The sequence below is a fragment of the Chlorocebus sabaeus genome, chromosome 11 (genome assembly GCF_047675955.1).
Source record: "Chlorocebus sabaeus isolate Y175 chromosome 11, mChlSab1.0.hap1, whole genome shotgun sequence".
Taxonomy (NCBI): domain Eukaryota; kingdom Metazoa; phylum Chordata; class Mammalia; order Primates; family Cercopithecidae; genus Chlorocebus; species Chlorocebus sabaeus.
This window is the reverse complement of record NC_132914.1, coordinates 100087152-100231330: the sequence shown is the minus strand read 5'-3', so window position 1 is coordinate 100231330 and position 144179 is coordinate 100087152. Positions and strand designations below refer to the sequence as shown.

Genomic DNA, 144179 nt, shown 5'->3' with positions numbered 1-144179 from the left:
TTTATGGCGATGAGGAATTTACTGATTTTTTTTTCCTTAATTACGCTCATCTCTTTGAAAGGGACTGAAGCCTCAATGTGCATTCTATAGAGGGTCATTTAGCAAAATGACATCAGACGCTGTGGCGTGCTCCGCGCATCGTGGCTTTAAAAAATGATTATTCTGTGCCACTAAATGGTATAGATGTACCAACACAGACTAGATTTTTAACTCTGGAAGACGTGCTGGCTACCCGTTCTTTGTTGGGTTTTGTAAGATGCATTTTGCGCTCGGCTTTCCGCTTGGCTGGAGACACGCAAACTGAATCTGCAAGTAATGCAGGCGGCGAGCGAGGAGCCGGCGAGAGGCCGAGTAGGATTCTAATCACGTCCTTGCTAACTGACAAGAAGCAAGCCAGCCAAAAACCCACCAATTTCTTTTTGAATCTTGGTAATTGGGTACTTTTATACGCAGCTCACGCTATTCGGATAGAGTCACAAGCTTAGATAGACCAGTGTCTCAAAGCGACCACACATTTCTAATGCGTTTTTTTATTAAAATCTCAATCCGTTTGGAATGAATTCATATCATATGTGCCTTTTACTTAAAATCAATATGGCAAGTATGTGTACTGGAGAAAATGAGTAGAAAATGTGTGCCTGGAAGTGAGGGAAGAGAAACATACTCACCACTAGGAGCTTGAATGTGGAGAAGGATACCTCTCCAACCCCCATCCCAGAACCACCATTCTCCCCACCCAGACCTAGTCTCCATTATTTCATCCAGTCCTACCATAGTTTCACATAGAGAAACTCAGAATGGAGTTGAGAATTGGAAAATGGTGGAGGACCCTCTCTTTCTGGTTCACTATTTTGGGGATTTTAAATTTTGATCAAAGGATAATGCAGCCATCAATTATCATCTATTCTTTTGGTGGGCATGTACATTTGCACACAGGATAGAAAGAAAACGTATATACATGTACACACACACACACACACACACACACACACACACACACTCATCATAAAGTCACCATTTGGATGGGACTGGCCGTGGCACTTATCATTGTCATTTCTGCCACTTAGCATGTTTTGCAACATTTTCTTCTCCACCCACTCTTCCCTTTGACATTTTCATAACACTGAACTAGGGGCACCAGAGTCAAAGAAAGCTTAGAGGCAGCTGATTATTTTCATTTTAAAAAAAGGAAAAAGGTTTTATTACGAAACTAGTTTGTATAAAACAGGGTTATACATATTTTTGTAAGTTTGTAATAAAACAGTAAGGAAAAAAAAAGGCAGTAAGAGGAATCTCCAAAAGGCAACCTATCAAAACCAACTGGCTGCCACTTTGAGTTTGGACAGTAGCTGCATAAACTTTGTTCTTCTTGAACAGTATTTAATAACATCATTAATACATTAACAACATTTCTATAAAGTAAGACACATTGGTGCTGAAGTACAACTGGTGGCCTCTTGATCTCACCTATGAGGAGAGTTCTTTACAAAACCACATAGGGAAAATGGCAGTTGTAAGGTGAACTACACATCTAAAATATGCAGAGGTAATAGCATTACATGTTAAAGTATCAAGATATACACATTTTAAACCATTTGTACAAAACTTCTATAAATTTTTCTCTCTCTTTCTCTCTTATGTACAAAAATATCTTAATATATCCCCAAACTGGTTAGGATAGATACAAATAGATTTTTTTATAATAAAAAAATTCACAAAAGATTGGAAGCATTCTATGATGAAAATGGTAGAAAAGACAGTGTGAGGGAAGCCATGGGGTTTGGGAATCCGGCCCTGGAGGAGAAGCAGGGTTTCAAAGGGCTGAGAATAGCATAGTTTCACTGTAAACCAACGTCTACAGCTTATTGGGGTGGGGGCTACTGAGACGAAAGACACCAACTCGTTTCTAGAGGGCTAAGAACTGCACTTTGAGAGAGGGCAGGGAGGTGAAGGGACCCAAGCAAGAGCTTTCAGCTGTGCGTGTTAGAGGTGGTGGGAGTTACTATAATGCCTGTGCTGCTCCCTTCTGCCAGGAGCCTACTGCTTTTGCACACAAGTTGCATTTTGCGCGTTGACTCATGTCCCAGTTGCTCTTCATATCTCCGTGAATGATTGGAGTGCAAAGATACTGTTCTGAGCGCTTCCCGTTTTCTGAAAGCCATGTTTCTCAGGCATGCCTCGCTTGGTTGGCGTTGGGGTTGGTTGACTGTTTTCGTTTTTTTCTTCTTCCCTTTTCTTCTTCTTTTTCTTTTCTCCCCCTCCCAACGCCACTGACGAGAAAGCACTAAAGATGCAGGTTGTGCGATCACCCTATAACATAAGGAAAATAACAGGAGAGGTTAACTTGAACGTGTAGGTTAGTGGTAGGGGGAGATGGAGGTCTAGGGAAAGAATCTGTCAGGTAGACATCTCTTTTGACACGTCCCAGTATTCGGTTCACCAGTATCTCTGCACCTCACTACTACCCTTCACTCCTTGGAGACCTGGGCAAAGCCATTTTCAGAGGCCAGTGCTGAAACTAACAAACTAGGACTTGAAATCGACCAGCTTTCACAAATCCTTTAAATAAAAATTCCCCCATCTCCTTAGAGACATCTGCACTTCCACAGACACTCAGAGGGAGGACTAAGGCAAGAATACCCCTCCCCCGCCCGCCCCAAATTGCAACCTACCTGCTTCCAAAGTCCTTTCGCACCAGGGCCTGACCAGGCCGAGCCCCTCAGAACCAGTTGGTGAAGTCGAGCAGCTCCTGCTCCTCGGGGCTGAGCGGGTCGTAAGAGCCCTCGTCCGAGGAGTAGGATGAGACCGGCGAGCCGGCCATGGAGTTCAAGTCGTTGGAGTAGTTGGGGGAGATGGTGGGCGACAGGACGCCAGCCTGGAAGGCGGCGCTCACCGCGTCATGTTCATCCAGCAGCTGCTGCAGCGCGCGAATGTACTCGACGGCAGAGCGCAGTGTCTCCACCTTACTCATCTTCTTGTTGGCCGCGCCGTTGGGGACGTGCTCCCGAAGGGTGGCAAAGCCCAGGTTAACCAACTTGACGCGGTTGCGCTCGCGCTCGTTGCGGCGCGCCACGGCGGCCGGCTGCTGCTGCGGCAGGCTGTAGCCAAAGCCGCTGAAGTTGAGCCGGCGTTTGCAGCGCATCAGTTCGGGCGAAGACGAGCGCTGTCGCTTGACTTGCTTGGGCGCTGACTTGTGACCGCCCCCTGAGGGCTGGCCGTCGGCCGCCGGTCTCAGCTGCGGCGCCTGCTGCTGTTGCTGCTGCTGCTGCTGCTGCTGCGCGCTCTGCGCGGCCGCTGCGGCTGCCGCGGCCGCGGCGGCTGCTGCGGTGGCAAAGAAACAGGCTGCGGGCGGCAGGAAGGGCTGCTGGGGCTGCGGCTGGGGCTGTGGCTGGGGCTGCTGGCCGGCGCCGCCGCTCTCCATCTTGGCAGAGCTTTCCATGCGCAGCGGCGGCCAAGGAGTCGCGGAATCAGAGCAAGCGGGGACGCGAGGTGCGGGGCGCGCGACGGGGACACAGAGAGGACTTGGGTGCAGGAACAGAGAGGGAAAGAAGAGGAAGGATGAAGCGGGAGCCCTGAGGGAAGTTAAAAAATATATACAAAATCCCCGGGAGACTTCTTAGAGTGGGAGCAAAGAAGGTGAAAATGCTTTTTCTCCTCCCTGTACGTCGCCTCCTCCTCCCTCCCCTCCTCCCTTCGCGGGTTGGCTTCGGGAGCCTCGCGTGGCGCTCGCGTGTGAGGCTGCCGCTGGCGCCTTCTTGTTTCTAAGAAAAAAAAAAAAAAAAAAGCAGAAGCAGCAGCAAAAGTCAGTGCTGAGCGCGCTCTGCCGCGTCTCGCGTTCCTCTCCTACTAAGGCTGCGCTCTCTTGCGCCGGGTCTCGGTCTCTCCAGCCGTGGCTCAGGCTGTTTTTATTATTTTGTTAACTCCCTTTCTTTCTGATTTCCTTCTTTCACTCGCCCTCCCTGGCCGGATCCCTGTCGGTGCGCCTTCCACGTTCCCTGGCCAGAAGAGAGAGAGTGCTGGGCGGCCGGAGTGCGTCCGCCTTTTCAATGGGACACCCAGCCCCACGCGCAGCCCTGGCCCCGCCTCGCCCCCCACTCCCCGCTGCTGCAGCGAGCGGCTGCAGCCCCCACTCCCCCCTCCTCTTATCTTCTCCTCCCACCCACTCCCTAAACTCCCCCTCCTCCTCTCCTCTCCCCCCTCCCGTTCCTTTCTCCCGCTCCTTGCAAACTCTCCATTCAGCTGGGTTTGTTGTTGCAGTGCGTGCGCCTGGCGCGTGCCGGACTCCCGGCTGAATAAACAGGCGGCGCGCTCGGGGCGGGCTGCAGCCGGGGGTGGTTTTAGGAAGGGGGTGGGGGGCGTCACAGGAGGGACAAATGGCTCTAGGAATTGAGGTGTATAGGTGGAAAGATTGGGGGTGAAGTTCCCTTGGATTCTGCTAAGAACTTGAAGCAAAGCGCAGGGAAGGGTTTGGGCAGAAAAACTGGCACAGGAGCGGTGTCGCGGTGAGGATGGAGTGGGGCTCGACTTTTCCTGTTTTCTCCCCCTCCTCACTATTATTCTCTTCGGGTTTTTCGGTGACCCTAGGAATTGGAGCAAATTATGATTGAGGTTTAGAAACATGAGTAGGGGGTAACTCCGTCCAGGACAGTGAAAAAGGGTGCTGGACTATGTGAAAACGTGGGTTCTAGTCCCAAGGCGTCCTCTCAATGCTCTGTGGCTCCTCGTAAGTGGCATCCTCTCTAAGCCTTCGCTGCCTCGTCTGCAGCCACAGAATATGGTCTCTAAAGTCCCATTCAGCTCTAAAACCTAGGATGTGTTCCCCACAACTGAGCAAGTGTATGGGGGGGCAAGGAGAAGCGCCACTGAGGAGTGGTTGTGAACCGTCCTATAGGTGGGTGTATATGGCAGGGACATCCCCCTAGGATGACCTCTGGCCCCCGTAGGGTCACCCCCTACCGCCGCCCTCTACCGCCACCCCCTCCCCGTGAGGATTATTTCCGGACCCGCTTGGGGGATATCATAAAGAAAGGAGTGCTCTGGGATATTCCCAGACCCTCGGAGAAGAAAGACGCCGGGCGGGGGGTTGGGTGATGGCGCTTAGGGCACTGGTGGAGCTTCCTGGTTGTTCGGCGCCGCCGCGGGCACCTCGGCGGCCTTGGCGCAGCCCCCATCCCGCCCCAGGCGTGTGCCCGGCGGGCCGGTGGCAGGCGACTGGGAGCCGAGCCCGGCGGGGCCGCGTGCTGGCGCCGCGAGGGAGGGGGAGGCGCTTGCAGCCGTCGTTCGACCGCTTGGACAGCGCCTGCCCAGGCGCCCTTCCTGGGCCCTCGGCCCTGGCGCTCTCTGGCCAGAACCCTGTCCAGCTTCAGGACGTCTGGGGACGCGGCGCTGCAGAGAAAGCAGACCGAGCAACAGGCCCCACCTCTTTAAGACTCTGGTCCGGAGAGAGGCTGGGGCGCGTATCAGGTCGTGTCTACATAGGCAGAACGAAGTGGAGGGCAATCATCCGTTTGATTTTCCAGTAGAAATAATCCGAGATCTGGATGCCAGAATGATTGTGGTGAATTATCCGGATAATTGGTTCTAATTGAACTCCCCTTTGTGGAGATGGATCTTTCTAAAGGGCCAACGGGGATGACCCAGGGAGCTGCCCTTGGTATGTGGGCTGGCTGAGTGTTTCTGGAACAATATTGATGATGGTGGGCGGTAAGGACGGGCGGTTGCCGGAGTGAATCAACTCTCTTCTCTGCCTCAGTTTCCTCTTTGCAGAATAGGTAGGCTTGAGAGGTATAGGACCAAATCGTGCCAACAGAGGTCAATTCTGTAACCTTTCCTAGCCACACAGCCTCTTCTCCCCATAGTAACCTGTAACTTGCTGGTCTCACAAGACTGGCTGAACCCCGTGGGATTCACACCTCTGGGCCTTTCTCCACATCCCTGACCACAGGAAAGGCTAAGAGATCTCTGGAAGTATAGGAGGTGAGCACCCAAAAGCAGAGTCACAACACAGCCTGGGCACCCTGTGCCTCCCAGCCCCAGTAAGCCTCAGATCACTTGCAGAAATAGGAATTATTCAGGCACTCCTTACTCACCTCCCACATGACCCAGCTGTGTCCGAATGCCCCATTCACTCTATTTCAGCAAAATAGTTGAGTGTCCGGGGTGAGAGTGAGAGGGAGTCTTGCAAACGTGGAATCATCTAGATGTGTTTTCTTTTACATTAAGCTGAAACATGAACCCCAAGCTCCCTACCAACTTGGACTCACTTCACAAAGGTCCGGAATCTGAGCTCTACCACAATGGTGCCTTATAACCTTGAACAAGTCCCTCTGCCTCTACGGGCCTCAGTTTTCTGATCTGCACAGAAGGGATGTACACCAGCTAATTTTGAAACTTGTATCTAACAGTTTAGAAAATTTGCTGGTAGCCAGCACGTGTTCCCAGTTTCCTTTTCCAGGAGGCATACACAGGGACCTCAATACCAGGGATGTAGAGGATGGAACCTCCTCTCCCCTCCCACACACCATGAAATGGGTGCCCAAATGGAAGTGCACTGTAGTGAAGAAGACTTGTCTTGTAGTGGCCTTACTCATTGGCCTCAGGCCAGGAGAAAAGACAGTTGATGCTAGGATCCTTCTGGCCAAAACCACCAGAACATTTGTCATTATTCTCCCTATGCCAGCCCTGAGCCTGTCCTCACTCTTCTCACCCTAGTATGCTAAGTTTTTCTTCCTTACATGCTTTGCAAAGCCTTCCAAGAACCCAGGCATTCTCCTTTCTCCACTCAAGTAAACCTGGAATTTGCACCTCAACACTGTCATGTCCACTTTCTCCTCCAACCCTAGGGTAGAACAGTCTATAATTTTTCTTTAGAGGTTTGCATTTCTATCCTTGGGGATTCTATCAAGGAGAGTTTTCCATTGATATTGGCTTCCTGGTTGTTTTCACCAGTGCGAAGCAAAAGATGGGAGGCTCAGGAACCAAAATTAGAATCCTGTCTCTGACACTGTGGCCTAGATTAGAATCCCTCCTCCCAACCTGAGAGAACCGGCCACGTGTTCTGCTCCCCTAGGCCCATGGACTTCCAGATAAAGCAGGCTGATTTGACTTGGTATCCAGGCCTCCTTACCTGAGAGCTGTGTGATCCTGAGACACTCTGGGTGTCTCTATTTCACCTACGCCAATAATTATAGTACCTACCTCGAAGAGTTGTGAGATTTCAATGATATGTGTGTAGAGCACTCTAGCCCAGGTCTAGAGAGAAAAGGATTAATAAGGAAGTCACGCTCACACAACACACCCAGGAAAGGGTGTATGGCAGGAGCAGCCTCAGCACTTGGCTTCCTAGAACCACTTTGTAATCATCACTTCAGCCAATGGAGATCCAGTGCCACTCTGTCTCACTGCCCCAGCACCTAGGGGTGAGTAATTCCTGTCATTTTTGAGAAATGGTGGTGATGCTGGCATATTAAAGTGATGGAGATAGTAACCCAATTTTTAGACATGAACAGTAGCAAGTGAGATAAACTATAGAGATGTTCTGTGGCCTCCACATGCAAGGGGCTCCAGCCGAGCCACTGGGCTCTGCTTTCCGTGGCTCCCTTGCCACACAGTGGGCCTGATTCTGAGCAAGTCCTTAGGACTTTACTTGGCTAAGACACTTGAACAATGTCGCATTTATCTTCACATGAAGGGAGAAGTAAACAACTCACAAAAGGAGGGTTTGATACCTTCATTTGTAAATGAGGTGGTGGTACTCCCTTTGCCTGTATGTCAAGGGTGTTATGAGAATTAAATCAGATGTTGTTGGGTAATTTGCTTTGCAAGTTTCTCCACATATCAGAGATTGCCTTTTTGCTTTTTCAAATAGCAGTATTCAAACAGTGTTCTGTCTCGTCATGGGGGTGGGGGAGTGGGAAGAGCAAAGCACTGATCCCCTTTGGTGAGTGTCAACCAGAGTATAGACATTGCAGAAAGAGGAGAAGGCTTCTTTTTCTCCTCCAATACAATAGGGGACTTAATTTCTGCACCTTCAGGCCCCTTTCCTATATCAGAACACTCTGGAGCTGAACCATACTTCAGATTAGACCTTATCTTCATTCAGCATCAGTATCTGTAGGGTGAGATGGCTTTCCTAGTGGCCACAGGGGTCTGCTGCCCTGATATCAGAGACCCTGTGCCTTGAGTCTCCTGACACCTTAATTTCCATTCACAGCTGAAGGCCAGGCCAATACCAACTTCGCTCAAGCTCATGTATGTGCTCTTGACTGTGTGTTGTCTCTCTGTAAAACGAAGATATGACTCATCTCTTTGAAAACCAATTTATGCTTTCTCTTTTGGGAGAGGGATTGATATTACAAGTGAAACTAGGATTTCCACTGGACAAATAATTTAATAAAGTTATATTTTTAACTTTAGTTAGATTCCGAATCAGGGGCAAAGGGGGTACAAAGATGAACACAAGTCTTGGATTCTGGATTTTGTTACAGGATTTTAAGTGTAATCTTTGAATTTGGGGGTGACTTGAGTTCCAGAAGCAATGGATGCTTTGGGAAAAGTGAGTGTGCTTGGCATTCATAGCCAATATTCATCTTCCAGGAGCTATAATTAATACAGGGCCTCTGTCCTGCTGAGCTGTGTGCTGCTGTAAGCCTGTGCTAGACACTGCCCTATCCAGGGAAAATGAAAAGAACGTTACTGCACAATCTATTGCCTCTAAGAATACCCTGCCCAAGGTAATTTCAGAAAGGATTGCTGCCTACCCTGCATTGACTCTGCACCAGCTTTGGAGGGCCTGCTCAGGGGGCAGAATAGCACAAACCATGTATTTGGCTTGGCTCAGCTTCCTGGTCACAGCAGCCAAGCTTGCACCTGCATTAAGGAATTCAGCCTTCTAACAAATCTATTCACTTTTTCAATATGCTTTAAAAAGAAAAAAAAAGTTTGAAAAAACAAAACAAAAAAAGCACAAACTATATTTTATTGTGGCTTTTGGGATAAGGAGGGAATGTGGGGATGGGTGAGGAGGTAATTTGCAGCCACCCTCACAAGTCCTTTTGAAGTTCTCCAAATAAGGAGAAGTAACGCTAAGTCTTTATTTTTTTCTAAAGCCCCATTTACATTATGATTAAATACCTTCCTTGGATGAGCATAAAGAAAGTCGTTAATCTATATAGCTCTCCAAAGAATCAATACATTCTAAACTTTTGTAGGATTTGTTACACTCTATTTTGTTACAGTAGGCCAGCTCCTCTCTGTCTAGGCACATGGCTTTCCTTCCCTCCTCCTCCCCACCTCCTCCAAGAATGAAAATAAAGTAAAGGTCTTTCATGGTAAACAAAACCAGCTGATTCTTCACAGAGAACCCCTGAATAGCTGGAGAAGAAAAAAAAACTTACAATAAATGGTGCATTTTTTTCTCTGCTGGGTATAGTATTCAAGGATCAGGGCAGTATTCAAACAGAGGTCCATTTTTTGCTCAGCAAGAGAGTTTAGAAAAGAAGCGTGGAGTCCATTCAGAGCTCTCCCCCCTTCACAATCGAAGGGCTCTATGAAACCTATCTTCCATGCCTTGTCAGAGTGTTTCTGGGGACCAATTAGTGCTTTGTTGCACGGCTTCTTTGCTGAATCTTTGAGCTGCAAGAAAAAGCGCTCTTGAGTCTCCCCTTATTTTGACCATTTCAGTCATTACTCAGTGTAATAATTAATATGACAACTGGACGCTGGAGTTTGTATAGAAACACCTCAGCTACAGGAGCAAGTGTGCAGTGGGTGGTAACGAGCCGCACATCAGCCAGAGAAGCCACACACACAAAAAAAGGAATGAATGGCAAGAGAGAAAGAGAAGGAATAAAGATAAAATAGTTGGCACAACGCAGGGGAACATAAAACAGACTCAAATGAGGAGGGGGAGGGGGAAGCGGGGACAATTAGAAGGGGAGGGGAAAAAAACGCCCTACAGAGGTTAACTTATTTTGAAACTGTTTTCTGAATAGAACCGTGGATGTGAGTGACCGGATTTCAGCCCATCAAATCTCCTACCCCCACTTTGTGGATCCTCTTGGAACGTGGGGGTGGGGGAAGAAGGCTCCAGCAAACTTTAGGTTCTCCCCAGGGTTCTTCTGGAAAGTGTACTCAACATGCTACTCAACCCAATTCCCAGGCCCTTTGCACCGGGTTTGGCCTCTGTTTTTATTTTTGCAAAAAGTCTGTTCCTCTTGGCTCCAACTTCGGTCTTTGGAGTTGTCAATGGAGAAATTAGGGTGCTATGTAGATTCGCCAGGCGAGTGCAGTACTACTAGGGGATGAATGTTGGTGAGTAGCCATTCCAGACAGACCCCCAACAACTCTGCTTCGTTGACCCTCAGAACAGTGCCCCGTGGGGCTCCTGAGTCGTGAGGGGTCTCCCTGGTAGCGCGCAGCCGGACCAGGAGCTGTGCCCCGGCCCCCGTGCGGTGCCCAGCTCTGCAGGTTCCCGAAAGTGCGCCCCGGGGTGGAGTTGCAACCCGCTCCGTGACGGCATAATAAATAATTAGAGGGTTTAAGCGTGTTAGCCACAGCTCATGCTAATGAGCCAGATAAGGGTTCACGCTAACCCGAAGTGACAGTTTGCATATAGGAGGGAAAAAGAAAAAATCCTGCTTCCCCCTACCCTCCACGCACAAACTTGATTGCTCCTTCTCAAATTCATGTCCCCAAATCCCTTCCCCCATTCCTCTGACTTCCCTTTTCTCACATGCCCCCACTTCAGCCACACAACACACACACTATCCGTTTTTGACCCTTCCTTTGCCTTTCACCGGGCCCGACGGCACTGTGACGTCACAAAACCCCTGAGTGCCTATATCTGAACTGCGCGGAAAGTTCGTTCTCAGCGCGTCCTGGCCAGTCTCAGCCCCCAAGCGGGTGGAACACACCAAGGGTCTCATCCAGGAGGAAGGGCTTTAACGCTTAGGGTCAGGGACCTCTGAGAGCTCTTGGGGGCTTGCGCGCCCTTGGATGCGCTTGCGTTCAACAGGGCGAGGGGACTACCTGCTGGGGCAAGGAATGCAGGCGCCTAGAGCCTTGGAGCTCCTGAAACGTTCCTGCCGCCTCCGGAAAGCAAGGGCAGTTTACCGAAGTGACTGAGGTCAGTCGTGTGTCCCCATTGTGTGGCCACGTGTCCTGTGTCCATCACCACCTCCCCAAAGTCCAAGCTCAGCCCGACTCCTTGCGGTGCGGCCTGGGAATGCTCTGGCCTATAAATCAGCTTCGTGGCTGGAGCTGTCTCCACCACCGGGGCAAACCTGGACGCTGGCCCCGAGGGCAAAGGGAAAGTGTACTCCTAACAGATTCAGGAGGAAGCAGCCGCAGCCTGAGCGCAGCATCTGCCAGGGAAACTGTGCGCCCCAGGTCAGCTAGTTAACTATTTCATCCCTCCCCACCACTCTTCCCCAGGCCAAGTATTTGCAAAACGGGCAGGGACCAGTAACTGATTTTCAGTCCTTTGGAGAGGAAGAGGAAGAGAGAGGAAGAGAAGGATTTCTAATAGTAGATAGTCACCGTCATGGACTGTTTAGGAAACAGCAACAAAGACAAGATTAAATAAGTTGATGTTTGTAAAATGCTGACAATGGTGCACATAGTAAACACTGGATATGTGTTGAACAAGTACAAACAGATAGGAATAGATAACATGAGGTATATGCTAATCATCTAAGATGTGAGAAAATACTGTTTAGATCTGAAAATGATCAAGGTTGACATGGTCATTGATTCATCAAATAACTATGAAACATAATCAGAGGGGAATAAGACTCAATGAGTGCCTTCAATAAATTTGTGAGTTAGTAGACATTAAAGGAGATGTATAAGAAAGTCCATTAAAACATGCAGTGGGGGCAGCCATGGAGAATCTTCTTCCTCGTGCTCCCTTCTTTTTGAACTCCCACCCTCCTGCATCTGCCAGACTACCCCCAAATAAACACACAATCTAGGAAAAAGTGCCAGACTTGTTATGCAAACACATCCTAATGTCATCCAGCCCCTCTTGCCCAACCAGATGGTCACCCCAAGCTTCTCCTATGTAACAATTCATGAGCAGACACTAATGATTTCAACATACACACACCCTTTGCCACACGTTACTGTTAGGTGCAGTGAAAAGGCAAGTCACTTAAAGAGACAGATCCCAGAAGATCCTGAAACTTTCTAGCTCTGTGACCTCTGGAAAGTTGCTCATCCTCTCTCAGGCTCTATAAAATGAGGGGGTTGAGTAAGATGCCTCCCCTCTGACTAAATAGAGAATACAGGTGTGGACCACATAATCCTCTTGTGGCAACCATTCTTTGAACAGACAAACTTGTTTTGCTGTTCTTCTCCCACTGCCCTTCCACCACAAGAACCTTCAGGGGGCAAATGATGTCATCAGTGAGACCAGTCCTTGCTGGTGCCAAGATTATGGCTTTTTGTAGCCAGAAGGCAATGTTATGGGGTCAGCATGACTTTAGCCCTAGGGACCAGGGCAAGAGATCGGCCATCGACACATCAGGATGCACATGCAAACAGATGAAACTCACCATTGTCGCCGACAGTATTGCTTGGAAAATAGGTTTCTCCTCTACTCCTGGGCAGTTTTGGGTCTGGAAATTGGGATCCCGAGAAGCTGTAATTTCTGCCAGTTGTGTGGGTCGTTCGCCACCTGCCGGTTGTTTCTCAAACTGCAGCTGGGACTGTGAACATTTGCAACTTGATTCATTCAGGACTACTCGATTCTATTCTGTTAATTCTTCTCCATACAATTTGGTGCAACCATAGAGCATTGCGCGGACTGAATGACCTTCTCCCCTGATACTCCCATTAGAGATATCTGAGATGTTTGTTAATATTCAGATTCTGAAGCTTTATCCCAGATCCACCAAATCAGAATCTGGCAAATCGGCTCTTTTAACAAGCTACTTGGTAGTCCTTTTGTATACTAAAGATAAAGAACTATTTCTCTAGAGGTATTCGGGGTGATAAGACAGTCTCCATTACTCAGACTCATGAAGAACTAATATCTTCTGATAAAGAAGTTAAACTAGTCATGTAAATATGTTAATACTTTATTTGGGTAAGAGGATGCCCTAGTGACTTGAATGGGAGGAGAGGCTCAGTAAGTTATTACAAAGATGGCCTCTGATACAGGCCCTGAAGAATGGTCAGAAACTTGCAGGGGGAAGAAAAGAGCCACAGGAACAACGTACCCAGCCCCGGAGCCTTTCGCTTCCTTGGCTTTCTCCACTCCAGTAGCCTTAACCTCCATTCCTCTTCAGTCACCCCTTTCAAGGCTGCATCTTGGGCTTTGCCTTTATTCAGAAGAGCCCCACTTTGGAAATCTTAACTTTCCATTCCTACCGTGTAGCTTCATCGTCTGATTCTCCCTCATCCTGACTTCTGCCCTGCCTCTCTCCAACCTCCTTTCCTGAGCTCTATTTCTTCCCAATCTGGTCTCCCCCAACTCAGGAAAGCTTGATTGATTAACTCATAAACCTATAACTTATAAAATGCTTACCTTCCCATCCTAAAAGAAGGCTGATACACTCTTTGACCTTGTGACCACCTTTAGCTCTCTGCCAAATTTTTTGAACATTAGTCGACACCCACAGTTTCATTTATCTCCCGCTCTTCCCTCTGGAGTGCCCAGAGCGTGTCTGTGGGAGTCTTTCTGAATGAGGTGGGCTGAGTAAAGATTGTGGGTAGGCCTGATCCAATCTGTTGAGGGACTGAGGATGAGTGAAGGAGAACTTACTCTCTCTGACTGTCTTAGAGGTGGGGCAGCAGTCTTCTCCTAACTTTGGACTCAGACTCATACTGGAACTGTAGTCTGGGTCCACAGTTGGTCAACTGCAGATCTTGGGACTCCTCAGCCTCCATAACCACCTGAGCTAATTTCTTGAAATACATGTCCATCTACATCTAATCTCTTACTGGTTCTGTTTCTCTGGAGAACCCAGACTAATACACTCACCCCTGACTCTATTTTGCTACATATAATGGATACATCAGGTCCTACTTTACTTGATCATCTCAATGCATCTGGCCCTGTTGATCACTCATCTCTTCTTGAGATTCTCTCCTCTTTTGACTACCATGGTTCTCATCTTTCTGATCCTTTGTTTCTCAGTACTTAGTTTTTTTTAGTTTCTCACCCCCAGTGTCAAGTTTCTTATTGACATATGCTGCCCTTAGAGTTTAGCTTCCACCTCTTCTGCTGATGACTCTCAAATTCTTGGTTCTGGACTGACCTCCCTGGGATCTGAAACTAGTGTGACCAACATTGCTACTGGAGTATTCCATGGGTGTATCAAGGGCAACATATTTGAAACCGAGCTCATCATGCTTACTCCCTCAACTAGTTCCCTCATTTTTTGTTCTGTATTTCAGGGCTTAGCACCACCTGCCCACACAGTCAAACCAAAATCCTGGGGTCATGCCACACTCTCACCACTCTCTCACAGCCACTCCACAACCACCAAGTCTTAACAATTATACATATGCACAGATACAGACACACACATATACACACACATACACACACATAGTATGTATATAATATAAACAAATGTACATAATGAAAACTCCATCTGAATTTAAATCGTTTTCTTCCTCCCTATTACTATATCATTGCTTTACTTCAGTATTGTCCCAGCTGGTAATCATGCTTTTAGTTTAATCTCCCTCAAATACCTTTTCTTCACTGCCACCGGAATGATCTAACTAAATGTCACAGTCACACGTATAAAAGGCATCAGAATGTAAATAAATGGACCTTTATATTACAGCCCCAGACAAAGTGATCTTTACAAAGTATCACATACCCTATTGCTCCTCTACAAAACCTTTCAGAACAGGATGGCTGAATAGAAGCCTTCACCTATCATTCTCCCCACAGGAACACCAAATTGTGTGACTACCCACACAAAAAAAGCATCTTCATAAGAACCAAAAATCAGGTGAGCGATCACAGTACATGATTTTTGTTTTATATCACTGAAAGGGACACCAAAGAGGGTAGAAAAGACAGTCTTGAATTGCGGATGCAACTCCTCCCCCATCACCCCAACACTCCAGCAGCAGTGGCCACATGGCTTGGAGAGAGAATCTCTGTGCTTTGGTAAGGGACAGCAAAGGGATTGTGGGACTTGGCATTGGAACTCAGTTCTGCCTTGCCACAGTGGAAAGCAACACCAGGCAGAACTCAGTCAGCACCTACAGAGGGAGTATTTAGACCGGGCCTAGCCAGAGGAGAACTGTCCATCCTAGTGTTCAAAAGTTTAGTTCCTATAAGTCTCAGTAACATGGGCTAAACAGCTCTTGGATACTAAATAAACTTGAAAGGCAGTCTAGGCCACAAAGACTGCAATTCCCAGGCAAGTCCTGATGCTATGCTGGGCTCAGAGCCAGTGGACTTGCAGGACACATGACCTAGTGAATCCCCAGCCAGAGTGGTCAAGCGAGTGCTTGTCTCACCCATCCTGTAACCCCTGGCAGCACAGCTCACAGCTCCAGGAGAGACCCCTTCACTCTGTTTGAGGAGAGGGAGGAATAAAGATGGCTTTGTCTTGCAACTTGAATGTTAGCTCAGCCACAGTAGAATAGGATGCTGGGCAGAGTCCTGAGGCCCCTATTCCAGGCTCTAGCTCCCAGACAACATTTCTAGACACACCCTGGGACAGAAGAGACCCCACTGCCTTGAAGTGAAAGACCCAGTTATGGAAAAAACCCCTGGGCCCTGAATAATCAGCAACAGCAACCAGGTAGTATATTCCATGGTCCTCGGGTTAGATTCAGACATGCTGGCTTCACGTGTGACCCAGCATATTCCTAGCTGTGGTGTCAATGAGGAGAGACTCCCTCTGCTTGAGAAACAGAGGGGGAAGAATAAAGGGGACTTAGTCTTGGAGCTTGGGTATGAGGTTGGCCGCAGTGAGGTAAAGTAGCAGGCAGGCTCTTGGGTTCCCAATTTCAGGTCTTAGCTCTTGGATGGCATTTCTGGACTGCCCTCGGCCAGAGGGGGCCCACTCCTCTAAAAAGAGAGTCTCAGACCTTGCAGCATTCACCACAAGCTGCCCAAAGAGCCCTTAGCCCTTGAGTGAAGATCAGTGATAGCCTGGCAGTACTCCCTGTGGGCCTGGGGCAGTGGTAGCCAGGGTGAGAGACCCCTCTGTTCGTGGAAAGGGGAGGGAAGAATGGGAAGAACTTTGTCTTGTGGCTTGGGTGCCAGCTCAGCCACAGTAAAAGAGAGCACCAGGTAGGTTCCTAAGGTTTCCAAACTCCAGGGTCTGGCACTTGAATGTTGAAGAGTTAGTTGTTTAATATCCTCCTTGCAGTATGGGCTTCCATCTCTGGACCAGCCTGGGGCTGGGAAGAACATGTCATCACTCTGGCTGGCTTTACCATCTACTGATTGTAGAGCCCTAGGGCCTTGAGTGAACATAGGCAGTAGCCAGGCAGTAGTTGCCACAGGTCTTGGGCTAGATCCAGTGCTGTGCTGGCTTCAGATCTGATGCAATGAAGTCCTAGTGGTGGTGACCACAGGGATGCTTGTGTCACTGCTCTGTTCCCCCAGCTCCAGACAGCTCAGCACAGAGTGAGAGACTCTACTGGTCTGGGAGGAAGTAAGGAAAAAGAACAGGAGTCTCTGCCTGGTAATTCAGATAATTCTTCCAGACCTTATCCAACACCACCAAGGTGGTACCTCTGTAAGCTTGCAAGCTCCACAGTATTACTTGGTTTGGAGTTTCCCCTACTGCAAATACAGCTGCAGTGACCAAAAACTTAGATTACAATATCCAAATTTATTAGAATATCTGGAAATCCTTTCCAAAAAGGACTACTACAAACAAGCCCAGATGATGAGAACTATATGAAACACCTAAGCCTTCAATGCCCAGACAACAATGAACTAGATGGTCAAGTATCAAGACCATCTAGACAAACACGACCTCACCAAATGAACTAAATAAGACACCCAGGAACCAATGCTGAAGAGACAGATATGTGACCTTTCAGACAGGGAATTCAGAATAGCTGCTTTGAGGAAACTCAACATAATTCAAGATAACATAGAGAAGGAATTCAGAATTTTATTGGTTAAATTTAACAGAATTTGAAATAATTAAAAAGAATTAAGCAGAAATTCTGAAGCTGAAAAGTGCAATAGACATACTGAAGAATGTATTACAGTCATAAGGTAATTGACAAAGCAGAAGAAAGAATTAGTGAGCTTGAAGACAGGCTATTTGAAAATACACAAAGGAGACAGAAGAGTAAAAAAGAATGAAGCATGCCTACAAGATCTAGAAAATAGCCTTAAAAGAGCAAACCTAAGAGTTGTTGACCTTAAAGAGAAGGTAGAGAGAGAGAGATGGTGGTAGAAAGTTTTTCAAAGTTTAATAGCAGAACTTGCTGAACCTAAAGAACAATATTGATATTCAAGTACAAGAAGATTATAGAACACTAAGCAGATTTAACCCAGTTAGGACTACCTGAAGACATTTAATAATCAAAAAAGGTCAAGGATAAAGGAAGGATTCTAAAAGCAGCAAAAGAAAAGAAACAAATAATGTACAATGGATCTCCAATATATCTGACAGTAGACTTTTCAGTGGAAACCTTATAGGCATGGAGAGAGTAGTATGACATATTTAAAGTGCTGAAGGGAAAAAACTGTTTTTTCTTTCCAACTTTTATTTTAGGTTCAGGGAATACATGTACAGGTTTGTTACATGGGTAAATTGTATATCACAGGGGTTTGGTGTACCAATTATTTTGTCACCCAGGTAGTGAACATAGTATCTGATAGGTAATTTTTCAATCTTCACCCTTCTCCCACCCTCCAACCTCAAGTAGGACTCAGTATCTATTTTTCTGTTTTTTGGCGTGTGTCTATCTTCACTCAATGTTTATTTGATTTTCTATTCTTGCATGAATTCACTTAGAATAATGGCCTCCAGCTCTATCCATGTTGCCACAAATGACATGATTTCATTCTTTTTTATGGCATAGTATTCCATGATGTATATGTCCTACATTTTCTTTATCCAGTCTACCATTGATGGGCATCTAGGTTGATTACATGTCTTTGCTATTGTGAATAATGCTGCAGCAAACATGTGCATGTGTGTATCTTTATGGCAGAATGATTTATATTCCTTTGGGTATATAATATAATGCTGGGTCAAATGGTAGTTCTGTTTTAAATCCTTTGAGACATCTCCAAACAGCTTTCCACAGTGGCTAAACTAATTTAATTTCCCATCAGCAGTGTATAAACATCTCCCTTTCTCCACAACCTCACCAACATCTGCTACATTTTTACTTTTCCATGATCGCTGTTCTGATTAGTGTGGATGGTATCTCACTATGATTTTGATTTGCATTTCTCTAATGATTAGTGATGTTGAGCATTTTCTCATGCGCTTGTTTGGTGTGTGTATGTCTTCTCTTGAGAAGTGTCTGTTCATGTCATTTGCTCATTTTTAATGGGGTTGTTTGTTTTTCGTTTATTAGTTTAAGTTCCTCATAGAATCTGAATATTAGACCTTTGTTGGATGCATAGTTTGCAAATATTTTCTCCCATTTTGTAGGTCTTCTCTTTTCTCTATTGATAGTTTATTTTGCTGTGCAGAAGCTCTTTAGTTTAATTAAGTCCCACTTGTCAATTTTTTCTTTTTGTTATAATTGATTTTGGAATTTTCTTCATGAAATTTTTGCCAGGGATGATGTCCAGATTGGTATTTCCTAGGTTTTCTTCTAGGGTTCTTAAAGCGTTAGGTTTTGTAAGTTTTAGGTTTTTAAAGTTTTAGGCCTTTCAATCATCTTGAGTTGACTTTTGTATATGGTGAAAGGAAGTACAGTTTCAGTCTTCAGCATATGCCGAGTCCTCTATCCCAGCACCATTTATTGAATAGGCAGTCCTTTTCCAATTCTTTTTATTGTCGACTTTGTTCAAAATCAGGTAATTATAGGTGTGCACCTTTATTTCTGAGTTCTCTAATCTGTTCCATTGGTCTATGTGTCTGTTTTTGTAACAGTACTATGCTGTTTTGGTTACTTTAGCCTTGCAGTGTGGTTTGAAGTTGGATAGTGTGATGCCTCTGACTTTGTTCTTTTTGCTTAGGATTGTTTTGAATACCTGGGCTCTTTTTTGGTTTCATATGAATTTTAGAATGGTGTCTTCTTATTCTGTGAAAAAAAAAATGCCATTAGTAGTTTCATGGAAATAGCAATGAATTTATAAACTGTTTTGGGTAGTATGGCCATTTTACCAATGTTAATTATTCCTACCCATGAGCATGAAATGTTTTTCCAATTGCTTGCATTGTGCCTGATTTCTTTCAGCAGTGAGATTTGTAATTCTCATTGTAGAGCTCTTTCACCTCCTTGGTTAGCTGTATTCTCAGGTATTTTATTATTTTTGTGACTATTGTGAATGTGATTGTGTTCTTAATTTGACTCCCAGCTTGGATGTTACTGTGTACAGAAATACTACTAACTTTTATACATTGATTTTTTTTATTCTGAAACTTTGATGAAGTTGTTTATCAGATCTAGAAGCCTTAGGGCAGATACAATGGGGTTTTCTAGGTATAGAATCATAACATCTATGAAGAGAGATAGTTTGACTTCCTGTCCTATTTGGATGCCTTTTATTTCTTTCTCTTGCCTGATTACTCTGGCTAGGACTTCTAGTACTATGTTGAATAGGAGTGGTGAGAGTAGGCATCTTTGTCTTATTCCAATTCTCAAGCTTCCATCTTTTGCTGTTCAGTATGATGTTGGCTGAGGGTTCGTCCTAGATGGCTCTTACTATTTTGAGGTGTGTTCCTTAGATGCCTAGTTTGTTGAGGGTTTTTAACATGAAGGGATGTTGAGTTTTATCAAAAGCCTTTTCTGCATCTATTGAGAAGATCATGTGGTTTTTGTTTTTAGTCCTGTTTTTGTGATAAATCACATTTATTGATTTTCCTATGTTGAATCAACATGGCATCCCAGAAATATAGTTTACTTGATCACTGTGGATTTGCTTTGTGATAGTTTCCCACTACTTTTGTATGATTTTCTAAGTCTTTTTGTAGACCTCTAAGAATTTATGAATCTGGGTGCTACAATGTGGGGTGCATATATAGTTAGGACAGTTAAGTCTTCTCATTGAATTGAACTCTGTATTATTATGTGATGCTCTACTTCATTATTTTTTATTATTGTTGGTTTAAAGTCTGTTTTGCCTGAAGTAACAATAGAAACCCCTGCTATTTTTTGTTTTCCATTTGCTTGATAGATCTTTCTCTATCTTTTTACTTTTAGCCTATGGATGTCATTCATGTCAGATGGTTCTCTTGAAGACAGCATATAGTTTGGTCTTGCTTCTATATCCAGCTTGCTACTCTGTGTCTTTTAATTGGGGGGATTTATCCCACTTACATGCTAGTTTAATATGGGAATATTCAGATTTGATCCTATCACTGTGTTATTAGCTGGTTGTTATGTAAATTGTGTATTTGCTTTACAGTGTCAATGACCTATGTACTTATTGTTGTGGCCAGTAGTGGTTTTTGTTTCCATGTTTAGCACTCCTTAAAGATTTATTATAAGGCAGGTTTGGTGGTAATGCATTCCATTAGCATTTGCTTGTCTGAAAAGAGTTTTATTTCTCCTTTACTTTTGAAGCTTAGCTTGTCTGGATATAAAATTATTTGTTGGAATTTATTTTCATTAGGAGTGCTGAATATAGGTCCCCAATCTCTTCTGGTTTGTAGGGCTTCTGCTGAAATGTCAGCTGTTATCCTGATAGGGTTTCCTTTGCAGGTGACCTGCCCTTTCTTCTCTAGCTGCTTTAATATATATTTTTCCACACTGACCTTAGAGATTCTGATGACTATGTGTCTTGGGGTGGTCATCTTATATAGTATATCAGAGGTTCTTTGAATTTTCTGAATATGAATGTCTACCTCTCTAGTAAGATTGGGAAAATTTTTGTGGACAGTATTTTCAAATACGTTTCCCAAGTTGCTTGCTCTCTCTTCCTCTCTTTCAGTGATGCCAGTGACTCATAGGTTAGGTCTTTTTACATAATCCCACATTTCACAGAGGTTTTGTTTATTTTAAAAACTTTGCTTTCCTTTGTCTTTGTCTCACTGAACTAATTCAAAGAACAAGTCTTTGAGCTCTGAATTCTTTCTCAGCTCATTTGATTCTGCTGTTAATACTGTGTTATGAAAATCTTGTAGTGAGTCATTCAGCTCTATTAGATCAGTTTGGTTCTTTCTTAAAATGAAAATTTTGCCTTTCACCTCTTGAATCAGTTTACTGAATTTTTTAAATTCCTTGAGTTGGGTTTCAGCTTTCTCTTGAATTTCTACAATATTCATTGCCATCTAGATTCTGAATTCTATGTCTGTCATTTCAGTCATTTCATTCTCCTTAAGAAACATCACTGGAAAGCTAATGTGGTCTTTTGGAGATGAGAAGCTTTGGCTTTTAGAATTGTCAGAGTTGTCATGCTGGTTCTTTCTCATCTGTGTGTGATGACGTTCTTTAACTGTGGTGTCATTTGTGCAGTCGGTTGGCTTTATTTCTAGATGTTTTCAGAGGGCCAGGCTTTGTGCAGGGTCTGTCTTTGTGGCTAAATTCTTTCCCATGGTTTCACAATGGGATGTATTAGCAAAGTATTTTTGCTGTTGTAGTTTCAGCTGCAACTTAGTAGATGGCACTTAAACATAAGGGCCATTAGACAGGCTCTCACTCAATTTCATGGCTCCTCTGTATTTCCTCCTGCTTGCCTCCACCCTCTCAGTACTCTGACAGTGTGGGCTCCTCTTCCAGTCAAATGCTGGCCAGATCTTGGCTTGGCACTCCCAGGTTGCACACTGCAGCCCTGGGGCAAGCTTGGGCTTTTGTTTCCTCCCTAGCTTAAGGTCTGCAGGGGCAAAGACCTTGGCAGTGGCAATGGCAGGCCTGTCACTTATATCTGGGAGCTCCACCCCAGAGAAATGCAGAACCACTGCCAATTGGAATAATCACTTACAGGTGGGGTGGCTGCTTTGTAGTCCCAAATTGGGGGCCCTGCATGGTGAAGAACAGCAGGGAGTCAGGGTCTCACAGTGAAGAGAGACTGGGCTCCTGTCTGCATGGAAACTGCATGATGGAGCTGTGAGCAAAACGATCAGGGTCTTTGTTCACTTCCCAGCCCAAGAGCAGCAATGGCAGGTATCATGGCAGTGGTAGTGCCAGAAGGATTGTCAGTTGCTTTTGGGAGCTCTACCCTGGAGAAACACAGAGCTGTTGCCAATGGGAACATTTAGCTAAGGGTGGGACAGCTGTGTTGCAGGCCCAAGCCAGGGGACCCTGCTGGGTGAAGAGCAAGTTGTATAGAGGGCTCTTGGGGAAGACAGTCTGGCCTCTTTTCCATAGGTCTTCTGTGGTGTGCTGGAAATGTGAGCAAAGCACTCAGGTTCTTTGTTGTTCCTTTTTCAGCCAGAAGGCAGCAGTGGCAATGGCAGAGAGGCTGTCAGTTGCTTGAGTGTACTCTACTTGAGAGAGACACAGGGCTGTCAGTGGAAATGTTCAGTTGAAGGTGGGATACTTACTCTGCAGGCCCAAGTGGAGGTTTCTGCCTGATGAAGTGCAGGGTGTCAGGAGCTCACAGGGAAGAGAGACTGGGCTCCGCTCTGTATGGTGGCTGAGGCATGTTGGACATGTGAGCAAAGCAATCAGGGTCTTTGTGTGTTCCCAGCCCAAGGGCAGAAAGAGTTGATATGCTGCCATGGCAATGGCAGAGAGCCCATTAGTTGTCTCTGGATATTCTACCTCACAGAAATGCACAGCCACCGCCAACTGAAGTAAGAAGGTGGCTGTGATGGGAGCCCAGGTTGGGAGGCCCCGCTGAGTGAAGTGTAACAGGAGCAGGGACCAGTGTTAAGAATAATCTGGCTCGTTTTCTGTATGACATCTACTATGGCATGTTGGAGGTTTGAGACAGTATTTGGGCTCCTCACTACCTCCCTGGCCTGAGGGAAGTAGAAGTGAGGGCCAAGACAGCAGACAGCATGCAGCAGCAACTGAGGGTCTGTCATTTACCTCTGGGAGTTCTGTCCCAGAGAAATGCAGAGCTGCTACTGGCCCAAGTGCTTAGGTGGGAATAGGGTGGCTGTTCTGGGGTCCTGGGCCAGTGGACTTTGTCTGAAGATATGAAGCAGAGGTGAGGCTTGCAGTCTGTCCACTCCTCAACACGGTGGACACAAACCCTATCCTGAGGGTGAGCAAGAGAGCTTGGCATTCCTTATTGGTGAAATACATCCCTACAGCAGGTGGTGTCGGGGTGCTCAGGGATCCAAGATCTTTGGGGATCCAAATGAGTCTGAGTGGTAGCTCTGCCCAGATTCTAGGCAGCTGTCCATGTCAGTTTGGAGGCCTGGGAGGGAGAGGTTGCGGGGAGAGTCACAGGGAATCTCCTGTGCCCAGAATTGCAAAGATCTATGGCATAAGTGTGGTCACTGGGGGGCCTCTTGCTCACTCACCCTTTCCCCATGGTGGGGAGACTCCCTTGCTTCCATGCCAATCCTGGGTGGGCAGCTGTCTTGCCTCATTCTTCTCTGCTCTCTCTGGTTCACTGTTGCTTCCTTGATGAATTCCAACATGGCTTCCTGTACAATCTTGTTGAAGAGCAGTACTAAAAGGAAAATTTATAGTGTTTACTCACAACTTTATCTCCATTCCATGAGAGCAGTGCACAGTACTTGTTTCCAGTTAGCCATCTTGGCACCTCCCCTCTGGAAAAAAATGTTTATCCTAGAGTAGTGTATCCAGCCAAAAAGTTCTTCAACATGAAGGAGAAATAAAGACTTTCCGAGGCAAACAAAACCTGAGGGATTTTATCAACACCAAACTTATCCTACAAGAAATGCTGATGGAGTTTTTTAATCTGAAAGAAAATGATGTTAATGAGCAATAGGAAATAATCTGAAGGTGAAAAACTTACTGGTAATACTAAGCACAGAGAAAAACATAATATAATAACATTGTAAATATAGTATATAAACTATTCATATCTTGAGTGGAATGATGAAAAGATGAGTTAATAAAAACTAATAACTACAACAACTTGTCCAGACATTTAAAGTACAACAATATATAAATAGAAATTAAAAAAACATTAAAAATCAGGGCAATGAAGTTAAAGTCTAGAGTTTTAAAATTAGTTTTCTCTTTGCTTGTTTGTTTATGCAATCAGTGTTAAGTTGTCATCAGATTAAATTAATAGGTTATAAGATATTATGTGGCAGCCTCATTGGTACCCTTAAATAAAAAAAAACAATGCAACAGATACCAAAAAAAAGTAAAAAGCAAGAAATTATAGCATACCACCACAGAAAACTGCTTTCACTAAAAGGAAGACAGAAAGGAGGGAAAGAAGAAAAAGACCACAAAACAACCAGAAAAATAAGCAACAGAAATGGCAGGAGTAAGTCCTTACTTAATAATAGCATTGAATATAAAAGGACTAAACTCTCAGTATTAGTTCTTTCTCACACTGCTAATAAAGACATGCTCGAGACTGGGTAATTTACAAAGGAAAGAGATTTAATTAACTCACAGTTCTGCAGGGCTGGGGAGGCCTCACGAAACTTACAATAATGAAAGTCAAGCAAATACGTCCTTCTTCACATGGTGGCAGCAAGGAGTGCCAAGCAAGAGAGGGAAAAGCCCCTTATAAAACCATCAGATCTCCTGAGAACTCACTCTATCACGAGAACAGCATGAGGGTTACTGCTCCCCCATAATTAAATTACCTCCCACTAGGTCCCTCCCACAACATGTGGGGATTATGAGAACTACAATTCAAGATGAGATTTGAGTGGGGACTCAGCCAAACCGTGTCACTCTCCAGTCAAAAGACATAGGCTGTCTAAATGGAAAGAAAAAGTAAGTCTCAATGATCTCTTGCCTACAAGTAACACACTTCTCCTAAAGACACACATAGACTAAAAATAAAGAAATAGAAAAACATACTTCATGTCAACGGAAACCAGAAAAGAGAAGGAGTAGCTACATTTAGACAAAACATATTTCAAGAGAGAAACTATTAAAAGAGACAAAGAAGATCATTGTATAATGATAAAGGGGTAAATTCATCAAGACAGTATAACAATTGTAAATATATATGCACCCAATGCTGGATCACCCAGATATACAAAGCGAATATTATTAGAGTTAAAGAGAGAGGTAGATTCCCATACAATAATAACTAGAGACATCAACACCTCACTTTCAGCATTGAGGAGATCACTGATGCAGAAATTTAACAAAGAAACATCAACTTAATCTGCACTATAGACCAAATGAACCTAATAGATATTTACAGAACATTTCATTCAATGGCTGCAGAATATACATTATTCTCCACAGCTCATGGATCTTCTCAAGAATAGACCATATTTTAGGTCACAAAAGAGTCTTTAAAAGTTCAAAAATTGAGATTATATTAAGTATCTTCTCTGACCATTATGGAAGAAAACTAGAAATCAATAACAGGAAGAATTTTGGAAACTATACAAACACATGGAAATTAAGCAATATGCTCCTAAATGGCCAGTGGGTCAAATGAATAAATTTAAAAAGAAATGGAAAAATTTGCTGAAACCAGTGACAATGGAAACACAACAAAGCAAAACCTTTGGGTTACAGTGAAAGCAGTACTAAAAGAAAATTTTATACCTATAAGCATCCACATTAAAAAATAAAAAACTTCAAATAAATAAGCTTACAATGCATCTTAAGGAACTAGAAAAACAAGAGCAAACAAAACCCAAAAGTAATAGAAGAAAAAAATAATAACGATCAGGGCAGAAAGAAATGAAACAAAGAAAACAATACAACAGATCAACATAACGAAAAGTTGTTTTTTTGAAAAGATAAAACAATATCAGCAAACCTTTAGCCAGACTAAGAAAAAAAAGAGAGAAGACCGAATTAAATAAAATCTTATATGAAAAAGGAGACATTACAACCAATATCACAGGAATTTAGAGGAACATTAGAGGCTACAATGAGCAACTGTATACCAATAAATTGGAAAACCTAGAAGAAATGGATACATTCCTAGACACATAAAACCTACCAATATTGAACCATGAAGAAATCCAAAACCTGAACAGACAGATAACAAGTAAAAAGACCTAAGCCATAATGAAGTCTTCCAGCAAAGAAAAGCCTGGTACTGATGGGTTCATTGCTGAATTTCACCAAACACTTAAAGAAGAAATAATACCAATGCTACTCAAACTATTCTGACAAATAGAGGTGAAGGAAGTACTTCCAAACTCATTCTACAAGGCCATATTACCCTGATACCAAAACCAGACAAAGACAAGTGAATAAAGGAAACTACAGACCAATATCCTTAATGAACATTGATGCAAAAATCCTTAACAAAATACTAGCAAAAGAAATTCAACATCACATTTAAAAGATCATTCATCATGACAACGTGAGATTTATCCCAGGATACAAGGATGGTTCAACATTTACATATCAATCAAAGTGATACATTATATCAACAGAATGAAGGACAAAAACCATGTGATCATTTCAACTGATGCTGAAAAAGTGTTGGATAAAATTCAACATCCCTTCATGATAAAAACCCTCAAAAAACTGGGTATAGAAGGAGGATACCTCAACACAATAAAAGCCATATATGACAGACCCACAGCTAGGGTCATGCTGAATGGGGAAACACTGAAAGCCTTTCCTCAAAGATACAGAAAATAACAAGGATGCCTACTTTAACCACGGAAGTTCTAGTTAGAGCAATCAGACAAGAGAAAGAAATAAAAGGCATCAAATTTGGAAAGGAGAAAGTCAGATTATCTTTATTTTTCGATGATATGCTCTTATATTTGGAAATACCTAAGTATTTAACCAAATAATAGAACTGGTTAAACAAATTCAGTAAATTTCAGTATACAAAATTAACATAGAAAATCAGTAGCATTTCCATATGCCAGCAGCAAACAATCTGGAAAGGAAATCAAGAAAGTAATCCCATTTACAATACTCACAAATAAAATAAAATACCTAGGAGTTAACCTAAGAAGTGAAAGATCTCTACAATGAAAACTATAAAACATTGATGAAAGAAATTGAAGTGGATGCAAAAAAATAGAAGGATTTTCCATATTCATGGATTGGAAAAAATAATATTGTTAAAATGTACATACTACCCAAAGCAATATATAGATTCAATGCAATCCCTATCAAAATATCAGTGACATTCTTCACAGAAACAGAAAAAAAAAAAAAAAAAGAATCTTAAAATTTAAGGAACCATGCAATACCCAGAATATCCAAAGCTATTCTGATCCAAAAGAACAAAACTGGAGGAATTGCATTACCTGGCTTCAAATTATAATGCAGAGCTATAGTAAACAAAACAGGATGGTACTGGCATAAACAGACACATAGATCAATGGAAGAGAATAAAGAACATACAAACAAATCCATACATCTACAGTGAACTCGTTTTTTACCAAGGTGCCAAGAACATACACTGGGGAAAGGACAGTCTTTTCAATCAATGATGCTGGGAAAACTGGAAACCCATATGCAGAGGAATGAACCAACATTCCTCTCTCTCATCATATACAAAAATCAAATCAAAATTTAAGACCTAAAACTATGAAAATACTGAAAGAAAACATTGGGGAAACTCTTCAGAACATTGAACTGGGCGAAGATCTCTTGAGTAATATCCCACAAGCACAGTCAACCAAAGCAAAAATGAATGAATGGGATTATATCAAGTTAAAAATGCTTTTGCACCACAAAAGAAACAACAAAGTGAAGTGACAACCCACGGAATGGGAGATAATATTTGCAAACTCTACATCTGACAACCAATTAATAACTAAAATATATAAAGAGGTCAAACAACTGTATGGGAAAAATTCTAATAATCCAATTGAAAAATGGGCAAAAAATCTGAATAAACATTGTGAAAAGAAAACATATAAATGGAAAACAGGTATATGAAAAGATGCTTGATATCATTGATCATCAGAGAAATGCTAATCAAAACTGCAATGAAATATCATCTCACCCTGGTTAAAATGACTTATATCCAAAAGACAGGCAAAGAGGAACCCTTGTATACTGTTGACGAGAATGTAAATTAGTACAACCACTATGGACAATGTCAGGTCTCTGAACCCAAGCTAAGTCATCATATCCCCTGTGGCCTGAAGTAACTGAAGAATCACAAAAGAAGTGAAAATGGCCTGTTCCTGCCTTAACTGATGACATTATCTTGTGAAATCCCTTCTCCTGGCTCATCCTGGCTAAAAGGCTCCCCCACTGAGCACCTTCTGACCCCCACCCTTGCCAGTCAGAGAACAACCCCCTTTTCCTGTAATTTTCCTTTACCTACCCAAATTCTATAAAATGGCCCCACCCCTATCTCCCTTCACTGACTCTCTTTTTGGACTCAGCCCGCCTGCACCCAGGTGAAATAAACAGCCTTGTTGCTCACACAAAGCCTATTTGTTGGTCTCTTCACATGGATGCGAGTGAAAGAGAACAGTTTGGAGGTTCCTCAAAAATTGAAAATAGAGCTACAATATGATCCAGCAATCCCACTGGCTGGGTATATACCCCAAATAAATGAAATTACTATGTTGAAGAGAAATATTCATGCCCCATGTTTATTGCAGCACTATTCATAATAGGCAAATTTTGCAAGAAACCTGTGCCTATTAACAAATGAACAGATATGCAAAATGTGGTACTGGTACGTATACACAATGGAGTACTATTCAGCCATAACAAGAATGAGATCCTGTTGTTTGAAATAACATGGATGGAACTGGAGGTCATTATGTTAAGTGAAATAAGCCAGGCACAGAAAGACAAACTTTGCATGTTCTCACTTATTTATGGAGGCTGAAAATTTAAACAATTGAATTTTTGGAGACAGAGAATTGAACAATGGGTACCAGAGGCTGGGAAGGATAGTGTTGTGGTGAAAGGGTAGATGGTTAATGGTACAAAAATATAATGATATAGAATGAAAAACTTCTAGTATTTGACAGCACATCAGGGTGACTACAGTCAATGATAATTTCTTGTACATTTTAAAATAAAAAAGCATAATTGGATTGTTTGTAACACAAAGAAAGAATAAACGCTTGAGGAACAGGATACCCTATTTTCCATGAGTATAAGCATGCAATGTGTAATGTGACTATTAAGCACTGCATGCTTGTATGAAAATATCTCATGTACTCCATAAATACACACCTACTACATACTCACAAAAATTAAAAATTAAAATAATGAAAAAGCCTCCCATTGTTCTTATAAGAACCCACTGCCTTTGAAGTTCCATAAGAGTGAAAAACCTGCTTTGCCGCCTTTCATAAACTCAGCACTCATCATGGTGTCTCAAACAAGGCAGATGTTCCATATATACTTGTTGAAGAAGTGAATTGAGTTGGTGGGACTAAAGCTGCTTACAAATGTAAGATATATGTGTATGTAATACAGGAAGTGGCATGCAAAACACTTAATGTAATGGTCTCAGAAAAACTGTCCTTCTCCTGTTGTCATCTCTGTAGCCTCATTTGTCCCTTGGCATGGGTTCTCTAGGATCACCAGCTATCTTGTCATGTGAATATCTTCCAAGCCTCAAGCAATTGGGTCTTCACTCCAAGGAGCCCACAGAGTCTGGTGCTTATTTACTGAATAGCAGGCATTTAATAAATGTTCATTGTAGTTGATATTGATGGTATCATATAATCATGGTTGTTAACTTGCCAAAGTCTAGTGCCATTTCCGTCTCATAAGTTGTAAGTATAAGAAGTGCACAGTGGGAAGAGCAGAGGCTCTGTACTGTTGGGTCCTAAGGGTTTGGGATAGTTGAGCAGGGTGGGCTTGACTTTGGGAAGCCTTGAATGACAGACAAATGGTTGGTTGGGATGGCCTGGGAGGTTTTTAAGCAGAGAGGTAACACAGATGATAAGTCTGAAACAATGGAAGAGGGATTGGAGGAGACAGACTCTGACTGCCTCACACCCCTTTCCTGACATCACTTTTTCTGAGCTTGTTCAGCACACACACCACCATTCATTTATTCATTTATTCTTTCAACACAGACTAGAATGTAAGCCCCAGGATGGCAGGGGCTGTGTCTGCTTCATTTACCAGTGGTTTTTTGGTGTCTAGTACAGGGGCTGCCACATGATAGGAGCTCAATAAATATTACTGCATCAACATTTATTGGATACCTACTATGTACCAACAAAGTGGTGGGTTCTAGGATGCAAAAATTGAAAAAAGACTTAGTTTCTGTATTGAGGGAGTTAACATAATATTCCCTTTTGCAAAAGGGCAAGGAAAAAGGCTGAATGCAAAACCAGAATATGAACAGGGTGCTGACCCAGAACAATGGAAGGGGCAACTGACTCTCCCCAGGGAAGGTAGGCAAGGAGATTGAGAGAAGTAGCAATGAAAGGAGAGCTCCCAAAATGAAGTCATCAGAGCTTTGCGTAAGAAACAATTCATGGACCTTAGATCAAGTAGTGAGGATTAAAGCTATGTCTATGTGAGGTTTTGGCTAGTCTTTCTACCTAAGGCATCCTTACCTCTCCTTTCTGCTTGGGAATCATCTTCCTTTCCTAATCATCACCATCAACCCTCGAGGCAGTCAGGGGCATCTGTGGTGCTTTCCCATAGTACTTGGCCCCACACAGCCAAGCTCTAACACCTACCCACCCCACTGCCATTTCCCTCTCATAAGCTTTAAGTTGTTGGGGGAGAAGGATATTTTGTTTGATTCACATAGTTCCTGTGTGGGAGTACATCCAAATTTTGGAAGCCTGTGGCTAATAAAACTTTGGGGCTCTATTTAAGGAAAGGAATACAAAATTTTAAATATAAAATTTGATAGAAAAATAAATATGTCTTTAGAACAAAAACCCAAGGAAATTCCACATTATTGAAGGCTGGCAAAATGCCACAAATTCCAGGTAAATTATATAATATTTTTATTAATAAATTATTGAATCAACCTCTGCAGTAATTGTTTCTATATTTTTGGTGTACACTCTGATTATCTCGTAATTTTTACTCTCATTATCTTCAGAGAGAATAAAAAATTTATTTTTTCTATAACATGATTGAACTTTTTTTTTTATTATTGATACTATAGATACCTAAGACATATCACTTCACACAAATATACTGAAATGTGTAGTTGTAGAACTACTATAGATTTGTGCCTTACAAACACAGGAATTATTGTAAATTGATTTCACACAATTCTCAATAGAAATGGGGAAGAAAAGGTGTGTGTTTTTGCTTTATTATCAAGTATATTCCTGACAAAGAGAGAAATTTTGTTTTGATCAGGGATTAGAGAGAACTAGACCTTGTATTACATGCTCTCCAAACTTCTTCTCAAGACCTTAAGACCCAGTAACTCAGCATAGTGGACAGCAGGGGCATTCCTGGAATCTCTTCTTACACTTAGCCAGGAAAACAACTCTTATAAAAGTAGGTGTAAAAGATGTCAATATAACCACTATACACTACATTAATTTTCATCCTACCTTGTTCTTATCTGGATCTCAAAGATGTCTGTGGCCACTGGCCATGAGGAGAAGCATGATGGAGAGGATGTTAATGTGGGAAGAGATGGCAGTCATACCTGACTGTGGTTTAACTATCCTACTTTGGCAAATTAAAAAAAAAAAAAAAAGATGAAAATATGTAACCAGACGAACTCATTTCTAGGGTTCCTCTAAGAGCCTCAGAACTTATGTAGATGTGAGGCTCTAAAGCTTTAGTTCATTAGCTCCATGATGAATCTGCCTCTGCTGCCTGTGAGTAGGTGGTAAACACGTACTGAATGAATGAATGGCAGAAATAAAATAAAGAGCATTGAATTTGGATTCAGATAGCCAGTGTGACTTTGAACAAGTTACTTAATTACTCACTTTATTTCCTCATTTTCAAAATGGGGATAGCAATCTATAACTTACAGATAATGTATTTGAAAATACTCTGTAAATCAAAATGTAAAATACAAATAGAAAAATAGTTTGTAGAAACAACACATAATAGAAGGTCTCTTACTTAATATCTCAATGAGTCCCAGGTCCACAGGGATCTTCTCAATGGTTAGATTGAAGATCACAACTCAATGGATCTCTTTGTTCCTTCAAAATTAGAGATGGAGCTATCTCTGAGAATGGCATTCCCTCCATCTACTTAGCAGACTAGGAGTCGTCTTTGACCTGTTTCTCATGCTGGCTCATATCTAAACTGACTCCTCTTTAAAATTTCTAAATTTTTCTCAAATCCATCCTATTTTCTTCATCTTTACCCTCAGTACCACTTTAGTCCAAGGCATCATGGCCATTTCTCACCTGGACAAGTGCAATCACCTATTAACTGCCTTTGATCCCCTCCATTCCACTCTCCGCCTTGCAACCAGAGTGGCCTTGTAAAAATGCACAGATCATGGAGCCACCTCTGATTACACACTTCAAGGGCACTCCAACTCTCAGGATAAAGATAGAAGTTCCTTGCCATGGTTGACATGGTCTACCCCAAGGAGCTTTCCACTCACATCTTCAACCAAGTTCCCCATTGTTTCTACACCATGACCTTTGCTCATGCTATTCCTTCTGCCTGGAAGGTTCTGGAAGGTTCCAGGTTCTTCCCTTCCCTGTTCATCTAGATATTTCAACTTTGCTCTCTGAGATTGTGAAAACTTCCTAGGGAAAAGTTCTCAGACTATTATGTACATCTCCTTCATGGTTCTTGTTAAGATTACAAATTTGAATTTATTCCTGTGATTTGACTAATGTCTGTATTAGTCTGTTCTCATGCTGCTAATAAAGACATACCCAAGACTGGGTAATTTATAAAGGAAAGAGGTTTAATTGACCCATAGTTCTTCAGGGCTGAGGAGGCCTCAGGAAACTGACAATCATGGTGGAAGGGGAGGCAAACACATCCTTCTTCACATGGTGGCAGGAAGGAAAAATGCCTAGCAAAAGAGAAAAAAAACCCTTTATAAAACCATCAGATATCCTGAAAACTCATTTATTACCATGAGAACAGAAGCATGGGGGCATGAGAACGCCCCAATTTGGGTGGTGGCACAGCCAAACCGTATCAATCTCCATTTCCTACAAGAAGCATAAACTTAGGAGGGCAGTTGTAACCATGAAACCTAGAACAGTGGCTCTCTTGCAGCAAAAGCTGAATAAATACTTTTAGATTGGGTGGATGAATCTCATGTCTAGTCCCCCAAGTGTCTCCTTAGCCTTAGAGCTCAGCTAGCTTTTTCCCCTGGTGAGACAGACACAGAGGAATTAGAGAAAGAATTCATATCCACGATCAGGTCTGTGTGTTATCAGGAAACTGAGCACCATATGGCCTGATGGACTGTGTACCTTAGAATATGTGCCTCCAAAATTTTTTATTAGATGAGTAATGACTGCAGTCACCAACACTTAAGCTTTCAAATGGTCGAACCTACCAAGTCCCTGCAAGGGTCAGGGGTCTCTAAGTGGACAGGGGTGTTTAGACCACACCCGTTCCACTAAACATTTTGCTTCCCTTGAGAACCAGAGGGAAAAGATAATGGGGGCTTTCTTCAGCCGTGACATCACCATACCTGATATTTTCCTTTCTATCCCAGAAGAGTACAATATCTCAGACTCCTCATCCACACAATGAGAATACTAAAAACCTATCAGTCAACAGTAATTTATTGTACATTTAAAAATAACTAAAAGTATAATTGGATTGTTGTAACACAAAGAAAGGATAAATGCTTGAGGTGACAGATACCCCATTTATCCTGATGTGATTATGACACATTGTATGATTGTATCAAAATATCTCATGTACCCCACAAATATATAAAACTACTATGTACCTGCAAATATTAAACATTAAAAAAAATTAAAATAAAAGCCTATCTCATTGGACTGTAGAAAGTATCAAGTGAGATAACCTTTCCAATGTACCTGGTACTGAGTAACTAAGTGCTGAATTAATTTTTTTTCTCTCTCTTCCCAGGAGGAATGAAATAGAAAAAATAAAGCTGAAGGATATTTCATTTATGTTCAACTAGAAATCCAATATAGTTTTAGGCAAACTATACTTTCCCTTGCAACTGTACTTCCTTACATACATGTAAGTGGGAAAGAATAAATGTGACAAACAAAATATCACTCCTGATTTCACAATCTAAACAAAACACTGCCTCTTTCTAGGTTTATGTTTTTTGTTTTTTGTTTGTTTTTTGGCATAAGGTTGGGGTGTATGCTTCTTGACGTATCTACATTATGAGGAATACAAATCTTTATATCTTTTATCAGTAACTATTCATAGTTTAATTGTGTAAATTTTAAAATATCACACTTTTATAATCTTGAGCATACTTGTGCATATTTTTTCTACATTTCTGATTATACTAGTAAACATTTAACACATAATGTGCACCAGGCACCATGCTTAGTCCTGAGAATTTAGAAATACAAATATTTGATCTCTGTCCTGAGAGTTCTTAGTCCAGGAGAGGAGACAGAAGAGTGGAAACAAAATCACAAGAAGAATGTGTGAGTTTACAGAGAAAACTGCCAGGCACTGTCTGAGTCAGGGAAGGGTGCCCACCTCTGACTAGGAGCAATGAGTCAGAAAAAAAAAAAAATGTTTTTGAAGATGTAGTGTACGAATTGACCAGGTGAGTATTGATCCTTACTCCTAAGCCTTCCATTTTGGCAGCTTCCCCTAGCTTTCACCTTGAATTTTTCTTCAGACCAAGTACACCCTGATAACCTTGGATTTGATGTCCCTTTCTCTGTTATCAATGGCTGAGCCTGCTCTGCCCCACGTGTCTTCTATTCCTAATCACATTGTTGCTTTGTCCTCTGAGCCATCAGACTTCAATCCAGTCCTATTTGTGACTTTGCTACCATAGTAATAGTCAGTGGGATTGCGGTAAAGGTTTAGCAACCCACCCACCCGAACAAACAGTCTTTGCTAATTTTCATGATGTAAAGACTAACTCTATGACTGACTTCAAGCTACCAACATCATGTCACTGAACACAGAATTGGAAAGAGATGTGCAGTGGCTTATTATGTCATATTTCTACCACATAGATACAATGGACATAAAATAATGTTAAAAGCGTAGATACTAATAAAATGCAGTAAAATAATTAGAAGTAATCTTCTTGGAGTATTTATTACCTTTGTTTTTAATATAACTGATTTAATCACAAATTTACATAATTTAGTTTTTAATTGTGGTTCTGTTTAGAAATATGCTCACAAAATTATTGATAAGTTCTTGAAAAATAGTCTCTGGAGTATCTATGTGAACTATCAGGTTGGTGCAAAAGTAATTGTGGTTTTTGCATTTTTTAATGGCAAAAACCGCAATTACTTTTGCACCAACCTAATACTTTTAGCTCACAACTGGCTATGAACCAGTGACATGAATTTGTCCTGCCTACTTCTCCAGACTCAGCTTATATCTCTCTCCTTTTCACTCTCTTTACCCCCACCACAACTGGCTTATGTATGCTCCTCAAAAAAAGTCCCATTTACTCATACATTAGAGATTTTGTATAGGTGTTTCCTCTACCAGAAATCCCTTCCCCCAGCTCTTTGCATTTGGAGCCTTTCTATCACTCAGTTCTCAGCTCAAATATCATCTTGTTGAATAGATTTTCCCTCAGCACCCAACTTAAACCAGTATCCCCATATAGTCTCTTACCTCTTTTTAAAACTCAATGTCTTCTTGGTCACTGTAAGTACTGAGTTTATCTGGTCTTTTTTGACTATTTGTTTAGTGTTCATGTTTCCTAATAGGATGTGAAATCACTTTGAGTAGTAACCTTGACTGTCCTGTTCATCACAAACAGGGTCTGGCACTTAGTACATCTTCAACAAACATTTGTTGAATAAATGTGTGCATGAATGACAGCACTCAGTGATCTCACTCTGATGTTGCCGAGAAGGGATGATAATGCAATGGCTTCAGAGTCTTGAGATCATACATATAATGTATATTATATATATATTGATTTGTACTTAAACTTTGATCAAATGCACTTGATTTACTAATTGACTTTATTATGACTCAACGTAAAGTCTAAATTCTGCTAAGAATTCCTGGAATAGCCTGCCTGAAATCTTATTTTAATGAAAACCATGACTTTATACCTTGATTGCATTGGATTTATGTGGGCTTTGGCTGCTCTTTAGATTTCTGGGTTGTCTGTGAGGGAAAAGTTAGACTAAAAAGAAGGATGCCATGGAAACAAGGTTCTGAAGAAGTTCGTGAGCCATGCTGACTTTTTAGGAAGTTTCCTTAGTGTTTGCAATGAGACATTGCAGTTTTCTCTGAAGTCTGATGAGGAAAGAATAGTTTTAGGACAAGTAAATCCATCTTAAATATCATTCCATGTCTCTTAGATTGTTGGGATTATATTTGGTTGTGAGTGACAGAAACTCTAAAAAAAAGAGTTTAAACCAAGTAGAAGTTAATTTTTCTCATAAAATTCTAAGTCAGCAGTCTAAGGCTGCTAAAGTGATGCTTTATGGTATCAATAACCACTAATGCATCTTCTATCTTGAACCTTTCCTCCTTTGCCCTGAAAAACATGGCTCCATTCCTAAATTTACCTTATAATTCAGTATGGCTGCTCCTGCTCCAGTCAGCATTTTTCCAGCCTGCAAGAAGGAGAAAATGGAAAGAGAAGGGTATGCCTCCTCTATGGGCAATACTTAGGCATTGCACAGACTACTTCTCCTTGCATTTCTTTTGTCAAGTATTAGACCTGGAGTTACACTCAGCTGAAAGAAAGGCTGGGAAAGGCAGTTTTTATTCTATAAAGGATTGGGGATAACTAACCTTGAGTTTCTATTTCCATGAGAAAAAAGGAAAGAAAATGGAGAACCTAGCTATATATGCCACAGCTCCCTTTTTTTCATATCAAGTTGCCAAGCAATTCCTAAACATCAGTGTAACTTCTAGGCAGACTTTCCACACTTTCATAACATTGGCAAATGAGTAAACCAGGGACCCAAATGAATTCACACAGTTTATTGTTCAGGGCACAATAGGCAACATTAGGTCCATGTTTTCATTGATTCTTCTTGTCTACCAAGTCCATGGGTAATGCAGAGTGGATCCAGGTGGATGCCAAGCGTACAGTTTCACAGCCGAGAATCACTGAGCTTGGGACATTCTGATCCATACAGAAGCTGATGGCAACTTCCTCATCCTCCTCTACAAAGACAGGCATTGTCTTTACCTTGGCATGGAAACAAGTTTTCTTCTGATGAGAGGTTGAAGACTTTATCATTATGGAACGTCTTCAGAGATGCAGATGTTCTCTATAATTATTATACTTGTCAAGAAATAATTCTGCTGTCTAACCCAAAGAGACAAACTATCTCTAGCCTCTAAAGGTCTTTGCTGTGCATGTATCCTTGAAAAGGTAGTCCAAGACATGTGGAAATGCCATGGAAATTGTCTCTAACATCCCTATTTCCTAAATTCTGTACAAATGCATAAAACTGGTTAAATATTTAAGGAAATAGCTTAATTTTTAAAAACCCATCAGTCTAGTTGCTACTAATAGTACATTGAATGTGATTGTTTTGTTTTTGCTGCTTTGGAGTTGGAAACTTTCTATACAGGACATGCTAAGAGATGGAGAATCCCATTTTGCGGGATTAGACTCAATACTCACTGTAAGGATTTATAAGGACAAACCAGAAGACTAAAACAAATGGCTGGAAAGAGAATTTCACTAGAGATGTACCAGTGTGCTGTGACATTTTTCTTTTGCTTCCACCGGAAGGGGAAAAGGGTTCCCTCCTCTTTACCTTATACCAAGTTAGGGAGGTTAAAAAGAACCTACCAGAGAGTTTGGCCTATGTCCTCTGGACTTTGGGGGTGTAGAAACTGCCTAACTCGTGTATAAAGGCAAAAACCTGGATAACTTCTTTGAATATTGAGCATAGACAGAGAAGAAGCTGGACTCCACCACTGGCAGGACAAAGGTATGTTTTTCTTAAAATAGGCTGCACAGGGAAATTACCTCAAAAGACAATTGACTGTGGGATGGACCTCTTTAAGTCAGGTAGCATTACCTGGACTGTTAGACCATGTTGAAAAGCCTCTGGGAAATCCCCAAGACATGTATAAAATACCCCATTAGAGAAATAATCAGAATTTAGCCATCTTAGGTATAGACAGTTCACAGAAATTACAATAGAAATTACTTTTAAATGTGTACAAACATTGCTCAAAATAAGGTACATTCTAATTTAAACTATAATGTGTTTTTTCCCCCTCCAGAATGGTGGGAATCAAAAATTCTGGTAAGTTCTCATGGATGGTCTATAGGCCACATGTCTGGGTACCTAACATTTATTCTGGTCCCACAGCAATAAATTCATAAGTGTTCTTGGTTCAAGCAGTTTACATTAGCATGAAGAGCTTGAATATGATTAATGAGAAGTTTGTTCAGCCATAAGGGTACCCTGTGCTATATCCTCTTCACCAAATTGTGCAATGTGTGAGTAAGATTAATGTGTTATGCTGAAACCAAGCGTGTTGTATACAGTCAAGTCTCTGTCCAGAACTGATTTAGTCTCATGCTCATCAGGCTGTGTGTGAAGGGGAAGCTGAGCTTCCATAAGGTCTAGCATCTCTCATTCACGCAGGCATTGTCATCCACAAGTGTGTATGCCCTGCTGAAGATTGCAGGCTGTAAACTTACATCCTGCTTGTTCGTAGGTGATATTGATGACCTTTTGTGCTATTGATGACCTTTTGTGCTGTGAATCTTGACTCAGCAGACCTCTTGATTTAATCAAGTGATGTCTGGTCTTTCTGTATATCTGAACTTACTTCTTGACATTTGCCCAGTGGTGAAGTATACATGTCACATTGGGTTGAAAAGTATAGGGAAAGTGGACATTCTTATATTATGTTGGTAAAGTGTAAGTTGGTAAAACTCATATGGATTGATAGACTATACATAACTGTTTAACGGAGACAGTCCAATTTCTATCTGGTTTTTTTTTTCAGTGTAATTATAACTAGTACCTCCTTTCACTATCAAAACATTCCAACATGGATAATAAATTATATGGTCATCCTTTAAAGGGTAATTTGTCAATATGTACTAAAATGATAAATTCTCATATCCTTTGACACATAAATTCAACTTAAGGTATTATTTCACATAGATATCTTCTGACATATATGTAAAATGATACATACAAAGTTCTTCATTAGAGCATTATTTGTAATGTGAAAGATTAGAAACAACATAAATGTTAATACTTACCAACAGAGTACTGATGAAATAAATTATGATAATCCACATAAAAATACAATGGAGCCATTACAAAAGAATAAAGAAGGTCTTCATGTAGTAAGCAGGGTGACCTCAAGATACATCATTAAGTTTAAAGTTTAAAATGGCAAGATTTACGGCCAGGCACGGTGACTCACGCCTGTAATCCCAGCACTTTGGGAGGCCGAGGTGGGTGGATCATGAGTTCAGGAGATTGAGACCATCCTGGCCAACATGGCGAAACCCTGTCTCTACTAAAATACAAAAAATTAGCTGGGCATGGTGGTGTGCACATGTAGTCCCAGCTACTGAGGATGCTGAGATGGGGGAATCACTTGAACTTGGGAGGCAGAGGTTGCAGTGAGCCGAGATCGCACCACTGTATTCCAGCCTGGCGACAGAGCGAGACTTCATCTCAAAAAAAAAAAAAAAAAAAAAAAAAAGGCAGGAGTTAGAATCATGTATGGTACACTACTATTTGTGTAAGAAAAGGAGGGAAGGAATATATGCACATACACTATCATAAATATTTGCTTAAAAATCTCTAGAAGAAACTGACAACATTTGTTACTTTTGGAGAAGAGAATCAAGTGCCTAATGAACAGGGGAATGTAAAATAATTTTCATTAGGTTTTACATTTTTATGTTTGAGCCTTATGAGTGCTCACCTTCTCAAAAATAAATGAAAGAAAAATGATATCTAAATGGAAGAAATTATATAACTTGGAGATAATATAACTTGGAGTAAAAAAATAAAAATATAGCAAAAAAATAAAAATACAAGGAATAACTTTCAAATCACAGAAAGAAAATTTGACCTATATATCTAGCAGAAAGTTAAAATAGGCTGCATGGTGAGATAATCCCAGAAAACAATTGACTGTGGGTGGACCTCTTTAAGTCAGGTGGTATTACCTGGACTGTGGGACAATGTTGAAAAGCCTCTAAGAAATCCCCAAGGCATGTACAGGTAGATCTAAAATGCAGGTAGATTAAAGATCTAGATATGAAAGATCTAGATGATAGGGAGAAGAGCACATCTTTGGAACTTTGGGATGGGGAAGGACTTCTTAAACAATACTCTATACTACAAACTACAACAGTTTTTTAAAGGATGGACTTATTATTTCAAAATTACTTGTTTTATTGTTTAATCACGGAAGGACACCAGTTGACAGTTAAGTGACAGTGATTGGGAGGCAATGTGTTCAGTGATTGAGCTAATATTTGGACCATAGAAATTATTGCAGCAAATCTATAAGACAGGAATCCTAGTAGAAAATGGGCAGAGAATATGGTGATAAACTATTCACAGCATGGGAAATCTAAGAGGTATAAATACATAAAGAGATGCTCAGACTCATTAGTTATGAGAGAAATTCAAATTAAAAAAAAAAAAAAACACCAGCTCTAGCTAATCAGGTTGGCAAAAATTCTGACCTTTGGAGAACACCACATATTAGATATACCCAGCAATAGGAACTCTTTTGCCTTCTGGTGGACATAGAGACTGGTCCAAGTCACTCTAAAGGGCAATCTGGCAGCACTTCGTGAAAGAGTGTATGTTCCCTGTGATTCATAATAACCCCACTCTTATATCCCAGAAAATTTCTACCCCAGGCCTATAAAGGAAGAAATATAAGGAAATGCATCACAGTATTGTTTGGGGTGGTGAAAAATTAGAAACAGCTTAGGTATCCATAACTGGAAAATAAAGAAGTCAAAAGTGGCAGATACACACTGGGATATTCTGAATCAATTAGAAAAGCAAAGAACTAGATAAATATTCAGCAGCATGACTAGATCCTAAGAACACAGTTGAAAGAAAAAAGAAACTATGAAATCTACAGTACATCCATAGATTATAGTACATCTGTAATGCCACATCACATATCCATGAAAAATAGACGAAAGATATGCACAAACATTTCTATGTATTTTACAAGTTCAAGGCCAAATGTCATATTAGAGAAGTTGCCTCTGGGGAAAGGCAATGAGAGTGAGGAATTATGATAAAAGAGAACGAATAAAACAACAAGAGATAGGTCATGTAGGTTTTGTTTCTGTGCCATGAACTCATGGATTATGATTAACTCAACCTTCTGCACATGAAGATAAACAAGAAAGAACTGATAAACCTGCAATGGTTGGGTAATCTTCAACTTCCAAATCAGTGAAGGTCAGCTCTAAGTTTGCCAAGTACACAACTTCTCATCTTGCGACTTGTTGCCCACCTCTATGCAGTCTTAAAAAAATACCTCAGTGGTCTACTGATTTGACTGTGGATGCTTCTTCTAGATGTGCCATTTTTTTTCTCAATTTCCTTAGTATCCAGCCCTACCCTCATTATAGCAACACATTGCATTCCATCCAAATTGAACAAAAAGCTTAAAAATCATCTGCAAGTTTACTGCACAAGCAATCTCTTAATTTTATCTTAGTGCATAAGTAAATGTTTCCTTTTTGTCAGAATAAATTTTTTAAAAGAAGTGATTAGATTTTCTTCTCTGAGTTAGCAGACGATTAAGTGTGATTTCCTCTCAACCTAGATTTGGGGCATTTTTATGTGAGACAGGATTAAAAATTCCATTTTTGTACAACCATTATAAAGAAGAGTTTGGCAGTTCCTCAAAAAAACTAAAAGTAGAGCTACTGTATGATCCAGTGATTCCACTACTGGGTATATACCCATAAGAAGGGAAATCAGTATATTGAGGAGATGTCTGCTCTCTTATGTTTGTTGCAGCACTGTTCACAATAGCCAAGATTTGGAAGCAACCCATGTATCCATCAACATGGGTTTAAAAAAATGACGTACTTTTATACACAATGGAGTACTATTCAGCCATAAAAAAGAATGAGATCCTGTCATTTGTAATAACATGCACAGAACTGGAGGTCATTATGTCAAATGAAATAAGCCAGGCACAGAAAGCCAAACATCGCATGTTCTCACTCATATGTGGGGTCTAAAAATCAAAACAATTTGATTAATGGGGCTAGAGAGTAGAGGGATAATTACCAGAGGTGGGGAAGGATAGTGAGGGCCTGGAGGTGAGGTGGAGATGGTTAACAGGTACAAAAAAATATAGAAAGAATGAATAAGACCTAGTATTTGGTAGTACAACGGGGTGAATATAGTGAAAATAATTGAATTATACATTTAAAAATACCTGAAAGAGTATAATTGGGTTGTTTGCAACACAAAAGATAAATGCTTGAGGGGATGGATGCCCCATTTTCAATGATGTGATTATTACACATTACATGCCTATATCAAAATGTCACACATACCCCATAAATGCATACATCTACTAAGTTCCCACAAAAATTAAAAATTAGAAAAAAGAATTGCATTTTCAGCTGTTACAGGGAGAAGAAAGAAAAGCTATCATTTTGTTGTCCTAAAAATTATGTTGTCCTCATTTCAAACAGGAAAGAAAAAGTATTTGAGAGCCAGTGCAGTGGCTTGGTGTTGGGCGAAATACAGATTGAATTTGGGCCATTCGTTTAAACTTCCTGGGCCTCAGTTTCTTGCCTATTAAGAGGGAGTGCATAGTTCATGGGATTGTTGAGAGGAAGAAGTGAAACCATGCATGTGGAGAGCCTGGCACAGTGTCTAAGACAGAGTGTGCATGCAAATAAGTAGATAACATTGTTTGCTTTTCTTTATTGCATGCCTGTAATATTTTTGGAGCTGTCACATTCATTGCCCTCAAGTAGCATCAAGAGATGAAATGAAGTTTGTAAGAAAACCCTGAGGCTGAGGAATACAACATGTTTTATGTCTACTACACTGAAAAATACTGGAGTCAGATAAAGAATACATTCTCCTGAGGATGGAAATCAAGATCTTGGCCTTCAATATTTAACAACATTGAGCTTCCAACTTACTATGGGAAATATTCATCAGTCCCCTAAGTGTTCCTTTTGGACAGAAATTACACTTGTTATATCTGTATTCTTAGCAGACAGTAGAAAGTCTGGCACATCATAGAGGCTTAAGGAATCCTAAATATCCCTTAAAATTCTCATTTTAAAGACCAAAAAAAAAAAAAAAAAAGAAAGAAAGAAAGAAAAAACTGAACTTGACCAAATCAGTGGTAGAACCAAGAGTTAAACCACTTGTTTTGAATCCTAAACCTGAATTTTTATTATTTTTGTTTACTTTTTTTTTTTTTTTTTTTTTTTTGGTCAGATGCTTGGTCAAAGAACAGTGGGAGGAGAGGGACGGGTTTCCAGCAACCTTTATTATTGGCTTACTTTCTTACAGCCCATTAATTTCTCTTGGGAAAATATTAAGCAGGCACTCAAGGCTTGAGGCCCCTGAGTTTTTACATCCTTTCTGAACCTCTGAACCTGCTTTCCAGCATTCTTTTATACTTTGTTTTACCTGCTGGTCACTAATGCCTCACCTCAGTCTTCTCCTCTAAAAGTGTGGTTAATGACATCTTCCTGACTATCTGAAGACCACTGGCCAAAACCCACCAGCTCACTCATATACTATTCCCCTACTTTACTTTCTTCAAAAGACTTAACCCTGCCTAAACTTATTTATATGTTTATTTTCTGCCCACCAGAATGGCAGCATGGCTGGGGAGGCAGAGTCTGTTTTGTTCATTGCTGTATTCCCAAAGACTAGAACACCACCAAGCACACAGTATAGGTCTCAGTAATTTGTTGTCAAATTTATGTGGACATGCTTTTAAACAATATCTTCCATTTACTGAGTGTTTATGTGGAAGAACTGCACTAAATTTTAATGCATTTCTTTATTCCTATTCTTAAAACCTTCCAGCAAGGTGGCTCTACCACCCTCTTTTCTGAGCTTCAGGAGCAGTTATGCGAACAGCTGGAGAACACTAGGCTGGATTTAAACCCAGATGGCTCTTACATTTGCTCTTTACCTGCTGTTCTCAGCGTTCACGTGCCCTCTAGCTGTAGTTTTCTGAAGTCAGCGCACAGCAAGGCACTGTGCTTAGAGGTTAACAGAAGGGAAAACAACCACAAAAATCTAAATGAGAATCCTGACTGTTTCAGCTGGGGGTAAGGGGGGCGGATTATTCATATAATTGTTATACCAGACGGTCGCAAGCTTATTCCAATTGCAGAGAACCCGCTTCCCAGGCTTCCGAGAGTCCCGGAAGTGCCTAAACCTTCTGGGGCTTGGGTGGCCGGTCGCTCCCTGGTGTCTTCCCATTACCCAGGGCGGGCAGCCAAGGGGTGCCTCCCGCAACCCCCACACTTTCCCTTAGCCCTTCCCCTCCGGCCTGTCCTGGGCAGGTGACCTGGAGCATCGGGCAGGCTGCCCTGGCCTCCTGCGTCAGGACAACGCCCACGAGGGGCGTTACTGTGCGGAGATGCAGCGCGCAAGAGACACCCTTTGTAACTCTCCTCTCCTCCCTAATGCGAGGTTAAAACCTTCAACCCCACGTGCTGTTTGCAAACCTGCCTGTACCTGAGGCCCTAAAAAGCCAGAGACCTCACTCCCGGGGAGCCAGCATGTCCACTGCGGTCCTGGAAAACCCAGGCTTGGTCAGGAAACTCTCTGACTTTGGACAGGTGAGCCACGGCAGCCTGAGCTGCTCAGGTAGGGGAATTTGGGCCTCCAGAGAAAGAGGTCTGAAGACTGCTGGTGCTTCCTGGTTTCCTAAGCTCAATAAGAAGTCTGAATTCTTTGGAAGCCGATGAGAATGTCCAGGAAGTCAACAGACAAATGTCCTCAACAATTGTTTCTAAGTGGGAGAACATCTGTCCTGGGTGACTTTCACAGGAATGAGTGACCATTGCTTTAGGGGGTTGGGGATCTGGCCTCCCGAACTGCCACCAATTAGTTGTGTGTCTTTGGACAAGTTACTGTCCCTCTCTGTTGTCTGTTTACTTTTCTGTACACTGAAAGGGCTGGTCCCTAATGATCTGAGGTGGAATGTGGAGTCCTTCTAGATTTCTTTTGTAATATTTATAAAGTGCTCTCAGCCAGGTATCAAAATGGCAAAATTGTGAGTAAGTATCCTCCTTTCATTATGGGAAGAAGATGAGGCATGAAGAGAATTCAGACAGAAACTTACTCAGACCAGGGAGGCAGAAACTAAGCAGAGAGGAAAATGACCAAGAGTTAGCCCTGGGCATGGAATGTGAAAGAACCCTAAATGTGACTTGAAAATAATGCCCCAGGTATATTCTATTCTCCAGGATTTGTTGGCATTTTCTTGAGGTGAAGAATTGCAAAATACATTCTCTAATGTGACCTATATATCTACCCATGGCAAGAAGTCTACTCCTGGACTCTGAGATTCAGTCATAAAGCTAGACCCGGGAAGTAATGTGAGTCTGCAGCGCTCTGTCATCTGTAGGATTAGGAAGAAGAGTTGTCAGTAGAGAACAAGGAGGCTGAAGAGAAAAGAATGATTGATGTTAACGTTAATATAACTAGAAAGACTGCCCAACTTTGGACTGATTTTTTTTTTTTTTTGAATCTTTAAAAAAAAAAAAACTTCTTATGAAAATGGTGCATGGCTCTTAGGAGATAGAACTTATTGTACAGAGGAACAACGTGAGAGTCAGAGTGATCCCAGAACAGGTCCTGGCTCCATCCTCCTCGTAGTTTTGTTGCTGCTGGCAATAGGGTCCCCACAACCGTGGTAAGCGGTTAGGGGCAGCGATCTCATCGGCAAAGCATGGGGGTTTAAAGTTCTTTATAGAGCACTTAGAAGATTGAGAATCCACAAATTGTATTAATAACAAACAAGTAGTGTCTTGTTATATAGTAAATGTGAATTTGCAGACACATTTAGGGAAAAGTTATAATTCAAAAAAATAGGCTGCATATTTATCAATGGTTCCAAAATTTTCTATGGTTAAGAATCACCTGGGATGGTTTTGAAATGGCAGTTTCTAAGACAACCTGATTTAATAGGTTTAGGTAAAGCCCAGGGAACTGCATTATAAGCTGTTAGCAGTGGTATTGACTAACTCTCTGGTCACTGGACCAGAGTAAACCTTTTACTTCGCAAGAAACAGAGGACTAAATTCCCATATTATGTCCATAGCAAAGGGAACTATATAGAACAGTTGATAATTTGGAGCTGGAGTTCTTGACCAGCCTCCACTACCTATGTGGCTTCAGGTGAGCTACTTTCTCCCTTTGGCTCTAAGTTTTCCCCACCTGTAATGTGAGGGAGTTTAACTAGATGAGCACTAAGGACAAATCAATTTCTGTTGGTTAATTATTATAAAGTACCATGCGGGCATCAAATGTCAAGTGGAAAGCATAGGTAAAGAAGTGATTGTGCACCTGGGCTGAGGGGCACAAACATTTCCCAAGAGAAGTGAGACCCAAAAGAGCCTTTAAGGAAGGTGAGATCTTGGAAAGGGAAATTTGGTGATTACTCTAATGAGGAGCTAAAAAGGCAAGAAAGAAAGCAGCTTGGCTGGAAAGGAGGTTCCTGTAGTGGGCCTCCAGAGATAAGGTACCCCAGAAACTGCCAAACATCAGCAAGAAGCCATGGGGAGGGAGCGTTTGAGGCATTCTAAGTAGAAGAAGGACACGAGGAAAAATGTCAGGCTGGATCCATGCAGGCCACTAAGAAATGGATTCAGGTGATGGCAGTGGGAATGAAGAAAGGACCTGATGCCCAGAGGCATTTCTGGAGAAGATGAGATCAGACTTGTGATTGGCTGAACACACACTGGAGTGGGGTGGGGATTGGGAGGTGACTCAACTTTAGCCCAGGTACATTCAAGTCTGAATTGCCCTAGTCAAAGGTAGCACCTGTTGACGTGTATCAGAAATATCTTACTTTTCTTGGAAGCCAACAGGAGAAAAGTGTTGCCAAGTGAACTAGAAACAGGAATATCTTTTGTCATTTCACAGACACTGGAAAGAAGGCTCAGTGTTCTTTGGTAGGAAGAAGACTGAAGTCAGAGACTCATCTGTACCTTTCTGGCAGGGTTTAAAAAGGGGAAGGGGAATAGAGCCTGCAAGAGATTGTGATTCATGGACAGTATGCAGAGATCAAATGACCTGGGTTCAGATCCTGGCTCCACTGCTAACTGTGTAATATAGGCAAGTTACTTAACCTCTCTAAGCCTTAATTTTGTCATCAATAAAAGAAGGCACTTGGTGCCTAATAAAACCTACCTCTTAGGTTGTTGCCAGAATTACATGAGATAATCCAAATCAAGTGCTTATTATAATACCTGGAAATTATAGGCTCTAAATAAATGGGTTATTAACAGTTTTTTAGAAAGATAACATCATGATCAAAATAGGGATATTTAACGGTTTAGTCTTCCATTTCATTTGAAGCTCCCTATAATCACTCTTGCTGATAAATTTGTTTTTTCTCTCACACCTCAGTTTCATGGGGATGTTTTGGCAAAACCCTGAATTTTCTGAGTTGAAAGAATTTTTTGCTAAGGGTCATCAGTATTCATGAATTCTGAGCTTGTTATTTTGAGTCACTAAGAGTTTCCTAACACAGCCTTCTCTCATTGAGATGATGTAACATCCATTCCATTAATTTCATTAACTTGCTTACAAGAGAGTAATTGTTCTGCAAATTTGTTTCTTCTCAGTTTTAGGTACCTGCTGTTTATTGTGGGCACACATAGAATTTTATGTATTATTTTTAAACTTAGGCTAATGTTTTAGCAAACTCTGGAATGTCAGTCCTAACCCCAACCTTGGTTTCTGTCACATGCACATAGTAAGTGCTAGATCCTGGATATTCTTTTAGATTTAGTTTAAGACTAAGTTTATTTTCTAATGGATTATTTGTATACTTTCATGGATTTTGTGGCTCTTTTTCAACAATTGGATATCTCAGATATCAGCATATGGGAGCAAGTTAATGCGTCCCGAGATCTTTGCCAAAGGTCAAGAGGTCATTTTTGTGTATTTATAATATTTTCATCATTTTTAAATATTTCTCAAAATTCTTTTTAAACTGTTCTTTTCTTTTTTTCATCATCTGAATACTGTTTTGACAGAGCTTGTTATTAGCATGCTTTTACAGATGAGAAAACGAAGAAAGCTGAGTGATTTGCCCAAAGTAGTCCACCTGGAAAATGAAAGAGAGAGGATTCCAATCTAGGTCTTAGGACTCAAAAGCCTGTGTATGTTCCATTTTTAGTACTTTCCACACTGTATTTCTCAATATCTTTCTGGGACATTTTATAAACCTTAGGTGATATTATATCACCTCTAAGGATCTTTCAGTTTGTTATATATGTGTCTATTAAATTAGATTGTGAGCTCCTAAAAGATAGAGCATTGTCTTACTCATCTTTAAATTTCTCAGAGCCCAAATAGTGTCTGGAACCTAGTAGGTGCTCATTAAAAGTACCGAATTTACAGGATTGAATGGTCACATCAATGAATAATTGAAGCTTCCTTAAGTTGATAACTGACTCAGTGGCATCATTGATCATTTAATTGCCTTGGACTTACTTATTTTCCACAACACTACATATTTCTGTGTGAAATATATATAGCTCGTTGTATTGCAAGATTTAACTAGAAGAAAGAGTTCATGTTTGCTTTGTCCATGGAGGTTTAATAGGAATGAATTGCTAAACTGTGGAAAATGTTTTAACCAAATGCATCTTATCCTGTAGGAAACAAGCTATATTGAAGACAATGCCAATCAAAATGGTGCCATATCACTGATCTTCTCACTCAAAGAAGAAGTTGGTGCATTGGCCAAAGTATTGCGCTTATTTGAGGTCAGTGCTACATTCATGTTTGTCTTGGATAATGTCGTAGCAAACTTCCATGTTATTTTCTAGTTAGATGCAATGAAAAGAACACAGGATCTGGAATAGGCAGATTTGAATTTCAGCTCAGGTTCTTACATTAACCAACTGTGTGACCTTAGCTAAGTCATTCAATCTGTCTGAGCTTCAGTTTTTCCATTCATAATATAGTGCTGATAATATGTGCCTTGTCAGCTTCAACAGGAACTTTGTGATGAAATAATGTGTTTTGTAAAATGCCTAATCACATGTGTGATTAACTATAATCGTATGTGACACATGTGATTACATGTGTGATTACATTTCACATAACATGTAATCACATGTGTCACATACGATTACAGTTAAAGACTAGACAAAAATGAGAAATACATATTAATTCTTTTATTCGCTAAATTAATATTGATTGTCTTCTACGTGTAGGTATAAAATAATATGCAAGACACTGTTCCTTGCTTCAAGCAGCTTAACGCAAAACTATGTTTTAGAAAATAGTTAATGTTCTGAAAGACGTTGGTAAATGTTTTATGATTCAAGTGGTTCCATAATTAATAAACTTGGGAAACTTGGGCATATTATTTTACCTGATTTCTTTATTATAGAACTTTTAGAGTCTCTAAAACTAATTATACTAAGTCGTTTAAAGAGGGAAATGTATGTATTATTTTCCAAACTTACTTGACTGTGGATCCTTTTTTATTTTAAGAGCATTTATTAACATCTTGGAACAGAGTTTAGGAAATAATGATTTGGGTGTTTGCTGGGCAGCCAAACTTCACAGAATTCCAAATGGTTTCCTCATCCAGATTCCTCCCAAGTACTATGCTAATATTTTTGCTGGGATTTTGTCCCACCTGAAAATGCATTGCTTTATACTGAGATTCCTGTGACTTCTCTAGCTGATTGGGAGGCAGGGGTAGCACATTGGTCAGGGTTGTGCACATAGTTAGTGCTCAGTGTGTTTGGGCATGCAATCAACATATAGTTTTGTGGCATGACTGGATATGATTAGATATCTTGTGAAAACCTATGATGTTCTCAGCACTATGGGTGGGGAGGAAGATGGGGGATACACAGAAATTGTAAGGAAGAGACACTGCTTCCTTTAGGCTCTATCAGGGGAAGCAAATATTCTGAGTAGCTGGGGAGGGAAGGCAGAGCATGAGAAGTTATCTCAGTAAAAGGTAACTTTATAGACATGATCTTAGATCTTATTCAGTCTTATGAAAATAACATGAGGTAGGAGCTATTTCTGCTCCCATTTTTCAGAGGTAGAAACCGAGGCTTAGAGGGATTAGGTAAATGTACCCAAGGTCAAACAGCTAGTAAATACTGAAGACATCATTTAAACCCAGGCATTCTGACTCCAGAACCTACAGACACTCTTAACTGCTATTCAGTACTGCCCCAGACAGAATGGGCTTCATAGTTTGCAAGGCTCAGTGCAAAATGAAAACGTGGGGTCTCTTCCTCAAAAACAGGAAACAACGCTGTTAAAAGTACTAAAAGATGTAACTTCTTCCTGTCTTCTGTGGTCTCTCTCATGTCCTGTTATGGTGTTTTTGATTTGCCATTCAGTTGTGCTCTCCTTCCCTGGGCACAGTGGCCCTCTAACTGCTGGGTTACCTCTCCAGCCAGGGCTGGGCTGACAGTTAAGCCTCTACCAAGGATGGGGAAGTCCATGTTTCATTTCAGTGGGCCTGCTGCACCAACCCACAGTGACAAGCTATCCCCCAAGAGATTGTAACCTCTGGATGGAGAATGGAAACAAAGATTGCCTAAAGCCAAACCACCCGCCAAATCCCCTGCCAGATCTCCCAGGGTTGGGGGAGAGTGGCAGCTGAATATGAGCTTCCCCGCAAAGGCCATGCCTCCTGGTCATGACGCTGGGCAAAGGGCAGTAGTGGTGGTGAGGTAAGACCAGGGAGGGGAAGGCTGTGTGGGCCCAGAGGTCCAACAAGCTTGAAACCAAGCCCTTAGAACCATGGCTGAGAAGGTAAGGAGAGGGCAAATGGTGTGATTACACATGAGCTGAGTCTCCAAATACCCAGCATGTGCTTCATTGTCCCATTGGACTTTGCTTATCAAACACAAATTCAAAAGTCGTTATTAAGAATTTCAACTCACGCCTGTAATCCCAGCACTTTGGGATGCTGAGGCAGGCGGATCACAAGGTCAGGAGATTGAGATCATCCTGGCTAACACGGTGAAACCCCGTCTCTACCAAAAATACAAAAAATTAGCCGGGCATGACGGTGGGCACCTGTAGTCCTAGCTACTCGGGAGGCTGAGGCAGGAGAATGGTGTGAACCCGGGAGGTGGAGCTTGCAGTGAGCCCAGATCGCGCCACTGCACTCCAGCCTGGACTACAGAGTGAGACTCTGTCTCAAAAAAAAAAAACAAAAAAAAAAAAAACAAAAAAAACACAAACAAATTTCAAGAAGGTTGCAAAGAACATGAAGAACATGAAACCCCAAGTGTGATTCCTGTGGGACGACACTGGACACTGGTTGCACATCCCAGAAGCTGGCCCTGACCTCACACCTCTTTTATGAAGCTTTCCTTGAATTAATTACGATCTTCTCAGTGTTCCCAAAGCACTTCTTATGTTTAACTGCAGCACTTCCTTGTTTGCTCAGTTTGTACATTTATGTCTAGCCCTGAGGATGGTTTCTTCAAGAAGGGAACCTTGAGTCATGTTTATATCCTCAACAGAACCTGAGTTTTATATATGTTGTGTTCAATTAAGAATGAAATTCAATCTAAAGAAAATTTTTTTAACTTAATACATTTTTTAAGTTAAAAAATGTTTTAAAAGTATCTTTTCACTTTTTGAACCTATTATTATTATTATTATTATTATTATTATTATTATTATTATTTTTGAGACAGGGTCTTACTCTGTCACCCAGGCTGGAGTGCAGTGGCGCGATCTCAGCTCACTGCAACCTCCGCCTCCCAGGTTCAAGTGATTCTCATGCCTCAGCCTCCCGAGTAGTTGGGACTACAGGCACATCATGCCCAGCTAATTTTTATAATTTTAGTAAAGACAGGATTTCACCATGTTGCCCAACCTGATCTGGCACTCCTGGACTCGAGTCATCTGCCTGCCTTGGCCTCCGAAAGTGCTGGGATTACAGGCATGAGCTACCAGGCCTGGCCAGAGCTGATTAATTTTTACCCTGAGTTTTTAAATATAATTAAATCTTGTGATTGAATATATGAATAAGTAGAGAAAAGAGATCTCCTATTTAGAATTCCAAACAATTTAAGTAGTGGGTTTTTATAGTGACTTTTTTCCCAAAAAGTACCACATGGAAGGGGGAGAAAAGTCTCTTTACAGTGGTGACATGTGACAAAGACACCTCAGCCATGTGACCAAAATCAACATTATTCAAAAAGAAACTGAATATTAAAATAAACCTTTCCTTAATAGTAAAAAAAAAATAATAAAATTAACATAATCAGTGATGTCATGTTGATAGTATGAATTCTTGGTAGGATGAAAATGGCTCATTACCCCTGTGGTCTTCCTCCCCACAATCCATAACCTCCATCTAACCATGAGAGAAAAAATCAAATGAATCCTAATGAGGAACATTATCCAAAATACATGACCATTACTCCTGAAAACTCTCAGGGTCATTAAAAACAAGTACTGTCTGGGCGATTTTCACAGCCGAGAGGAGCCTAAAGAGACATGAAGACTCGGGACAGGCATGGTGGCTCACGCCTGTAATCCCAGCACTTTGAGAGGCCGAGGCGGGCAGATCACCTGAGGTCAGGAGTTTAAGACCAGCCTGGCCAACGTGGTGAAACCCCGTCTTTACTAAAAACACAAAAAATTAGCTGGGGGTGGTGGTGGGCACCTGTAATCCCAGCTACTTGGGAGGCTGAGGCAGGAGTATTGCTTGAACCAGGGGGGCAGAGGTTGCAGAAAGCCGAGATCGCACCATTGCCCTCCAGCCTGGGCAACAAGAGTGAAATTCTGTCTCAAAAAAAAAAAAAAAAAAAAAAAAAAGAGACATGAGGACTAAATGTAACGTGGTATCTTGAATGAGATCCTAGAACAGACAAAGGACTTTAGATATAAACTAAAGAAATTTGAATAAAGTATGGTCTTTAGTTTACAATGTGCATCAATATTGGTTCATTAATTGTAACCTGTGTTCCACATTAATGTAACATGTTCATAATGAGGGAGACTGAGTCCAGGTTATGTGGAAACTCTCTGTGCTATCATTTCTATTTTTTCATAAATCAAAATTATTCTTTAAAAATTGCCTTAAAAAATTTAAACCTGAGGGAGGAGAATTTATGTCTGAGTGAGTGCAAGCAATGAGTGTAGAGAAGAGGGACAGCATTTTCTGAGCAACAAACTGTCCATGAGAAAGAATATATCTGTAAAATGCACCTAACTTTTTAGCTTTTGTATTAGATAATCAGCGTTTTCTCCTTGAGAGGTTGCCCCTTAGGCCTAAGTCAGAGTTAATAGATTAAATAATAGTAAATGAACAGAATGTTTTCAACCTAATAAACAACAAGTAACTAAATTATCAGAACTGGATGGAATGCACTCAAGACATGTGTGTTTGTGTGTGTGTGTGTGTGTGTGTGTGTGGTGGTGGTGGTGGTGGTGCGGCGTGGGGGGAAGGAAGGGGGCACATGAATGTGTGTGAACTTTGGGTGAACTCTCTGAAGCGTTATCCAGAATCTCAACTACACGGGTCAGTAAGTGATGTTATTACACCCATTTTACAGAAGAGGAAACAGAGGTGACTATAGTGGGTGACTGAAGAAGGGTTGTTAGTGAGTACTGATTTTTTTTTCCAAGCATACTTCAGAAGTTGCTGTAGACATTGTATAGGCCAGTATGCTTCTCATCTTAGTAACAGCCTGGCAAAATGTTACAATCACTCCAAGTACTGAGTTAAGGCTGGGCATGGTAGCTCAAACCTGTAATCCCAGCACTTTGGGAGGCCGAGGCAGGCAGATCACTTGAAGCCAGGAATTCAAACCAGCCTGGCCAAAATGGCGAATCCCTGTCGCTACTAAAAGTACAAAAATTATCTGGGCATGATGGCGCATTCCTGTAATCCCAGCTACTCAGGTGGCTGAGGCATGAGAATTGCTTGAACCCAGGAGACAGAGGTTGCAGTTAGCTGAGACCACCTCACTGCACTCCAGCCTGGGCAACAGAGTGAAACTCTGTCCCCCTGCACCCCCCCCAAAAAAAAAGATGCTGTGTTAAAAGAATCAAATTCTAGTATTTGTGGAACCATGTTATGCAATGAGCTGGACACATATGATTCTTGATTTAATCTGCATTAAACTAAGTGAAGGTAGTACTCTCACTTTATGGATGAGGGAACTGAGGTTCAGAGTGGCTGAGTAATTTGCTCAAGATCACACAGCTAATGTGCAGTGGAAATGGCATTGAACTCTGAATCTCAGATTCCAAAACCCACGGTCTTTCTATTACACCCCACACCTCTGCCAAATACAGATATCCCTGAACATCTGAATCACTCTGGAGTTTTTTTTAAAATGCAAATATCCTGGCCCCAGTCTCCCATTCTTGGGGGAAGGGGGCAAGAGTGTCTGTCTCTGGGTATTTTTTCTTTCATATTGAAAAATGCATTTAAATGCAAGACAATTAACTACTAATATTCCTTCCATCTATTATCAACCACTGTTAACATTTTGACATATCACTTTCAATTTTTCCTGTATAATTGCAGTTTCAAAAATTACAAATTAACATATTGTTTCTTAAGAAAAAAAAAATAGAAGATAAAGCTACAGTCTTTTCTGATCTCTCCTCTATCCTGATCATTCTACAAACTTTCTAGCCAAGACAGCATCATTATGAGTTTAGCATATTTCCTTCCAGGCCTTTGGAAAAGTATGTTGATATTGACAAATGTCATACTGTGCACATTGGTCTGCAACCTCTTTCAGTGAGCACAATGGAGTGGCCAGGAGGATGGACTCCATGTATGTAGGGCTATGGCTTAGAAAGGGTCACTTGTCTTCTCTGTGCTTCAATTCCTCATCTGTAAAATGGAAATAGTAATCATGTCTGCTTCATAGGGTAGTTCTAAAGATTAAATCACTCGATGCATGTAAAACCCTCAGAATGTTTATTAACTGTTAAGTAAGAATTACTATATATATATTTTGTGAATGCAACATTTAAAAATGTATACATGTTGACACATATAGAGCAGGTTCATAACTTTTAACTTCTGAAGTATAGTTCTTAATATCTGTGTATCATATTTTATTTATCATCCCTCTATTTTTGGCATCCATGGTGTTTTCTATTTTCTGTAGTCACAGACAATTCTGCAGTATTTTGTTCAATTTTTTTGGTAAGTAATATGCAAACATTTACTTTGAGTAGATACCTTTAAGTGAAATCTGGTCCTAGGATATGGACATCTTTAGTTTTAATCAGAACTACAAAGTTTTCTCCAAATGTCCTGTAAGAATTTATACTCCCACTGGTTTGACATGAGAATACTGATTTCCCTATAGATTTAAGAATATATGCTTATTATTGCCTTTAATCTTGGACAATACAATGAGTGAAATGCGGTAATTTATTTATTTAATTTTCATTTTTCTGATTATCAGTGAGATGTAGGTCATATTTCATAACATTTATAATTTGTCTTTTTGTAAATTGTGATTTGTCTACACATGGTTGTTTTTTGGCAAATGTGCCTTTTTCTTACCGATTTTTTTGACATTTTATATGCTCTGAATACTGTTACGTGTGTTACAAAGATTTTCTCCCAGTCTTTCTCATTTTACTTGAGTTTATGGTATAATTTGTCATATTGAAATTTAAAATTCTGATATAATCAACATTTTCAGTCATTTTTTCATGGTTTTAGATTTTTGTTTGTTTGTGAATTTTTTTTTAAACTCCACTGGTGACTCTGATGCCCAGACAGGAATGAGAACCATTGTTCTAAGCTATTGCCCGGGAAGGGGTTCTTGCTGTACATGAGAGACTGTGTTATCACTTCACATGAATTAAGTCATATTTAATACTCATCACAGTGCTATGGGGAGTCAGAGATGCCATACCCATTTTAGAGAGGAGGAAACTAAACCTCAGAGACTCAGTAGCTTGTCTAAGGTAGAGAAGGTGGTAGGACTTCAGAAATTGACCTAGGTCTATTATGCTAAAACCTCTGGGCTTATATATTTTTTTAATCAGAGAAAAACCAATTGCTATGAGAAAGCAGAATGGCACAGCAGTTATTTTGCATCTCTTTTCATTGTAAAGAGAATTATCTTTAAACTGCGAATGTTGAAACAAAATATTGAGAACCAAGAGAAGCATGGCTGGTAGATCTTGGGACTCTGTCCTTGGACTAGTGACTTCACCCCATCACCTGTCTGTTACTTACAAAGGGGTGAATCAGGGAACTATCTGGGGCCAAGGTTTTATGAGGAATCAAGAGATCACTATTTGCCCATAGATGAATTCATATCTTTGGTATCAAACATTATAGTAGCCCCATGTTATGATATAAAGAGTAGGAGGAATATAGGCTTGATATTGGGCATCTAAATCCCAGATCTGCCAGTGATTAACTTATTGGTCTTGCTATGCCTGGTGTGACTCTGAGGCCACAGAAGATGCTCACACAATTTTTATTCCTTTACTCCTTCCATGTGTGATCTATGAACCCCATCAGGAATCTTCAAGAAAGCGTGAAGATGAGAAAGATGTTGGAAGACTAGGGAGAGTAGAAAACCTTGATTTTAAAGTTTTTTTTTTTTTTTTTTTTAATGAAAATCTAGAATGAATGACTTGCATTGTTCGTGAACACTTACAGAAAAGTGGCAATGGCCAATAATAGCTGGTGTGGAGCCATTTGCCAGAAGAAAAATAACTTGGCAGAGCGGGGGATTGTGGTGCACATAGTGTGCTTATGTATTTACATCTCTCCCAACATCTTTGTGAATGAGGTGGAGAAGTGAGTCACATATGAAAATACAGACAAGACCTTTAAGCTGTGGAGTTTACAACACATTTCTGGACCCTATAAAATGAAATTAAAGGAAATAAGTGGCAAAACAAATGAAATAATCTAGACTATACTTTAGAGCAGTGTTTCCTAAACAATTTTTTGGCAAAATTGGTATGATAGTAGATGTTTTATCAGAAAAGAATTCCAAGGGTCATTATATCTGAAAAATTCCACATCTAGGTTTTAGAGAGCCATAGTACACATGAACTTATTAAAGATTCTGAGAAGTTCTGCAGAGAGGAAACCTGTTCAGTGTAATCTCACTCAGCATTTCCTATATGTATTTACCATGGGACCTTGTTTAGGGAAGATCTGTTAATATCTTCCAGGCACTAGTGTTCCACTAAACTTATGCTGTTTTAGAGTTATGAACTCCAAACTATCAGCGATAACCTAGGTTTGGGGTTAACCTGGCATTGGGGGTAAGAATATACCATCTAGAGTCAAACTCTTTGGATTCAGAACCCAGTTGCATAACCTGTGAGCTTGATGAACTCAGGAAAATTATTTAACTTTTTAGTGGCTAGGTTTCCTCATTCTAAAAATTAAGATAAGAAGTAGAAGTTCAAGTGAATTGGGGCCAAATGATTAGGAGTATACCAAAACCCTTACCTGCTAACCTACAAACATCCCACTGACCTCAGTAGATTGTTCTAACTTTCAATTATTTATGCATTGGTTTAAACATTTTCTGTAATGCTCTATATTTTTAGCCTCTGCTAGCTCATGTCCATGCCTTTTAGGAAAATAGTCTCCTGAGAATCTTTACTCTAAGTGGCTTAGTAATGGGATAAAAAATGAGAAGCAGGCTTCTGGGGGAAATACACTGTTCACCTTACCATGTATTCTCTGGGGAAGGAAACAAGCAAACAAGCAGATATACAGAGCTCTGAGCTCCAAGGCCATCTCTGGCGTATATGGGTAGGTTCAAAGACAGCATCATTCAATTGATGAAGACACCGACGCTCAGACTAGACAAGCTTGCAGGAACTAGACACTTAGAGCCAAAAACTGCTTCAGAATTTACCCTCCATTTTTACAGGAGACAGACCTTTCCTTCCAAAAGGTCTGTCCTCAGACTGGCTGCAGCCCTGGCTCTCTCCTGCAAGGAGTCTCCTCTGAGTTAGGCAGCCCAAACTACCTGGAAGGGAGAGTGGAGGAAGAAATAATCTCATAAAGAGGGAGGTGGCTGAAAGAAAAAAATGTCCAAAGAATCATACCAGAGACATGCCAAGAGGAAGCAGGAATGAGATCCCAAAAGATGGTCTTTGGGGTGAGAATCCCATGGAAGGTCCAGCTTGAATCTCTCCAAGATCTCCTCCTCCAGACTAGAGTGGGGGATAATCTTGAGCTCCCTATAGAATTTAATTGTGCTGCTCATACTTCCTTGAATATTTCTAGTTTCCTATAAATGCCAATGGGTTTAATTTCCATATTGTTGGTCAACTGGGGTATTGTTGGCCCTCCTGGAAGAGGAAATCAGTGAAACATGTAAGAACTTCCATCAGTATCTCCTTGCAACTTCTCCAACTTTTGCAACTACCATATCTCACTCCAAATGTTGTTGTTGCCCCAGACAGTTCCTGTCTCGTCCCACTACAGTCTAGTCTTAAAACAGCTGCCAGAATGCCTCTTTTAAAACATGAATCAAATGATATCTCTCTTCTGCCTAATTACCTTGCATAGCTTCTTATAATGGCCAAAATGGCTTTCCATAATCTATTCCTGGTAACTTCTCTGCCTGGTGTCTTCACACCCCCACTTCCTGCTCACTCTGCCCCAGTCACACTGGCCTCCTTGTTGGTCTGCCCTCACATTGTGCATTCTCTTACTCCAGGACCTTTGCACTGGCTGTTCCCTCACGTTTTTCTCCCTCACTGATTTCAGGTTCATGCTTGAACATTACCTGTTTATTTTTTTATGACTTTGTCGCTACATTGTTTAAAAATAGCACCTCCATGAACAATGGTGTAGCCAGTCCCTCTTTCCAGCTTCATCTTTCTCCGTGATGCTGACCACCATCTGAAGACTATATATTTTACTTCTTTACCATAGATACCATTTGTCTCCTCCTTCGAGAACGTAAAGCTTCACGAGGGCTGAGATTTTTTTTTCTGCTTTTCCCACTGTTACACCCCAGCACCTAGAGCAGTGGTTAACACAAAAAAGGTGCTTAACTGAATGAATTATTGAACGTTCCTGTCTATTTACCTAAGACCGGTGATTTAGGACATTTTTTTGTAAATTTCTTTGATATTGTCCCCAGCAACCTCTGAAACAGGCCAGGACATAACTTCACTTAGGTTTACTCCAAGACAACAGCACGTAGCACATAGTGGTCCAAGAAGCTCTCCCTTGCCAGTCTCTTCTCATCTCAAAAGATGCCTAGGCCTTCCTTCTTTTCGAAGTGTGCTCTCAAAAAAAATAAAAATAAAAAAAAAGAGCTGAGAAAAATTTAGGGTGAAACAAATATTGAAGAATAAAATGACACATAAAATGTAATGTGCTCCATCTTTCAGAGAAATGAGCATCTATACCAAGTTGAGGAGGCAGAGTGTAAGGAATACCTACTGAATATCTATTAATGAAGACAAAAATTGTTAGGTGCAGACAAAAATTGTTAGGTGCTTTTGCTTTTTTAAACTCTCATTAAGCTGCCAGGTAATATTATCATCTTTATTTTAAACACAGAATACCAACTTCAGAATGGCCAATTAATATATCCAAAGGTAGTGAGTAGCAGAACCAAAATTTGAACTCAGATAGCCCACATACTTGCAAGATACTGTTCTCTTTTTTCAATGAATAAAATAGAGGAGGAGGAGGAGACGGGGTGCCCAGTTTCTGGTCAAGAGAAGATCCAGAAAGACAAGCCAACTTTTCACCATTATGAAGTCTGTTTCTATAGTTTTATTTACTTGTGACCAATCCCCCTTTAGAAAGACATTGTTAAAGGATAGGAGAAGAAAGGGGTTTCTGGTGAATACTTAGAAAAATTGGTGATTCATTTCACCTTGCCTGTATCTTCTGTTTGAATCCTGATTAAGCAAGGTTTTATGCTGCCATCTTTTATGCATAAATTAAATATTAGACAAATCGTGAAATTGTTTTTGAAAAGTTCAAGCCTTTATTGCCTTCCCCTAGATGTCCACTTGGAGTAGTATCAAGAGTGCTTTCTTTATCCCTCAGCAAAGATGTGGCGAGTGTATATGGGTCAATTTGTAAACCTACACAGACCTCTTGTTGAAAAGTAAAAATTAATTTGTTAAAAGTATGATCCTAATCAGGCTTGTAAATTAACTTTCGAGGCTCTCTTAGCAATCAAAATTATTGGTTTCTAAGAATCCATACTAGTAAATTAGAAAAATGCCAATAAGGAAATTACATGCCAAACCGGAGGGTTGTTTATTAACAAACTGATTCCAATGGGAAAGAAATGATTTAAACAATTCAGCTCTATGTTCAGTGTGTAATTAACCAGAAACTTCACTCATATAAGACTTCTGCCAAGTAAGTAGCAGTTACATATAATCTCATCATAACTCCCATGCCCCACCCCCCATTTGTTAGCCTGGGCATAATTTTTTAAACATTTTTTAATAATCACATACCTATATCTATCGTAAGTATTTACCCCAATGGTTATCATTATAACCATTTAACAAATAAAGTTAAGTTTTCATTATAAAAGTAATAAATGTAGCTGGGCACGGTGGCCCACGCCTGTAATCCCAGCACTTTGGGAGGTCAAGGCAGGTGGATCATGAGGTCAGAAGATCAAGATCATCCTGGTTAAAGTGGTGAAACCTCTTTCCTACTAAAAATACAAAAAATTAGCCAGACGTGGTGGCAAGCACCTGTAGTGTCACTTACTCGGGAGCCTGAGGCAGGAGAATGGCATGAACCCTGGAGGCGGAGTTTGCAGTGGGCCGAGATCGTGCCACTGCATTCCAGCCTGGGCAACAGAGCGAGACTGTGTCTCAAAAAAAAAAAAAAAAAAAAAAAAAAAAAAAAAAGCAATAAATGTTTCTAGGACAGTTGAACTATGATTTTAAAAAAAATCTGGAGACCGCCACTGCACTCAGGTCTTGAAGTGCTTACGGACACGTTTTTTAATACATGTTGTTGCTTTTGTTATTCACTTTTTAATGATTGCCTAATCTTCCATTGTGTGATTATACCACAGTCCACTTCATCGTTCCTCTATTATGGAAGTTTAGTTAGCTTAGAAGTTTTGGTGAAATGCTATGTGAATTTTCCCATAAGTTAAATCTCTAACACTAAAAAAACTGAGTCATGAAACATAAATTGTTTTATTGTTATCCTCAAAGCTAGAAGCTTCTCTGTGGAAGTGGATGCTTCCAGGGGTGGGGTATGAATGAAGAGCACTATATCCTATGGTCTGCTTCCCAGAACTTCTTCCCTGCTCCCCTTCCTTCCCAAACTCTCCCACAAATAAGCATGCCAGAGGTGTGTCCTTTCTTGGTTCTTGAATTTGCTGTGCTCTCAACTCTGCATAAGGCAGGAATTGGTTATGTCTTCTTTTGAAGTTTCATCTTAGGTAAATAGTAAGTGGAACCTACCCATTCTCTTTCTTCCTGAGCCAAGAAGGATGACATTGCTCTTTGCTTTGTTTAACAAGTAATCTCTGTTTGCCAGAGAAAGCTTCAGACCTGCCGCTGTCTCTCTGGCGTTACCTCCCCACTATTCTCTCTTTCCCTAATGGGGGCCCCTCTGTGGGTTTCCCTAGCCACAGTCCTCAAGGGTGTGTTGCCTGCAGTTGAAGCCATAAATAATGGCTGCACCATGAGCCTGTTTGAGGTTACTTATTGTATTTACTACATCCGGAGGTTTTAATTATTTGTGTTTGACATAATGGTAGTAATAATAATAATAAAAGTTAGTATTTTAGTGGAGTGCTCACTGTATGTATGCCTGGCAGGAAAGGCAGTGTGGTTAAAAAACTCATGACTCTGAGATTAGGAAAAAAAATGGGCCTTGCTCTCTAGCTGCTTAAGGCAAAGCACCTTCATCTCTGATTTTATCTTTTTATGTCTCCCTTAACCTTTTCAAATGATTGTTGGGATGGTCACAGAAAAGAATTCTGTACTATAAAGTGATACTTAAGTATGAAAAGGCATCACTACCGTTCTTTTGAACTTTATACCATTAACGATTCAGGCAATAGATAAACCTCTTCAACCACAAGTTCAGTGAATTTTAATTTTTTGAAATTTTAGAGTTATTTAAGTTATATTTTCAGATACTTTCTGTCCATTTAAATATGCAGTAACCCCTATTATCTGTTTGTTTTAATAAAGTGTATACAATACTCCTTGTTTTTCTCCATAATAAATAGCATTACCAAGGAAATCACACACTTTCTGACTAAGTAGCAGATAATTTGCTAGGCATTTATGTTAGAGGACCAACTAAAATAAATGACTTTTTTTGTAATAACCATAAGAACTAAAATATCACTATCTAAAGACACTGAAATTGAGAAGCTGTAGTAAATAATCATTATTTTCACATTTTTATGGCATTTAATGAAAGCAGCTTCCCAGCTCTTCACACGAATGTGGGAGTGGGGTGTTTCCATACTTAGCAAGTGCTTCCAGCAGGAAAACACTGACTGCAAGTTGACATCTTTGTGTTGGGGGTTCAGTGCATTTTAGTAGACCTTGCCAAGTGTTGCTGCTGACCAACATTCATTTTTTAGTTCATTTCTGCTTCAGAACCAGTGTAAACAGTCCAGGTTTTGCAAGAAAACTGTGGCATAATTACAAATGAGCTCCAGTCCCCCACAGCCTATTCTCAGAAAGGGACAAGACAGATACAAATAAAACTCTTGAGTCATCCAGCCTAATTTTTTTAGGGGATGCATTTGGACAAATTATACAACCCACCTTGTGCCTCTTATCTATGTCTGGTGATTTTGCATCTAGCACTCAGCAGATGCCATAGTAATCCAAAAGAGTCCAAGGAATTTGGTTCTACAATTAGGGAGCATTTGAGACATCAAGCAAACTCTGATACGCAGGCAGTTATTACCTTTGAGAAAGAAGTTATTGCCTTTTTCTGATAATACATCACAGCTACATTCCTTAAAAACTCTAAGACTATTTATACTTGTGATGTTCCAACACTTTTTGAGAGCATTTTAAAAATTGTTTTTTCACTGAGGTGTTTAAGAATAGTCAAGAGTAAATGTCAGTTTGAATTTTATATATATATATACACACACACACACACACACACACACGAGAGTTAATATGAAAATATAAACAATTATTACAAATCAGTAAAAAATCTCTGTGATAAAAAAATGTTATAAACTGATAATTCATTAAAAAAATGCAAATGGCTACTAAACCTAGGAAAAATGTTTAGTGTCATCAGCAATTAAATAAAAAAATTGAGCAATGAGTTATTTGCTGTTTTCATCTGTCAAGTCAAGAATATTGAAAATTCTTAAAGTTAGTACCGATGGGAAACATGGATCTTCTAGTGGAAAGATAGAAGAGATGAGTATAGTCTTTCTGGAAGGCAATGGGACAATATATAAATAATCTTTAAAGGGTAGTTTCTGATTAAACAATTTGACCCCTAGGCATTTATTCTGAGAAATCAGACAAGTAGGCAAAAATTTATGTATAATGTTGTCCATTATTTCTAGTGGCAGAAAAACAAGAAGCAGCACATATATCCATCGCTAGAGTATTGGTTAAAGAATTTATGACTGCATCTATGCAGCAGATCATCAGGCAGCCATTAAAAATGGTCTGATTAGGGTAGGAATGGCTAATGTAAAAGCGGGAAATATCTTATTCATCCTTGCATTGTCCGAGCACCTAGCTTGGCCCATAATATTTGATTTAAAGATGATATTCCTCAGGGAGATATGATATGCTCTTTTCTTCCCATTGGATTCCTGAAATTCTCTTTATTTAGCCACATCGTGATCAGTGTAATAGTCAAATTTGAGGGTGACATGGAATATGATGAACTTTTTATCCATTTTCTTACCCACAAACTTTTCTCATATCCTTGGATAATTTTGATCCTTTTGAGGAGATTACAGAAGACGTCCTGAATATAATGTCTTCTTACCACTTCCACTCCCACCAACATGGACATAGCCACATTCACGTCTTGTCTGCATTTCAGCACCAGCCTCTTGACAGGCCTTGCTTGGTCTATCTTATCCCTTAAAGTTTGTTCTCAACATAGAAGTTAGACTGATCCTTTTAAGCCTATGAGATCATATTATTCCTCTGCTCAAAATTTTGCAAAGACCCCTATTTCTTTCAGAATCAAAACCATAGTCCTTAAAATGGCCTGCAATGCCCTGTGATTATTCTGACACTGTCTCCTGTTATTTTCCCCTTGACCTCCTCCACTCTGGTCAACCCACCTTGTGGCTGTCTCTTTAACAGGCCAGACACGCTGCCATCTTCCGGCCTTCACCTCCCTCAACTCCTTTAGTACTGTACATAAATCGTGTCATCCCAATGAGGCCCCATGTGTCTGCCCTATTTAGTCCTGCAGTCTGCCCTCACCCTGCCTCAGGAATGCCCATTTGCTTCCCCCTGCTCTGCCTTGCATTGTTGTCTTAGACCTTCTCATTATAACATGCACAAATGAGTTTCTGTGTGTTGTTTGTGTCCCCTCAACTTCAATGTAAGCTTTATAAAGGAAAGCATGTTTATTTTGTTCACTGATGGATTCCAAGCTGCTAGAAGGATCATTGGCCACTGTTGGGTGCTACAAATGTATATATTTATTGACTAGCTTGAATGGAAAGTAATTATATATATACATATTATTTTATTTATTTATTTATTTATTTAATTTTGAGACAGAGTCTCGCTTTGTCGCCCAGTTGGAGTGCAGTGGCACGATCTTGGCTCACTGCAACCTCTACCTCCCTGGTTCAAGTAATTCCCCTGTCTCAGCCTCCCAAGTAGCTGGGATTGGGATTACAGGCACACACCACCATGCACGGCTAATTCTTTTGTGTTTTTAGTAGAGATGGGGTTTCACTATGTTGGCCAGATTGGTCTCGAACTCCTGACCTCAGGCAATCCGCCTGCCTCCGCCCCGCAAAGTGCTGGGATTACAGGCATGAGTCACCGCACCTGGCCTATATAAACATATTAGTGGTAATTATATTAGATAATTTTTACTATGTGCCAAGTGGTGCGTATGTATCATATCATCAACATTCCCAATGAACTTAGGAAGCAGGTATAATTAAGACCAGCAAGGTATAGATGGAAAAACTGAGGATTAGAAACATGAAAGTACATTGTCTCACAAGCAATAAATTTAGATGTTAGATATAAATCAAGTAAGTCTGATCCCCCTATTCAAGCAGAACAATGTTGCTTCTATCTTATTTATTTATTGTAATTCCATAGAATTTCATTTGGGAAGTGGGGAGGTTTCCTATGTAAATATTTTTGGCAACAACTGTCTTAAATATTTTAATCAAATCAAAATCTTACAGTGGCAACTCTAGGCCTTTAGCAGATTTTCATGTGATTAAATTGTGACATGTGAACTAACTGCCCCACCTCCTGCCACTTAGTACTTGGTTTTAAAGAAGAAAAAGTAAACAACTTTTGCAAATTTAAGGACTCTTTTCTACTCTTATAAAAACAATTGTATTCGTGAACTCTCCATTTTGTTGTGTTAGGTTTTATTGTACTGGTTCTGCATCTTTGACCTGCGTTAGTTCCAGTGACTGTCTCCTCACCCTCCCCATTCTCTCTTCTAGGAGAATGATATAAACCTGACCCACATTGAATCTAGACCTTCTCGTTTAAAGAAAGATGAGTACGAATTTTTCACCCATTTGGATAAACGTAGCCTGCCGGCTCTGACAAACATCATCAAGATCTTGAGGCACGACATTGGGGCCACTGTCCATGAGCTTTCACGAGATAAGAAGAAAGACACAGGTAAGAATTAGAGGAATTTTGCAACATAAGTAACTCTACACTGTCTTCATAAAATAACAGCAAGATATATATTTAACAGCATATTTAAATATATGTATATTTAATATATATGTATTGGAAATAATGCCTTGGAAGACTGTTTGGGGGATTGAGCAGATATAGGTTGGGGACCTAGGCAAGTGCGTGGTATATTTTAGACATATAATGAATTTTAGTTCTTTTTCCCCTTCCTAAAGATAGCTATTTCTTTTCTCTTTTCTCTCTCTCTCTCTCTCTCTTTTTAACTTTATAAGCTTTTAATTTGTATTTATTTTTATTTTTCTCTCTTTTTTTTCTTTTGACTTTTATTTTAAATTCAGGGTTATAGGTACAGGTTTTTTACATGGGTGAATTGTGTGTCATGGGAATTTGGTGTACAGATAATTTTGTGACCCACGTAATCAGCGTAATACCCAATAAGTAGTATCTGGTTTTCAACAAAACCCATGAAAACAAGCAATGGGGAAAGGAGTTCCTAGTCAATACATGCTGCTGGGATAACTCGAAAGCCATATGCAGAAGATTGAAACTGGACCACTGCCTTTTACCATATACAAAAATCAACTCAAGATGGTTGAATGGATTTTTGCATCTCTCCATTCCAACCAGAGGGATCTCCCCATATAGCTCCAGTTCATAACATGCCAATTCCAGAGCTGGAGCTACCTGGCTTCTTGTTACTAGGGCTTTCATTGTCATTTTCCATCTTCTTATCTGTCTCTTCTACTCATACAAGCTCCTTGTGGGCAGGTACACTCTCTTAACTATATTTGTATCCTCAGAGTTTAGCACACTGCTTGGTACACAGGTGCTCTGCACATATTTCCAAGTGAATGACTAATAAAGGAGTTGTCAAAACTTGCATTGTCCCATTATTTACATACTGAAATGCTACCCATCCTCTCAGGATTGGGGGGTGGGGGCGGGGAAGGGTGATGGAGTGTAGCAATTATAAGTGTGGGCTTGAAGTTGAATAGCCTGTGGTTCAAGTCCTGCTTCTTCCACCTATTGAGTTTGATACCCCTGACAAATTGCTTTAACTGCCCTGACCTCAATTTTTCATAGGGCTTTTGTGAGGATTAAATGAAGTCATACATAAACAGTGCTTAGAACAGTGCCTGGTGCACTGTAGGGCTGGACAAATGATACCATATGGTTGTTATTATGATTATGATTAGCCTGAAAGCAATACAGAGGAGCAAAGTGACTGCTTTTTAGGGCCTCAAGTATATTCAAGTGAACCATTTTTTAATAGACATTTTATTTTATTTTTTATTTATTTATTTATTTTTAGACAGAGTGTTGCTCTTGTTGCCCAGGCTGGAGTGCAATGGTGCGATCTCGGCTCACCACAACCTCCGCCTCCCAGGTTCAAGCGATTCTTCCGCCTCAACCTCTCGAGTAGCTGGAATTATAGGCATGCGCCACCAAGCCCAGCTAATTTTTGTATTTTCTGTACAGACGGTCTGCCACCATGTTTGTCAAGCTGGTCTCGAACTCTTGACCTCAGGTGATCTACCCGCCTCAGCCTCCCAAAGTGTTGGAATTACAAGCGTGAACCTCTGCACCTGACCTTAATAGGCTTTTTAAAAGAGCAATATTAGGCTTACAGAAAAATTGCACAGAAAGTACAGAGAGTTCCCAGGTCTTTCATCCCTACCTCAGTTTCTTCTATTGACATCTTGCATTTGTGTTTTGTTTTTTTTTTTTTTTTTTTTTTTTTTTTTTTTTAGAATTGATGAGCCAATATTGATATATTATCTCCAACTGAAGTCCATAGCTTACATTCAGGATCATGCTTTGTGTTTTGTAGTTTTATTCATTTTGACAAATGCATAATGTCATGTATCTACCATTTGAATGCCATACAGAATAGTTTAATTGCCCTAAAAATGCCCCATGCTCCAGCTATTCATTCCTTCTTCTTTACACACTCCTTGCAGCAACCACTGATCTTTTTACTAGCTCCATAGTTTTGCTTTTTCAAGAATGCCACATAGTTGAAATCATACAGTATGTAGCCTTTTCAGACTGGCTTCCTCCATTTAGCAATCCATATTTACAAATCCTCCATGTCTTTTTGTGACTTGATAGCTCATTTCTCTTTGTTCCTGAATAATATTCCATTGTCAGGATGTATCACAGTTTGCTTATGCATTCACCTATTGAAGGACATCTTGGTTGCTTCCAATTTTTGATGCTTATGAATAAACCTGTGAATAAACATTTATGTGCAGGTTTTTGTGTGAAGATAAGTTTTCAACTGATTCAAGTAAATACTTAAGAATGTGATTGCAGAGATGAACTTCTTTAAAAAATTATTTTTTTCTACTGTAAAATCAAGTTTCTTTCCAAAACACTTGGAAACACTTTGGGTCAAGAGGAGTTCAGGCACCATAGCTGAAAGAAGCATTTGAATAGGCAGAGATGCTTTAAAATGAGACAAGATCCATCCCGTAAAATAGGCCACTGAAACATTTTTCAAAAGGTAGCTCCGTGGTCTTTCTAGGAGACTCATCTCTGCCTTCATTCTCCTGTAGGTATAACCAAGGTAAGGAAAGCCCACCCCAGTGTTCTGGCTTTGCAGAGAGTGGGCAGCCATGCAGATGGGCTCGGGTCCCTGGAGGGCAGGCACTGGGAATTCCTCCCTGGATCATTCCTATCTGCCTTCTTTCCTTTTCAGCCTCCCAAGCTGCTTCCCCAGTGACTGCCCTCTCTTGCTTTTTTCCGGCCACCTGCTCTCAACAGGAGCTGCAGACCCTCTGAACAAAGGGCCTGCCAGATCCTGGGGCAATTCAGCCTCTGGTTGGAGCAGGTGGAGGCTGAGCCAGCTGGGGCCATGAGGAAGGAAATCAAAGCAATTGACAGACAGACAGCTAGCCCCTGGAGGAGCCAGAGAATATATAGTAAACCAGCTGGAGAGCCGGCAGCCTGAACTGGAGGCTCAGAAAGGAGGTTCTTAGCGGGGACATAGAGGGGGAGTTAGGAGTGCAGACTCAGGAACCACGGTGACCACACTTGGTGTGACTTTGAGCAAATCATTCACCCTTGCAGTCTCCCACTGTATCAAAGGGGAGTCACAAGAGCCTCTGCCTTATAGGATTGGTGAAATCACACAAGTGAAGCACTGGGAACAGAGCAGAGCATGTTTAAGGACTTAAAGATATTCTCTATTCTTACCATTATCATCATTATCGTTATAAACACTGGCATGAGCACAAGAGCTACCGAAATGCAGCCTGTACACAGCTCCTTTTTCAGAGAGTCTGGCAACTGGAAAGTGACCTGAGAGGTCATGCAGCCCTACAGACCCCTTCATTTTTCGTTGTAAAAACAGAGGCTGGGACTTGCCTTAAGGCAAAGAATGGGTTCTAGGGGGTCACGGGCAAGGGTGTGTTGAGAGCTGCTCTGTGCCAGGCACAGTGCTAGGAGAGAAAGGGTCAAACTGCCTGTTCTTAAGGAGCTCGCAGCCTGGCAAAGGAGAAGACACACCCAGGTAAGTAGAATAGAGGAACAGGTGCTGTGAGAAAGACAAGGTTGGTGCAATTCGGCCTGTTCTCTGCTTGTGTTTAGCTCTGAGAATCCAGGAAGTAAGAAAGTAAAAAAAGCTAATGATATCTTTTTTTTTTGAGATGGAGCCTCACTCTGTCGCCCAGGCTGGAGTACACGGGAGCACAATCTCTGCTCACTACAACCTCCGCCTTCTGGGTTCAAGCAATTCTCTTGCCTCAGCCTCACCGAGTAGCTGGGATTACAGGTGCATGCCACCACAGCCAGCTAATTTTTATATTTTTAGTAGAGACGGGGTTTTGCCATGTTGGTCAGGCTGGTCTTGCACTCCTGACCTCAGGTGATCTGCCCACCTCTGCCTCCCAAAGTGATGAGATTACAAGTGTGAGCCACAGTGCCCAGCCTAAAAAGCTAATGTTTTTACATAGAGGCATCATGTAATAAAAGTTGGGCTTATTGGAACCTGGAGGAAGCACAGGTTCATTTCCCTAGCAGGGATTCTCACGTCCTTGCTCAAAATGGCAAGGTTGTTGATATTTGAAGTGGGATGACATTTTCCCTAGGGAAGAAAAACTGGCTAAGACCAACCCTTTAAAACAACATGTGTTTTGTGACCCTTATTTCTTCAGATGATTGGTCACCCAATCCCATAGTGGCTGCCCCCACCTGACCTTAACTTACCTGTAATGAGACAGCTGATGCTGACATGTCACAACCTGGCATCTGCCAAGAAAGGCTCTTTGGGTTTCTGTGACAGTTTCCATGAAGTGGGGTCTGGGCCAAGAAACAGGTCTTTTTAAGGAGAACAACCATTCCTTTGCAAAGTTGCCCTTTCTATAGGACTCAGTGGGAGAACAGTCAGAGGAAGAAAAGCATTGTAGTAGATCTGAACCTTTGATTCTTTCTCCGGACAAAATGCCCTTTTTATTGAGGGGCACAGATCTCAGAGGCGAGTCTGACAGCAGGTTCAAGTAGGAGAAATCAATTAAGCTAAACCACTTTCCACTCTAGTTTTTAAACCATTCAAAAAGCCATGTGGGTGATAGAAAATAAAAGTTTTTCAGTTTCTTAATTGCGAAAGTTCCCCACCCAAAACAGCTTAAGAGAAGGTTAATTACGGCGACATGGTAAAGAAACCCCAACCTTCTCAAATGCCTCCTGGAGAAGCTGATGTGAATTTAATAGGATTTTAATCCAGAGAGTCTTTTGAATACTTGAGGTCTATTCTCCTGCTACCCTCTTTCCTGATGACTTCAAATCCTTCTTCAACCCAACATGAAAGAGCATTAATATCTTTCATCGATCAATCTACTAATCCTTTTACCTTTCCCTTTGAGTCGACTGCATGACATTACATTTAGTGGGGGTTAGAAAATTCCTATATGGAGACAGATTGCAGCCAGGAGAAGCGGACAGACACAATGTCTTGGGTAGACAGAGTTATAGGAACATCACCATTTGAGAAATATGTTTGCAGTTATTTTCCAAGAGCGGATAAATATCTGTTGGGTTTTGTTTAATTTATGGTGATTATAAGGGGAAGAAAAGTGGACTCAAATTACCAGAACAACTACTGGTTCTGTGGAAAGCAGAAAGACCTATCTGCGTGTCTGTCTATCTATCTATCTATCTATCTATCTATCTATCTATCTATCTATCTATGTTGCCTGGGGACACTTATGATTGCTATGAGAAGACAAAAGCAACATCATTATAGTCATTCCTTCCCTCTTGTTGCCCCTCCTTGCCTTCTTGAGTTTTTTCTGCTTCAACATTTCTGACCTGAAGAACAGTGCTGAGTAAAGCTGACATTTCAGATCAATTGGGGTTGAAGGGAGGATAGGATTCCTTAGAGGGCTCTGAAAAGCCCCTGGGATTGTGGGCAAGATAGTACATGGGTGTGCATACATATTTTTTAGGAGACAAGATTTTTCAAAGGGGCTATGGTTCCCAAAGAGTTAAGAATTTTTAGAGAGAAGCTGCTTAGGGCTGGAAGGGAATCCATATGGTTAGAGTTTTTCTCCACTCCCACCACCTGAGCGTTTCTTTCCTCTCTCCTTTCGTCTGCTTGGCTTTTCTGTCTCCACCTTCCCACTGCCCTCTTCTCAGTTCTAAACCTGCTCCCGTGCATTTCACTTTGTGCATTCCATAGGTGCCTTTCACAGCTGTAGATATATGTGGCTCTTTGTCTGCAGGAGACCAAGTATCTGCATGTTTGCAAAAACACAGGATTGGCTGCCTTTTTCAGTCTTTACCTGGATGCTTGCTGGATGTGCTGATGTAGCACTAAGTCCTGGCAGCTGGGGAGGTCACTCGTTTCAGCAGACTGCCTCACTGAGACAAGCAGACTCCAGCTGAGAGGATCACCCCATACAGGGGGAGCTGACACCAACCCAGGAGCGGGAAGCAGAGTCTCTTCATATCCTTGGTAGACTGTCTTCTCCCTGTGGTCAGTCACAGGCAGCTCTCTTCATTGGCAAAGGAAGATCCTGAGCAAATGCTATTTCTGTAGCCCATCTAGTTTGCCAGGTCACAGAGCTTCAAGCTCAGGAAGATTAAAAAATTATAAGGAGGCTCTCATTCTAAGAGGAATCCCTCACTGGTATGCCACATCCAGTGTTTTCCAAATTCTTTCACATTAGGTTGTCTCATTTAAGCTTTGCAACAACCAACTCTGGCAGCTAAAGCAAACATAGCTAAAGCAAACATTCTTGTTTTCAATATTAGAAAACAAGTCAGAAAGGTATAATTAAAAGATTGCATGGATTTTGCAGTTCAATTCCTGGACTGTAGCTGTTTAGCCAAGTTGCTGTCCCTCTTTAGGCCTCAATATTTTCATCTGCAAATGAAGAAATCCAGGTACCAGTGTGGTTGTATGGATTATATGATATAATTTGCATAAAGTGCCTAGCATGTAGGGCCCATGCAAAAGGTTATAAGTAAACTTACCCTTAAGTCTCTCATAAGGATACACACACAATGAATCTTAGGGTTGAGCAAGTCCAAACTCCCAAAACTCTTGATGTCTGATAAACAAAGGCAGCTGCGAAATGCTATTTGGGTCAGTCCAAAAGATAGTGAAAGGTAGAAAAAATTAGACAGGGAATACATTTTCTCTGTGTGACAGGTGTGTTCTCTCAGTTGAAGAAGGAAGTAAAAGGATATAGAATGACTGTAACTAAATGTCACTGCTATCATGCTGGATTGAGGGAGTATTGTCGTGACACACTAAGGGCCATGAATTTAGAGTCAAGAGCCAGGATTTGGGTCTCCATCTTGTACACTACCAGCTAGATTTGAATTCCATCTGACACCCTTCCAGATGGATGACCCCTTGTCCTTAATCTGTGAAACGGAGCAAAGACCCACTCTCCCAATTCCTGTGATTCCTTGAGGGGATTATGTGGAGTACCCTGTGCATTAGGGTGCTTAAAGATCAAGTTGAACTTGCTTGAGTTGAGTAGGCCCTTGATCTTAGACATCCTTAAGCTTTAGTAGGGAGAGCTCTCTATGATCTATAACCCCAGCCAATAGCAGGTTACTTGTCACCACCAGTTCCATGGACATAGACACTGACCAGGCCAATAATAATATATAAGGAATTGGTCGCAGCCACCACCTCATTGAAGACAGGCTTACCTAGCAGCCACGGAGACAACTTCATGTGTGGGATTGTATGATGGGCCCTGTGAATGATCTCGCATTTCCAAATACTTTTTGTGCTTAACATCATCCACTTGGTGCTATATTGCACATGGCACTGGCATATGAGATAGAAGGTCACCTTTTCATGCAGCTTTTCTTTCTCCTTCCCTTCTTTCTTCCTCTTTCCTTCCCTACTTCCACCATCCTCTTTCCTCCTTGCTTCCTTCTTTCCCTTTTCTCTTCTCTTCTTCCTTTCCTTGTACCATTCTGACAATACTCAAAACCAATAGCCTCTTTTATTTTTCATCCTCTTTGATATTTTTGTAGGATCTGACACAAATATCCCCCAGGAATTCTCTCTTTCTTTAGCATTTTATGAATTATGTGGCCCTTACCTTTTAAAAATCTTGACTGTTGGAATTTTCTTCCTTCTCTTACTACTCCTTCTCAAACAGCACAGAGTCAGCATTGCCAAATTCCTCTCTCATTCACATCTATCTCCTAATTCAGTTATCATTTATGCTACCGATATTGATTGAGTGCCCACTCGGTGTCAGTCACATGATATGATGCAATAGTGAAAAAGACAGACATGGTGCCTAGACCCATGCATTGTATAATCTAGTAGGTTGTGGCTACATGGCATAATACATGGCAGTGATAGAGAAGGTGGCATGCCTCAGGAGTAGTCTTAGGAGGTGCACTGAGGCACTGAGTCCAGGCGTGGGTTCAGTTGATGAGAAGAAGGGCAGCAGGGCCAAATAAGTGCTCCTGGAGTGACACAGCCAATACACGGAGGAGGCTTTATGTGTCTTCTGTTAGACCCAATGTTGGCTGACCATAACTAGAGTTGTCAGTGACAGGCAACCAGATCTCAATGCAATGGTGAGCTCTCAGAAGACAGAATTGGATATTTGGGGATATAGGGGCTAACCTGCCAATGGATAATGTTTATGAGATACATAGTATCTTAAAAAGGATATTGGGAGGGTAGTTGTAATTTAGGGGGTGGTTGGAATAAATGGCCCTACAGGTTATTATTTTATTTATTCATAATTTCACTCATATCTATTCACTCACTCCCTCTGCTTATTAAGCACAGTTTCACTCTTCATGTGTGAGATCCCTTTTAGTCATCTAGTTCGGGGATTCTAATTTTTCCATGTGAACAGAGAGAACAGATGCTTTGCCCTAAAACCACTACTCCTGACTTCTAACCACTGCTGTCTCCAGGAGGCAGAGGGTAATAGCTGGGCACCATCAGCGAGCCTTTGGCTCATCATTCTTGCCAAGAGCTTCCTGAAGAGCATTCCTTCTCCAGAAAGAAAGTAGAAGCTACTTAAAAGAGAAAAACAAAACCTTTAAAAGTCTTGCTCCTGCAGGATGTTGGCAAGCCGTCTCTTCTTCCTTTGTGGGAGCTGTGGAGATCAGCACGCAGCAACTGCTTCTCTGCGCGGCTGGAGGCCACTGCCTAGAAGGAGACATCCGGGAGCCTGGGAGGGGGTGGTGAAAACAGCCTTCTATTTCACACCCAAGAAACCAGGATTTATTGCTCTCTCTGAGACAGGCTGGAGGCAAGCCTGGGTGCCTTGCCGGCTAACCCCTGGGGCTGGTGAATGTCAGGTGGAGGGAGGGGGTAAGATTGGACTCAGCCTGCACCTTGAGCTGCTGTAAATTGAATGGGCCTCCTCTGACCCACTGGCCAGGAAGCAGGTTCTGGCCAGGCCTGGGGGGTCTTTTGCTCAGTGACGCTCCTGAGCCAGCCGCCCCTTGGCGTCCTGGCTAAGCATTTGACCCCGACTTAATGGGACCACTACGTGGGTGTCCAGGGCCAGCTCTCCAGCGGGCTGCTTCCTTTGGAGCCAAATCAATATTTATTAATGATCTGCCCCCACCGGGTGCCTCTGCTCCACAGAGGGCCTCTGTTGCCCCAGCCTGCCCAAGTCATTCATTAACCGTGAAGCCCAGCCGCCCACCCGAGAGGCTGTTGAGGGGCTCACAGAGGCCAGCCCACCGGCCGAGGTATTTGGCAAGGCCATTAATGAGCTAATCTGATTTAACTTTTTCAAAACAGAGGTCTGGGTCGCTGGGGTCAGTCTCTATTTCCAGCTTTGTGAGAGAGACTGGCTGGGGGAAGGGACCTGCAGCCTTCAGTAAAGAAAAGAAGGGGTATGTGAAGCAGAACTTACGTTAAAAAGAGACTATCCCTAAATCCAGGGATGCTTAGGATGGGGCAGGCCCAAGGCTGTCCTAGGGATCTTTTTCAAGCACCTTTAGAGATCTACTTTAGTTTGTCACACTTCCTTTCCTTCTCAAAGTGGGAGAAAATGAATCCAAAATTTAAAAGCACTCCTTCACCACCACCACACCTTTATTCAAAGCCCAACATTGCTTTTTGGTGAAGTGCATTGGCTGCAGAATTGTTCTTTCAGCTCAGCTAGCTTAGTGATCTTGAGCAAATCACTTTATCTCTTTGAGCCTGTTTGCTCATCAGTGAACAGCAATAATGTCTACCACCTAGGACTGTTTTGAGAATTAAAGGAGATGATGAAAGTAAAGCACTTAGCACAGTATCTGGTGCACAATAAGCTCTCAGGAAAATGTAACTTTAGAGGAAAAAAGGTAGCCCTACCTTTTTGCCTGAGAAAAATCAGAAGAGCCCAGGTGCAGAGGTTAGAGACACAAATATAGACTGGCTTGGCCTCTAGTGGCCTCTGAGACCACTATCTTCGTCAGACAAGCAACTCTGGAGTTTATTATGAGGGTCAGGTGCAAGGACTAATGTCACAGGTGCACCTGTTTTGGGTCAGTTTCTTCCCACTTCAAAGAAGGAGGTGGGCAAGGGCTCAGCACCTTGCCCATTTCACAGATGCAAAGCCAGAGACTCAGGAATTAAGTAGTTTGCTCAGACTCCCATGTTGTGTGGGTGGGAAAGATGAGACTTGAACTCAGACCTGCTGGCTTCAAGCCCAGGATGTGCACACCCTTCGCACAATGTAGACAGTCAGTACATGTGTCAAGGCTTGGCACTGAGTTTGTCTGGGGTCCTCTGTGGTCTCTCTTGAGGTCCTTGCACTGACTGTTTCACAACTCTGCAAGATGGGAAGTGAGCCACGTCAGGGATCGATCCCCAGTCCCCAACACCCAGCACCCAGGTGCCTCTCCCCGGTCTCGTTCCTCAGACTTTGTCCCTGCTCTCTAACATGATAGCTGGTGAATTTCTCTTAATGGTTAGGCCTGACCTGGGTCCTCATCCTACCATAGAAGACACATAGACTGTACCCAAGGGCATTAACTTCATGTGAGGGAATAGATCAAAGATGGGGCTGGGCTGCTGCCTGGAGGAAGTGGGCACCAGGCCTTCTCACCCTTTCTCACTTGCCCTTCTATAATGATAATAATACCACTACCAGATACTTATAAGCACTTGCTGTGTGCCAGACACCATTCTAAGCACTCTCCATACATGAGTTCATTTTAATCCTCCCATCAACCCTCTGAAGGACGTACTGTTATTATAGCTATTTCGTAAATGGGAAACTAGGGAACAGAGGGATTAAGTAATTCGCACAAAGTTCCAAAGTTCCAAAGTTGAGATTTGAGCTAGATTGGAGCCAGGCGGTCTGGCTGCAAAGTGTGTATGAAGAGCCCCCAGGCTTTGCCACTTCTCCAGCCTGGCTGTGTTTTGGACCTTTTGTTGAAGATGGTGGGGTCCCAAAGCCACCAAAGGCCCCTGGACTCAGGTGAGCACCCTGCAGCTTTGCAGTGCTACCTTGGGGTCCCTCACAGCCTCTGTGACAAGGTGCAGAGCTCAAAGGTCTGGGATGTGGTGAGCTGTTTTGATCTTTGTCTTCTTTTTACAGAGACTTGAATCATCTGAGTCTTGGCAAATTTTCTCAAGTTCTTCAAATTTTTTGTTTTTGTTTTGTTTTATTTTGTTTTGTTGCTCCGACCAAGTGAGCTGAACGAAGCCAGGTAGCCCAGGAAGAATTTTCCTTTGGATAAGTTGGCGGGGGGGGGGGGGGGGGGGGGGGGGGGGGGGGGAAGTCACCCAGAGCTGGAAATACGCTGGTTCTGCTGCCCTCTGGCGTTCGCTGGGTGCCAGCCAGCCCACACAGCCCCAAGTCAAGGTGGTGCACCCTAGCTTAGGTTTATGGGGAAGAACGTTGTTTCTCTGGTGGGAGGAGAAAGGGAAATGAGGCAGTGCATTTGGGAACCGAACAAATGTAGTGACTGTATTTCTGAAAAATAAATGAGGTTGACACATTGATTGAAGTGAAGCTGACTTTTCAAGTATCCTCTGGCCAGTCTCAGCCCTTCAGAGGATCCCACGGGTCTCGGAATAAGAAACTCAAAAGGGTGTGACGCGCAGATGAATCTAATACCCACATGTCACAGAAACTGAAGCCCGAGATTAGAAACCTCTTAATATCAAAGCTGGACAGAGAACCAGCTTCCTGATCCCAATCTCTGTTCTTTCCTCCTCCCTCCTCCTCCTTTAATCATCATCATTAAAATCATTGTCATATTAATGGTTAACACTGATAAAGCACTTATTATGGGCCACTGTGCTAAGATGTGTCATATTGCTGCAGCATTTAATTCATCCAATAATATGGAAAGAGCATTTTAATTCATTTTGTGAATAGGGAAACTAAGACTCCAGGAGATAAGACACTGGCCAGTTGCACAACAAAGTAAGTGGCAGAGACTTTCGAGGCTTGCTGGAAAACTTTCCACTCTGCTCTCTGCTATGATAAGCTAAGGACAGAGTAGAAAAAATTATATATATATATATGTGTGTGTGTGTGTGTGTGTGTATGTGTGTCTATATAGATGTATATGCATATATATACACATACATATATAGTATGTGTGATATGTGTGTGTGTTTATATACATACACGCACATATGTAACTCACAGCTGAGCAGTAATACTATCTACTATGTGCCAGTATTGTTTTCCATAAATCATGCATATTAACTCATTTGACATCATGTTGTTCTTATAAAGCAATATTTTCTAGTACTACTATTATCACCATTTCAAAGATAGGAAGAGTGAGGCACAAAGAGGTTTAATAACTTTTCCTGGGCTCATAGATAGTAAACGCAGAGATAAGATTCAAACCTGGGCTGTCTGGCTGTTGTAAGACTCTTAACCATTGCTGGACTGACTATTCATGACACAAATAGGAAACCAACTCTGGACTAGGGCCAGATCCTGACTATCCCAGATTTCATTGAGCCATGCCAAGGCAATGTCAAGTCACCAGGGTCTTCCCTCTGGGGTCTAGAGGCAAAGGATGTCATAGTAAATAGCATGTTGCCTTTAACATCAAAAAGACAAGAGATAAGTGTTGGCAAGGGTGTGGAGAAGAGGGAACCCTTATACTCTGCTGGTGGGGATGTAAGTTGGCACAGCTATTATGGAAAACAGCATGAAAGTCCCTCACAAATGTAAAATATAAATACCATACTTTCCAGAAATCCCACGTCTGAGTATATATTCAAAGGAAATGAAATCAGTATGTCGAAGAGATGTCTGCGCCCCTTATTCATTGCAGTATTATTCACAACAGCCAAGGAAAACAACCTACATATCTATCAATATGTATCTATCAAGGTGGATGAATGAAGAAAATGTGATACCCCCAAACACACACACACACACACACACACAATGGAATATTATTCAGCCATAAAAAATAAATCTTGTCATTTGAGACAACATGGGTGAACCCGAAGGGCGTTTTGCCAAGTGAAATAAGCCAGACACAGAAAGACAAATATTGCATGATATCACACATATCCAATTCAAAACGTGTTGAATTTATAGAAGCAGAGAGTAGAATGTTGGTTGCCAGGGGGTAGGGTGATGAGAGAAATTGGGAGATGGTCAAGGGTACAAAGTTTCAGTCATAAGATGAGCAAGTGCTGGGGGTCAAATGTACGGCATGGTGACTATTGTTAATCACACTTTACTGTGTATTTGAAATTTGCTCAGAGAGATCTGAAGTGTCCTGGTCCCACTCCATCCCCACACAGGAAAAATGACTACATGAGATGACTAATATGTTCATTAACTTGATCATGGTAACCATGATGCATGCATGTATTAAATAATTACATTGTATTTATAATTTTATAATATAAATATATATATAAGTGTTACAGGTGCGGTGACTCACACCTGTAATCCCAGAACTTTGGGAGGCCGAGGCGGGCGGATCATGAGGTCAGGAGTTCCAGACTAGCCTGGCCAATGTGGTGAAATCCTGTCTCTACTAAAAATACAAAAATTAGCGGGGTGTGGTGGCACGTGCCTGTAGTCCCAGCTACTTGGGAGGCTGAGGCAGGAAAATTGCTTGAACCCGGGAGGCGTAGGTTGCAGTGAGCCGAGACTGTGCCACTGCACTCCAGCCTGGGCGACAGAGGAAGACTCCGTTTCAAATAAATAAATACTAAAATATATGCAATATATACAAATATAATTGTGGGCATACATGTAAATTTTACAATTGTATGCAATTTTATACAATTGTAATTTTATATTATAAAAAATATACATTTTTTATTGTTCCATTATACCCCAATATAGAATTTTTTAAAAAGAATTTAAAAAAGAGCATCCCCATAACTTTCCATTTCCTTATGCTTCTTTATTCTTCTTCAAGAATTTCCTTACATCGTCACGTATTTATATTTACTTATTTCGTGTTGCCCCTGCCAGAACGTAAGCACCACAAGGATGAAGACTCCCTTATATGCACCCCCCAGTGCTTTGTGCTTGGTATGCAGGAGGTGCTCAGTACATATTTGTGGAATCTCCTTTGGTGATTCTAAGGGTCCCCTAAGTAAGAAGGGGGGTGCAGCAAGAAAGGACTTGGCCTGCCTTATTTCTGGGGCCAGCAGTTACTGACAGAATTATGAATGATTCCCAGGCAAAAGAGAAAGGATGAATGAATGGAGACAGGCTACCTCCACAGTGCGGGGATGGGCTTATCCATGGTGCTGAACACAGAGGAGAGAAGTTAGGCCCCCTTGTCCAGGTGGGTGCCAGTCATTGAAACCCCGCAGTGGAAATGTCCTGGAGAAACAAGAAAGATCTTAAAGAAGATCCTGAGCCCTGGATGACTCTGAAGTGCTGATTCCTTTCTCAAGGCCTTGCAAATCTGGGTGGGAAAAACCCCCATTCTTGGCACCGACAACAGAGGTTCAGTGTGCAATACAAATGCTGGACCCACAGAGGAAGGAGAGCTTGGGGAGGAGTGTAGGTGACAAGGTGGGAAGCCACGTTCCTCACCAAGTGAGCAGAGCATGGTATTGAGTCACCCGAGACTCCAAAGTTTCAGCAGTTGGGACCAAGGAGGTCTATCAAGAGACTTGCCCTCACTGTTCCTCAGTTTCTTCATCTGTAGAATGGGATAATAATAATACCTACCTCAAAGGACTGTTGCAGAAATTGAAGGGGGTAGCATATGTGAGATGTTTAGGGCAGTGTCTGATACATAGCAAGTACTACAGAAGTGTTACCTGGAACGATGGCTGCAGCATCTGCTTCTGTTCTTGCTGTCCATAGGGAGCCAATCTGGAAAAGAGGGCTGGGCTTTAGGGCCATGGAAACCTCTGGGCAGGAAATCTGGCTTCAGAGCCAGCCCTCCTTATCAGTATGCTCTGCCACCTTCCCATGAGTGGCAGGATGGATTGGCGATCAAGACCAGAAGCCAGAGAGTTAGCTGGACCTGTATTTGAATCCTGACTCCACTGTTTCTTAGCAGTGTGTGTATTTGGGTTTGCACTAAACCTCTCTGTACCTCAATGTCCTCGTCTTTAAAATGGGAATATTAATAGTACCCAGCTGACAGGTAAAATATTTAGAACACTATTCTGTGTTAGTTTTATTGCTAACATGGGTGGTAGAGAGCCTAGGCTCCTCAGCTCTGCAGAAACAAGGGTCTAAATGGACCTTGATGAACTGCTGGAATCAGCTCTCCTTGTTTTGCTGGAATGCAGCTGCTGCTCCTCCTGAGGCTCCTGTTTAGATCATGGATGGAATTTCCCCAGATTGGCCACTAGATGGCACGCATGCTCTTTCCTGTCCCATCTAAGTAGGTCAGAATCATGAATAATGGGTATCAGATGGAAAGTCGTGTTTTATGTGCCAGACGCTGAGCGGCGCCCTTTGCCTGTTTTTCATCACTGCCCACAGCAAACCTCAGATTCAAAGAGCTACTCCACCAGAAATGCTACACCAGAAGTGCCTGGCACATGGGAAGGCTTCAAAAACACATTTGCGATTCTTCCTATAGTTGTGTATCCCAGCTGTTTTATTCCTTCTCCTCCCGGAGGGGGAACTGAGACACAGAGAAGATAAGTAGGCAGATGGAGCCTGGGTTCTAAGCCAGACCGGATGCTGATTGGAAGTTCAGCATCTTCCCCTCAACCTCATTTCAGGGGAAATTTGGAAGCCTTGTGCTCACTTCAGGGTTCCCAGCACATCTATTTTGGCTCTCTGGATTCTTTTTGAATCTACCATTTTCTTACTTCTGGTGTGATCTTAAACCAGCTATTTAAAATTTTGGAGCTTCAGTTTCTTACCCGCGCAAGAGGGGTTATCATGCCTTCCTTATTTTGGAGGTACCTCAGAAATAGCAACTGTACCAAAGCAGGCACTCTGGATGGTGGTTACTGCTGTCAATACCTTAAATGTTAATATAACCAGGGTGAATCCGTTAGTTCCTTCCTTCCCTCCTTTCTTCCCTCCCTTTCTTCCTTCCTTCCTTATCTTTTCTCCCTCCTTTCTATCCTTTTCTTCCCTCCCTCTCTTCCCTCTTCCTTCCTTCCTTCTTTTTCTCTTTATGCCTGGTACAACAAAGTACCCATGGTTTCTGCCCTCATGAAACTTACAGTCCAAAATGCCCTTGTCTCTGTTCATTCCTGGGAAATTTTCACCTGCCATATGTCTTGTTTCCTGTAACCCACAGGGACGTCGGTGCTGCCACCTGCCCTTCTCCCTGGGCCCCTCTCTCTGCAAGACCCAGGTGTTGTAGTTCACCCTACTCAAGCCCAGCCCCTTCCCCACTACACTGGCTCAGAAGCAAGTCTGAAATCCTTTAGGTGCTGCAAGGCATCTTCAGATCCCAACTACCTGACTCCGTTCGCTCTGCTTCACAATGGCTTTCTAACTGGCTTTGCAATCAAAAGATTTTGCTGCAGTGCCTGGGGCCTTTGGGAGGGAAACACATAATGGGAAGATGGGATCTCATGAACTTGTTTACAGTAGAACAGTCTGGTTTTATATAATTTATATTTTGGGCATATATGTAATATTCTGCTGCGAATGGCCGGACACAGTGGCTCATGCCTGTAATCCCAGCACTTTGGAAGTCCAAGGGGGTGGGTCACCTGGAGTCAAAAGTTCGAGACCAGCCCAGCCAACATGGTGAAACTCTGCCTCTACCAAAACTATAAAAATTAGCCAGGTGTGATGGCACGCACCTGTAATCCCAGCTATTTGGGAGGCTGAGGTAGGAGAGTCGCTTGAACCCAGGAGGCAGAGGTTGCAGTGAGCTGAGATCACGTGCCACTGTACTCCAGCCTGGGTGACAGAGGGGAAAAAAAATTCTGCTACTAAAGAAAACCATCAAAGAAAACTACCATGACAGGTGGGAGGGAGATGAATTTTGAGATAATTCAGAGAACATCTCCAGGAAAGATAATGTATTTGGGAATGGGTTTTAAAACTGGTTTCTAAGGAAAATGGAGTTTAACTTTTGAATGATAGTAATTTGGGGGTTATCTGGAAGCCAGCCCACTTGCCATCACCATTGACTGGGATCCCCACTTCTGATCTCAGCGAGGCCTTTGGCCATGTCCTGCCAATCTGCACTCAGGACTTTGCCTTCTCTGTGTTTCAGTGCCCTGGTTCCCAAGAACCATTCAAGAACTGGACAGATTTGCCAATCAGATTCTCAGCTATGGAGCGGAACTGGATGCTGACCACCCTGTGAGTCCATGGCCCATAGGATGAGATTCTTTCAGTGCCTCTCCTCCACTCCCCTCCCCTCCTCCTACCTCCTCCACTTGGAGCAATGTGCTTGTTCACTTGTTCAACAAACACTTATTGTGTTCCTATTTACACGAGGGCTGGGAAAGTTTAGCAAGACATTATTGTCGTCATCATTATCATGGTCATTATTATTGTAGGAGCAAATATAAATCACTGTCCAGAAACTATTATCTCTATATACTAGATCTGTGTGTGCACAAACACACACATAGATGCAAATCATCATTGCTTCTGCTTGTGTACATCTATGGAGGTTTAAATCAAGTGCTTGGTAAACAGCAACCTGTACTAACAACTCTGCCAACTGCAGGGGGCAGGGGGGAGTGGCGACATTGAAACTGGATCTTAAAAACTGAGTGGGAGATGTTGGTCAGATAAGGAACAGAGAGGGCTTATGGCTGAAAGAACGGTGTATGAGAATACCAAGAGTCCTGGAAGCATCCACAATATTGTGGGAATGACTGGTTGGTGCATTAAGTATGAGAATGAGAGATGCGGTTGGGGCAGTGTGTTGGGATCAGATTGTAAAAGGTCTGACGGACCAGAAAGAGGAACACGGACTGGGCCTGTGTCTTGCGGCCATGGGGGCAGGTCCTTTAACGGTTTTTGAGTAGAGGACTGGGTAGGGGAAATTTCATCGTTCCCTCTACTCTGGGGCAGAGGGTCTGGGAAGGAACAGCCCAGGCTGCGGTGGCTCAGGGCCAGGTCTCACAGCCTCCTTTGGTGGGAAGGGCCACCGTCCTGTTGCCTGCCCTTTATTCTCTGCCAAGCAAATGACTCCTTAATCTTTAAATGACTTGCAGCCATTTACATTGGTGAAGGTTTAGCAGAACCCAGAGGAAGCGTCTACGCTTCCACAGGAGTCTGTTTTCTCCTCACATTTATGTGGGTCTTTACAATCAGCAAAGGATGTTCGCAAAGGCCTTTTTCAGGAGGCAAAGCAGTGCTTCCATCCTACAGAACTAGTGAGGCCTGAGGAGCCTGATGACTTTTCTGAGGCCCTGTGCTATACTGTGAATCCTGAGAGCTCATGGTGCCTGGAGACAAAGGCCTGGCTAGTGGCAGAAATCCAGGCTCTTTTACAGAGGCCAAAGGCGAACTATTTCAGGGGCAGGCTGGCCTTTTGAAATATGAATGATTGATGCTGCTTCTAATTCAAATTGTAAAACCCATTATAGTGGGCTTGAAAACACAGAAGAGCATGAGGAGGAAAATGAAAAACAATTATAATTTTAGTTATTTCTATTTTTCTCTCTGGACTATTCTGCATTTTTTAAATAATGAGAAAGCATATATAAACAGAAACAAAGGTGAATTTCCTCCCATCTCCCAGACTTCAAAACAGAAAAAAGAAAAATCACCCATTATCACACTATTCTAAAATAATCAATAAATATTAATATTTGGGTGTGCCTCCATCCTTCCTCCTTTCTCTCTGTCTCTCTCTCTCTCTCTAAATATATATATATATATATATATATATGTATATATGCACACAGTCGTGTGTGTGTGTGTGTGTATATGTGCCACAACTTACTAACCAGCACCCAATTGCAAACGTATAGGAAGTTTGAGTCTCGCCTGTGCATTTTCATGTGAACTTCCAATGGCTTCCTTGAATATTAGCTGTGAAATTAAACTAAGTTATATTTAAACTAAGGATAGGAATTACATTTAAGGCTCTTAGTATATATTACTTAAATACTCTCCCTCTCTGAAAACTAAAGGTAAATGTGGGGACTTTTGACCCCCATTCCATCCTCCTGTATACCGTGTAGCCTACTCCCAGAAGCTCTGGGGTGCCGAGGTTGCTCCACGTGGGACTCTGCTCTGTGTACCCATTCAACAGGTCTCTGTCTGGGGCCTCTTAGCCATCAACTCTGTCCGCAAAGCATCTCCAAGGATACCGGTTCTCAGAAAAGCTATCTGTTCACCTCTGACCCCATCCAAGGGGTCTGCCCAGCAGGGCATTATTCTCCTCTTACCAAACTCCTGTCTTCCTGCCCCAAACTGGCATTTTTCCCATTGGTCTCACTCCCTTTTCATTTGGGGCAGTGGAAGACGCCAATACAAAGAGATTGACATTTTTCTCCCTGTATCCTCATGTCCCCTCCAAAGCTGCTGGCACTGGCTTTAAAAGTCTCTGGAATTCATTGGGCTTTAAAAGCCATGTCTTTGACTCCCTGCCCTCTCAATGTTATGAATTTTATTGTAAAAATACAACATATCAGGTACACAGTTCCCTGAAGACGAGGCGCCAGGCTCTCTCTGTTCCTTTGGTTTCTCATCAGATCCCAGGGACGTGGGCCAAGGACAAAGCAAACCCTCCAACGTGCTTTCCCAGAGACCCCGGGGCCCACACGCCTGGCCTCAGTGTGTGACTGCAAACAGAAACCAGCACAAGGAGTGGCGCAGGCAGCGGGTGTTCTTCTCCAAAGGACCCTCTGTTCTCTCTGTCCCGTTGCATCCTGTGTAATCTCTTCGTCCCTGAACCCGGCCCTTGGCAGTATGCATGGATGTATGACCCAATATCTCTCATCAGGTCCTCCAAAGCAGTCACTTTGAAAAATGAAGTAAAGGAAGGATTGTTTCCAAGATAGAGGGAAAACGGCCTCTGCCTTTCAGTTTTAGCTAAGTGAGAAAATGAAATAGGAAAGCGAGATTCCCCAGTGACCATCTTGCCTCCTTTCCCCTTCTTTCCCAGTCTCCTTCCTTTCCCCTTTCCCACCTTGCTTGCTTTTTTCCACAAGCTTTTATTTAGCTAATGATATTAGGAGCTAATGCTTCTTCAGCATGGTCTATGTGCCAGGCACAATGCTAAATGCTTGGCATTCCTTTTTAAGTTTGAATATTATCACCGCCCTATGAGGGCTGTACACCTCATTTTCAGATGAGAAATCTCAGAGGGAGAGGGCCGTGTAGCATCACCTGTACGTGAACTATGTCTCAGGCCATATAAAAGAAAGGGGGTTGAAGTGACAGATAAGACATGATCCCTGCCTTCCAGGGGCCTGCAGTTGTACAGTAGAGGGAGAAGGAGTGTTGAATGTTCTCAAAGCAGTGCAGGAGGGAGCTGGAATAGCAACTGTAAACTTGGCAGGCAGAATCTAACTGGTTCTACTTAATTTCCATTTCCAAAATGTACTCCCCTTTCTGTCCATGTTGTTCCCTTTACCTAAGAAGTTTTCTCTTGTCAACCTACCTGTTCTTTCCCCACTTGAAAACCTCTATTCATCTAAGGTCTAAATCACATATGTTGCCCCCTAAAGCCTTCTTCCTGTCTCTTCCCAGACTTAAGTTTTTCACACTGTTACTCTGTTACTATCTCAGAGATGGCAACTATCACATTGTGCTTTATGCTTTGGATATAGAGTATCAGATCACAGTAAGTTTACTTCTTCATGACTTATAACCTCATGGGAGGCACAAGATACTCTATGCAAGTGAAAGGGCCATATGCATGTTTCCCAAACTATAGTTTATGAAAAATATCCCATGATCAAAGAGAGAAACTCTGTATTCTATAACCCTACTTCAAATATGCAAATTCCATGATTTCATCAGAAACTTTGGAAAGTCCTGCAAAAATGAAACCCAGTCAATGTAATGTTTCCTTAAACGTATTTACCCATGGAACTCTTTTTAATGAAATGCCTAGCAACATTATCTTGAGTGGTAGTTTTCCATGGAATACAGTTTGGATAATAATTAGTTAAATAATAACTTTAAAAAGTGCATAAATGCCAGGTTTCGTGAGTCAGATAGCATGTGCTATCATTTCTAAGGTCACTGTGGACTGGAATGGTTAGGGAGGCCTTCTAGAAAGAGGAGGATCTGAGTCTAGCCCTCCAGCAACCAGAGCAAGCTAACTGCTCAGCAAACAATCCCCAGATCTCCATGGCTAACCTAATAAAAGTTCACTTCCAATGTGGGTCAGTAAGGAAACTGCTCCACACGGTCTTTCAGAACCAAGGCTCCTTCCACCAATGGCTGTACCCTCTTTCAACTCCTTGGAGCCCACTCATTCTGCCAGTGGATGGGAGAAGAAAGAGTGAGAATTGCTTCTGGGAAGTTTTCATGGGCCATGTCTGGAGATGACTCACATCCCTTCAATCAAATTCCATTGAGTAGAGCTCAGTCACATGCCCATTACTAACTGCAAAGGAGATGGGGGAAAATAGTTTAGCAATGTTCTCTGAACAAAGGAGAGAGGACAGATCTTGGGGAGCACTAGCAGCCTCTGCCACATAGACCCCAACTCCAGAGCTACCTATTCCAGTTTACCTGGCAGCTGCACTGGAGTCTAGGCTACAGATCTGCAATAGCGGGGGCTTCTTAGTGAAGAAAATTATCAGCCAACACAATTGTCCTTCTGTGTATATTTCTACTTCTTGACCCAAGTCTTTGAAACTGTTTTTGTTTGTTTGTTTGTTTGTGTGTTTGTTTGTTTTATGGAGTTTCACTCTTGCTGCCCAGGCTGGAGTACAATGGTGCGATCTCAGCTCACTGCAACCTCCACCTCCTGGGTTCAAGTGATTCTCCTGCCTCATCCTCCCGCATAGCTAGGATTACAGGTCTGTGCCACCACATCCAGCTAATTTTTGTATTTTTAGTAGAGATGGGGTTTCGTCATGTTGGCCAGACTGGTCTCAAACTCCTGTCCTCAGGTGGTCCACTTGCCTCGGCCTCCCAAAGTGCTGGGATTAGGGGCATGAGCCACTGCGCCAGGCCTAAAACTGCTTTTTAATCTTTCAAGGTGTGGACATCAAGTTTTCCTGCTCTCCCGTAGGAAATTTGTTCTCCAGCAAATTGTCCTCCAGCAAATTGTCCAAGAAGAAGACTATATTTTTCAATACTTTTCTCCTTCTCTTTTCCTTTTGCCCACCTAGTTTTCTCCACCTGAGACCCTGTCAGAGTTAATTCTAAGAGTCAGTCAGCTAGTTGAGTCATCAAAGACTTGTTGTATTCTTACTAAGTTGCTCTATCCAAGCATAATTTGCAAAAAGTTAAAAACCTAACTGTCATGCAGGTATATAGTGAAGACCTGTCAAAGATCCATTTAGCTCATTATTGAGGGAACCAGCAAGATGACAAAGATAGTGCAGAAAAGATACAAGAGACCAAAGTACATGTGGTCATTGGAAAATAGAAAGCCAGAATAAGATCACAAAGATGGATGCACAAGTGATTAATGTTCCATAAGGCAATAAAGCCATAATCATGTGTCTTATCCTTTCTACTAGACAGAAACAACTTACAATTTGATCAGCAAATGAATATTTTGCAACTTATTGGTCTTCTAGAATGCCAGTATCTACTTTGAAGTGGTTGTAACTTTATAAGTAGTAAATATATGTCCCCTTAGAGCACAGAGTGAGCTTGTGAGACAATGATCTCATATGACATTTAAAAGGCACACAGTAATTTGTTTGCCCTTTTTCCTAGGTTTTACATGCATATATATATATATATATATATATATATATATATATATATAAAAATAATTTTTTTTGAGATGGAGTTTTGCTCTTTTCACCCAGGCTGGAGTGCGATGGCCCGATCTTGTCTCACTGCAACCTCTGCCTCCCAGGTTCAATCAGTTCTCCTGCCTCAGCCTCCCGAGTAGCTGGGATTACAGGCATGCGCCACCACACCTGGCTAATTTTGTATTTTTAGTAGAGATGGGATTTCACTATGTTGGCCAGGCTTGTCTCGAACTCCTGACCTCAGGTGATCTGCCCACCTTGGCCTCCCAAAGTGCTGGGATTACAGGCATGAACCACCACACCCGACCTGTTTTGCATAATTTTTTCAACAGCTTCTACTTGGGGGTATGCTGAATGTGCTATGCCCCAAAAATCCAGTGATATGTAAGAGAGTTTCCTGAGTTTAATCATTATTAACACATGTGAGACCATCTGAAAAGAGAAATATACAGCACACTGAGGGAAACCAATAAATTTTGGAAAAATCTAGGAAGACAGAAAGAACAGGTAGTGACTTATTGATCTAAACAAGTGGGGAAGAGGGTCCCACTCTGGAGCATCCTAGGAAGGCCAGAGTGAGTCAGCACAGGGCTGGACACATAGACAGAGCTGGATCATGTAAAGCCTTGTGGACCGTGCTAAATATTTTGGACAATAGTCTAATAGCAATGAGAAGCCCTTGAAGGACTTTTGAGTAGGCGAGTGGCCTCACCAGACTTGCGCTTTATGAATCTAATTTGGGCTGAAGTGGAGGGGGTGAGAAGCCACTTGCACAGCAGCTACAATAGTCAGGCAAGAAATGGTGGTGGTCGAATGCAGGTGCAGCAGTGAGAATGAAGTCGGAAGGACAGACTCAGATGTTTGAAAGGTAGAATGGGCAGAAATTGGTTGCTGGATGTGAAGGAAGAGAGGAGGGGGAAGTAAAACAATAACTCCTAGCTTATGGGCTTGGGCAACTAGGTACATACATTTTTCCAAAATAGGCTTCTTGGCCAATTGTAGGGTGAGCAAAGGGATTAGGCATGGTCTGTAGTCCCCTAGTCTACTGTTTGCAAGTCCTCCTTGACCAGTGTCTCTAGGATGGGAATGGCAGCTACTTAATAAATGCCAGTTAGTTTGAACCTTTTGTCTTCTGCGTTCCATCCTTCCCCCAGTTGTCATGAAACGTTATGGAAAATGCAAAACGCCTCTTGTTATTGGCCTAGCCAATATACACAGCAAGGTAAGAATTCTGTAGATGTTGGTTTAACGGCCCCATGTGGCTGGTGGGGATCACTGACCCATTCCAGAGTATATCTTTTTTATGTTCTGAGCCAGACTTCTCTGTCTTTGGATTTCCCACCATTTTGCACAAATGCATCATTCTTTGAGCGCCTACGATGTGCTCCGAATTTTACTTAATGTGCTGCTGACATTACCTGACTTAAACTATACAACACTGTGAAGCAGGTAGGATTGACAGTCTCATTTTACTGATGAGGAAACTAAGGCTGAGAGATAACCTGGCCACCCCCAGGCCATGCTCCTAGTGAATAAATGAATTAGTATTCGAACACAGCTTTTCTGACTTTAAAACCCATGTTCTCACTAGCCTAAAGAGAGCACTTCTGAGGTTTAACCTTAGCTGTGATATTAGGAAATGATGGAATAAATATCTGTCTACAAGAGTACTCAAGACTTTTCCATATATGTAGTTACCCTCTCTGCTAAACCGACACACACACAAATTATACCTCTCAATACATGCAGACTCCAGTTGATGTCATGACTTGCGTCCTGTAGAACTCTCTCGACTTTCTCCCGTCTTTTCCTATCCCCTCTCCCTCCCCTTCACCACTCCTTCACCAACAATATATTTTCCTGTCAAAACATATTTGGTTACATGCAGTGCAACCAAAATTGCTGCTATTAGTTTAATTGAGACAGGGTGATTATAAATAAATTACATGCAGTGCTACTGAAATTGCTGCTATTAGTCTAAATTGAGACAGGGTGATCAGTCATCACCAACTGTGATTTGATTCAGAATGTACTCCACATGGACAGCTACAGAGGCCCTGTGATCATCTGGTAGCCCAAGGGATGCGAGGCCAAATCCCCAAGAGGCTGGGCTTCAGGCCACAGAGATGTCTGACCACTGGTAACTGAGAAAGCAAAACTCCTTGCAACCTGGTTGGTGGGGGCCCCTTGCAGGCTGATAATGAACTTCTTAGAAACCAGGAGCTGGAAAGGGTCGTGGTTAGAAGCCTTCCCACATGGAAGATCTGTGTAGTGCATTATCTGTGTGTGTGTTCCTGTATACCAGTGTGTGAATCTCCTGCTACTTCACTAACATGATTTGAGATGGATGTTGATACTATTTTCTTTTTTTCTTATTCTAAAAGAAACCCATTCTCACATTCTCATGTGAATCTCCTGCTACTTCACTAAAATGATTTGAGATGGATATTTAATACTATTTTCTTTTTTTCTTATTCTAAAAGAAACCCATTCTCACATTAGAAAACTTGAAAAGCATAAATAGTTTTCAAGAATACAACTGTTAGTGTTACTTATTTTTCCCACTACCTGGAGGTAACATTTGTTAGAGTTTGGTGTATTTCTTTAGTCATTTTATTTATATACTTACATATTTCCTCTGACCTAATTGATATATGACATAATTGATAATATCAACTGGATATACAGTATTACATTAGCTTTTATTTTCACAAGTGGAAAATCTTTAAACCACCTAGGCAAGGTACATGAAAGATAAACACTAAAGGCAAATGGGGGTAAGAATTGTTCATGGACATCTCATTCCTAGAAGCAGCATGATGAAGTGGAAATCCATGGATTGAAGGAATTCTCTTTTCTTCCTGCCTTCCTACTTCCGTGCTCAAATCTCAACTTGCCAGCCTAGGCAGGGCCACAAAATCCAAATGGAGGTGCTAGTTCTTTAGGGCCTTTAGGCAAATGGCTCCATGGGCTTTATATTCTTCAATTCGACACCAAAATATAGAAATGGATGTTTCTCCAAGATGCCTTATAGGGTCAGAAGTCTACCTATTATCCTTAGGGCCTGAAGAAGGCTATTCATTACTAACTATTCAATAAGAATGGCAAGTGAGAATGACCGTAACAATCAAACCTTAATGACTGACCAATATTACATTTTTATTTTGAGCCCCAAGTATGGGGATGTGGACAAATAAATGTTCTTTGATTAGTCCAGTAGACAGGTTTCTAAAATGGTGTGTTATTGATGCTTGGAAATTAAATCATGCTGCCCAGTTTTTTTGTTTTTTTTGTTTTTTTTTTTAACCACATCATCTCAAACCAACTTATCTTCACCCAGTAGAAATGAGGCACAACAGTAGTTTTAAGTCCTCAGATTCCTAAGCTTTCTAATCTGTAATTAATGATTAAAAACCATTCAGTGCCCTAGGGAAAGGAAGAGTTATACTTTGTAATAACCGCGTCATAAAATCTTTTCTAAACAGAGTAATCACATTATTTATCTGGGATTTAGCTTTGGAGTAAAAAAAAAATGTGTAGGCCAGGCGCGGTGGCTCACGCCTGTAATCCCAGCACTTTGGGAGGCCGAGACGGGCGGATCACGAGGTCAGGAGATTGAGACCAGCCTGGCTAACACGGTGAAACCTGGTCTCTACCAAAAAAATACAAAAATCTAGCCGGGCGAGGTGGCAGGTGCCTGTAGTCCCAGCTACTCGGGAGGCTGAGGCAGGAGAATGGCGTAGACCCGGGAGGCAAAGCTTGTAGTGAGCTGAGATCTGGCCACTGCACTCCAGCCTGGGCGACAGAGCGAGACTCCGTCTCAAAAAAAAAAAAAAAAAAAAAAAAAAAAAAAAAAATGTGTAGTAGTTTTACTTTACTTTTCATGTGTGAAACATTTGGATATTTCTATTTTTCAAAATATATTCCAGGAAATAAACTAATTAACTCCTTTCCTCCCTCCCTTCCTTTCTTCCAACAAGTGTCTGTAGTTTTTTCTGTGTGCCAAAATCAATGCTGCAGATTATCATAAGAAATTGCATTATATTACATTGCCCTCTGTGTCTTTACAATTACTGGTAGGCCCTGAGATATCTATCTATCTATCTATCTATCTATATATATATATGTCAGAGAGAGAGAGAGAGAAACTCTGCCAAAACAAAAATTCAACCAATCAAGCAACCAAAACAAAAAACAATATCTAAAAATCAGGGAATATTTCTCTTTTTAAAAGCTTCTTTAAACATTACACTCTGTGATATGAGCTTTCGTTTTGAATTCACTACTGCCTTGGTTTGGAGGGACAGTGGAGCAGAGAAATTGTGAGCTAAAGTGGTGCATGGCATGGCTTACTGGGAAAGGCTTGGAAGAACCACAGCAGTTCTACAGCAATGACATCAGTCTCTTGTCTTACTGAAATTTAGACTGCAATCAACTTTTTTTGGAAAATTGTCTTTCAATCAGTTGGAATCCCACTTCCACCCCAAATACTCAAAGACACACTTAGCCTCCTTTCACTCAGAAATGAGTGAAAAGAAATGAGCTTACAAATCACTGGGAAAAGGCTGCCTGTGAGTCAGCTTCAGAGGAGAAGCCATTATCATCCTTTTTAGGTCCTGAGACAGACTCTCAGTTAGCTAGGCCCCTGCCAGGTTGTAAAGGCTGACAATTACTGATGGTGATCTAAATCACAGCCTCACCTGCACTATGGCTCCACTTCTCCGAACCACCATTTATTCTGGAAAGAACAGGATAATCATACTCGTCGAACTTGCAAGTTTGTTGTGAGAATTATATGTAAAATCAGCTCCTAGTACTCACAGATGGGCACATAGCATATATTTAATAAATTGTATTTTTAAAAATTGCAAGAGCAATAAGCATGTACCTACTTGTCTATCAAGAAATTAAAAGGTAGAGCTAGACACATACCTCAGTCAGGAATTAAATGGATATTGTATATCTTCATCATAGACATCCATTCTATGAACTTTGCCTAATTTGGCAAGTGTGTCAGTCAGATATGCTGTAGATGAGGTTTCTTTAAGAACGGAGCATGCACATTGGAATCCACAGCAAGGAGGCTCATGCTAAATCGAAGGAGTTACTAACCAGGTGTCACTCACAATATCTGGCAGGAGAGCTTATCCTAAGTTTAACCAAGACTTTAGTTTTAGGGTATAAACAAGGGAAGGAGACATGCACTGTCATGGCTCAAGAGTCCCCGTTCAAAGCATTCACAAAGGTACCAGACCTCTTTCTATGAAGCCTTGAAAACCAGGTGTCTCTTTTCTCCTAGGGTTTTAAAGATCCTGTGTACCGTGCAAGACGGAAGCAGTTTGCTGACACTGCCTACAATTACCGCCAGTAAGTCTGCCTTGCTTGTTGCAGGGAAGAGAGAAAAACACACCCCTAGCCTGTTTCCCCCTTGCCCTCATCCAGTTGAGAATGGAAAATACCAGCGTGAAGAGTCCTGCCTTCTGTGTGTGCATGTGTTCACGCGCGTGCGTGTATGTGTGTGGGGGTGTGTTTAAACCCTCCCTTTAATAACATACGATAAAAAATGATTGCTGCTAGACAAAACAAAATTACCCACTGTGCTGGGGCCCTGCTCTCTCCCAAGCTTTGTTGTCTAATTACTCAGTGGTGTCTGCAGTAATTAGAAAAGGCCTCAGTCCTGAATAAAACAGCCTCCGGTCTTCTGCACATTAAACAGGGAAGAAGGAAAGAGAATCATTTACATTCAAGAAGGAGCTGGCTGCTTTACTGAAATAATGAATCATTCAAGATTTCAGGCCAGCCAAACTTCAGCTTTCTACTTTTATCTGGTCTGACCCAGCTGTGAAGGACAATTTTAGGATTTTTGTTTTGTTTTGTTTTGTTTCTGTCTGAGGTTCTGTGTTCCTCTCCTACCCTATTTTAGCCAAAAGAAAATGCAAGTATCAAACATGTTTGAGAAGACAACAGCTTTGCTCCTTTGAGTCTTAAGGAACTACAGAAATGCCACCATGGGAAACTTAGTGTTTTGACAAGTGCCGTTATTGAGTTAAGGGATTAAGAAAGGACATGCACAAGAAGAAACGTAAAAGTTGTCCAGAATGCTCATGGCATAGTACTTTGACAGCTTTGATAGAATCTCAGGCAGATGGAGAAGATGATGGGCCTTTCTATACTGAATACAAAGTTACTTTTAACATGGAAAAACCTCCAGAAAAAGAGAGGGAAAGTTTTTTTCTGAATGACTTTTGGTAGTGCAAGGATTAAAAAATGTGCTGTCTTTAATCAGATCTAAGCCCATCTGGGCCTTGAATCCTGCTGAGCAGGATTCACAGAAGATGGTGACCTCCCTCTCCTGACCCCACCTTTGCCCCAGCACAGTCAGGTGGACACCATCAAAGCAGATGCAGGCAAGAGTCCTTCAGATAGTCAGCAATAACAGATCATACTTGTTATCTTCTTGCTCTGTGTCTGGGGGCTTTGGTACATGCTTTGTATATATCATTTTGTTTAGCCTTAATAATAATAACTTCTCATTTTTCAGATGGGGAAATCAAAGCTTACAAAGGTTCAGTAAGTTGCCAACATCATGTAGCTAGTATGTGACATAATCAGGTTTTAAATTCAGGTTTGTTGAATTCTAAGGGTAATTTCAGCCACTCTTCTGAGTGTCTGGGGACTCATAGAGTCTAGAGACTGCACTTCATATAATCAAGGAGGAGGTGCTTAGAAAGTACATTCACTTACTTCTGGGTTGCTGGGATTTGGGGAGAGCAGAGACAGATCCTCCTCAACCTCCTTCTCATAGAAATGTGAAACCTTATGAAGAAGAGTGAAATTGGTGAATCACCTCACAATCCTGCATGTTAATCATTTACATTGGTTATTGAAAATCATCTATGGATGGCTGGACTCTCAGAAGTATGTTAAAAATTTTTAGTCAATTTCTCACCTTTTATAGATAAATCCCAGATGATTAACTGATGTGCTGAAGGTCATGTAGCTAGTTAAGGGTTCGCCTTTTAAAAAATTCAAAGCCTATTTCAGATCTTACTTTATCTCATGTCATTTAAGCTTTTGGTGCTGTTTTTACCATGTCTTTCTTCCTCAAAATAGTCTCTTACTTCAGGGTCTAATATAGTTCATCCTTTTTTTTTTTTTTTTTTTTTTTGGCAGATTCTACTTTGTGAATTTGCCTACTTAAGTGTATTTGTGACCCTACAATTGATACTTATTGTACACTTTCACAGTCATTCCTGGACTTGCACAGAGCAGGAGAAAACATTTGATTCTACTGAGGTGTATATCTCCAACTGAGGTCAAACAAGGCAACACTCTACCTTTCTGTTTCTACCCTCATTTTGTCAACCTGTGTCCTTTACACGGTCTGTTTAGTGTCACATTTTTAACATTTTTGTGCTTTCGTTTGTGATTTTGCTTTTTAACAATTGACCAAGGTCTCACTCAGTTAGGAAGCAGCAGAGTTAGAATTGAGATTCTCCTGCTTTTCCCAGGAAAGCAGGGAGTGCTGAGCCACTGCTATCAAGCTTGGGATGAGCAGCCCCAATACCTGCATAAAGGGGCTACAGCTGTCACTGCTTTAGACTTCAGGGACTGGTGCTAACCAGATTAACCTGCAGAAAAGCGGAATCAGAATCTCAAATAGTTACGTTCAAGCTAAACGGAAGACTCCAGAGTGAAGCACCAAGGCCTCATCTCCTCAGGTTTTCATTTAGATGTCACCTTCTCAGCCATGCCCCTCTCTACACCCTATGTAAAAGTGAAAACCCATTCTGAAACTCTTTATACCTTTGTCCTTTTTTTCTCTGTAGCATTTATCACCATCTAACGGAGTTGTGTTGGCTTTCTGTCTCCCTCTACTGGAAATGTGGACTTCATGAGGGCAGGGGTAATTGACTGTTTTGTCACAGTGCTCAATTAACATTTGTTGAATTAATGAATTAATCCAAGAGACCATATAAGAGTAAAGATTCAAAATGGTGAATTGGAGGCAGAGCCAGGAATTGTGTCTAGAACCATATGGAAGACTGCTACAGCAGGTTTTGATGATATTACTGGAGTGGAGGTTGGGCTTTTAAGTTTTATCTAAGAATAGATAAAATGGATCATAGGAGCTTATATTTTTCAACTGCAAAACAACTCAAACATAAAGGAAAGCTCTACTGGATACTATAAATGAAGAGTTTAAGGGGGGTCGTTTAGGCTCAGGCAGGTTCAGGATTCAGTGTCTCATTATTTGCCTCTCTGACTCTAGTGTCCTTTGCTTTGGCCTTGCTTTCAGACTTTGGCCTCATTTCTCTTGGAGAGGGAACCTAGCACCTCTAAGCTGATACCTCAACTCAGCTAGAGGTCCTGTCTATTTCCAACAAGGTCAACCACAGTTCTAGCATTGAGTCCACTGACTCTGATTAGGACATAGGCCCATCTGTCAGCCAGGCACAATGCAGGGGAATGAGGGATTTCAATTTGCTTAGCCTGGTCACATGCCCACTTCTGAAGGTAGGAGTGGAGTCTCTCCTCACCCGAACCTCACAGACTGAGAGGGCAGAAAGGTGCTTTACTGATGAATGGGGAACAGATGTTGAGTCCCTAGAACAGCAGGTGTCAACCAGCAGAACATCTTGGTGCTCAGGATGTTACCATCTCTTGAAATTTGTGCCAGGAATAACAGATGCCTTTCTTTTAAAATTAGAATCAGTAATAATGGTAATGATCAATTATCCAATTGTTAGGATTTGTCAGTACTAATACTAGGTACTTTATACATAGTATTAGACTTAAATTTAAATAGTTACTTATGTTTAGCCCATGTAGCAGCTGCAGATTAAGGCTCAGAGATTTTTGCTGAATTGCCTGAGCCGATACAGCTAGGTAATGGCAGGGCCAAGGATTGAACAGTCTCTGTCTGTTTCCAAAGTCTATTCGTCTCCTGTATCAGTTCTTAGTCTTGATAATGGCACGTTCTTGGGCAAGAGCTTACTTGATTTTTTTTTTTTTTTTCACCATCACTGCTGGTTACCACAAGACCTTCTGAACTTGTCTGGCTTTCAATACTTAAGCAAAATGCTATCTTTTTGTCTAATCCCTGTCACTCATCTGTAGACAATAACAAAGACTGTGCTCTAATGCGTTTGGATGAGGTACAATTCTGAAAGGGCAAGAAAGACCTAATCTGGAGCCTAATCATGATCCATAATTCTGAGATAAACAGTCTCACTTTGTCCCAGACTCTGTGTTCCTGTTAGAGAAATAGGCCTGCAGCCTAGGGAACAGTCACTGGTCTTTGAAGTCAGGCTTTGTTTGGTTTTCATCTGTTTGTGCTGTTCAGAACACAGCTCCTTCCCAGGTGGTTTTCAAAAGGACTTTTACAACGAATGACTTTTAAACTATAGTTTGCATCAGAGTCACCTGGGGAGCTTACTAGACTCCAGATACGTGAGCCTTCCCTTCCCCAAGAGATTCAGGATCTGTGGGGCCTGGCATATGTACTTGAACAAGCTCAGTGTAGAGAAGGTGTAAGGCATTTTATACCTTAGCATGGATTTATAAAATTTTCTGTCCTTTGTTCCAATATTTATTATCCTTGATCTAGAACTTATTTATTTATTTAGTTTTTTTAATTGACAAATAAAAATTGTGTATTTTATGGTGTACAACATGATGTTTTGATATATGTATACAATGTGGAATCTTACTTAGCATGTATTTAAATACCTTTATAACTTCCCAGGAGAAGAAATATCAAACCCAATAAGTGCATGCCTACCAAACAAAGGGGATCTCAGATTCGTGGCCTACATATTAAATCCAGTTCAGCCCACTGGTATAATTGCCTTAGGTAACACCATAAAAATACACTATTTTGCTTTAACTGGACTTAGATGCCCTGGTTTAGAAAGGCAATGCATTCTCCAGCTGGCCACCATTCTCCTTATTGCCTTATCTCTGAAACTTTACACCTTTGTGATACCTGACTAGCCCGTGCAGGTAAGTGAATTTCTACCCTAGGTAAGCAGTTAGAGAATTGGAAGAGTAGAAAAACCAAGTGATTTCCTGAAAGTGAGAGCAAATCCTCAATGCAGCCTGTATCATTGCTTAACCAATGTGGTTAACTATTGCTTAAGCAATTTCATGTGGGAAATCAAAACAGTAATGTTTCCTGTATCAAGATGTGTAATTTTTCTCTTTCAAATAATGTATGAAATTCACTGGAGCAAGTGATGGCAGCTCACAGGTTCTGGCCCCCGACTCCCTCTGCTAACCTAACCTGCGTTCTGCTGTGCCCTTGCCCTGCTTGAGACGCCTATTTTGTGCCTGTATTCTAGTGGGCAGCCCATCCCTCGAGTGGAATACACAGAGGAAGAAAAGAAAACATGGGGTACAGTGTTCAAGACTCTGAAGTCCTTGTATAAAACCCATGCTTGCTACGAGTACAATCACATTTTTCCACTTCTTGAAAAGTACTGTGGCTTCCGTGAAGATAACATTCCCCAGCTGGAAGACGTTTCTCAATTTCTGCAGAGTAAGTCCACATGAGGGTCAATGACCCTGCAGAAAGTGGGGGGAGGATTGAAGCAGAGGAGAGGGAAGGGGAAGACGTATGTGGAGGCGAGTATGAAAGCATGTGATTGTAGAAATGCATGCAGGTTGATTCCTCCGGGAAGAACTCAGTTTCACTGTGCTCTGCCTTCCCTCCAGTCTCTACTGTGTTTATCCACTTTCATTCAATCAAACACCTGAGGCTGTGGATTTTGCTGTGTACATGTCCCTGAAAAGTATTTTCTTTCACACTTAAAGCCCAAGCTGTTTCACTGAGTTTTTTGTTTTTTCCCTGTAGCTCCTGCTGTGTTATGAGTTAGGAGTGTGTGTTTGTGTAACAAGTGTGCTATTTTTGGGGATGGTGCCAGGAGCCCTGAGCTCTGAGTCTGTGCATCTGGTATGAATCCTGCCTTTGACGCCCTCCAGCTGAGTAAACCTGCCTCAGCTTTGTCATCTGTCAAATGGACACTGTATCAACGCTTTAGCTTTTCCCATAGGGAAATTACGAGAATGAAGTAAGATGCTGCATATGAAAACACTCAGCACAGTCTTGCATATACAGCAGGTATTCAGTGAATTTGGACTGAATTGAAACCTGAGTAGCTCAATAGGTAAATACATTGAGTCGCAGGCCACTCCATACAGTATATATCCAGGGGAAATAGGTGTTATTCTTTCTGCTAAGAGGATGTTAATTTAGCAAAAACAAAACAATGAACTAACACATATTGAACACCTACTGTGTGCCAGTTAGAACAAGCAAAAGTAGGGAGACAGACTACAGGTTACAAAAGTTTCTATATATCAGAGCTGTGCAGAGATGGGCCACTCTGGGGACAATGAGTCAGGGAATTTACTTGGCAGGAAGGGAAGTTGTAGCCAGGACAGATTGGGGGTGAGCTAGATGACCTTTTGGGTCCCTTTCATTAGAAAGTCTTTGCTTCTTAGTTAAAGAGTGGAGTAAGGGTCCAAGCAGAGTGTACTTCAGCCTGAAGACACAGAGAACAGGGGGCAAGAGGCAAGGAGACAAGTCTCAAAGACTTCTTTAGCTAATTACTCCCATTGCCATGGCCAATAATAAGAATAGTAAAACAGTAATACTAGCAGTTGGGAAGCTACATAATAGTAATTAAGAGAACAGACTTTGGAGCTAGACTGCCTATGGCTATGACCTTGAATGAAACCTTTAACCTATCTCTGTCTCAGCTTTCCCATCTGTAAAGTGGGCATAATAAGAGTGTCTACTTCATAGGGCTATTGTGGGGATTAGTAGCACACATAAAGTAGCTTAAAAGAGTGTCTTACATACAGTAGGTAATATATAGTGTTAGCTATTATTACCATTATCGCTGTCATTGTCCTTATCCTTTAAAGTTTGGAACAAATTGAGAGACAGATACAGGAACCATAGAGATGGTGATCAGAGGTCAACTTTAAAATTGAGCAATTTAGAGAATGTGATATAGATGTGCACACAAATGGAGTTGCTAATATTTTACCCCTTAATTAGGTAAACTTACCTGGCAATTCATGCAGCACAGTCCATTGCATGGCCAAGAGCACACTGGAATGAGGTCCTCTGAGAGCAATCAAAAGAGAAAGAGCAGTACAGAAAGAGTCAAATTGATAATATTCATATTTTCTTCCCAAATGCTCCAGTCAGACAGGTCACTGCTACTCATGGGGTGGACTGTGTGAGGTGCAGGATAGAAGCTGGAAGCACTCTATCCATACTCTTACCTTCTGGGAAATGAGGTAAAAATTCCCTTTTCACTCTAGAAGCAGGAGAAGTAGGGAATAATTGTTCCACCCTAACAAATGGTAATGAAAGCTAAATTTATCGCATGTTTCCAATGTGCTAGACTCTGTGCTAAGTACTTTATATTCATTAGCTCTTTTTGTTCTTCGAACGTCTCTAAGAGGTATCTATCTACATTATGCAGATGAGGAAACTGAGGCTCAGAAATGTGAATTTACTTGATCAGATCACCTAGCTAGAAAGCAGCGAGACAGACATCTGAAGCCAAGTTTGCCTGGCATCAAAGCCTATGTCCCTGGGCAGTTATGTGTGCTACTCCACTACCTGAAGGTCTCCTAGTGCCTCTGGCTCAGTGGTGAAGAGCTTTGAGTTTTCTTTCTTCTTTGCATCCCAGCTTGCACTGGTTTCCGCCTCCGACCTGTGGCTGGCCTGCTTTCCTCTCGGGATTTCTTGGGTGGCCTGGCCTTCCGAGTCTTCCACTGCACACAGTACATCAGACATGGATCCAAGCCCATGTACACCCCCGAACCGTGAGTACTGTCCTCCAGCTACTAGTTGCCAGGCACAATGAGCACCATCTTTTCCTGCTGCAAGAATGAGATTTGGGTTCATTACTGGCTGGTCCACAGGACTAGTTGTCTAGATTGTTTGCTGGTAGTACTAAAAACAACTCATCTATTCTGGAAGTTTTCTCCATCCAAGTAGATAGACCAGACTGATTAGTGACTTGGGCATCCTGTGATCCAATAACTCAGAACTCCCTTGGCAGTGAGAATAAGAGATCCCAATCAAGTTCCAAAGTCAAAGCTATGAAGTTGCAAATGAGAACAGGAACAAGTGGCAGCCAAGCTATCTCAATACCTCCTAAGTATACATCTAGATTACTCTTATCTTTCTTTGCCTAGATTGTGTATTGGGTAGAGGGAGAGAATGGCAGTCATTATGCTTCTTACTTGGGTGTTTAGTTATCCCCTTAGTCTGATAAAACTTATGCAACTTATAAAAAATTCAGTAGAACATCCAAAATTATTTTTCCTTGCCCATAAAGTTAATTGCTACAAATCCAAAAAGACCTGTTCCAAATGGACGTAGCACATAAAATATTAAGTAAAGGTAGGTTTTCTTCCCTCACTGCTGTCCACCTCCAGACTAAGAGAAGAGCAGCACTGTTTTTGTTTTAGTTCCCAGTGGAATAGCTGAGCATATTGTATCTGCCCAGGGAAGTCAATACCAGGGAGAAGACAGGATGAGAAGTGTTCATGACTCATAGCTCACTTAGGTATATGGGAGCATGTCCACAGAAATATTAGCTCTTCTGCCCTGTACCCCACTGGGCATACTCCTAAGACCCTTGGCTGCTGTGCCCTGCCCTGTACCTGTCTCTTATTTTTCCTTCCTTTTCTTCTTTTTATCTTGTACCTTGCCGTTTCTGATCCCAACCTCTGCATATCAGTTATTCCTGGGAGAGAGATCATAAGTCTAAAAGAGTTATTTCCATTCTTTCTGCCCATTCCTCACGTGGAAAGACTGAGTCTGGCTTGGCTTAAACCTCCTCCCCTCCAAGCTCTCTGTGCTTTCTGTCTTTCAGTGACATCTGCCATGAGCTGTTGGGACATGTGCCCTTGTTTTCAGATCGCAGCTTTGCCCAGTTTTCCCAGGTAAGGAATGGATACTTTAGCTTTCTAATTATAGGTCTGTGACCTGAATTTCTCAAATGAGTTGAGCCCAGGCAGGGGCCCTCATGCCCTCTGCAAGAGTGGAAACCAGATACAGTTCTATGATCCCACCTGAAATGGGTGTGTGGTTCTGGGAAACTAAATACCCATTTCAGAGATCAAGCATGGTGTTGGTGCATCACTCATCCTCTGAATCATATGTGTTTTCTTCAATGTACTAATCTCATTTTTCCTGCTAGAGCCTTTCATCCATGAAAGCTTCCCTGATTCCCATGCAGGAACTACCTCACCTTCTTCCAGTCTCTTAGTGCATTCCCCTCTCCTTTTCAGGGCCATTGCAACTTTCTGCCTTGTCAGGCAGTTATTTGTGTATATGCTTGAATTAAGTGAGATGACATTTGCCAAGAATTCAATGCTGAAACCCTGACTTACAGTTAACAGGGAAATAAACATGAGCTGAATATCTTATCACCATCATCAAAGCTGCAACCCTGCAACCTAGAATTTCATTCATCTTTCACAGTGGTTAACAAGCTCAAAAAAAAAAAAAGCTTTTTTTTTTTTTAATTTTTTTATTTTTATGGCAGGGTCTCACTCTGTCACCCAGGCTGGATTAGAGTGCAGTGGAGTAATCATGGTTCACTGCAGCCTCAGTCTTCTGGACTCAAGCAGTCCTCCCACCTCAGCCTCCTGAGTGACTGGGACTACAAGCACGTGCTTTCATGCCTGGCTGAATTTTTTAATTTTTGTAGAGACAGAGTCTCACTATGTTGCCCAGGCTGACCTGAAACTCTTGACCTCAATCCTCCCACCTCAGCCTCCCAAAGTGAGAAGATTACAGGCAAGAGTCACCACACCTGGCCAAGAAAGAAAGTTTTGGGCTGAGTAAAATAATTCTGCTAATTCTCTCCAGGCAGTGAGAGGCAGCCTAAAACCATGGTTTGGTAGCTGGGATCATGAGAAGGTTGAATGGTGTTCTGATGTACCGAGGCTCCAACCCTGCCACTAACCAGTTGTATGACCTGGGGTGACATTATCAGCCACCCTGTGCCTCCTTTTTAATAAATGTGGATCAGTCAAAAGCCCTCTCCACCAGCCAGCTTCCTCACAAAGAAGCATGAGGATCAAATGGAATGACCTATGAGCAAATGCTGAGCCAAGTATTGGGATTTCAGAATAATGGGATCGTGTGTGAATTTAATGGGCATTTTCCTTTAGCTGGAAGAAATAAACATTCCCACGGTCAAATAAAGAAGCTACCAGTAAACATTTGAAACAAACAAACAAAAAACTGGAATTTATTGCTTGATAAGTGAGGGAAAACTGTACTTGTAAGATGCAGCCTCTCTAAACAAAAGGAAAAATTACTTTTATGTGAGGTTTGAGGAATTATGGAGTTCAAAGATTATTGGACTTTTGGAAGTGGGAGTGTTTAGGGATTAGTTGAACTTTAACTGTAGAAGCATCACCAATGACATTCAGAAGTGTGGTTACTGCTGCCAAGATATCTTTGATTGCTTGGGACAGTTTTAAAATCTGGATTTGTTACTATGGCCCCAAAACAATCAGTTTTTTCTTGAAGAATAGGAAACATTTATTCTTACCACCAGAAGCTAGTTTATGAAGTCAGAGGCTAAGTGGCAGTCCTTCTTAAGCCATTTCCACTTGGGGAACCCCACAGAAGAGTGAATGGTTACTCAAGTCAACACACGGGAGCTCCCGGGGCATCAGTGTCACATGGTTCCAATTTTGATCTGGATAGTCCCAAGGCAGCGAGACGTGTTGAAAGTTTCCTGAGAACATTCCCTGTTAAACAGAGGCAGGACTTGCTTCTCACTACAGTACAGGATGGAGTGGAACTGAAGCACAGGGATGTTGGGCCCCTTGTTGTAGGCAAGCTCTAGGCTCACAAAGAATGGTGACTAAGAGAACAAGGCGCCATTTTGGTCTTGGATTTATCAGTGGTTTCTAGTTGAATTGAGACTGTGGTATGTCTGGGCAAGTGGATGGATTGGAGATGGCTGAGTGTCAGGAGAGAAGATCCAGGCTAAGAATTTGAATTTGGTTCATTTTAAATCAGAAAGCATTTTATAAGCCTAATCTGAACCAGGCTCTGGACTTGGCCCAGGGAGTGATACAGAGATACAGACCATGTAGCTTCTTGCTTCCAAGTGAGTCTAATCATAGTCTTTATCTCTGTCTACACCCATTCCTCTGGTGATCTCACTCAATTTCATTGCTTTAAATACCATCTCTACTCTGATGATGGACACATTTATATCTCCAGCCAAGACTTCCATCCCAAAATTCAGACTTACACATTGAACTGCCTATTCAACATCTCCCCTTGGATGTCTATAAGAAATCTCTATCATCCTGTCCAAAACTGAGTTATGGATCTTCCTTCTCAAACCTTCTCCAGGACAGCTTTTTCTCTATCAGTTCACAGGAACTCCACCCTTCCAGCTGATCAAACCATAAGTACTTTGGGACATTACCAGCTCCTTTCTCTCTTAACCCCACAATGAATCTTTCAGAAAATCCTGTGTGTTCTACCTTCAAAATATGTGTAGAGTCTGACCATTTCAGTTATGTCTACTGCTACCAACTTGGTCTCAGCCACTATCATTTCTCATCCTGGTGACTGCAGTAGCCTTGTCATTGGCCCTGTCTAGTGGTCTCTACCCTGGCCTCCTCCAGTCTCCTGATGTCCCATTTACCCTCAACCTCTCCAGTGTCCTGGTGACCCATCTACACTCAGCCTCTCCAGACTCCTGGTGTCCTGTTTACCATCCACCTCTCCAGTCTCCTGATGTCCTATTTACCCTCCACCTCTCAAGTCTCCTGGTGTTCTGTCTATACTCAGCCTCTCCAGTCTCCTGGTGACCTGTCTACCTGTCATCTCTCCAGTCTCCCAGTGTCCTGTCTACCCTCAACCTCTCCAGTGTCCTGGTGTCCTGTCTACCCTCCACCTCTCCAATCTCCTGGTTCCTGTCTACCTTCCACCTCTCCAGTGTCCTGGTGCCCTGTCTACCCTCCACATCTCCAGTCTCCTGGTGTCCTGTCTACCTGTCATCTCTCCAGTCTCCCAGTGTCCTGTCTACCCTCAACCTCTCCAGTGTCCTGGTGTCCTGTCTACCCTCCGCCTCTCCAGTGTCCTGGTGTCCTGTCTACCCTCCACCTCTCCAATCTCCTGGTTCCTGTCTACCTTCCACCTCTCCAGTGTCCTGGTGCCCTGTCTACCCTCCACATCTCCAGTCTCCTGGTGTCCTGTCTACCGTTAACCTCTCCAGTCTCCTGGTGTCCCGTCTACCCTCCGCCTCTCCAGTGTCCTGGTGTCCTGTCTACCCTCCACCTCTCCAGTGTCCTGGTTCCTGTCTACCTTCCACCTCTCCAGTGTCCTGGTGTCCTGTCTACCCTCCACCTCTCCAGTCTCCTGGTTCCTGTCTACCCTCAACCTCTCCAGTCTCCTGGTTCCTGTCTACCTTCCACCTCTCCAGTGTCCTGGTTCCTGTCTACCTTCCACCTCTCCAGTGTCCTGGTGTCCTGTCTACCGTTGACCTCTCCAGTCTCCTGGTTCCTGTCTACCCTCAACCTCTCCAGTCTCCTGGTTCCTGTCTACCTTCCACCTCTCCAGTGTCCTGGTGTCCTGTCTACCGTTAACCTCTCCAGTCTCCTGGTGTCCCGTCTACCCTCCGCCTCTCCAGTGTCCTGGTGTCCTGTCTACCCTCCACCTCTCCAGTCTCCTGGTTCCTGTCTACCTTCCACCTCTCCAGTGTCCTGGTGTCCTGTTTACCCTCCAGTGTCCTGGTGTCCCGTCTACACTCAGCCTCTCCAGTCTCCTGGTGTCCTGTCTACTCACCACCTCTCCAGTGTCCTGTCTACCCTCCGCCTCTCCAGTGTCCTGGTGTCCTATCTACACTCAACCTCTCCAGTGTCCTGGTGCCCTGTCTACCCTCCACATCTCCAGTCTTCTGGTGTCCTGTCTACTGTTAACCTCTCCAGTCTCCTGGTGTCCTGTCTACCCTCAACCCTTTCAGTCTCCTGGTTCCCTGTCTACCGTCCAGTCTCCTGGTGTCCTGCCTCTACCCTCAACTCCTACCATCTATTCTCACGTAGCAGCCAGAAGGAGTACTTGATAACACAAATGAGATCATGACCTTCTATCTGCTCATTACCATGCAATGGCTCCTGTTTCACTGAAAGGAAAAGCTCAAGCCCTAAAATGTCTAAAAATATTCTACATGATCTGGCTTTGGACCCCTCTTTGATATCACCTGCCACTGCCCCCTCACTAATCCTGCTCTAGCCACATTGGTTCCTCCCTGTTTCTTGACCCAAACAACACTTCCTTTTCTTGGGAAAGAAATGCAAGCTTTTGCACTGGCAATATGCTTGGCCTACAGTGTTCTTCCCTCAGATGTCAGTATAACCAACAACCCCACTTCCTTCAAGTCTGTGCACAAATATCACCACCTCAACAATGCTTACCCTGGAACCCTATTTAAAATCGAAGCCTCCTCTCAATCCCCTGGAGCTCTTAGTCCCTCTTGTTTATTTCTTCTTTTGTTTCTTCTTTCCAAAGAACTTGTATTCCTCTAACATAGTTATGTATATGTTCATTATTTATTGTCTGTCTCCACTAGAATTCACAAGATGCCTTTACTGATTTTATACACCGCCTGGCACATCGAATGAACTTAATATTTCAAGAATGCATTAATGTATACAGTAAGAAAGACACATACACACAAGGCAGGCTGCAGTAAGTGCTGTAAAAGAGACAAAGAGACCAATAGAGGAATTCTGCAACAGAAGCTGTGGTGAGAATTAATCGATGATGTGTTAGACTCTCCAGTTATATGTATGCCTGGACCGATGTCACCACTTATCTGCAGTTCTCCTGTGAAGTTTCCAGGGTACATGATTAAGACTCATTTAACACTCCAGGAATGTTCTGCTGATGAATAATCACTGAGCTGGAGTCAAGAGAAGAAGCTTTAGATACTAACCAACCCTGTGACCATGAGCAAGTCACTTCCCTTCTCTGTGCCTCAGTTTCCTCACTTATAAAGTGAAAACAAAGGACTAAGTGAGGGTGAAAGGGTCTCCTTGCCCTGGAGATCTGTGATTCTATAACATGTGGGCAGGAAAGACTTGACACCACACTCAGGGTCCATGTGGGCCGTTCTGAAGGCATCTGGCCACCCATCACCTTTTTATGGCCAAGTACCAGGTTGGCTCTATGGGTGAATGTTAAAGACGGCCAGACACCAGCTACTCCAGTGACTCTGTTTTCCCCCAATTACAGGAAATTGGCCTTGCCTCTCTGGGTGCACCTGATGAGTACATTGAAAAACTCGCTACAGTAAGTCCCTTCTCTCCCTGGGTGGATGGTGGGAGTGCTATATTCTATGGCCCTCAGGTCTTTGAAGCTTTGCTACTCCCTTGGAAGCCAGGTTATCTGGGGAAAAAAATCAGAATGTGGTGGATTACATTTGCACAAGTGAAACTTCACATTTTGATTGATTTCTCCTCAATAATTTGATTTTGAAATCAGCTACCTGCAGATGTTTACATCTCTTAAATTTTAAGCGGTATCTTGAACCCACCAACAGGCTGTAACAGTAGCCCTTGAAAACCTTTGGCATAAAGTGTGTGTATGAAGTAATCTGGATCCAGAACTTTGAAGAGGGAATGTTTACATCTCTACTTTCACACCGGAGCCTGCATTAGGATTTTTTCTTTCTCAGATATGAGGGAGAAACAGGGGTGGGCTTTCCCATTATTGCTGAACACTTTCCTCTCCTGAGTATATTTGATGACACTTGTCCCCTGGGGCTACTCATTTCTAATTTTACTACATCCCACCCCAGGCACTAGCCACATTGCCTGTGCTGGAAGTTGAAAAATAAACGTTTATAATTGAATTATGGACTGCCAATGAGTGCAAATCTATTATTAAGATATATCAGTTTTAGAAGCTTATGAACTCGTTCCGTCAGAAAGGCTAAAAACTCCCAGAAGGTTATTTTCTCACTGACAGCTGCTTTTAGGCCCTGGACAAGTGGCTTTTTCTTCCTCATCTCTAAAAATGAGATGCAATAGCTCATATCTTGCCCATCTCAAAAGCAACTAAAAATTTAACTATTTAAATTTAATTATTTAAATTTAATTATTTAAATTTTTGTGAACATGGGTTTTTAAATGCCAGAGGCTTCAGAGATACAAGGAGTGGCTTTCAAAGAAGCTACAGAGCTGGATAGAATTTCTCATTTCTACAAAGAAAATAAATTTGGAACTCAAAGCATCATGTTATCTACCATAACAATATTAAAAGGACTTATCACCAATTAGACTTCTCTAAAAAAATTGTTACTGATTGGAAAAATGTTACTGGTTGGTTGGGGAACAGTTCTGGATTCTTGCTGCCCTTAATTTGCTGTGTAACTACATGCATGTTGCCTTACCTTCCTGGGCTGAAGACTCCTCACCTGTATGTGAGGAGGTCAGACTGACTGGGCTCTGACAGCCCTCCCAGGTTTAACATTTTCTAGTCCAATAAACAGATGTAACTAATAACCTACCCCTAATTCTCCAAAACTGTGACTGTCTCTAGCAGCTAACTGAGCTCTGGGTTCCTCTTAGTCCCAGAACTCCCATATTCTTTTTTTCAGGACAGCTCTGTAGGACATGTTGGACTGTGGGTTATTGAAAGAAAAAGACTTGGTTATTTGGGGAGATAAATGCAGTAGTTGACTTCAGAAACACCCCGAAGTTTTAGCATAGATGATGGGATATTCTCATTGATTCTATCACTACCTAATCTGCTACCTCCCACTGTTGTGCCTGATGAGCTCTACTAGCTTCAGAGCATCTGAGGAACATCTCCGTCTAGTTGACACCACAGAGAAAAAAACAAAAGAGATAGAAGAGTTCTTGTCATATGGAGAACAAATTGTTGGAGGTCTCCTTTTGGGGCTTCTTAGTACCACCTGATATTTTCCATCACTCTTTACATTCAGCCAACATTCGATTCAACAGGTGACCAGATAGAGTGAGATACAGGACACAGAGACATGATCACAGGTCATGCTCATTTAGAGAACAAACCTGCACAGGCTCCTACCTGGGCAATCTTGTCCGTGGCACTGGGGCAGTTGCTGCCTTCTCCTTCTTTGGGATGTGTACTAGTCACCGATCTCCAGAGAAAAAGAACCAGTGAGATGTATATAGAGAGAGATAAAGAGAGAGAGGGAAATCTGAGAGGGGACTTATTAGGGAAACTGGCTTACACAGTTATCGAGACTGAGAGGTCCCGCAATATGCTGGCTGCAAGCTGGAGAACTTGAAAAGTCAGTGGCGTAGATTATTCAAAGTTCAAAAGCCTCAGACTCATGGAAGTTGATGGTATAACTCTCAGTCTGAGACCAAAGGCCTGAGAACTCCTGGGTGGTGATGAGGTGTGAGTCCCAGAGTCCACAGGCCAGAGAGCCTGGAGTTCTGATGTCCAAGGGCAGGAGAAACAGGGTATCCTGGTTCTAAGAGGGATAGAATATGAACGTGGCTTTCCTCTGCCTTTTTCTTCCATCTGGGATTCCAACCCATTGGGTGGTTCCCACCCACATTGAGGAAAGATCTTCCCCACTCATTCCACTGGCTCAATGCCAATCCCCTCCAGAAACACCCTCATAGACACACCCCAAAATAATGCTTTACTAGCTATCGAGGTATCCCTTCATTCATTCAAGGTGACACATAAAATTAGCCATCACAGTGTGCTCTCAGATTGACTTTCCGTTCCAGATTTACTGGTTTACTGTGGAATTTGGGCTCTGCAAACAAGGAGACTCCATAAAGGCATATGGTGCTGGGCTCCTGTCATCCTTTGGTGAATTACAGGTATGACCTTAACAGGAACCAAGGATGGATTTAAAAGTGGTGGGTACAGAAAACCATTATTGTGCTTTCGATATTGTTGAAACCCTATTTGTATCCATTTTGACATGCAACCTGGGTACTCATTCTCCAGTGATTGGTACCTTAGCAGCTATGATTTGATTATGGCTGTGGGTGTTACAGATAGAAATGGAATTGCAAGTACACGTATCTCTGGGGAGAAAGGGCCTCCTGATTCCAAGACTGACCTATGCATGCAGCCTTGTGAGTATGCAAACACATGCCAGAAAGTGTGGTTGGCTCCCACATCATCTGTTGACCACCTTACTTGAAAGTAATTGGAATGAATTACTCCTTTCTCCCTTAGCTGTAGGTTTTGGATGAGCTATGAAGGGTAGAACCGGGTATGTGCAAAGTAATTTGGCTCACCGCATTTGGGCTGTGATGTAGAAGGAATGGGGGTGAAATGAGAGAAGGGGCACAAATGGCCTCTGGGATGCGGTAGGGAATACTGATCCTTATTTAATAGTGATAATAACTTGTCACTTGGGGCCTACAGTACTGCTTATCAGACAAGCCAAAGCTCCTTCCCCTGGAGCTGGAGAAGACAGCCATCCAAAAGTACACTGTCACGGAGTTCCAGCCCCTGTATTATGTGGCAGAGAGTTTTAATGATGCCAAGGAGAAAGTAAGGTGAGGTGGTGACAAAGGTGAGCCACTAGTTCTGGGGGCCTCCTGACTGGTGGCACTCATCTGTGGGTGGTTGGCCAGAAGAGTGGACTCCAATGCCTACAGCAACTTTGTACGATAGACAGTTTCTCTCCCATGTTCTCCACCCTCCCTCCTTTTCTTCCGTTCTCCTTTGGAAGGTTGGGCGTGCTGACCTTTGCACACACCCCTGCCACCTGGTCCCTGTTCAACGCAACCACCAAGTCCAGATACTGAACCCTCCTGCATACAGAGAGGCCACAGAAGCCTCCCCACAAAATCAAAGAAGTCTTATAACCTAGGAAGTCCTTTCTTCACTTCCTTCTCCCAAACACCTACAAAGTGTGCTTCCTTCTTTTTATCTTTACCCAAATTTAATCTCCATTTGTCTTTCTCTAACCAACTTATTTCTGCTCATCCCTGCCAAGTATTACAGTTCTTCTGTAATACTTATTAACTTGTAGTATATTACATAAGGTAAGCTCTATGAGGGTAGAAATTTTGTTCTTTCTATTTTCTGTTTTTCCTCCGGCCCCTGGAACAATACCTGACACAGAGTAAGCACTCAATAAATAATTGGTGAAGGCATTAATCTCAGAGGCAGTTCAGCAAGAGGCTGATGGAGTGGTGCTGGGACTCTGAGACTATTGGCCCTCTGAGTGCACAGTTCCTGCACCCAAGCAGGAGACAGACTGGGCAGAGGGTCAACCTGGACATGGATATCCTAATACTCATTGTATGTTACCACTTTAAAAAATCTTATCAGTGATGGACGACAGGCATGGGACATACGGGCCTTTGGGAGTCTATGAAGCGGGATATGTTAGCTTTCAACCCTATCTATGGACTCTGAGAGGTCAGAGGAATGGCGGGGAGTGGTGGTAGAATTAATGACTTCTCAAAGAAATTCACACTTTTGAAAAGAGAGACATGAGGGAGAAACTCAAAGTCACAAATGAACATACATCTTAGTTCTTCCTTTCTAAATCCAAATTCCATCCTCCCCAGGCCCCTCACAAAGAAAGGTAAAAATTATCCCTTTGACAGCTCATTCACTTACCTTACATTTGCAAGGTAAGATTGTGGGACAAGACAGGTCCAGCTAACATTTGTTTGAGAACCCTTTGGAATAAAGAGACCTCAAAGAGGACTAAGTTTCTTTCTTTTAAAATAGATATTCCTTAAATTATGTCTACTTCTATCTTTAGATAATTAAAGGTAAAATGCTGGCCCACAAATCTACTTGGTTTGGCCTAAAATGACTATGTTTCCAGCTCTGTCCAGAGCTCTCAGGTCCTTCCTGCTCTGCTTTCTTAGTTCTCTCCTAAACTGGAAGCCTAGACTCCTTCCAGCACCATCCTCCTCTTCTTCCAAGACCCAAGGTTTGGACCCAGGCATTGGGGCTTAGAGGCAGTACTGATGAGCACCTTGTCATACCAAGATAATATTTGGATGGGCCTCCTGGAGACAGCTCTCTAATCAGCATGTGATCAGTCCCAGACCAGCAGTGAAGAGCTTGCCAGGACACAGGCCTGTCAGTACCAAGGCCTCAAGGGAAACAACCATGAAGACTCCATTCTGCTGAGAAGTGGTTCAGAGAGTCAAAGAGAATGCTAAAGGACAGGCTTCAAAACAAGGAATCTGTGCATCCCTTTGGATTCTCTCAGAGCATCCCAGCCAGGAGCAACCAATTCTAACCACTTGGAATTTCAAGATTCAAATTGTCGGCAGAGATGTGATTGGCTGAGCAGGGTTCACATGCTACCTCTTCGCCAGAGGATGGCTGGCACCAAATACTGACTTCTGGACTGATACACACCTAGTAGGGTAGGAGTAAATCACCCAAAGCAAAAAATGAGCTGCTTTATGGGAAGAAGGAGGAAGAGGTGCAGAGCAGGCAAAATCACAGAGGTGTAACACATGGTTCATGCCACTAGCTGGGCTGAGACAGCTTTTTTCAGAGAAGAAGAGGTGGAAATATATACTTGGCCATTTGTTCTTCATTAAAGGAAGCAACTAACACTCATGGGGGCACTTACTCCGTAGTATAACAGCACTTGCTGCAACCCCCTGGGGCAGCTGTTACTCTTGCCCCGATTTTACAGAGGAAATTGGGGTACAGAAGAGTGGTCCCCTGTGCCCACGGTCACAAGGGCTGTAATAGACAGAGGCAGGGTTTCAGCCTAGGCAGCTTGACTTGGAACTTGGGGAGCCACTCTTGCCAAACTTGGAGGTCCCTACTGTCTCCTGTAACACTGTATTTTCAGTACAGCAGCTTATATGTTCACCAGAGGCCAACTTAGAAATTTGTGATTACTTTGGAACATCTTGTTATTGGTATTGCATGATGTCCCTCACAGAGGCCCTCATGGTGGATTTCTCCCAGATCCAGGAGTAAGGCATTGGGAAGGCAGGAAAGCAAAGGGTCCAGGCCAGAGTCAGACTGCCTGGGTTCCTTCCCAGTTAGTTAACTTACTCACAGTATTGCCTTAGTAGTCACGTAGCCTTCCCAAGCCTGTTTCCTCATCCATAAAATGAGCATAGTAATGGTGCCTTTCTCCTAAGGTTTTTGTGAAGCTTAAATAAGAAGGATATTTGTAAAGAGCATTGGGCGGTTAGAACTTAACATAGTTCTTGGTATATAGAAGGTGCTTTCTTCACCACTTGAGAGCTATTTCCCTCTGCATTGACTGTCAAACATTTCAGAGTTTTTTTTGTTTTGTTTTGTTTTGTTTTTTATATATAGCATTCTTAGCATTCTTTAGCTAGATTTTACTCACTCTTCACTTTATTTAATGATAGGAGTTTGTGGCTTTATTGTATTCAGTGCTTTCACTGTAAGCTACCTCTGCCTTCTTGGAGCTAAGTGACTAAATATGTGTATATACATGTTTGTACATACACATACACACAAGAAGGCTTCCCAAGAAGACTCACTAAAACTCCATTCCCCTCCTCAGCCCTGGCTGTTGAAGACCGTGTTCTAGGGAGGTGTCCGTATTCCTAAAAGAGAAGTAAAATGTCACTGAGAATTCTCTTAAGATTACCTTTCTCCAAATGGTGCCCTTCACTCAAGCCTGTGGTTTTGGTTTTAGGAACTTTGCTGCCACAATCCCTCGGCCCTTCTCAGTTCGCTATGACCCATACACCCAAAGGATTGAGGTCTTGGACAATACCCAGCAGCTTAAGATTTTGGCTGATTCCATTAACAGTAAGTAATTTACAAGACCTTACAAGGCCACTCTGTTTCTCAGTAATAGAAGACTGTGTTTCCTTACCATTGCCATAGGAAAAATAAGAAATTTATTGAAATATTTAATTAAGGAGAAAAGCATCTCCATTTAAGCCATGGGTTCACTGATGGAGAAGAACTTGACAAAAAGATAGGAATTACTTTTGTATCCTTTTTCCTTTGACCTTCCTAGATTCCACTCCACCTCACACCATCATTCTACCTTTCCACACTTAGCCTGTCACCGCCATGTTCCTTTTTCTCCTTCACCTCTCCATCCCTTCTACACAAAGTGACCAGTTGGTATCACTCTGCCTGGTTCTGTCCACTTTATAAGCTGTCCAGTGGCTCATCTGTTGGACTTCCACTCTTCCTTCATAATGAGAATATTATAATAATTGCTCTTAAGAGTGTCACAGGGTTACTTCATTTATCACCTAATTATCTCTCTAGCCCTTCACATTCTCTTCCAGCAACAGTGATCAATTTTTAGTTCTCATGCTCTTTCCTGATTCCTAATCCTTGCCCATACAGTTATTTATGTTTAATATATTCTCCTTTCCATTCTCATTTACTTGGTATATGAGAACATGGCATAAATGGAAGGCTGCCTCACACCTTCATCCAGTGATCTTGCCATCTAAATTGAGTTATCTGCTTAAACCATGGATTCTAAAATTTGAATGTGCATCAGAATCAAATGAAAAGCTAGCTAAGAATTAATAGCTTTGAGTCATAGCCAAGGCTAAATTTACCAAATCTGTGATAACTCTTGGGAGTTTATAGACCTCAGGTGATTCTGATACTCGAGTTTTGTGTGAACCATACTATTAGGTTCAATGATTTTGCTTCCTGAAGCATCTGTAGATGGTAATGTAAAAGAGGAATGGAACGGCTAATAATTTGCCTGGGGAGAGACCTGTTAAGTCCTTCCCTGGGAAGTGACCTATGGAAAAGGGATGCTGATTACATTAATGGCTCTGGCATTTTCTAAAACATGCAAGTACTTATACCATAATGAAAGCTCCTTGAAAGTTGGGGTGGTATCCGGGTTATCCAAGAAGCCCACTTATCTCCCAGTGCTTTGCACTGTAGATACTTGAAGAGTGTTTGTTTATTATATGAGTGGCCCATTTTGAGGATGTTTTTCTTTGTAGGTGAAATTGGAATCCTTTGCAGTGCCCTCCAGAAAATAAAGTAAAGCCATGGACAGAACTTGGTCTGTCAACTGTGAATCTATTGATGGAGATCCAACTATTCCTTTCATCAGAAAAAGTCTGAAAAGCAAACCTTAATTTGAAATAAGAGCCTTAAATCCTTTATAGAACAAGATGGAGAAACAACAAATAAGTCAAAATAATCTGAAATGACAGGATATGAGTACATACTCAAACGCATAATGGTAAATCTTTTGGGGTCATCTTTGCTTTAGACATGATAATCCCATACTCTCAATTGAGTTAAATCAGTAATCTGTCGCATTTCATCAAGGTTAATTAAAATTTGGGACCTGCTTCATTCAAGCTTCATATATGCTTTGTAGAGAATTCATAAAGGAGCATATAAGGCTAAATGTAAAACACAAGACTATCATTATAATTGAATTAGTGGGCTTCCTATGAATCGTAACCTATGAAGTTTATTTTCTGTTGGAGTTAACTATGATTCCAATTACTGCTTTGTTATTGTACCTAAGTAAATTTTCCTTAATTCAGAAGCCCATTAAAATATTTATAAGCATTGAACTTCTTTAGTATTATATTAATATAAAACATTTTTGTATGTTTTGTTGTAACTACAAATACTGCTGTATAAGGTAATAAAACTGTGCACCTAATCCCCATAACTTCCAGTTTCATTTTCCAATTAATTATCAAGTCTGTTTTGGGAGACATTTTGAAGACATTTATTATGCAGCAGATGTTGACTAAAGGCTTGCTTGGTAGATATTCAGGAAATGTTCATTGAATAAATAAGTAAACACATTATTGAAAAGCAAATCTCTATACATGTGAAAATTTTATTTGTATTAGAAATAAAACATTAGTAGTTTAAGCAATTTTGCTGTTTCAGATATTTCCTGGAATGAAATATTCTTCTCACTGCCTTAGAAATACATTAGCTAGATAATTTTGTAACATGAGAAAATGGCCAGAGGCTCTTATTTCCAACCCTTTGCAGGGACTCCTTGTGACATTCAAAGTCATGCCTGGACAATCACAGACTTTGACTTTTGTTGATTGTGTGTTTGCCATGAACACATGAATATCTGAGAAGCAATGGGGAGAAAAACAATGTCTTTAAAGCTCTGAATTTGAAATTCTCACAATACTTTACATTTTATTTTGGAAATTGTTAAGTCTTAAAGAATTTCCATAGTGTTTCTTCGAGTGTATGTAGTTCTCAGATCAGCTGTAGTATCATCAACAGTAAATTCTGGGTACCTTCCCAGCTCCACTCAATTTGAATCTCTAAAGATAAGGCCTGGATACCTGTATTTTAAGTACCCCAAAATTATTATTTTCATTATTCATAGCCAAATTCTATCAGGTACATTCAGTTTGAGAAACCCTGACTTGTGCTGGTCAGTCTGCCACTGCCAGTGATGCCAATGTGGATAAGCTGTTTCCCTTCTTCAGACCTCAGTGTCACTCTAACAATGAGGGAGTTAAACTTTATAAACCAAGGTCCATTGCAGCCTTGAAATATGATTCAAGTTTTCACATGTGTCTTTATATAGCTATCCCTGATCCACTAATGGGGTGTTACAATACCTGCTTACATAAGACAGCTGGGAGGAAGGAGGAATTTACTGAATGTGTCTGAAATTTCATTGTTTAGAAGATGGAATTTTATGCCTGTATCTATGTTCATGCCTTTGTAAAACCCACTGATTTTAAAAGTGAAAATGGACTTTATTCTCTGGTGTTACTCTAAACACCAAACAATCCCTGCAAAGGGATTATTCTGATGTTTCTTTATTTCACATGAAAAGTTAATTGTTGACTCTGGAACTTAGGTAATATTTTTGACAATATTGAACAGTGAGTTTTAGTCCAGTAAAGATGTTTTAATGAGCTTGAAGGTAAAGTTTTGGTTAAGTTATGATTTTCACAGGAAGTTACATACTGAATGAAATATAATGTTTGTATTTTTGGTAATGTGCTACTCAGTTCTTAACTCTTTTTTATCCGGATATAAAAGCCCAGTCTATAGCAATGGGATTTAATAAATTTCCAATATGTGTTTTTATTTGTTTAATTTCTAGTAAATGAGCAATATTTTAGAAACAGTATCAGTCTTTACTGACAGATGATCTTGCTGAGTGCAATCCAGAGAAATACATAAAAAATTCCAAGTGTGAGGCGTTGATGTTTAATAAGTTTCTGAAAGTAGGAATCTGAATTTTAATTGTAGGTTTCTAAGTTATATAATTTAGTTGTGTTTCAAAAAATCCACTAATAAAATATCAGCTTTATAAAAACAGAAACCTTGACTTTATTTTCAGCTCTGAAACCATTAGCACTTAGCACATAATAGATGCTCAATAATTTATTTTAAAACAATTGCTGAGTGAGCTGCATCACAAAGAAGGTAGCAAAGATTGTTGATCACAAATAAACTATTGTGTAAGAAAAGTTTAGAAACAACTAAATTTGTTAATTCAAGATGGATTAGAGACTTAAATGTTAGACCTAAAACCATAATAACCCTAGAAGAAAACCTAGGCAATACCATTCAGGACATAGGCATGGGCGAGGACTTCATGTCTAAAACACCAAAAGCAATGGCAACAAAAGCCAAACTTGACAAATAGGATCTAATTAAACTAAAGAGCTTCTGCACAGGAAAAGAAACTACCATCAGAGTGAACAGGTAACCTACAGAACGGGAGAAAATTTTTGCAATCTACTCATCTGACAAAGGGCTAATATGCAGAACCTACAAAGAACTCAAACAAATTTACAAGAAAAAACAAACAAACTACCCCATCAAAAAGTGGGCAAAGGATATAACAGACACTTCTCAAAAGAAGACATTTATGCAGCCAACAGATGCATGAAAAAATGCTCATCATCACTAGCCATCAGAGAAATGCAAATCAAAACCACGGTGAGATACCATCTCACACCAGTTAGAATGGTGATCATTAAAAAGTCAGGAAACAACAGGTGCTGGAGAGGATGTGGAGAAATAGGAACACTTTTACACTGTTGGTGGGACTGTAAACTAGTTCAACCATTGTGGAAGACAGCGTGGCAATTCCTCAAGGATCCAGAACTAGAAATATCATTTGTCCCAGCCATCCCATTACTGGGTATATACCCAAAGGATTATAAATCATGCTGCTATAAAGACACATGCACACGTATGTTTATTGCGGCACTATTCACAATAGCAAAGACTTGGAACCAACCCAAATGTCCATCAATGACAGACTGGATTAAGAAAATGTGGCACATATACACCATGGAATACTGTACAGCCATAAAAAAGGATGAGTTCTTGTCCTTTGTAGGGACATGGATGCAGCTGGAAACCATCATTCTCAGCAAACTATCACAAGAACAGAAAACCAAACACCACATGTTCTCACTTACAGGTGGGAATTGAGCAATGAGAACACTTGGACACAGGAAGGGGAACATCACACACCGGGGCCTGTTGTGGGATAGGGGGACAGGGGAGGGATAGCATTAGGAGATATACCTAATGTAAATGATGAGTTAACAGGTGCAGCACACTAACATGGCACATGTATACATATGTAACAAACCTGCACATTGTACACGTGTACCCTAGAACATAAAGTATAATTAAAAAAAGAAAATTTATAAATTAGTCAAAATCGTGATTTTTTTTTTTTTGAGACGGAGTCTTGCTCTGTTGCCCAGGCTGGAGTGCAATGGCATGATCTCGGCTCACTGCAACCTCAGCCTCCTGGGCTTAAGCAATTCTCCTGCCTCAGCCTCCCAAGTAACTGGGATTTCAGGCATGCACCACCACACCTGGCTAATTTTTGTATTTTTAGTAGAGATGGGTTTCACCATTTTGACTAGGCTGGTCTTGAACTCCTGAGCTCAAGTGATCCACTCACCTTGGCCTTCCAAAGTGCTGGGATTACAAGCATGAGCCACCGTACCCAGACAAAATTGCGATTTTTTAAAAAGAAAGATATTACCCCTTATATCCAGTTTAGACTAGATTATGGATAGTTTGTATTTATGCTGCTTGGATAATAACTGCACTATGGTAAGTGCTTAATAAATGTTTGTTGATAAATAAAGATAAAAAATTACACCAGCGAAACTTCACTGTTGTCCATAGTCAGGCTGAAATGCTCAGAAAGCATTGAGTGACTTCCCTAACATTTGTTAAAAAAAAAAAAAAAAAAGAAAAAAAAATCAAGGAAACAAAATTAAGAAAGTATATAAAAATGTATTTCACAAAGGAAAGATTAAAAATGTGTTTAAAGTACTCTTCCCAGTAAAGTGTGCATGCCCCCTCCACACACACAAACACACACACACACAGATGGTCACTGCCTTTTAATAAATTTCCTGTGAAGTTTCAAAAGTAAAATTGCTTGAAACTTGAAAGTTGCTAAGAGTAGATTTTAATGTTCTCACCCTCCAAAAATATAAATATGTTAGGTGATGGATATGCCAATTACCTTGATTTAATCATTTTACAATGTGTGTGCACATATATGTATATGCATATGTATATATGCATATATGTATTGCACATATATATACACACCACATTATACACCATAAATATATGTAATTTGTATGTGTGAATTTTAAAACTTCCTTTTAAAAAGATGTGCTTCTCTGAGAGATGGGATTCTTAAGTTTCCAAGAAAAGAAAACATTACTAAAGAAATCATAACAGACTGTTAATTTTTAAATTTGCCTAAATGAATAAAAGATAAATAGTAATTAAGCTTGAACTGCGGTACTTATTTTTCCCTAGATCATTCTTAGGTGGTACATGATGCCCAGAGGAAGTAAGTGGATCAGCATCTTTCATTGACGTTATTAAAATTTTTCTATAGTTTGGATGCCTTTAATTTACTATTCCTAGAAGTAGACATAAATTAAGGAATAGCTATTTTAAAAGAAAGAAACTTAGTCCTCTTTAAGGTCTCTTTATTCCAAAGGGTTCTCAAACAAATGTTAGCTGGGCCTGTCTTGTCCCACAATCTTACCTTGCAAATGTAAGGTAAGTGAGTTGTGTCAAAGGGATAATTTTTATCTTTCCTTATGAGGGGCCCGGGGAGGATGAAATTTGGATTTAGAAAGGAAGAACTAAGATGTATGTTCATTTGTGACTTTGAGTTTCTCCCTCACGTCTCTCTTTTCAAAAGTGTGAATTTTTTTGAGAAGTCGTTAATTCTACCACCACTCCCCGCCATTCCTCCGACCTCTCAGAGGCCATAGATAGGGCTAAGTTGAGAATTCCATCAGCAAAGGCACAGAGCAGCTGGCCCTTTCCCTAAGACTCACCCTGCCATATATTGGAATAGAACATGGTTTAAAGCTGTTCGTTAGAGAGTCACCAGGCATCAAAAACATCCCAAAACAAAAAATTAGCTTGAAATACCTAACTTTGACTGCAGAGTAACTGTTGGTCTAGAAAGACTTTCCATCTCCAGCAGCACCCAAATACTGCTTCTGCCCACCTTCCCCAAATCTGTGAAGATAGATAAACTCTGTTTCCTTGACCTAATAAAATGAATCAAGTTTGAGAGTGAAAAAGGAGGAAGCAGAAACTTTCCCAAACTTTCTGTTCCTAGAATGTCCTTGGGAAAGCCACGGAGACAAGAGACTGTCTTTGAGGTCACTCTTGTGAAAAATAGCTACTAATTTCCCCGCATGGAGTGCAGCCTGGAATTACACAATAGAGGTTTTGTGACTGTGAAATCCACTGTATTGCTCCAGGAATATAACTTCTAAGACAAGGCACCTCAGCCTGGGGCAAAGAGAGAGCGGAGCAGACTATCCATGCCTTCCAGAGTGGAGATTCTCAGCACTGAGGACAGCACGCACATTTGGTGCCTTTACTGAGGGCAGGGAAGTGGGTGGTAGGCTTGAAAGCCATTTTTTTTTTTTTTTTTTTTTTTTTGAGACAGAGTCTTGCTCTTGTTGCCCAGGCTGCAGTGCAGTGGCACAATCTTGTCTCACTGAAAACTCTGCCTCCCAAGTTAAAGCGATTCTCCGGCTTCAGTCACCCAAGTAGCTGGTATGTACCATGACTCTTGGCTAATTTTTTGTATTTAGTAGAGATGGGGTTTCACCATGTTGGTCAGGCTGGTCTCGAACTCCTAACCTCAGGTGATCTACCCGCCTCGGCTTCCCAAAGTGCTGGGAGCCAACATGCCTGGCCGAAAGCCTATGTTTTTATAGAGCAAGAGTCGGGCATGGGAAGAGAATGAGTTAGTACAAAGACCCGTAAACAAGATTATGACAATTATTTTGCTTACAGTAAACTTTGAATAAATTTTGGCTGCATAAAGACCAAACGAAAAAATGCGTCATTTATCTCCTTAATGACAATGTCCAATGTCTTATATTTTACACAGACAAAAATCAGGTACCATTAAAAAAAAAAATGCAGTGCACTCCTACATGTTACGATTTGGGATAGAGATAGAAAGACGTAGCATATTTCAGGAGACTGCTCTGGTGATCCCAATTGAAATGGCAGTTTTTCCATCAAGCTGAACCTACTTAAATAGACTCTTAATCTCCCCATGTCTCAATTTGTTATCCGTAAGGTGGAGAAGATGCATATCTATCTTATATGGTTGTCACAAAGATCAAATAACATATTGTGTATATGGAAGCCCTCAATCACTTCCAATATTATCTAACAACTTTAAATATTTATTATTCTTATTTAAAGGGCAAATGGGCTCTAATAAGAGTTGGTTATTATTACTCTGATCATCTTGATCCAGCAACATAATCCCAACTGACCACTCTCTCCAAAGAGATGACAACTGTAAAGAAGCTTCCAGTTGAGAAATGAATTTTAATTAAAGTACAATTTAAACCTCTTAACGCACATGCACACACACACATACATGTACACACACGTGCATGTGTTATGAACAATAAAATAATAAAAATTACATCAACTTGAAACTAAAATTATCTTTAAAATGGCAACTTTAGAGATTGAAATTGAAATTTCCCATTTGAAGCTTAAGGCAATAGACCTTCATTCATCCACCCTCATTTCTGACATTGTTCTTAATTTTTCAACCTCCTTTCTCTCATGAAGCTGCAGCATTACCAGACTTGTAGATCATAACCTTCAAAAAGTCAGCATTTGCTTCACTGCTAAAGACATTTCTTGAAATGATCTGTCTCTGTGTCCCCAACCAAATCACATTTTGAATCCAAATTGTAACACCCACAAGTTGGGAGAGGGACCTCATGGAAGGTGATCAGATCATGGGGGTGGTTCCCCCATGCTGTTCTCATGATAGAGAGTGAGTTCTCATGAGATCTGATAGTTTTATAAGGGGATTTTCCCCGCTTTGCTCTGCACTTCTCTCTCCTTCCACCATGTGAAGAAGGACGTGTTTGTTTCCCCTTCTGTCATGATTGTTAATTTCCTGAGGCCTCCCCAACCATGTGGAACTGTGAGTCAATTAAATCTCTTTCCTTTATAAATTATGCATCTCGGGCAGTTCCTTTTAGCAGCGTGAGAACAGACTAAAACAATTCTTTCAGCTGGGGGTGTTGTGCAGTGCACGTTTTATGAAATAGTTAACGCTTTAACATAAAGAACATTGATTTTAAAAAAAAATCATGCTACAGACAGGTTGTTTTACTAAGGAACCAGCACAAGAAAGCATGACTTCACTTTGCTGCCCAATTTTAAGGTAATTTTGGAGAGTGAGATCTGGGAGGCTTTTTGTGTTTCCAGGAACAGGAAGTGGAGAACAATTTTTAACATAAAAGTCGCTGGCACTGTGGCCATTTCACCCTTTGAGCACATTGCAGCCTACAGAAAAAGTTAATTTAGGAGGCAGAATAAAAAATTCTTGCAAAATAGGGTAAGACAAACCAGTCCCTCAAATATGAGGAGGTGATAAGAAAGCACCCTGTTGCTGCAGGAATATTGCTCCATCCCCACTCATTAAAGGATTGTAGAATAAAAGTTGCTAAAATCTGCCACCAGGTGTATAGTTTGACGAGGGGGAAAGATAATCCATTAATATACAAGGTTTTAAAACTCAATTTATTGCACTTTTCGGGCTTAATTCCACAAGTTTTTATTTGAAAATAAAATAAATGCTTTATTCGGGCTCAGTGAAAGACTAGACACATTAAAATGATTACTGCAAGGCGATGCAGCAGAACCTCTATTGCTCCACCGTGTGGAGTTGATTTAGGATATTAGTCTTTTTGCCTAAGCACTGCTGGATTCCTCCACCTCTTTTTCTCTTCCTTTCCCAGGAACGCTCCAACCTGAAAGGGAGTGCCTTGCACGCATCAGTCCTGACTTAGAATCAGCTTAGTTGGAATCAGCTTAGAATGCAGAAACACTCTGCATTCATTTCAAGAGATTCAACCCTCATCGTTCCACAAATTTAGTTTATATTTGATTAACTTAAAGTTGCATCCCGTCAACATACAGGTGGGGATGGTGGGTTTAAAATCAGTCCCATCCCCACTTTGCCTCAGAATCCCCAAGGCCAGCATGACTGCTTGGAGATCAGGAGTGAAGCTGGGAATGACCATTTGGCTACTGCAGCCCTCACCTTGCGCTTTTCCGCATAGATTTGTTTTGTGGGGCAGGGGAGAGAACTGGGGCGGTGGTGGATAAATTCTGGGGGATCGGGGAAAAGAGAAAATGAGAGGTGTCCGAATAAAGTTTTCTAAGTCCTCAAAGAGAAATGGCACTGTCAGAGAACCCGAAAAGAAACATTCAGATTCTCCCCAGCAGTGATTTGCGCTGCAAAGGGCGCAGAAACGCGGCTCTCAGGCCTTGCCTGCGAGTGGGTTAATTAGAACCAATCCAGGTTCTGCAGCCCCCGACTCCTCCCTGCGGTTAAGCAGAAGGTAGGCGGGCTGCCCCAGACCTTAAATACCCGCGGGTCGACGCCGGCCAGAACCACGGACAGCTCCCGCCCTGTGGCCCTTGTGTCCTCCCTGCGCTGTGCCGTCTGCAGTTTCACCCGGAGGACTAGGAGTGTGGCTGCAGATCGGGTCGGCCTGCCCTTGCTCTGCTTCTTCCCCACCCACACTTGGTGGGTGTCTTCTAGGCTGCCCAGCCTTGAACTAAGCACCCCAAGAGGAGTCAGAGCCCGAGAGATGAGAAAGAGGCGCCCGTTGAAGATCTAGGTCAGTTCCTCTCTGGGAGCTCAGCTACTGCGCCCGAGAGGCAGCGCTCAGACAGCGGCGAGGAGGCCGCCGCGGAGCCCCCGGAGATCGGGGATGAAGGCCTGCTTTGAAAGTATCCCACGTCGTTCAGGTACTACTTCATTTGAGAACTCTGTTTGCTCACGAATGAGAGAGAGAGAGAGAGACTAGAGACGTGTCAGAGGCCTCACTGTACAGTTGAACTGAGGTTTCCCAGCATAACAAGTGCAGTCCTCATCCACTTTCCCCTCCCCATCCCTTCTCCACGCTCTTTCTAACTTGGTTCTTCACGAAAAGAAGTTGGCCAGATGTGAAATTCACTCATCCATCGCCCTTCCCCTTTTCCCAGCCACTGGGAGGTCTTCACACTTCCCACCTCCCTTTTTCCCAGACCTGCCAATCTTCAGGTCCCATAGAGAGAGATGAGAAGAAGTTTGGGTCTCCAGGGTCCAGATGGGTTGGGACCTGGGGGTTCTCTCCTAGTGGAAGGTGGAGAGGGAGTGTAAGATCCTTCTGCTTCCGGTTGGTCTTTCTACTGACTTCTGTTTTAAGTGCAGGGGAGAGCTCAATGAAAAAGTCTGTTTCTCCAAGACTGAAGAAGCTTTTCGCAGGTGCAATCTTTGTTCAAAGAGTTGGACCTTTCTTTGTGTATGTGTGGGGAGGGGTGTGGGGGGATGAGTGGGGAATTCTGGGAAGCATATTTTAACACATTTGATCAATGGCTTCCAAGTGTTTTGTCTCTGTTAACCCCCAAAGGACTCAGGGCTAGTCCTAGAGAGAGTGGGAAGCTGGACCTAGGCAGTGGGGAGAAGATAGAGGAAGGTGGAAGGTGGCCACCAAGTTTTCTTCTTGGTTGGGCATTAGAATGGGAATGCAGACATGCTGTTGTCTTTAAGGATTCAGAATATAAATTACTGCTATTGGTTATGGGCATCTAACTAGAATCAGAAGCAGGAAGTGTTTGTAAAAGGGTGTCTGGAAATCTGAAAACTAAATATTCAGTTAGGCTTTACCTACTTGGTTGAAAAGAGAAAAAAACAACCACCTGATATCTTCAGGCCAGTGCTGCATGCTCTAAAAAGACACTATTTGGGGAGTACAAAAGAATACACCAACATGATCTCCGCAGCAGATGTCGCAATACAAGCCAAACGTCCACTAGTAAGAGATTGCTCAGAAAATTATTATCTATGTAATAGAACATTGTTCAAGAGTTCAAAATGAAGTAAATCTATAAATAATGACCTAGGGATGTCTATGAGGTATTTTTAAGCAAACATAAAGCATGAACACATTTCCATTTTTTGAAAAAGTTATTAATGGTGTATATGTATGTACATGGCACATATGTATATTTGTATGATCACAGAGGATAAGAGAGACCAGCAACTGGGAATGTTGCTGGTGGTTACTACTGGCTCTGAAATGATGGTCAAACACTGCTCTTGCTCTTTACCCCACATACTGTTTTAAAAAGAAGAAAGATAATGTGATCAAAGGTAATTCAAACTTGTTACTGTTGCTGTTTTTATTTTTATTTTAATATTTTGTGTAATAAAAAGTTACTGAAATCTGAGGATAAAAAGCAAGTCGTGAAGATTTCAATGACTGATCCATCTCTCCCTTTCAATCCCTTGAAGTAAAGATTCATCATCTAGAATTCAGACCTGCCAAGACCAAGGATGCTTTGTCTCAGGTGAAAATTTACATGAAATGTAACATTTCTAAGCCGATTGTCACCATGTTTATTGATGCCTTAAAACAAGAGCTCAGATATGGACATGGTAACCCAAAAGAAAGAGGTAAATCATTGTATTTCTCTAAGCAGAGGCTCTGAATCTAAATCAGAGGCTCTGAGGATGGAGATAAAGTTCTGCCATTTCCCTGGATTGGCTATGATTAAAGGCAATTCCTGGAATTACCATGTGCCACAGTCTACACACAACTTTGCTATTTCGAATCTTTCTAGCTAAAGAGAGAGCAGAACATCGTGGTTAAGCAAGGGCTGAACATGGTTTTGCCATTCACTCAATACATGACCTTAAGCAAGTTATTCATCACCTTGTGCTTTGGTTTCCTCATTGGTAAGGTGAGAATATAACAGTATCCACCTTATAGGTCTGATGGGAGTGTTAAGTAAGACAAGCCTGTAAGGAGCTTAGGAGAGAGCTAACTGTGGTAGTTATCACTAATCCTACGTGGAAAAAATGCAAATCAAGGAGAGTTGAAACTTGTTGGAAGCAGATTGGTCCTTTTTGGGTAAAAAATATCCATAATGAACAAGAGGGATGGAGCTGGAGATTATAGGTTAAGGAACCTGAGGCTACAGTCTGCATAGTTAGATGGAATAACGTGGAAGGTTTGAGTCAGGACCTCTGGATTCAACTCCCAGCTGTGCCACTTACCAGCTATTCCCACATGAACAAATATGTTACCTCTCTGTACTTCTTGTTAACTACAAAATGCCAACAATAATACACACTTTCTATGCAGACTGTGAAAATTAAATGAATTCTAAGCATTCAATACATGTTAACTACCATCTGTCTCTTACCCTCTAAAAGCAAAATTGTTTCAGATGCTCTCAGTGACCCTCCCCCCACCCTTCTGCCCTTTCCTCTTTAGTGCAGAACGGCTGACTGCCAACTGCCAGCTCCTAAGTTTCTCTTTTTAAAAGTTTTATTCAGGTTCTAAAGCACTTTGCCTTTATGGTAGGCCAAAAGTTCCTAGGAATTAATAACTTCCCATCATTCCTCTACCAATGACCAGTAAGAACTGGTAGAGGCTTCCTCCTTCACTGACTCTCAGAGGCAGTAAGCTCAGTGGCCCACAATAATAGCTGCCTACTTGATAACACTCAGTGTAATTGTTACCTTTCTTTATCTGTCTCTATTTCCCATTTTTCGATTTTTAGTTTCCAGCTATACTATTTTCACCAGGATCCTTTTCTCAGAGTCTGCCTCTGAAAGACCCAAACTAGGACACACGTGCATATGATGATAATGATGACAACGACGAAGACAGTGATGATGATGATGATAGTGTGTGTTGCTCACCCAAGCTTCTGCATTGCTTCTTCCCCCAAGATTCTCATCTATATGCCTTTATCCTATAAATGATTAATTCTAATATCTCTTTTTTCTCTCTCTTACCTCGGGTATCTTCTTTTCTCCTTCTTATGGTTTCCTTGGTTCCATGGAAAAATACAAGATCTTGACAACTGCCATCACCTGGTAACCAATCATGAATCTGGTATGGACCACTTTCACCCTGTAAGTAAAATGCACTTGTTTATCTTAATTCCACCTTACAACGTATTGGTTATACTCTTGAACCTTCCAAAAAGAAGATTCCAGGCAGGCTTTTTATCTGCACTGAAAATAAGTGCCATCACTGCCACTATCATGCAGGAACCTGACAGGCAGATCCCTATCTTTCCTAAGAATATGGCTAGAAATTTAGGCCAATTAATATGTTGTACTATAAAAACTCTAACCCCAAATATATAGACAAAGAAAAATTGAACTCTCTTGTTCACATGTAACTTGGAGAGAGTAATTCCATGTAGTAGAGTGAGTAGTCTGGAGTGAATAGTCTGGGCTGGGTTTACATCTTGCCTCCTCCACTCCTAGCTGGGTAACCTTGGGGAATTTATTTAACCTACCTAAACTTTGGTCTCCCAGTTTGCAAATTGGGGATAATGAAAATAATACATACTTCACATTCTTTTTGGTAAGGATTATATATACTATATATAGTAATACTTAATACAATGACATATAGTTCGTGTCCAGGAAATGTTAGCCCTTGTTATTCCTATTGATAATAATAATAAACAGCAATAGAATCTTGCTGAGGAACCATAAGGGACCTCATGGTACATACCGGATTTATAAATCTCAAAGCTGAAAAGAGACCATAGACATTCTGCAGCACAGAAATTCCCCAACTGAGGTCAGGTGAGGTGACCTTCTCAAAAACACAGGATTCATTTCAACAAGGAAATGTAGTGATTGCTTACTGCATGATAGATATGATTGTTGATATTGGGTTTGTTACTGTGGGTACTACAGGCTAAGAGGAGAGCTAGTTTTTGGAACACAAAAAGGCTATAATTTCAGGCAGAATCTGTTTATTGGGATCTAGCAGGTGGCCACGAATAATACCTAACTCCAGCTGAAAATAGAAAATGATTTCTCTTTTCCAGGCCAAGAATATTTCCAGGAACCAATCTACTTTGGAAGGGGAAGCGGGGCTTCTTGGATAAAGTTTCCTGGAGAGAAAAGGAGTTCTAATTAGTATGGGCACTAAGGTGAGGGTAGATAGAAACAGAGAAGGGAGTAGCGTGCTTCTGTCTGGTCACCCTCAGTGGGTTGATATCTTGATCAGCTGGTTGGTCAGTTCCTCGGACAGAATGAGGATCCACAACATGTAGACCATATCACTGCCTAGGAAACACACAGTGGTGCTTGCCCTAGGAATTTCTGCCCTTTCTTTCCAAGACCCCACATTGGAGGCTGTATCCAGAGTGAACTACTGAAATTATTTTAGAACTTTTAACCCAAATAAAGCTGGGCTGCATTGTGTCCTATTTTAGAAACAGTACTTCTTTCTAAAGAAATGTCATCCTGGCAAAAAAAAAAAAAAAAAAAAAAACCAACCAACCAACAAAAAAAAAACCTTGCGGAGCAATATAGTTCTTCACTGGAATCTTTGGAAAGGACAACTTATGGGAAATTCCGTTTCTTGCCATAGAGTAAAATGCCCTGATGCACCACAAATTGCTCTTCTCTCTTTTGCCTGTACTTTTTATCAGTCTCAAACCTCCAGGTTTTTCTTTCTGTCTCATGTTTATCTTCCTATCCCCTGACTTTCTGACTCTAAAGATAACAGTGTTATGGTACACACCATGATCTCTGAAACCAAATTGGCTAATTAGCTTTGAAGCCCGGCACTATTATGGTTTGTTTGTGGCCTTGGAGAAGTTGCCCAACACTGGTTGACATATATTATATTAACTTTTACCTTGTGCCAGGCAGGTATTAAGTAACTAGCCCAAAGTTACTTAACTAGTTAGTGATAGAGCTAGGAGCTGGCTCAAGCAGCTTGACTCCAAATCTCACCTTTTTAATTTTATTTTATTTTTTAGTGGAATCTTTCTCTGTCACCCAGGCTGGCACAGTGCAATGGTATGATCTCGACTCACTGCAACCTCCGCCTCCTGGGTTCAAGTAATACTCCTGCGTCAGCCTCCTGAGTAGCTGGGATTACAGATGCATGCCACCACACCCAGCTAATTTTTTTTTTTTTTTTTTTTTTTTTTTTGTATTTTTAGTAAAGACAGGGTTTCACTATGTTGACCAGGCTGGTCTTGAACTCCTGACCTCAAGCAATCCTCCCACCTTGGCCTCCCAAAGTGCTGGGATTACAGGCGTGAGCCACCATGCTTGGCCCAAAGCCCAGATTCTTGAGGACTATGCTGTTCTGCTATGTTATGCCTGAGTTTTCTCATCTTTAAGATGGGGATAGTAGTAATACTGCTTCATGGCAGAAAAAATAATGTACTGGGGAGTGTTAAGGCTATAAATGTATTAATTCCCTTCTGACATCAAATGATTTTCATGGTTGCATTTTACTGAGTCAACTAGAATTCAGAGACATTAGGTCCTTTTACTTTTTTGTAGTCTCCCTGGTAAGTTGCTGAACAGAGCTGGGCTTACATTTAAATCTACACTATTTCTAGTTGAGGCATTCAAACTCATACTCAGCCATCTGAGGATGATGTAATATTGGGTGTGTGATTTTTACCTTCCTGGGCCTCAGTTTTCTCACCTTTAAATTTAGGGTGTTCACCTCACAAACCCGTGATAATTATAAAAATTAGATATAAAAATGTAATGTGTAGACCTTCCAATGGCACGGAAATGTTACGTGTGGTATTGTTAAGTATTATTGGGACTTTCTAGAAGTGTTTGCCTAAGTTGCACGGAGCTGGGGAATAAACAAAGTTTCATGGAAACAGCAGACACGTCGAAATCACCCAAGGGCACCACAGATGGCCATTCAGCCTACTGGGGGATCTAGTAAGAGAACTTACTGATGAGAAGTTAGAGGGGAAGCTGCTAAGGTACCTGAGACCAGAGACACAGGAAAATTAGCTGCTCTCGCTGCACATGTGGGGATGGGAGGAGAATCCCTGTTCTGCTGGAACAATAGTGCTTCAGAGAGGCTACTACTCACGGTGAAGAAGGAAACTTTAACAGTGAGGTCATGAAGACCACAATCACCTACACATCCAATCTTCCCTTATCCCCTGTCCTAACAGAATCACTGTACTTGCCTTTCCTTTGAATGTGGGTTGCCTCAGGCATTTGTTCAACAAATATTTGTTAAGCACCTATGATGTGACAGACATTATTCCAAAGCATACAGGCAAGATTTCTGCTTTTATAATATCTGTGTCCTGATATAGGGAGGCAGGAGGGGAGACTAAAATAAACAAATGAAGAATATGATTATTTTGTCTGATAAAGACTGTGAAGAAAATAAACATCTGATTGCTTATCAAAATCATCTTTGGTCATAGATCATGATATACTTTTGCCAAATAACCTCAAGGTGCTCAAAGAATTGAGTGGCATTCCTATATAGTTTATCAGCACCTGCAACTATAAAAAATTGGGGAAAACCTAAGCAAATATAATCAATACTGTTCCTGTTTCATTTTAGTAACAAATACATTTTATATAAACTAAGAGGGTTAAAAAATTTTCCATCTTTCTAATTAAAAAATGCATTTCCAATTATAGTACACTTTTGTGGTTAGCAATTATTTATAAATTGTGTATTAATAATATTTGTAAATATCACTCAATCCAAAACACATTTTAACCTTCAGGATCTTAGAGTCATGGAAAAAAATTTTTAAAGAGGCTTAATTTATATTCTTTTTTTGTGTGTGTGAAGATCAATAAAATGCTTTTAGGAATAAAATATATTGCATTGCAACAAAATTTTGTGAGCAATATGAAATGAAAATATGGTTTCCAGAAAAGAGGACAGACATAAAATTTCTAACTATTAGCAAAGTGCATACCACAACTTTTGGCTGGATTATTGTGAGAATCAAGTTGCAATGGAATCAGATTTCAAAGGGATACAAATAGAATAATTAACTAACTGTTTTATTTTAAATGTGAATATTTTAATACACCAGGGATTACATTTTTATGACATATGACAAATTTTTAGATGATAACTTAAAAATATCTGAGGGGTATACACATTTGCAAAATTCTTTTAGAGAGTGTGTAAGATTTGAATATCACGTGTGTAATCTTTAGACTGCACTATACTTAGAGGCCTCTAGATGGAGTCTCTCCTTACATGTTGCCCCAGTTCCACAAGAATAAGTTGGAAAGGTGGAGAGCTCTCATTTGCATTAACTGCTCCACAAATTATTAAAAAGGTCTTGATGGGAAGCTCACTGGAAGGAAAATGTGGCATAGTGGAAATAGCAGTAGATTTTGCTCAACATTAGTTTTCCCGATTCTTCTCTTAACTAGTTCATTGGCTCTCTGAGCCTCAGTTTCCTCATTTGAATTATGAGTGGTAGGATACATTCATATAAAGAACACAGACTCTGGGATTGGACTGTCTGAGCTCAAATTTCAGCTTTGCTACTTACCAGCTGGGTGACCTGATATATGTTTTTGATATCTCAGGGCTTTCTGTCTGTCATCTAATAACCTTAATAGGAATGATAGTAGTACCTATTGAATAGAGTTGTTGTGATGATTAACCAAATTAACATCTATAAAGTGCTTTGAATAGTGCCTAGCACATAGATATAGTTATTACTTATTACCCTAACTATTAATATTACTATAATCATTAACATGGCTTTTGAAAAAAATGAAAATGAACAATGCATGGGAAATGCTTTAAACCCCATGGCTGCTACACTACTAAAAGAAATGCTAACAAATCACATTAGCTATGGTGCTTTCAGCAGCAAATTACAAAAACAGAAACAAAACTAAACTGGGTTCAACCTATGAGGAGATTTATTATTTCCTATAACAATAAGCCCATATATGTGACAGTAAGCCCACATATGTGACATATATATCAGTGTTATAATTCCAGGCTCTGCCCCGTGAGGTGTTGTCTTTGTGCTCACAGTGTCTTCCCTCTCACTCACAAGACAGCTACTACTGGAAGCTGAAGCCAGGTACTTCCTTTTTCCCTTCCATCTAATTGGCCAACATAAGTCAGGTGCTCACCTCTGCATCACAAGTATTTCTTAAGGAAGTTCCACGCACTGATTGCCTTAATCCCGGTGTCTGAACTGACCACTGGTCCATGGGATACTGTGACTAGGTTAGGACAATCAAGATTCAGACCCTGGAACTGGAGATGTGAGTCACGCGTCTGTCAGTGTCCCAGCAGGGAGCAGACAACACATTGAAACTAGTTTAATGAGAATTTAATAAAGTGACTATAAAGCTGTGGTCAAAGTTTAGGGAACTCAGCAAGGGATGGTGCAGTGTCCAGGGCTGGCAACAACAGGAACCAATACTGCCCTCAGCCTGAGGATTAGGGGGCTGTTATTAAAACACAAGTGCCGAGAATCAGATAGGGAGGGTTGCCCAAGAGGTTCTTTGTGCATTCATAGAGGGATGCTGTCAACTTGCAACTACCTAGGAAAAAATGAAACCAGAAGAATAGATACCCACCCTCACTCTGAAAGCCACAGTGCAAGGAAGCCATTAATGCCATCAATGCACACCCATCACCAGATCAGGCACTCAGATTCTAGGTCACAGTGGAGAAGGATAAGCAAACGGAATTATGAGCATAAATGGACATTGAATACACATGAGCTGTACAGAGGAGGGGACAGATACCTAAACAAAATCATATCCTGTTAGGAAAGAGGAAGAGGAATGCTCGTGAGACGTCTAACACAATTCACTATAAGTATTCTTCTTCAAAATAAGATTGTTGTGTTTTGGTTTCAAATATAAATTATCTACAATTGAAGATATCTTTAATTTTTAAGTAAAATTCCTCCTCAAAGGAGAGGCACAAAAAGATAATAAAAAAAGCTGAACTGTCACTTCTTGATGAGAGATTCAGGGAAAGATGGATGTCTTGACCTTTCAGGGAAAAGTGAAGAAATCCATTCCCAGAACGGATTGCAAAGGGAAGTGGCTGTTCCCTTGATAAGGCCAAAGAGGGCAAGCCTAATGAGGCCTAAGCCAGTTACATGGTGTAATTTACTGAATGGTGTTGGCTGCCTTGCAACGTTTCAAGGCAATCTTTTTGCAACACATGATTAGTAGGAAAAAGAGATTTGGATTTTGCCATTTTCCAAAGGAAACTTGACTACATTTAGTAATACAGAAAAATGTTCTCTTTGGAAAGGCTCATATTTCTATGCAAAGTGGTGTCCCAAGTCAGAATTTACACAATGTATTATTGCATAGTGTATGAGGATCAGCTAATTACTTCTGAACTAAATGTCAAGATAAACAAACCCAACCTCTAAAGAACTCCAAGAAGCTCTGTGACTAAGTGTCACCATCAAGGACAAGAAGAGTCTACACCAGTGATTCTCAACACTGGCTACGTATTAGAACTTTTTGGGAGATTTGAAAATTTTCTGGCCCCAGATTCCACCCAGAGCAATTAAATAGGAGTCTCCTTCAGTAAGGTACAGGCATTGGTACTTTTTTAAAAGCTCTCCAAGTGATCCTCATCTGCTTCCAGGGTTGAGAAGCTCTGGTCTATAGGACATCTGTATTTCCAGTCAATGCAGCATGTTCAAATCAATCAGATCAGTTGCTGTGCTGATGCGTCAATTCAGTCCAAGTAGCCATGTTAGCATGTAGAGCCTATGACTGTTTTGCTGTGTCTTTTAGCCAGATATTGAGCCAGCACGATAGAGTGGTTAAAAAGGAGGGCTGCCTGGGGTCAAATTCTGCATCCACTCATGGGTTATGTGACTTTGGAAAAGTCACTTAACTCTTTTGAGGCTTAGTTCCATCATCTGTAAGATGGGGGCAATGGTAGGAATTACAACACAGATTGTGCTGAGTATTAACTTAGAAAATATTTATGGAAGCCTTAGAGCAGTGCCCATCACAGAGTGAGTCCTCACTAAATGTAGTCACGTGTCTAGATTTAAGCCAACTGGAAGTCCCAGGAGGATCCCTACACCTTGCCCACTGGCTTTGTAGAGTTCTGTCTGGCAGGGGGTTGGGGAGGAGAGGTTGTTGAAGTAACTGGATATTTTGGCCCCTCCCAATCCAGAATATATGCGTCTATGAGATGCTTTGGAGTATTTCTGCATGACAGGTAAGGACTTTAAGAATGAAAACGACTACTATTTCTGCCAATAATTGCCACCGTTTATTGATTGCATCAGGTACCCTGTCAGACAGTTTCCATCTTCTCATAATCTTCACAAGAATCCTACAGAAACAAGATGTACACCCTGATTTACTGATGATGATCCTTCAGCCCAGAGATGGTGAGTAACTTTCCCAAGGTCATCCAGCTAATAAATGACCAAATTGGGATTTAAACCCAGGTGTCTCTTGCTTCAGACCTCATGCTTTTTAAACAAAGCCATGTTGCCTGCCTTCAATGACATTCTCCAACCTTAGGACTGTGGTAATTTCTTATCTTAGGGGGAAAACAAACAAACAAAACCCCCAAAACAAAATCTCTGGCTGAACAAATGGGACGTGTCCTAAAGATGGAGCCTTCTCAGCAAATCTCTTCCTTTCTAGGTTCCACAGGTCTAGAGAACAGAAGTTAAGGGCAGACATTGTGGAACTGGCTTTGGGCTGTGAAGAGTAAGTAAACCCGTTATGTAGTATTCTGGGATCCAGAGCCTTCCCTGGAAGGGGACATTTTTAAAGGGAATATTTTTCATCATGCAGGATGGGCCAGCAGGTAATGTTGCTCCATGAAGAGAGGGCAGTGTCTGCCTTTGGTGCTCCTCTGAAGATGGGCTCTCTTTACTGATGGATTCAGTGGTTGGGAGTGATCAGTGGGCAGAAGGCTGCTCACAGCCCATCTCTTAAGAAGTTAACATAAGTCAATCCATACAATTAGTTCAGAAACCCACTACCTACCTACTCCTGGGAAGGCTACCAGGACTATTATAATCTCACTTTCTTCTGGCCCAAATGGAGACACTTGGTCATACGTGAATCTTTACTGAGTTTGAAAAGTGCTTATGTGAAGTCTCTTACAAACATAACATTTTTAATCACATTTATAAAAATATATTTAATGAACTCATCACAATGACAAAATGTCGATAATAATAGCCTAGGTTTGTTGTTTTTTTTAATGTGCCAAGCTTTACATATATTAACCCACTTAAGCCTTACTATAACTCTATGAAGTATTGACCTATTTTTTCAGCTGAGGAAAATGTAGCCCAGAGATGCTGAGTAATTGCGTGATGGATTGTGTGGTAGTTCTCTATTATCTATCAGGACCCAAGAGGAACAGAAGGAATACTCAAATTGAGTAAATTGGGAGGAATTCATTATGGAGACTGGACACAAGCAATGGGCAAGTCGTAAAAATATATATATATAAAAGGAATAGGCAAAGCCCCACCCCTAAGCTTAAAGGGAAAGAAAGACCTTTAACAGTAGCTGTTACATTGAGTAGAGGGAGATAGCCAGGCCACATGGCCCAGCAGGGAGGCAGCTAGGGGAATAAATATGCCAATCACTCCCCTCTTTCCCTCTGATCTCCTGTAGCACTCTCCATCGGCTGAACCCAACTGGAAGTCAGAGGGCAAAGGGTCCATGACTCAGTCCATTCAGGCTGACCCGCCTGGGACTCAGAGCAGAGCAGACAAGGGTGGGGAAGGAAAACTAATGTACTTGGAGAAGCAAACGGGAAATATTCAGGCACATCTGACATCAGTTTGGCCAATCAGCTCCCCTCTCTCTGACTGTAAACACAGAGATACAGAAAGTGTCATTAGAAATGAATAATGTTAATGATCCATGACAGAAAGCTCGTGAATTTAGCTCGTGAATTTCTGCTGCTGAGGAGGCTTGAGCTTTTCTGCTTTCATTCCTTCTACACATCGGGATCGAAGCTCCCTAGTGCCTTTCTGATAAATGGTTACTTCTGCTTCACCTAATCAAAGGCACTTAACTGCCGTTCAGAACCTGAGGCCTCCAACTGAACAATGCCCAGGTTTTCTCTCCATCACCTTCTGTTCTCTAGTATGAGTAGTTAGATTACTGCTTTTACGTCTGTCTTCCCAACTACAGTCCACAAAATGGCTCATATTTAACAGTAATACAAATAAAGAGAAAAAAGAGAGAAGACAAGAACAAAAAGTAATGATTTTAGAAACTTGGAAAGTAGAAACTTCTTTGGTATGTTCCTGTTGAAAACCACTGATCTCACCTTCCACTTTCTCACATTGCTGTTTCAGAGAAAAACTCAGTTATACTTAATTATAGGGCTGTAATTTTTACAGGGTTGGTTATTCTGGTTAGCCAAACTTACTGGTTATCTGTTGAGAGCCTTTGAATTTTAATTATAGCTGACACATTCGTTAAAACATTATTAGCTTTCCTTTCTTCCTTAATGAGTACTGAATCTTCCCGGAGAAAGGGTTCCCAGTCATTTACCTGGAATCTTTTATACATATTTGCAGCAGTTCTTTGAGCTCCCTAAATAACGTAATTAGAAACATAACATTCACTCAGATTTTCTGCCCTTCTTTGTAATAAGTCAATGAGCCAGTCATTTATTCCACAAATATTTGTTGATACCTATTGCGTGCCTGTCTCAGCAGTTCTCTGAGCAGGGGCTACAAAAATACAAAGATTTTTTTTTCATGAGGAGCAACTTCGAGTCTTAGCTCTTGGTACTTCCTCTGTCTAGTAATATCCATTTTTATACTTAGTATTTTAATAAATAACTCTTCCTCAAATTATTTTAAAACACATCGTAACAGAAAAAAATTATTTATTTATTCTACTTTCTCTTAATTACCCCTGTGGGGAGCTTGGCAGGGCAGACTCTGGGTTTCCGGCCAAGGTCTTTCTGTCCACCTGGGGGCAGCAGACCCTCACACAGAAAAGTACCTCGAAGGAAGCAATTGGCTTTCTGAGCTCCTGACTTTCAAACATAAGTCTTCAAAATTGTGGATCCATGAATATTCTAAAGACTTATACTCAAAAGATGCTTCCAAAATCAAATAAATTTGGGTTGAACCAAGTTCAATAAGTTTGTAACCCTTCAGGACTTCTCACAATGTTTAATATACTTTTTTTCTTTTCTTTTTTCTTTTTTAGACAGAGTCTCACTCTATTGCCAGGCTGGAGTGCAGTGGCGCAATCTCAGCTCACTGCAACGTCCACCTCCTGGGTTCAAGTGATTCTCCTGCCTCAGCCTCCCGAATAGCTGGGACTACAGGTGCCCACCACCACGCCCAGCTAATTTTTTTATTTTTAGTAGAGATGGGGTTTCACCATGCTGGCCAATCTGGTCTTGAACTCCTGACTTCAGGTGATTCACCCGTGTTAGCCTCCCAAAGTGCTGAGATTACAGGTGTGAGACACTGCGTTCGGCCTAATATACTTTTGTTGTACAAAGCATGATGGCATACTTGCTCTGTGACTGGCTCTGTGCAAAGTACATTACCCACAATGGCCTATTTAAACTTGGCAATAACCCTATGAGATAGGCACTAATTGTGTTCCCCATTTTACAAATGAGGAAACAGAGGCACAGAGCTTGTAAGTGGTGGCCGAGTTTGTGGTTTGGGCCATCTGGTTACAGAACTTGCATGTTTAATCATGACACCATAATGCTGTGGAATGGGAGAGTCCAAGAGGGGGAATTTGACATTCAGTGTTTCCCAAATTTATTTGGCTTTGGAACCCATTTATTTCTTCTAATTGACATAGAGGAGAAGTATGTAATGGGGTACTCTGAAAAATGCTTCAATAAAGCTATGGCTTTATGCTGCCCCTCTTTAAAATATAACTAAAAATGTAAGTCCACAGGCCCATCATATAATTGAACAGGTAACGACTGAATTTTGATTTGATGGGAAGACTCTTATCATGTTAATCTAAGTTCTCAAAGTGAATGCCACTAAACCAATACTCTTCAGTGTATTTGAAGTATGTACAGTACTAGTCAGAACTGGGACTTCTCAGGAAGAAAAAAGGGTATATGGCAGACAGGTAAGAATAGAAAGCCACAGGTCTAGCAGGGAAGCTAAATATGGTGTGGAATATGTTGGGGAGATGGAAAAAATGCTCACTTGTTCATGGAAGTTCGAAAATAAGACTAAGATTCTAAATAATGCTGGAGTATTGCAGGTGGAACAAGCATGACACCTATGGCCAACTCAAGGCCATTTTAGAATAAATCTAAAACAATTAAGGGATAATATGCCAGGGGGTTGATGCCAGGTAATACTGATGGTTACCTTAAACAGTATTTTCTAAGCTTCGGTTTTTTACATGCCAACTTCATGATTTTTTTCTATTAAGATACCACTACTATTATTTATATAGCATTTTAAAAATTGTCTTATATCTTTGCTTACATTTATTTTTTTGAACCTTAATATCTGAGAATTCATGATTTTGAAGGAACAATTATATTGTTCTCATATATAAATTTTAAAGTTAATATCTTTATTCCATCTAAAGTGTTATGTGTACTATTCTTTGGAAATCATTTTCTAAAGGATTAAAAACTTGCAAGTGTTGGAAAAAAAGGAAAAGGGAGAATTAAGACTGAGTTAAAGAAGGTGAAAACAAAGTTGAAGAATAAGACTAAAGGTTAGACATGAAATATATTTGTCTCTAATGAGGTACAGCATGAAATTCTTTTTGTAGATTGTTCTAAAAATATCAGTTGTTCTTTTCCTTATATTTTAATTGAATGATTAAATAAACAGATGACCTAGTTTCATTAACAGAGTATCTTTTTCTTAGTTCTGTCTGATAACTGCAACAAAAGTATCAAATACTCCTCATATAAATTACCAAATCAAAAGGTTATTCATTATATGGAATGTTTTGTTTATAACCATCTGTATTGCAGCTTTGAGTTAACATTAGCTTGGCTGGCTTTTATTTTTATTTTTTTGAGATAGAGTCTCACTCTGTCACTCAAGCTGGAGTGTGGTGGCACAATCACAGCTCACTGCAACCTCAACTTCCTAGACTCAGCCTCTCAAGCAGCTGGGACCACCATGCCTGGCTCATTTTTTGTTATTATTTGTAGAGATGAGGGTCTCCCTGTGTTGTCCAGACTGGTCTCAAACTCCTGGGCTGAAGTGATCCTACCACCTTAGCCTCCCATAGTGCTGGGATTACAGGTGTGAGCTGCTGCACCTGGCCTTGGGTGACATTTTAGAAATCAGTTTTGAATTTTTAAAAACTCATCTTGTGCTTCCAACAAGGAAAAGACATATTAGTGTACTACAAAGTTCACTTTATTAAAGAATATTTCATCATTCCATTGATTACCCACGGCACCAAACATTCTTCCATATTGACATTAGACATAGAAATTGAAACACAGATGACTAAACCTGTTTCAACAAAATGTGAATCAACAGATTATTTGATAAGAGCAAGAGACATCCCCTACAGCAGTACTCTCCACAGAACTTTCTATGATGATGGTAATATTCCACACCTGCACTAATTCAATAACTTCTAGTTACATGTGATCACTGAGCACTTGAAATGTCTCTAGTATGCTTAAATAACTGAGTTTTTATTTTATTTTATTTTATTTTATTTCATCTAAATTTAAGTGTAAATGACCATGGGTGGCCAGCGGCCTACACAATGGAATGTGGAGCCCTGTAGGGTAGCAAACCTTTTGCTCAGTATCCTGTCTTTTAAAGAGGGTTTGGAGAAAATTCATTCACATTTGACTCCTTTTTTTAATGGAGGAAGTCTCAATTTATGCCTATATTTTAATAAAATGGCTTCAACATTCTGTTTGATAATTAGTCTTCTAATTGGTCATGATCAATATATTTACGCAATGTCTTTCTTTGTGTTTTCTTTTTCTCTACTTTCTAAGTGTAGATCCCATGACGGATAATGGGTAACAAGTCCACGGGCCGACAGGTAATAAGAATTGGATGGAATGGTGAGACTCTGTCTCAAAAAAAAAAAAAAAAGAATTGAATGAAATGAAATGGATGGTGTATAAGATCCTAGAGGTTAAGTTGCTTATATTCCCATCAAGCTAACTCCTAACTAGTTTTATTGCCTGTTAAAATACTCTCTTAGACAAACAAAAGTAGAGCAATTCCAACTATTAGAAAAACTAAAGACATATTATCTAGGACCTAAGTTTTTTAAGACCTTCTAGAAATGTTTGAACCTTAGGAAAAAACTGTTTTGGTTCCAAAACATAAAAAGAAAATTACAGAATCAGAAGTAACATTTAATTAGATAACTACAAAATGTGACATGTTAACCAACCAACTGCAGTTTTGCTATTTTGTAGCTAATTTAAATTATATTTAATTTGGAATGTGAAACATGGTTGACATTAGCATGCTTGATAGATTTTACGGCCCTACAATAAAAAGACTGCTTAAAGTGCTGAAGAAAATGGCAATAACACACCCTTCTGGAAGCCATATGAAGTCACCAAGCTGCCAGCTTGCAAGCCCCAAATGATGTGTTCATTGCCTAGTTAAGTCATGTCCAAGAAGGTCAAGTGATAAGTTCCCATAGCTGCATAGAGGTGTGTCCCGACTGGAATTTTTATCTCTTACCTCCCACATGAGGGCTTTTGCACCCAATGCCGTGCAAAGGCCCTGAATCACCTGCATCTGGTTCATCAGGATGCTTGCTAAAATCCAGATTCATAGGCCGTACCTCATGTCCACTGAATTAGAACCTCTGGGCTTCAAATCCAGGAATCTGCATTCTGCCCCACACAATGCTAACTATCATTTTACCTCTTTCTGGTGACATACTTAGCTAGATGGCTCTAGTCACTTCAGCTAGGCAATTTGTTTTCAGTGAGTTATTAATTGGATTCCATTGACCTGTTGACCCAATGTGGATATAACAGGTCCAAAAGTGGTTTCTTTTTTTTAAATGACCCTAAAATGGAGAAACAATAATACTTGGATTCTTCCTCACCAATGCCATCGAATCAAACATTCCAAAGCTCTCTTAGAAGAACTGTGGAGACGAAATGCCAGGAGACAACTGTGAAGGAAGTACTCAGGACAGACATGGAAAAACTTGCTTGGTAAAAGCTCAGGGATAATCATAGCAGCCACCCAAGATTTTGTCCTCTCTGCTTCTCTGGCTTCTTTTCCTATATGTTAGGTCAAAATGATGGGTGTATGGATGTTCTACATCTGTCAGTGCCAGGTACTGTCCTAGGTGCTGAGATGAGCAAGTTAGACTCAGTCCTTGTCTTAAATTTGCTTATAGTGTAGCTCAGGAAGAGGCAAACTAGGCTTTAATCCCAGCCCTGTCATTCATGTGCTGTGTGACCTTGGGTAAGCCACTTCACCTCCATGCATTTCTGCTTTCTTATTTTAACCTCTCATTCATCACAGCCCCTACAGGAGCATCTGTGGCCTTAGAAAGTCAGTGGGGTTACCATCTACATTGATAATTCATGGGTGTGTGTGACTGTCTTCCCATTAGCCAATTCTTGTTTGTGCAGAGCTAGGCCATGCCAGCCCAGTGAAAAGGCTGTCTTCTCCTTCTGGCCCCACCCAGGGGCCCCTGGGGCCAATTACATCAACCTTTTCAGAATTTGCTCTCCAAATTAGCTCGTGTGTGCTCTGGCTGTGTGAGAGGGTCACATTCATTACCTCATGGATATGAGGGCTCCAGCAAAGCCCCAGGGGAGCTGTGTAGCCCATGACAACCTCCTCCAAACGCTTTCCGAGGAGCTGCAGCAGGATGCCTCCCCCCTGCAGTGCCTCAGGTCCATACGAAGAGAAAAATGATCCCAGAGTCAAAAGATTCACTCCCAAAACAGTCCAGGGCTAAGGAAAACCATGAGGGAGAGCCAGGGGGAAGAAGGAGATGAAGATACAGAAAAAAGTGACCTCTGTGGCTATTAAGGGAAAATGCTAATTGTTTCAATCACAAGCCTAACCAAGTTTGGCAAATTCTGATAGGGGCATTTTTATGAACATTCACGTTTAATCTGGGTTTTCCAATCGCTAAATTAGTTCAGAGTACACACTCTGGGAGAGCGTACACATATCAGTCAATTTGACTAACATGTATTGAGTACCTATTATGTGCTTGACATCATTATGTGCGTTTTGAATGCAGTGGTGAAAAGTCATCTTTGCCCCCATAGTACGCACATCCTAGCTACGGAAAACAGAAAATAAGAACAAACTAGTTAAATAAAAAGATACACATGACATAATTTTAGGTAACGATAAGTGCTAAGAATAACAGGATAGCAGAGAAGAGGATAGAGAAAAAAGAATAAAAAGGCTGCTCTTTAAGAAGTGGCTGAGCAGGGAAGACTTCTAGACAGAGGTGACATTTGGGCAGAAACTTAAATGAAGGGGGGTGGATCTGGGCAGATATTTGAGGAAAGAACATTTCACACAAAGGAAGTAGCCTAACCAAGTGCCTATCAGAGGCTGCCTGCAATGTATTGTATACACTTAATAAATATTTGTTGAGTTATTTTATAAAATATGATACAGGTGTTTTTACTATTTGAAAAACCTAGGGCACAGAGAGGTTAAGTGATGTGTCCAGGGCAACACAGCAAGTTAAGTGGTAGAGTTGGAAAGTGACTCTAACTTTTTGCTTTTTAATCCTTTGCCAAATTATTCCTGGGACTAGGCACTCCTAAAATTCACTAGAATCTGATTCTCTGCTCCCCGCTAGCCCACCTTTCCCCCACCCATGTAAAGCACATCTCCCCACCATCTTAAGCTTGGGTGCAGATCCCTAGAGACAGAGCTTGGTGTTAATGCCTGACTC

General features: G+C 41.4%; 2 protein-coding genes across 3 annotated transcripts; one reads left to right on the top strand and one right to left on the bottom strand.

Annotated features, from left to right (window-relative positions):
* Positions 1 to 2057: 2057 nt before the first annotated feature.
* ASCL1 (achaete-scute family bHLH transcription factor 1) lies at positions 2058 to 4032 on the bottom strand. Its single transcript, XM_008004446.3, has 2 exons — positions 2673 to 4032; positions 2058 to 2310 (listed from the first exon to the last, which is right to left on the bottom strand). Exon 1 carries the CDS (start codon positions 3437 to 3439, stop codon positions 2720 to 2722), a length of 720 nt encoding a protein of 239 aa, XP_008002637.1. The 5' UTR covers positions 3440 to 4032; the 3' UTR covers positions 2058 to 2310; positions 2673 to 2719.
* A 40727-nt stretch (positions 4033 to 44759) lies between these two features.
* Positions 44760 to 118210, top strand: PAH (phenylalanine hydroxylase). 2 transcript variants are annotated; one of them, XM_008004444.3, is made up of 13 exons: positions 44762 to 44977; positions 49034 to 49141; positions 66005 to 66188; positions 83304 to 83392; positions 94241 to 94308; positions 99285 to 99481; positions 101652 to 101787; positions 102846 to 102915; positions 108245 to 108301; positions 110740 to 110835; positions 111392 to 111525; positions 114636 to 114751; positions 115930 to 118210. In XM_008004444.3, exons 1-13 carry the CDS (start codon positions 44918 to 44920, stop codon positions 115971 to 115973), a joined length of 1359 nt encoding a protein of 452 aa, XP_008002635.1. In that variant the 5' UTR covers positions 44762 to 44917; the 3' UTR covers positions 115974 to 118210. The 2 variants fall into 2 exon arrangements, 1 of the variants encoding a protein (XP_008002635.1); XR_005239882.2 differs by lacking the exon at positions 111392 to 111525 and having other exon boundaries at positions 44760 to 44977.
* The last annotated feature ends 25969 nt before the right edge of the window (positions 118211 to 144179 follow it).

Excerpts from the sequence above, each read along its gene's own strand:
- ASCL1 (XM_008004446.3), bottom strand. The coding sequence starts at position 3,439 with ATGGAAAGCTCTGCCAAGATGGAGAGCGGCGGCGCCGGCCAGCAGCCC.
- PAH (XM_008004444.3), top strand. The coding sequence starts at position 44,918 with ATGTCCACTGCGGTCCTGGAAAACCCAGGCTTGGTCAGGAAACTCTCT. Across the intron at positions 83,393-94,240 it reads AACTGGATGCTGACCACCCT|GGTTTTAAAGATCCTGTGTA; the intron begins GTGAGTCCATGG and ends CTTTTCTCCTAG. Across the intron at positions 114,752-115,929 it reads TTTGGCTGATTCCATTAACA|GTGAAATTGGAATCCTTTGC; the intron begins GTAAGTAATTTA and ends TTTTCTTTGTAG.